This window comes from Cygnus olor, chromosome 18 (genome assembly GCF_009769625.2).
Source record: "Cygnus olor isolate bCygOlo1 chromosome 18, bCygOlo1.pri.v2, whole genome shotgun sequence".
Classification (NCBI taxonomy): Eukaryota; Metazoa; Chordata; class Aves; order Anseriformes; family Anatidae; genus Cygnus; species Cygnus olor.
In genome coordinates, this window is record NC_049186.1 from 3912739 (window position 1) to 4048858 (window position 136120).

The 136120-nt window shown below is 42.8% G+C and overlaps 4 protein-coding genes and 2 long non-coding RNA genes across 8 annotated transcripts; 4 read left to right on the forward strand and 2 right to left on the reverse strand.

Moving 5' to 3' along the window:
• Nucleotides 1–4120: 4120 nt before the first annotated feature.
• LOC121057151 (cytochrome b-245 chaperone 1) lies at nucleotides 4121–18393 on the forward strand. 3 transcript variants are annotated; one of them, XM_040530922.1, is made up of 7 exons: nucleotides 4121–5168; nucleotides 7985–8115; nucleotides 9302–9343; nucleotides 10535–10608; nucleotides 11227–11323; nucleotides 13291–13435; nucleotides 14008–18393. In XM_040530922.1, the coding sequence occupies exons 2-7, from the start codon at nucleotides 8031–8033 to the stop codon at nucleotides 14135–14137; spliced, it is 573 nt and encodes a 190-aa protein (XP_040386856.1). In that variant the 5' UTR covers nucleotides 4121–5168; nucleotides 7985–8030; the 3' UTR covers nucleotides 14138–18393. The 3 variants fall into 3 exon arrangements, with proteins under 3 accessions (XP_040386856.1, XP_040386855.1, XP_040386857.1); XM_040530921.1 differs by having other exon boundaries at nucleotides 4121–5082; XM_040530923.1 differs by lacking the exon at nucleotides 4121–5168 and adding an exon at nucleotides 7029–7132.
• A 915-nt stretch (nucleotides 18394–19308) lies between these two features.
• On the reverse strand, nucleotides 19309–27035 carry HEXD (hexosaminidase D). The gene is made up of 12 exons (XM_040530918.1): nucleotides 26847–27035; nucleotides 26307–26416; nucleotides 26139–26226; nucleotides 25859–26023; nucleotides 24945–25128; nucleotides 23502–23573; nucleotides 22785–22980; nucleotides 21759–21841; nucleotides 20886–20964; nucleotides 20709–20810; nucleotides 20115–20204; nucleotides 19309–19643 (listed from the first exon to the last, which is right to left on the reverse strand). The coding sequence occupies exons 1-12, from the start codon at nucleotides 26925–26927 to the stop codon at nucleotides 19475–19477; spliced, it is 1419 nt and encodes a 472-aa protein (XP_040386852.1). The 5' UTR covers nucleotides 26928–27035; the 3' UTR covers nucleotides 19309–19474.
• A 51-nt stretch (nucleotides 27036–27086) lies between these two features.
• OGFOD3 (2-oxoglutarate and iron dependent oxygenase domain containing 3) lies at nucleotides 27087–71302 on the forward strand. Its single transcript, XM_040530920.1, has 8 exons — nucleotides 27087–27414; nucleotides 34265–34340; nucleotides 35322–35364; nucleotides 41437–41501; nucleotides 42137–42193; nucleotides 48551–48704; nucleotides 53939–54062; nucleotides 68718–71302. Exons 1-8 carry the CDS (start codon nucleotides 27120–27122, stop codon nucleotides 68852–68854), a joined length of 951 nt encoding a protein of 316 aa, XP_040386854.1. The 5' UTR covers nucleotides 27087–27119; the 3' UTR covers nucleotides 68855–71302.
• On the reverse strand, nucleotides 68771–93033 carry LOC121057149 (urotensin-2 receptor-like). Its single transcript, XM_040530919.1, is given in 3 exon segments — nucleotides 68771–68899; nucleotides 91874–92962; nucleotides 92965–93033. Coding segments are annotated over 2 exon segments (1107 nt in total). The 3' UTR covers nucleotides 68771–68899; nucleotides 91874–91924.
• Nucleotides 81183–86166, forward strand: LOC121057153. The gene is made up of 4 exons (XR_005813659.1): nucleotides 81183–81752; nucleotides 82872–83659; nucleotides 83885–83987; nucleotides 85076–86166. It is a non-coding gene; the product is annotated as an uncharacterized LOC121057153 (long non-coding RNA).
• A 13637-nt stretch (nucleotides 93034–106670) lies between the features above and the next one.
• Nucleotides 106671–112392, forward strand: LOC121057018. The gene is made up of 2 exons (XR_005813606.1): nucleotides 106671–109651; nucleotides 110593–112392. It is a non-coding gene; the product is annotated as an uncharacterized LOC121057018 (long non-coding RNA).
• The last annotated feature ends 23728 nt before the right edge of the window (nucleotides 112393–136120 follow it).

The window sequence follows — 136120 nt, forward strand, 5'->3', positions numbered from 1 at the left end:
GAGGCCGATCCCCAGCTCCCCACAGCTTCCTTTCAGGCAGTTGTAGAGAGCAATGAGGTCTCCCCTGAGCCTCCTCTGCTCCAGATCAAACAACCCCAGTTCCCTCTGATGCTCCTGGGGTTGCTTCGAAGTTACTAAACACAACAAGATTAAGCACAGTAAACCAACAGGGCTTAATCTCCTATTTCTCGAACAAAATACACATATCAGTGCCCTGTTCACATACACACATCATGAAACCCTCAGCGTAACGTTACTGAGTGCACAGCCCTGCCTCCCACACCTCGCCGCCCTGACAGCACCGGTTAAGGCACTTCACATTCATGTCAGTGGTTGTCTTCCTAAATCTCACGTTGTACCATTTAAGCATGAAGATTCAACCCATATCTTGCTCACTCTGCTTTTTACACACCCCCTCCATTTAAGCAGCCATACAAGCATATGCCTATGGCAGAGAATTTTTTCAAGTATAAAAAATGACCTTTCAGAAATTAAACCACAGAACTTCCACCAAGCATGTAACTTCCTCCCTGAACTGCAACTTTCCTTTGCAGTGCGCTGCGTAAGTTTCTTCCTGGTACAGGTAAGGTCTACAGCTTTAAACCACATGTTTTTACTTATTTATTTATTGTTAAGCACAAATGGCAATGTTGTATAAGAACTAGAGACAGTCATCACTGCTTAAGTTTGTAACCCCACGATGTAACTTCCTTTTTTTTTTTTTACTGCAACTGCCTATAAAAGACATCACAATCCAGATAAGTCAATGTTTTAAAATCTTTTACAGCCAAATCCCCAGTCTAATTAGTGTTCTTAAAGATAATCCTACAGTAAATGTAAAAATAATGCTTTTTTTTTTTTTTTTTTTTTAATTTAGAGACTGTAGGTGACATATCACTGAGGTTGAGGAATCAGGAATTCCTTACTATTACTAATAATGAAAGCAAATAGAAGTACCATTTCTTATTGCCTATTTAAAGTAAAATGCACTGATATTGCTTTATATATACACCCTGGAAAAACTATCACTACTCCTAGCTTGAGGTAAAAATTATAATAGCTAAGATAATGACAATTCCCTGTGCTTCTGCTATGTTCATTCAATATGCTTTCATGTTTTGTATTAGCATATTAACACAAGATTTTTTAAAGCACTGCAATCATTCTAGAGCAATCCCAATACAGCTTAAGACTTTGGGTTTCCTACAAAGTTACTAGAATGCAGAATTTAGGGAACATCTTGTTAAAATCTTTTCTGTCCCTCTGGATGAGCATCTTCTTACTAAAAAACCGTGCCAATCTTATCCTTATTCCACAAGGATACAGTAGGCATAGATTCATAGATTTGCACTTAAAGTCATAGTTAAAATCCTTCTGTTTCACACTTATGACTATGCTTACTTTTGTTATCCAAACTTAATACAGCAACTCTTCAGAAGACATGACAGCTTTGGATATTTTGATAATTCTGCACAGATCATATTTAAAATATATGTATTTTTAGTTTTCCCTCATATTTCTTTACATTCATAATGCAAATCAACATTGAAACATTTGCAGAAATACTGAAACATCTGAAAACATCTCAAGTGTACCTCTAGCTTGGGAATACCTGGACTGAATTAATTTCAATTTAAGAATTCAATCAATAAAAAAGAGCAAAAACTTGTACAAACTGGGGAGCATGCAAGGAATCCATGTTTCAATGCACAGTATAAGATTATACTTGTGTAGTTATTAGATTAGCTGTCCCATTTATATTACTGCCAAGGGCAACTTCTGCTTTCCATTAGCTATTTATACCATTTTCCCATAGAACATCGTATCAGTTACCATCAGCACTGTGCCTGACAACCCATTTTCACCTGCCCCTGGGGCAGTAGCAGTTAGCACCCTTGCTAGGCTGCAAGGCTACTACCAAAGAAACTCAATGTAAAAGCTTTTCTATGTCAACAGTAGGTAGCACTTAAAAGTATTAAAAAAGGACACTTAAAAGTGTCCTCTCCTGCGGTATTTGGCCTCTGTTGCTACATTTAACATTTATACCTTCACCTAAAGCATTTATACCAAGAATGAAATAGAAAACTAAGTATTTCTCTATGAAAACAGTACATTGCAACCCTTTTCAGAAAGCTTTAAAGGCTACGCATCAGTGCTGTGAGGCATTGTATGCTGCAAATGCCTCCTCAAGTTAGTGGCAGCATATGCCACTCAACAGCTGTCAGATTAGGCAATAAATCTTAGTTACAGCTGGTAAACATGTATTCCATGAAACCAGCAATTTCCAGGCTTTATACACAATGTTCCCATAGAGTTCAGTGGGGCAATGGGATGATATCATTTCTATCTGGGACCGACAGTCAATTCAGTCCGGCTGCAAAACACAACACTGGATTAGTGACTGTTTTCAACCATTTAAAATCAAAAGACACTAGGAATTTTATCCTGGCACGTTAATAAAATCACACACATACTGCACTACTGAATTTCTAAGTTTAAGAGAAGACTTTGGAGGGAAAAAAAAGTACAGGGAACTAAAAGAGAATATTTAGGAAAATGGTCTGGAATTAGGAAAAAGGAACAGAGGCACAGAGTCAAACTAACGCAAAATAAAGGCCAGTTCTGTTATATCTGCATGTTCTTGTGATTAGATCAATGACTTAGAAGTTACATGTCTATTTATTGTACAGTGGCTTAAAAATGTTTTGATTGAGCAAGATCTCTACAAGTAGTCAATTACATATCTCTGAATTTTTCTTCTGGCAAATACTTTTTGTTTCTGCAGCAACGTGTTTTGCAATTCATGATGTTTTAGGTACAAGATTAGGCTCTTAAAATGTGTTTCTTCCTCATTTTATTTTTTTAAATCAGTAGGCATATCACCACTTACCTACTTCAAAGTACTCCAATAAAATCCCCAGATTATTGCACAAGAAATGTCGTAAGAATTATTAATCAATACCAGATCCTTGCCCTATTGCAATTTGGACGTATGCTCGATCATGTGTGGGGTATTTCCCATATTTTAAATAATTTCCCTCTAACTTCATAATTAAGTCTTACCAGGTTATCCTATTGTGGCTTTAGCAGAACTGGAGAAGTATACAATTGCTAATATTTTAGCAGATAGCAATAGAAAAATAAAACAGATCCTTATTGGTATGCTGTGTGATGTATATTGACTGGAGGGGACAAATGAATTTCTTACTTCACTCTACTCTAGAGACAAGAAGTCTTTGTATTTTATCACATGAAGTGGCTTAACATTTGGTTTCCAGAGAAACTAGCTGCATTTAAAAGCTGACCACTGCTTATAGATTATTTTTATCATAAGCCACAGAAACTCAGCTGCTTGTTTGGGTTGAAAACACAAGATACTTATTACTTTGTATTATTCATCCAAAGCCAGCAGCTGGTACCTCATGACTCCCAAGCATACCAATTCAAGCTTTCAGTTCCTTGTAGCCCTTCCCCATTCACATAGTTGTTCTGTTACACAACACGGAAACTGCAAATCAGTTTGTACTTTCTACTACTTGCAATAAGTTAACTCCATAGCATGGAGTCTGAGTCCTCCCTCCCCCCAGTCTTCAAACAGTTAACTCTGGACTGTCTAATCTAAAACTAATGGACTTTGGATTTTCTAACATAAATCTAAAACTAATCGCTGTGGAACCAAAAACTCAGTTACTGTTCACCAGCAACGATGTTCTGGAACAGCTGAACAAACTTCAAGCATATGGCCTTAAGCAACCCCTCTGGAGTATCTGGATTTGTACTAGGAAAAGGTCAAAAATTAAGTGTCATTAAGGAAGGATCACGTTCCTGTGCAACTGAGAGAGGACCAAGCACCTTCAGTAGATGAAATGATACATTGATTTACATAAAGGAAATTTAAGCAGTTGTACTAAGCTACAGCTGTCTACATTTTAACCATTTTATCCCAAAGCTGACATGAGCTGATGCTCTAATGGATTAAACATGAACAACTTTCATACCTGAATGATGTTTAACTAAACTTGAAACACAAAGGAATTTTCAAATATAACTTACAGTCCACAACAGGAAAGTCACTCAGGATTTCAACTGAATTGGAAACTCTTCTCCCCAAGCAATAGATTTTCCAAACCCAAGCCTACAGGTGACATAATTAATGAAAAGTCATGACATTAATATTAAACCTGTAAGCATATCATTTATTTTTGCTTTGCAATTCTTGCTGCACTGGACATTTCAAGCCCCAGCAACCGGGTCTTCTACAGGCAGCTGTCTTGAGACAACTTTGTGATACTGAGTAATCCCTTACTAACTAACCTCACCATGCAGCAGCCTCCTGTCTGTACAACACACATGAAGTGCAAGTAGCGGCTACTACCCAGTGCAAGTGCTCTGTGACAGCCTATGCCACAAGTACACATGGCTGCCATTGAGAGCCCTGACATCAGCCTAAGGGAGGTTGTATGCATTGGTGCTGCCAAGCCCAAGGGCACTCTGATGGGGCTCCCTTAATGCAATATGCCCCTCATTGTCACCCCTGTTCCCTCCTAGCCACAGCACCTTGACCCAACCTCACAGCAGCAGGTAGCCCTGTCAGGCTACGCACAAGAGGCCATGCCCGCATCACCCAGAACAGGCCTAGCAAACTGTCATAAAATGTATCCATTAAAGCCCTTCCACACACTTTACCTCACTCTATAGCACGTAGAGCCCCTCCTCTACCAACACTCAACCTTTCCTACTCTTTTTTACACGGTTTAAGCCATAAAATGCAAATAACGCCAGCTCTTCACCAACACAACGCCTCCTCTTGCCAGCCATCTTGAGGACGGGCACGCGCCGCCATCTTGGGCGATGCCCTTCCTCCTCCAGCGAAAACCAAGCCACCCTGAGCGGGGCGGGCGGGTTTCTTTAGCTACCGCTTTGCCCTCACTAAAAATGGCCGCCGGCATATCCGACCCTTCATAGGGCGAACGAGAGGCCACTGTGTCCCGGTGGCGGCCCTTTGTGGTCGGGGGCTGCAGGAAGCGAAGGCGCCGGGCATCCTCCCCGAGGCGCGGCTGTGCTGCGGCGCGCCGGGGGCAGGTACGACGGTGGGGAGCGGCGCCTCTCGTGGGGCAACCGGGCTGAAGGGGCACTGGGACGGTCCGGTACGGGCTGGAGAGGCGCCGGTATGGTCTGGTACGGGCTCAAGGGGCGCTGGTCCGGTCCGGGGCGGGCTGAGAAACAGCCCCCGTCAGGCGGAGGGTGGCATGGCGAGGCATCTCTGTGGGGTGGGGCGGGATGCTGAGGAGTCGCTCTAGCTTCGTGATGGAGCTCATCAGTCCTTTATTTATCTTTTAAGTGTGTCGTATGTCCCGGGACTTGCAGCGGCTTTTGGGGCCGGGGTCCCGCCGCCTGGTGTGGGGCGGGGGTGCCTGGGACGCCCCCCTCGGGCGGGTCCCTCACGGGCCGCTCCCCGCTGGCTGGGCCCGCGGGTGAGTCCCGGCCGCAGGGCTCGGGTTGGCCGCGGCCGGCAGGTAGGAGTCCGAGGGGAAAAGAAGGCTCCGTCGGTGTTAGTAGCACCTTGCGGCCCCTTCCCTGGCATGGGCCTCGGTGAGGATGGTGAGGGAGGGGAGGAAAACAGCCCGGTGCGTGGTCCTGGCACGATACCCGTTTGTTGCAAAGCTTTTAAGGTGCTGCTGTGGGTAGGTTTTGTAAGCTCACCCTCGTTCTAGAGCCTGGAGGAAACGTGTCTGTGTTTTGTATGGTGCTGGAGATCAGTTTAATATCAAACCCAATAAATAGTTTTAGAGCTGCTTGTGTCCTGTTGCGATCTTAAAATTGTTGTGGCAAACTTGCCGTGGTTCTTAAAGGCATGCCCATGACTTAGTTCATTATGCATGACTTCTAGAAAGTGCTTTTGTGCTTTGTATTCCCTGAGGCACTTGTCTTTGAACGCACCTGTGTCTGTGAGATTATGCCCCTGGTTTGAATGTCATCATTAAGCTGACACTGGCATTTGCATGATTAGACTTCCCCGAATGAATATGGGAGGGGAAGAAAGGCATAATAGAAGCTTGCATTTATGGATTAAACTTCTATGTGAATAAGTCATGTTTTCACCTGTGTGTTTTGTTAAATATAGGCATATTTTTTGGCACGTATCTTTGTGTATTTGATACCTTATTGGATACTTTTTGGGTTGTAGGCAGGAAACTGCTTTGTACATGCAGAAATATATTCAGATACATAGAGGGCACCCCACAGGAGCCATTTGGAAATCAAAATTTCATGCTTAACATCCGGAGGAGAGGGAGCATGCCTTGTACATAAGTAGTTTTCTCTTCTTCAGTTTCAGATTCTCTCAGATGTGCTGCTAAGAGATTGAAATCAGTCATATATGCTTTTTATTTAAATGAAAAGACTTGGCTAAGTCAGTTTTATTAAACAGAAAACCAAATCCCTTGCAGCTTTGTATCAACACTAGCTAGTCTGTGCAGAATTGTGGGAGTGTCATGTAGCATTTAAGAATGGAAAGACAACTAAAGGACTAAAAATTGCATACTTTTTTTCCTGTCATACTTTTTTTCTGTTAGCCTGGATGTGCTTGGGCCTGCTCTGTTTCTCATGGTTATTCAAAGACCTGTTGAATATTGGCATTCTTCAGGAAAGCCATATCATATGTATGCAGTTAATACGTTCTTAATGCCAAGCTCCTGCAAAATGATTTGAGTTGGCTGTTTAATGATGAAAATATCAAGTCAATAGAAGGAATTGGTGCTTATTGTCCTCAATAATTAATGAGTTGTTTAATGGTCTTACAGCCCCAGAATGCTTCACAAGTATTAAGGTTCATCACACACAAGTCAGAGAAGTTGATATTCTTTCTAGAAATCCCTTTTGGGGGAAGTGCTTAAAACCCTCTACCTTCATTAGTATTAAGGTTGTAACAAAAAAAAGAAAAGAATAGAATAAATTCTTGATTAAAGCCAACATATACCCTGATAATGTTATGATGCAATGCTTACCGCATGTTTCTGTTTCACTTTTACTGGATTGTGGTCTTTGTAATGCCAAGTGTGTCTACTTGCTTACTGCGATAGAAGCAGTAAGCAGCCTGTCCTTTCTCTGTCAACAATTCTGATCAGATCAGGTGAGTCCTTATGCCCCTTGCATCTGGTACAAATTTGTTCTTATGCCTGTGCTGATAGTATTAAGGTAGGGTTGGGTTTTGCTCTGGAGCTCACAGTCATGTCAGAAGTCAAATTCTCTATGCTGTAGATAGTAAATAGATGCTGAAAATGCTGCATGGGGTTGTCCAGCTTTTACTGGTTTTGATTAGTACCTGTTGTCTTAATCTCTGCTGTTACTTTCTGTTTAGGCTGAAGACATGATGTTGCTTGGGAGAGTCGAGCATTGCTGGAAATTTGTTTCTATTCTGGATTTGGCTTGAAGGGTGGAGGGCCGTATATGGCATTATATGACACTGGCACTTCGTTAGGCTGAGGCTGTAACCCCTGCTGTTCTGTCATTTGGAATGAGACCTAGCATGTGCAGTGCAGAAGGCTGTGTTGTTCTGCTTCAGCTGCTAGCCTAGTCCATTGTGGCTGCCTTTGCAGTTAGTACAAATGCTGTCAAAGAACACTTATTGATTTATTAATGAGGAATTGTTAATTCATGAAGTACTAACATCATTTCAAGTTCTTGTTTTTCCACATTGCCTTCTGCAAGTGGGTTGTGGTAGAAAGGAGTAGGAACTTTATCCCTGAAATAAGAAATTTCTTGGAGAGTAGTTCAGTTTTCTGTTACACAAGTCTCTTCCACCTGAGTGTTTGCACTTTTTAAAGCATGCATATTGTTATTCCTGTGAGAGAAAGGCCCTGTCCCAAACTGGGACACTTTTATAGTCTAGGTTAAGACTTGATAAGAAGTCCTGACAAATGCTAAGAAGGGAGAGTGTTGGAGTCAGCAACAACTTTACTTTTTATTTCTCTGTTTTGTCCAGCAAGGTTTCATGAGTCAGACTGGGCTGTTTGGAGTTTCTTCTGAAGATGTACATGCTGGTTGAAAATCGCACAAGTTCCTCTCTTCATCTGAAGAGGTCACCTGGCATCAGATCCTGGTCTGTCTTTGTTGGTAAGACTGCAGTGTTCCTCAGTTTATTTCAGAGCTTGCTTTAAGGGAAGGGGTCAAGAAATAAATTCCCAGAAGAGCCTGTAGCGAGAGATGTGTATCTTTCAGGTGTCTTCTTTGTGGAACAAGAATTTTTACTTGAACTTTTCCTTTAGTGCAGTCTCTTAGTGAGTCTGAAACCTCTTCCTCAGTGTGGTAGTTTACTGTGTGACCGATTATTTTTCAGTCTGTCACCTGCAGAACCTCAGAGGCTCATGGACTGAATTCTAAGGGAGTCTTGAAAGGTCAGGAAAATAAAGTTGTGTCATAGAACAATATAAATGTTTGGAACTTCTGAAGAGAATCCATACTTGCATTGAAAACTTGAGGTTCTCAGAAATGGAAAAATCTGCAGTGGATGCACTGGAGCAATGCTAGAGATAGATCTTGTATGTGGCTAACAGTGAACTCTTGATGGCACTGTGTATGTGAAATAGGAAGCTGTGCATGATGTTCTGAAAGCCATCTGTTTTTAAACAGTATTGTATATGCAGAAAAAAATAGGGGTGGTATCTATTAGGACCACCCTGAAAGCTTGTGGGGGAAATGTGGCAGATCCTACTTTCCACTTGGGTAGATCCCACTGCGTTAACACTACAACATTGTCACTGTTTTCAGTGATCTAGTTTGTCAGAGCTGCATTGAGACAAGATCTCTGCAGTTGCGGAGTCACTCTGCCACAGCTTCCTCCTGAATGGAAGAAAGCAGTTGGTAGCCTCTGACACAACTTTATTGCACAACTCTTCTTTTGGCTCCACAGCACTTAAGAGGGGAAAAATAACCTTTGTAGTGTAAACATGATGAACATAAATGCTAGCGTACTCAAAGCTGTACTGTGCTCGAGAGGAAGTATGGTGCAATGATTAGACTGAGAGTCCCTCTGAAATCCTGTTCTTGATTCTGTTACTACCTTTTATTTCTGATCTCAGTTGCCTGTGCTTCTTAATTTCTTTATATAGAGAATGGGGGATTTTTATATTGAGTTCAGAGAAAAATAACTGACTCTTGTATAGTAATCGGAGTTGCAATTGCAAGTCCGTTTTTTGAAAAGTATTCTGAAAAGTAATTGCTCTAATTTGAGTATTCATATGTTTTCAGGGGATCTTAGGTGCTATGAGCTGCTTGTTCTAATTCTCTCCTCTTATTTTAGGAATAGCCTCCATAGGCTTGGCTGCTGCTTATTACAGTGCAGGTAACGGCCTATCATTTTTTAAGAACTGTTTTTCCTGTTGATCTGTCTTTGACTCCTCCGTGCGGCTCTGTGTGGCCTCATAAAGGCAGTTTAGGTACCTGTCATACTTTGTGGTGTGAATATTAAAATCCAGTAATAATTGTTACCTGTGTCTGATGTTTAGTACTCTGGCATGTTTGCTTTCAGTGTGTTTTAAAAATGCGATTAGCTGGTCCTCACCTCACAGCTCTCCTGGAAGTCACATCATGATTGTTTGCCACCATAATGAAATGATTGCGTTGCCTTTGGAAGTGCTCTGTTTCTCTGGAAACTGTTAGGTCATCACTAGCAGAGATTATTAAAAAAAAAAACAAACAAACAAACTTTAAAGGTGTTTTCTTTAAAGAACAGAGAGCTACTGCTGCTTCCCCCACTGCCAATAGAGAATACATCAAATGACAAATCCTTCCATATGTGGAACTTATTCTGTAGGCTGTCCTGTGATTCTCTTGCTGCATCCTGTTGAATCTCAAATTTTAAAGCTTAATAGCGTATAGCAATATTCTACTGATATAGTCCATGTTTTTTATTGGAAGAGCTTAAGTCCAGTGAAAGCTGCTTAAGACACCAAGTATATCAGACATTTTAGACACTGCTACAAAGTTTTCTGAAACAATTCTGAGCATGGTTCTGCTCTCCTGCCAGTAAAAGTCTGAATAAGCATGTTGTTTATATGTAAACATTTAATAATATAAAATAAATGTTTGTCAAGAGGGCTAACTTTCCTGTTATGAAGAAACACGTTTGCTTCAGTGAATTGCTTTCCGTTGTCCCTCACCCTTGTCCTCTGCAGCACTAATGTTTGGGAGTCGATGGCAGGTTGAGAAAGTTTTGTGGATGCCTTTTAAGATGCCTTTGCTTTCAGGGAAGAAAGATGTGTAATGATGCTACAGCCTTGGCAATAATACATATACTTAAAATTCTGCATGGTTTGGAGCCCAGTGTAGATGGAGTCTTTGGAAAAAATTAATTCCACTTTTATTATTTTGGGAAAGCACTGTAAAATAGCTTACATTACACTTAAAGGCAAAAATGTTGCATCATAGAAACCACTTTTTTCCTTGTTGCCTTTAAAAGAAGCATGTAGATCTTAAAATGTTGCATACCAAAGAAAGAAAAATCCTAAACTTGTACATTTTCTGTGTTGTTCAGACAGCTTGGCATGGAAGCTCTTCTACATGGCTGGGTGTTTCTTTGTGGCAGCACAGAATCTGGAGCAGTGGGAGGTAAGATGCTAAATTGAGGAAATGAGGCTGTTGGGCTAGTTCAGAAACAGTCAGGTGTTGACTTTGGTAGCCTGATGCACTTTAGTATCATGAAGTTAAAACAATTTATGCTTTTAGTTTGGAGGAAGCACTTTGAAATTGCCATACTAGGACTAGAATTAATTAGGGCACTTTAATTCTTGAACTACATAAGCATGACAGTGATGCTAAACGTAAGTGTTTTTTAAAGGGGAGACCTGCCCTAAGGTGCTTTGTGGCTTTCTCCATGTAAATGAGCAAAATAAGCCAAATACATATGTGAAAAGTGAGAGTTACAGGAGCACCAAGTGTTCAGATTTGATTCCAGGCATAGTTTTTATTACATGAAGAATGTGGCAGGAGGGGCAGTGAAACCAGCTCAAACTTGGTTCTAGAAGTTGTGTAGGAGATATGGTGAAGCCTGTTAAAGCAAAGAGCAAGATTTTGGTTTTCATGGCCCAATAGTAGAAGACCGTCTCTATTAAAAATAGCTATATACTTTTCTGATTATTTTCACATGTAACTGCTATTTGTATTGTACTTTGAAGCCTAGCTATTGATGGTATTCTTAATACTGTTTTTTATTTTTCAATTTTACAGGAAGCTATATTTGATAAGAACAAGGGAACTGTCTGCCTAAAAACATTCAACCTCTACAGAAAAATACTGACTTTATCAAAAGGAGGCAATGAACAAGGTGAGAAAGCGATATCTGTGGTAGCAACTGTGATTGACTGATAAGAAATGCAGGCCTACCCATTTGATAACATTCTCTGCAGTTTTGTACTCCAGCTAGCCACACTTGTTTCCACATCTGTTTCCAAGCAGCAGAAGTCATAAACTGCCTCTCAGGACCCAAGTGTTTTTCAGGTTGGGGTACTGGAAAACATCATGTTAGTCATTTTAATTCAGGGTAACTAAGCTTACATGTGGCTTTCTGTAATAGTCTGAGCCATTCCTTTGGGATGCTCATGTGCATGTTTATATTTTCCTATCCTGCTTTGCTAATGGGGACTGGTGGAAAAGCAGAAATTTTAGATCCCAGGATTGAGATTTCTGTTCTAATTTGGGTTTAGTAGCAGGCAAATCTTTAAATATGTGCAAGAAGGCATGTTGCATCTTGCAGAACTGATAACTGAGGATGGGAGAGCAATTAGACATCTAGGGAAAGTGTGACGGCACACTAAAAAAAGAAAAGAATCTAGTGGCCATTCCATTTTATGCTTCTGTATATATTTTGTTCATACATCTATGGGTTGATATAGCAAGTACACTTGGGTTCCTAACCTATGGTATGCAACCCATTTCAAAGGGGTAAGCAGCCAAATCCGGAGCACGTAATTTCTCAAAGCAGTGCCAACAAGAACAGGTTGCTCAGGACTGTATCCAGCTGGGGTTTGAATGTGTCTGAGAATGGAGATTCCACCTCTCTGGGGAACATAAAATCATTAAGGCTGGAAAAGACCTCCAGGATCATCTGGTCCAACCACCTCTCTACCACCATCACCCACTAAACCATGTCCCCAGGCACCACGTCCAACCTTTCCTTGAACACCCCCAGGGACGGTGATGCCACCACCTCCCTGGGCAACCCATCCTGATGCCTGACTGCTCTTTCTGAGAAGAAGTGTCTCCATTTCCAACCTGAACCTCCCCTGGCACAACTTGAGGCTGTTCCCTCTAGTTCTATCACCAGTTACCTGTGAGAAGATGCTGACGCCCAGCTCCCCACACCTTCCTTTCAGGTAGTTGTAGAGAGCAGTAAGGTCTCCCCTGAGCCTCCTTTGCTCCAGACTAAACAAACCTGGTTCTCTCAGCTGCTCCTCGTAAGACTTGTGTTCCAGGCCCTTCACCAGCTTCATAGCCCTTCTCTGGGCATGGAAATGTCCGGAGTTCTAGCGTCTGACTACTTTTACAGTATCATTTATATTTAAGTGGCATTTCCTGTATTTCAGTGCCAATGCTTCTTTGTCATTTGGCAACAACAACAAGAATGTGGCTCCATCTATGTACTCCTACCAGATCCTTATGAAGATCCCGTTCTGCCTCCCCAGGCTCTATTTTCTAGAACTGAACAATCCCAGCTCTTGGTCCGTCCTTGTATGCCAGGTGCTCCAAGCCCTTTGTATTAGTGGCCCATAACTGGACTCATTCCTGTCTGTCCCTGTCCTTCTTGTACTGGGGAGTCTGGAACTGGACACCACATTCAAGACGTAGTCTCACCAGGCCTGAATAAAGGGGAGTAATCACCTCCCTTAACCTGCTAGCAGTGCTCTTGCAAAGGCAGCCTGGGGCACTGTTGGGTGGCTTTGCTGCAAGGCCATGTTGCTGTCTCTTTCAGCTTGTCCACCAGGACCCTGGGTCCTTTTCTTCAGCGGTGCTTTGCAGCTGGTTGGTCTCCAGCTTGTACTGGTGCTTGGGATTGTTCTTGCCCAGGTACAAGATTCACATTTCCCTTTGAACTTCATGCAGTTCCAGTCTGCTGTTCGCATTTGTCTTGCCTGAATTGCTCAGCAATTGCTTGGTATTGTAAGAGTGCTAGTTGTATGGGATCAGAGCAATAGTGCTCACGAACTGAGTTCCAGCCCCACAAGTCAGTAGTAGCAGTGCTGAGAGTTTACAGGAATGGTAATAATAGACTTTATTTTTCACATCTGTTTACAGTGGTGGCTCTACTGCATGAGATCAGAGATGTGGATGTGGAAGAAGAGACTGTGCGGTATTTTGGGAAGGGTTACATGGTTGTACTACGGTTTATCACTGGATTTTCACACCCACTGACTCAGAGCGCTGTGCTGGGCTGTAGAAGGTGAAGTGTGGACTTTTTTAATTTGGAAGTATAAGATAGGAAATACCAATCACATGGACCAGTAACTGCCAACTATTGAGACAGTCATCTTGGCTCCATTATTATGCGTGCTGATGTTACCTTGTGTTGTTCAGTTCAACTTCTTTAAACCCCTTGATGCTTTGAGTTGCAGACATTTGTAATACCATCCTGATCAGGAGACTGATCATATTTAGGTATTTAAGATGCCTTAGTACTGCATGCCTGCTTCACGGCTCAGCTGTGCATTGGCAGATTAATTAATTTGATTATTTTGAAAACAGCGTAATCATCTGTTGCCAAAGGACCGATAATAAAAGCAGCACCTCACAAGGAATCTTGCAGCAGGGCCTGTGGAGAAAGAATTGATGTATTCTGACGCGGTAGTAATTGCTTGGCTTTGCATGCCTTCACACGTGGGATGCTGTCAGTCATGCTCTATGCCATATATCGACTGGTCTTTCAACCATGATTCTCAAGAATTAGTGTGCCTGTTTTTGTTTCATCAGCACTACAATTCCATTAACTCTTACACTGTTTCTTCCTTTCCACAGTGATGTGGAAGCAGTTGCCAAGCTCATTACTAGTTTTCTGGAATTGGACAGAGTAGCGAGCCAACAAGATCTCTATGAGAGCAGCGAAACAGAGGCTAGTGACGCTGATGAACCACAGGATGAATATTAATACTGTCACGAGCTGAAGAAAGCAGAGACTTCCAAACATCTGGAAAATATGCTGGTTCTTCAGAAAGAAATTCCTCAGTCTTAACCAGGGCATTTATCTACATGTGCATTTTCAATGGGAGGAATCTGTCTTAGGGCACCTCTTACAGTGCTAAACTGCTTCAAGATCCACACTCCCAATAATGCCATTGTAGAGTCCAAAGCAAATTCTGTTTTATTTCTTCCTTTGACTTAGCAACGTCCACATTCAGGAACTGTCTTCTGAGTTTTGTCAGCTCATTTAACGCGTTTAGGAATGGTTATTTATTAAATGTATTGGTTTGAAATTGTTTATTACTTTTCCATTAATGAAGTGGAGATACAGATGAAAACTTCCACTTACTGCAAACATCTGCTGCAGGTACAGTATATGAAATACAGAATAGTTGAACTTGTAATTCATAACACAATGCTTTGAGGTTTTCCTTGAAGTATTGCATATGATGGAATATGTTGCTAAATTGTTTTTAAGCAGCTTAACATATACAATAAGGTGATGCAGAGTAGTGGCACTTTTATATTCTCTACTACTGACTTGCCATTAGATACTAGTGGGAATCAAAATTTGAGTGACTGTCTGGAATTCTAAACAGCAGGTTGATCAACTGATTGCCCTGTCTTCTCTTGGACTTGCCAAGGAGCCATAAATAATAACCACAGAATGATCAGGTTGATCATCCAGTCTTTGACATGCTCTGATTTAATCCTGTTCTGTTTAACTTCTGGGCATATACTACTCGAAGATAGAGTAGCCTTATTCTAGACTTAAACTTTTACTATTTTAACTGTGTATTTAGAAAGGAGAAAAGCACATGTTACTTTTAGGTAGAGAAAGGACTGTCATACATTGCAGCCTAGATTTGTTTAATATTTCCTCACTTGAAATGGTAAATAACTTAGTTTTTTTTAAGATAGCTGGGATATATCTAATGTTTGGCTTGTGCCCATGTGTTACTCTGTACTGTCCTCTGTTCTGACCTATGGTTTTACAAATAGATAAATACAGACTTTCCAAGGTACTTTTTCCAAGTTAAAGCTACCTCTATTAGTCAACATGTTTTGCTAGAACTAAAACTTTATTGTGCCTATATCAACATGTCAGTACGGTAAGACAAAAGTTGTAATGATTTGCAGGTTCCTTCAGCATGCTAAAATTGCTTGTATTGAAGTTGATCAGCTTGTGCTAGGAGTTGTATGGTTTTAAGACCTGCCTTAGAAAATACTTGTAGTAGTTTCCTCAAGGAGATCTGAATGGGCTACCAGGTAACTGAGTGGTCTGCCTTCACCTTTAGCTAGCAGTTAAATGTCTTTTATCAACAGTTTCTTCAGGGCTTAACCTGCATTCCTGTTTCAAAGCACTCTACCTCTTAAAGTAAAAGCTACGAAATGATTTCAGTAGAAGCTAGATCACATAGCATGTTCCAGCTGTAAGAAACTGTGCACATGCTTATCTGACCAAAGACAGGCTGTAGCATGATTCTGCTTTTGCTTCCAGCCATTTATGTGAGCTGTGAGACAGACGTGCTCTTACTGTTGTTGCTTTGAAAGGTTAATCAAAAGTGTAACAGGGAGAGAGCTGCTTTTGATGCAGCTTGACTGTGGCACAGAACCAGGTCTATCAGTATTAAATATGAGAAACTTGTAGTCATGTTGGTATCAAAGACCTTTGCTAATGGATGTGCTTGTGAAGTCCTCCAAATTGGTTGGCTAATTCTTTGGCTTTTAATTTCCACCCCCACATTGCTAGGTTTAGGAAGCTGCCATGTACTAATGTGGGAAAATAGATTGCAGCTAATTAACCATATTTGACCTTTATTCTAAAGCACAGTTGTAAACTACAAGTCCTCAAACCTGTTATAAAATAAAAAGCAGAATATAACACTTTAGAGAGATCTTCATTTAAATCCACTCTAATATGTACCCTCAGTAATACTTAATCTGGAGAGGAGAATGAGATTTGGCATTTGGAAAACTTTTCACTACTATGTAAAATGAGCGTCAAGTGTTCTAAGGACTTCCAAGAGTAAATACTGTAAGAACTACGTATTTAATGGTATAATGTAAGTAAGAGGGCTCTACCTACAGATACCTGTTTTGTAGCAAGGATATTCAGCAGGAGTACATGGTGTGCCTGTGCATTGCACTTAATATTCTGAACCTACAGATTTGACCATTAAGCGGATGAAATGGCCAAAACTACCTGCATTTGATCTTGATTTCACTGTTTTTTTATATTTCCATGAGAGGTAATGTCACGGGGAAAGTACACAACATGTTTTGGCTTTCCAGATAAACTGTTTTTATGAAGGTATTTCTGTTGATCTAATCCTCTACTGTATCATGTGCCCTACTTCTGCTGAGTTCTTCTCTTCATCTAGCTTGCTGTACATTCTGGATGTTAGCATTATGTACTTAGGTATCATGTAATATTATATAAAGACTAAACTAAAATATAAGAAACTCAGTTTCCAGAAAGGGGCAAGACCTACTGTAAGGTATTAGGTAGCTTGTAATACATTCTGTGGAATAAGTCACATTTTTAGTTGATGTCCAATGATCAGCTCCTTTAAGGTGTTCTGCAGTGTTCCTCTCACCCTCCAATTTCCTACTGATAGTAGGCAGGCAAGAGAAGAGAGGACTGGAATGCTGTATGTAGGAGGAATATTTTGAAACACCTGTCTTTCATTTAGAACAGTTGGTGTGATCCTCTCTGTACTGTTTGTTTTGTACATGGCAGCTCTGTTCCCACAAAATCTAGAATCACAGAATGGAATCATTGAATGGCTTGGGTTGGAAGGGACCTTAAAGATCATTTAGTTTCAACCCCCCTGCCGTAAGCAGGGATGATCTAAAACAGTTTCAAATGAGAACCTGAATTCTGTAGACTGCTAACAACAAAGGCTGACAGAATTCCCTAAATGCTGTGGGTTCTGCCTGCAGGCCATATGTTGGACACTACTGATGTGATATGTACAACTAGGAGCTTAATATATCATTGAACCAACCTACAGTGCAGGTGAAACCAGCCTACTGTGCAAGTAAATGCGACTTGGTCCTTGGATTCCATAGGTGAATGTGTATCAATGTGTGTGTTTCTTGACTGTGTGTTTCTCGATTCAGGTTTTGAACTGTCTTGGTAAAACTGTTTGTCTTTTATAGTTGGGAGACATAGCCAGATAACCAGATTTCCATGTTTTGCATTAACTGTGCATGGAAAAATAACTTGCAAGTTGCAGTTCACATGGATTTGGTAATGGCAGTGTTTGTGGACTCGTGACATAGCTTGAACTGCTCAGAACAGCAGGGGCTAACTCAGGACAGGTTCTCTTCTGGCCTTCCTCTCCTCCAGAGTGCCTCAGCTGCCTCACTCTTTCCAATTGTCCTCATCTTTTCTTGTCACTGTCAGTGTTTTGTTGAAATTTTTTGGTTTTCTCAACTTCTCTTGGGTCTAGCATATTAAAAGGCTCAGTAAATGTAGCTTTATGTGTGCCTGATGTAAAGTTGCGGTACTAAAAGGAGTGAGTAAAAGACTAGTTGTGGCTAGTGTACTCCTAGAACAGTATTACAAGAGATGTATTCAAGCTTTTTGTACCTCAGGATGTCTAGTAACCTGAGATCAGGCAGCTGTAGTTCACATACGACTTAAGTACACTTTGGAGTCTGCATAACATGTTAAATTACATCTACCCAACTGCCCCATAAACCAAACGCTTCCTATAAATAACACTTTTCAATGTAACTATCAGAAGAACCATTTGGCAGATGCTTCAGCTTAAACTTGAGTAGCACATTTGAAGTTAATTGCGTGTATACGGTTGGGAGAGATTGTGGCCTTAATAGTCACACTGAACAGAAGCTAGACTTCATGTTATACAAAGGGAGAAAGTTGCATTATGTAAGCTATGCTCTAATATTCTTGTATTTCCCAAAACGAGATGTAGGACCACTTCTTTGTTTTCAAAGAAAATCAAACTATTTATGCCATATACTAGAAATGTGACTCTTGTGCTATATTCATGAAGTTACAGAAATAACAAAACCCAAGCTGGCTTACATACTAAATAAGTGATAGTTCTGACACTGTAGTAGGCTGCTGAGGCAGAAATACTTCTGGAAAATACTTAGAAATAGCTTTTTTACTTTAATATGCAAGTAGAATTTCAGCAAGGCCTTGTATGTTTGTCTTTTTCTATTAAAAATAAAAGTCCATTGATAAAATCAGCTTTAACTTGTTTTATGTCATTAGTCTTTTTCATTGACTGTAATTAAAATGTATTAATATTGATGGATGTCTAAATTACCACTTGGCACAGACCTGCTGGGTGGGGAAGAGAGTGGATGAAGCACCACTACCTAACTTGTTCCTGACCCTGCTTTCATTTACACATTTTCACATAAGCTAATGCAACCAACTCTCCACTGGTGCATAAATGTGCATTTTTCCTCTTTAAACCAAACCAACGTACCATATGCAAAACAAAGGCAAGTTTCAACACATTTTGCATACCAAAGGATTTATTAGAGTAAAGTAAGTTTAACTCCTTAAGATCTTAAGGTATGCAACTTCTGTAATTAAGGTTTACAGGGCAGTTGTGTATCTCTATCTAAAAATCATAGGGACCTAATTCCTAGAGACTCACAAGTTAAAGATGTCTTATGCTATAGTTCTTGATGCATATAGAGCTATGCTCATTTTATAATAGTTCCAAGAAAATGTCCATACTTGTGCTCCCAAAGTAAGACTCACAAGGAAGCAAACAGACTATTTTGAGTATGCATGGCAGTGCACTTAACTACCTGACTCGAATTACTTTCCCTTGTGATTATCTTAATGTTCCAGTTAAGTCTGCATATATCTTGCTATATGTATAGTCCATACGTATCTTACTATAGCTTATTGAAAGTTCAAAATTAAAACAATGTTAACTTAGCCTTTTTCCCCTCATTCAGCAGACTGCTCATGGTTCAAAGTTGGACAATGCTGCAGTGCAGCAGATGTACTGAATTTGGGAAAGTTTTTTTCCCTTCTGCCTTGTAAATATAGATGAATTCTGCCCCACTCCTTTCTGGTATGCAAGGAGAGCAAATCTGACAGGACAGGTTTAAGGCTCAGCAATGTCAGGCTTGAAGTCCATATTAATTTTCATTTATTACCCTGAAAAATTCCTTTTTGCCCTCAGTGCACTTTTGTTTAATCAGTTGTTGCTTCAACTCTTCAGATGACAAACTAGCTATCTGATTAGTTGCAGATATCCACTAGTCATTTCACAAGGAATAAAACAGACTAATTGGAACGCACCTAGGTTTGTGCTTTTATTGCTTTGTCTAAATCATCCACCACTTGTTGCAGCTTTTGGAGGCTGGGGTGGACGTTCTCCTCCATCCACTCCTCTACAGTACTGTTGTGGAAAACTTGTTCCATGGCTGCTTGGAGGTCTTGCACCACGGCATTCCACTTTGACAGAAGACTAACCAAAAATCAGAAAGAAAGAAAACAATCACGTGCAAGAAAGTTCTGCCTCAAGGGAGGCCTAGCTTACTGGGACTTTTAAAGGGGATACAGTTCTTAGGATGACTGCAGAAGCAGCATTTGCTAGAGGAGCTCAAGGGATTTGATTCTGTGCAGATGGCAAAAAGCTGATACTGCTTGCATTTAAGCACCATTAATCTTGGTAATTTCCTTAGGTAATGACACATACAAGGGAGGGTGTTCTGAAGACTAATTTTGTACTTGTATTCAATAAACTTGTTCAACAGAAAGCAGATTAAGATAAATGTGCTCTTCTGTTTAAAACTGTATTATGAGCACATCATATTGATTGATTTCCATCGATGCTTCTGAAGTAAACATAGAAAAAGGCAAGAACTCAAAGCGGAATGAACTTGCTCGCCTGAAATATTAGACTTTTTCCCCTTGAATGTAAAATAGGTAGTGTTACCTTATTGCATCTGGCTGAAAATGATGCATTATTATAGGATGAATAATCTTCCTTTTTCTGTGGTAGGGACTGAACCAGCCTGTGACATATCTGAAAATGGATGTTAGAATGAAGTTTTTGAAACAAGCAGCAATGCCTCTGTAGGCTGAGAAGGTGGTGATAGAGCTTTAGCTTTATGTCACAGCTGGGGATAATGCCTCAGGAGTAAGTAAATTTAACTCTGTCTTTGGAGCTAGCTTGTAAAAGCCTGTTAGTGGCAGATGACAATAACTGATCACCTGTTCAAATGTAAGTTTCAAGTTCCTTTTTTCTGTAACCATACAATTAAAAGTGTTCATTTTAGTTTAAAGAGCAGTAAGTTCTAATTCAACAAAATTTGATGATTGAAATAAGCACAGAGTGTTCAGGAATGCAGCTGAAATACTTTAAATATGCTCTGCTGAGGTGTCAATATATAGGGATGCAATGCCTGAAAGGTAGAACTTGATGTTTCAGTGATCAGTCACCTTGCTGGAGTTCCTTGAATATATGGCTAATTTCTAGATGAAATAGCCCCCACACTCCTGCAGACAGAATCAAAGTGAACATTTTTACCTGTTCCTTTCAAGAAGTTCGTCCACAGATGACTTGAGGTAGAAACTAACTTGTGTCACCAGGGTAAGAATAGTGCTCCCAGGAAAGGTCCCCAGACTTGTGCTGTCCAAAGAGAACATTAGTTTCTGAACTTACCCTGCAATGAGAAGTATCTGAATCCAGCAGCTGGAATTTTACCTCATGAAAGTATCAATTTCCAGATTGGGCATTCCCAGGAGCTTTTCCACATTCTCTTTAACCATTTCAGAATAGCCACCTGGGCAGAAGACAGTAGAAGTAAACAAAAGGAGCCTAAGCAACCAAAATGTTTTCAAAGAGTTTTTTTTTTTTTTTTTTTTCCTGGAGTATTCAGCATTGGCCTACTAGTTCCCCCTCGGATGAAGAATTTTTAAAAGGTAAAATGGAAAGAGAACAAGGAAAAAACTTGGGGGCTATGGTGAGTAGGTTGTCTTTCATGGGGCTTCTTGTGCTACATGAAGCACTTCCAAGCTATTATCTTTCCATTCAGGGTACTTAACATTTTTAGTGCCTTAGTTAAATGTAGGTAGGTTGTGGTTTTCTGTTTTGAAAAGAAACATGGAAGCACAAATATTCTATTGGCAACTGCCTGTGAAGAAGCCAGAAACTACAGGATTTTTTTTTACCACGCTTCTTAGATTAGTTTTAAGAAAATGGATTAGTTAACTTCTACATGTAAACAACATCTAAATGTAATTAGTCTCACTTACGTACCAGCAGTGTTTCAAATTAGTTTTCAAATAAACAATTCAGTTTCTTAATTTTTGCAGTATGAATGAAGAATTCTGTGATGACTTACAGGTTAAAATGCAACAAATAATTAACATACTATGGTTATTTTCACATACATGCTGAGACTTCCTTACTCCATACTGCAGACCTGTGAGATGCATAACCTATTGTTTGTAATTTCTAAACTGATCATGTTGTCAAACCGCCTCAAAATGTGATAAGCCTGTGCCAACCTGAGGGCAAGGTTATTTCACTCTTGCGTTAGGCTTTAGCTCAGAGAGAATAAAGTTGTCATTGTACCATTCTCTAGTGCTTGCAGACATACAGCCAATGATGGAATTGCCACAGGGAAAAGCTCACACAAAACAGAGAAGTGATCATACCTAAAAAAGAAAACATTTACTAATTAGACATTCTAGTATTAGAATATACTAAAGCAGTAGGAATTGTTAATATTTCAATCACCAAAAATCAAAGAGCTTTAGAAAATCAGTTTGTCTCGGAGAAAGTATCTTCCATCTCTGAAATTCTACGTATTCCTGTTCTAATTAGAACAGATACCAAACGTGTGATGCTCAAACCGAATTTAGAACCACCCATTGGAATTCAGTTCTCCGGTATTTCCTTAGACCTCTTGACTATAGCATCAAAACCTTTTACTCCCTTACTCCAAACTCCTCTCGTAACTTCCTTCTATTTTTGAATCCACATTAGACATTTAGCTTCACACTGGATTGTTAACTATGACTCTTTTTTGGTAGTAATTAGGTATTGGAAAGAGTTATTAAGGAATACTGCTGGATATTCAAGAGTTCAACAGGGCTGTGAGAGTTTGTATAGGTTGAACTGCATTTAAATTCTTTTGTCCTGTGCAGTTAGAACACAATCACTTGAGAGACATCTTCCATGTCTGAGGTAAAACCATTTCTTTGTTTTAAAATATAATGCATCCTTTTTACTCGTTACTCCAAATGTTAAGAATTGGGGTGTTATGTGAAGAATGTAATTTGTGGGTGGAAGAGTCACAATGCTGTTTATAAGCAGTCCAAGGTGGCACAAAGTACATTCAAGCCTTCAGAACCAATCTGCTACTGTTGGTGTACACTTACAGGTGGTTTCTGCTGATAAAGCCTGTAGCAGTTGGCTGGAATTCTGAAATTCACACTTTACTGCTCAGTTTTACCCAACTGAGCATAACCAGCAAGAAGGACTGCAGTGTTGAAAAGCTCCTCTGTAAATGCCCAACTTCCTTCTACCTCTTAGAGTTTTTGGGTGGAAGTTTGCTTCCATGTGATCCCTGAAACCATTAAAAAAGATACTACTTACCTTTGCCAGCCGGTCAGCGCGATACCTTGAAGCACATCGGTGGGGGTACTGCTTGCCACTTTCAGCCACTGAAGATGGTTTTGTAAGTGGTGTCCAATGAGCGTTAGAGACTGATTCACCCCTGTAGCTCCTTTAAAAGCACTGGCAAACCACACCTTGGAGAAACCACATCTACGATACTTCTCTACAAGAAGCACTGAAATAAGACACAAAAGAACACTTCTCAGATATGGTTTTTCTCCAGTTTCAGCCCTGACTGTAATGCTCCAGTTAACAGGAATTCTGGGCTCTGAACTGTTCTGGTGGAGAAGGAGCCATGAGGTCTACTGAGTCATTTTTGCTGGTAATACACAATTATTAAATGCATCATAGGATGGAGAAGAGGTGGGCAAGTATCCTCTACTTGTCCAAGAATCAGCTCCTATTCTTTCAGTGGGAATGTCTGCTGCCTTAAAGTAGTTCGCAAGAATTCGTGCATAATAAGGGCTGCAAAGCTGTTTTTTTTTCTTTTGAAAACATCTCTGGACTGTATCTACACAAGATGACCACCTTCTCCACTAGCATAACACATTTTTTTCCATTCAAGGATTAGCACCGATCAGACTTTTTGTTGTTTTTCCAAAAAGGCACAATGGAGACTTTTAAAGAAAGCTTAGAATGATAGTTAATAATCGAGTAACAGAACTCTTCTTCTAAGCAGCTCAGCAGAGTACAAACCTTTGCTCTCCACATCCAGGTCTGCTGCGTAGTCCCAGATCATAGGCTGCACAAGCTGTGGGACTCCAGACTCTGAAAGGAACAGAATTCTTCTAAATAATAAACAATGGCCCATTAAAGATGAGAACTAAATACATATTATTGGTGCAGTAATGCATGACTAAAACAAACTATGGCTTGTCACTGAAATTCTTCATGTACAGTTCAAGTGCCCATATATATTTTCAGCCTGGCCAAGACTTTAAACATGAAAATTCACATGTCAGGGTCCTCAAAACCTACAATGTCTTGAAACCACTGATGTGGATCATCAGTGACAATTAATTGGCGATGCCATTTGTCCCAAGCCCATCTTGTTCTCAGGCTCTTGAATCTATTAGTATACCTGCTGGGTTGAACTGGTGGAGATACAAACTGTACATGCAAGATTTTGGCTAAATTCAAAGGGAGTATTCACCCTTTAAGTTAGGGATTATTTAAGCTGTGTTTGCAGAGAACTTAGCTTTTCAAGGTGCCTTGAAAGTCCAAATTACGATACACGTTTAGCTTCCTTTTATAATCAACTGTCTGACTAGTTTTAAATATGAGAAACACTGACTCCTGGAGAAGCTGCAGTAAAATTGTGCAAAAATTCAGTATTTTAACTGTATATCATTTTAGTTTTAGACTGCTATTGCCTGTGGCAGTTGAGCACACGTAGCTAGATGCTGTGCTTCTCTTGTGGAAACCGCAGGGGTCCATCTGGATTTTTTTTTTTGGATGATTTCCCACCATGAAAGCCATGAGTAGGTCAATCAATGCTGAAGGAGCTGTATGGCTCTTCATGGTACGGTCTAAATCTGTTCTGAGCACACATGTAAGGTGGAAAATACTGAAACTCCATCTACATCAGAACCACTCAACTTTCAGTAGTATTTGCACATTTTTCAACAAATGAGGCCCATGACATTGAGGCTATGGAGCTATTCTACAATTTAGTATTGGAGTTCCTCATTAAGTTTGCTTTGATCAACTGTACTGTCAAAGACACCCACAGGGTCATGGCTTCTCCTTCTGAACCTGTGCTATGGGAACCAGCCACTACACAGAGCAGCAATGAACATTAGAAAGTGGCATACAGCATAGAAGTTTAAGATAAGACCAGCTTTTCTTGAGTGGATAAAGAAAATAGAATTTATGGCAACCACTGCATGATGACTACTTTTGTTAATTACCTGTGTATTACCATATAGAAAACTAACGTGCATACATAATGAGGTTTGATCATGTCTGTGGGATTGCCAAGGACTAAATGTCTCTTCTCCTGAGTTTATTGGACCATATCTCAGTTATTCTCAGATTTTTTTAAAAATTATTTTTCAGCTAACAGCAAATCTGTCTCAACCGACTGTGTGGACTTTTTTGAATGCTACAAAACGACTCACCCCATCACTGGTCACACACCTGCCAACGTTTCCTCACTTATCCCTCTGAGCATGTCATCCCACACGATGGGAGTCACAGTGGGGTAAGATGATGCCATACAACTTGCAACTGCTTTTATATGGGATAAGCACAGCTTTTCTGGTGTGTTCTCTTGTTGTTGCAGCCACTGTTTTGACTCTTCTCCTTCACCAAGGTAGTAGACCTGAAACATCAAACAAATAATCCTGGCTTCCTGCACAGGAAGGGGGACGAGATTGACACAGTATCATTGAATCATACAATACTCAAAAACTCTTGCACTGATGTAACACACTGAGTAGACATATTTCAAAGCACATCTCAGTGTTGGAGACACTGTAAGCATTCAGTCTGCAGGAGACCCTGGTCTGGACTAAATACATCACGTAAGGGAAGCTTTCTGTATGAATTAAAATACCTACATGATTCCTATACAAATTAAGGCATGCTGCATTTGGTTCTGGATGGTTTGTCTTGCAAGAATCGCTCACCAGTCTTAGTTCAAGAAACCTAGAAACCCATAAGGTTCTGAATTAAAGTGAGGTTCCTGTCCTGGAGATTATTTGTACATGAATCTAGAAGTGATTTGGGAGCATTTCCAAGAGCGGTCAAAGCATATTTACTCCTATGTATGTAGCAGATTTGGGCCCATTAGAATGGATATGTATTTAAGTTTCTGTTATTTTATTTACCCGGTTAATTTTCCTTTGGGAATTACAGCTGGTCAATAGGAATGACATCCCAAGCTCCCGGAATGGCTTAGCACTGAAGCCTTTTCTATGCTGGCTCGCGCTGGTGCTTCCTGTCCCCAGAACTCCACCCGCACATGGCCTGGGCACCACTGAAACACAGAAGCCTCAACCCTCGCTTCCGCTGCCCACCATAAAAACTTCCTGGCTCCAGAAAAGTCCCACCTCATCGCATCCTATGTGGAACCACTTCAAGTCTTCATGCAGCGCCATGACGTGATCGATCATGGCTTTGACCAGCGCCCGCGACTCCTCCTTGTGGGGGTTGAGAGCGTTGGGAAACATCCTCACCTCGCGGAGATGGGCGAACTCCTTGTGCTTCAACACGAACTGTGGCAGAAAACCAAGGTGAAGGCGGCTTCAGCTGGCTCTGGGGTCCCCACAGCCCACAGCTGTGCCCCATCTTGGACCCTTGAAGCCCCCCTCAGGGCCTGTCTCCACTCACCTCCATGTGCCCGAAGCTCTGCACCAGCGGCACCACCTCCAGCTCCTGCTCCTTGGCAAGGCCCAGCAGCTCCTGGAGCTCCTGGCGGCTGCAGGACGGAGGACACGGGGCACGGTGAGGACCAAGCCGGGCTGGTCCCACAGTGCCCCCCAGTCCTCCCTGTGCTACCTGTAGGCGTGTGGTGCCCGCAGCGGCTCCAGCGGCCCTGTGTAGGGAAAGGTGTCCTCATACTCCAGCAGCAGCCCTGTGGCGCCCAGGGCACGGAGCAGCGGCAGCACCTGTGGCAGGGGGGAATTTGGGCTTAGGGTTGGATTTAGGGCTTTTTAGCTTAGGGCCGGGTTTCGGGCTTTTGGGCTTAGCGCCAGGGTTTAGGGCTTTAGGGCTGCCTTTAGGATTTGGGGCCGGGTTTAGGGCTATAAGGCTGTGTTTAGGATTGGGTTTAGGGCTTTAGGGCTGGCTTTGGGGCCGGGTTTAGTGCTTAGGGCCGGGGTTTAGGGTTTTAGGGCCTGCTTTAGGGCTTAGGGCTTTAGGGCCGGCTTTGGGGCTGGGTTTAGGGCTTTAGAGCTGTGTTTAAGGCCGGGTTTAGGGCTTTGGGGTCGGGTTAAGGGCTCTAGAGCTGGCTTTGGGGCCGGATTGAGTGCTTTAGGGCCGGGTTTAGAGCTTTACGGCTGAGGGCCGGGTTTGGGGTTTAGGGCCGGCCCCCCTCACCTGCCCCAGGTAAGCGGCTCGCGGCGGGGCGCCCTTCAGGTCCAGGTGCACCAGGCGCTGCCGCAGCCCGCCGGCCGCCATGGCCGCTCCGCTCTCGATTGCTCCTGCCTGCGGCGCGGCTCCGCTTCCATCGCTTCGGCCTGGGCGGCCGCGTCCCCCTGCGGCAGCGGCTCCGGTGCGGGTGTGTGGGGGGGGAGCTGCTCGGCAGCCGCTTGCTCTCCCCTGGCAGGCGGGGGGGGGCGGCGCCGAGCGCATCGATCAGGGCAGGCCGCAATGGCGACGCAGCGCCGAGCGGGGCCGGGGGGGGAGCGGCGGAGGACGGGGGGCGGCAAGGCCCGGGCCCCCGGCACGGCGACGGCAACGGGACGGGGCTGGGCGCTGAGGGGAGCGGCCCCCGGGGCTGCCCTGCTCGGCTCCGCCGTCCTCGTCGGTGGGTTTCTGGGCTGGAGCCTCCCCGGCGGCTGGCAGGGCGGCGCGGAGGTGCTGGCCCGCGGCAGCGAGGCGGTGCGGGACAGGTTCGTGGAGGTGGCCTGCTCCGGGGACTACGGTGCCGGCAGGAGGTTCGAAGGTACCGGGGGGGGGGGCGGGGCGGGTACCGGGGCGTCGGTGTGAGGGAGCCCGGGGTGTAGGTGTCAGGTATTGGGATGTAGGTGTGAGATATTGGGGTGTAGGTGTCAGGTATTGGGGTGTAGACATCGGATAGTGGTGTATCAGTGTGAGATATAGGGTGTAAGTGTTAGGTATTGGGGTGTAGGTGTCAGGTATAGGGTGTAGGTGTTGGGTCTTGGGGTGTAGGTACAAGGTACGAAGTGTACCTGTCAGGTATTGGGGTGTCGGTGGAAGGGACCAGGGTGTCAGTGTGAGGGACCCCCGGGGTGTAGGTGGGAGGGACGAGGTGTAGGTGCTGGGTATTGGGGTGTTGCTGTGAGGTACTGGGGTGTAGGTGTGAAGTACGGGGTGCCAGTGTTGGATATTGGGGTGTCACTGTGAGGTATTGGGGTGTAGGTGTGAGATATAGGGTATAAGTGTCAGGTATTGGGGTGTAGGTGTGAGATATTGAAGTGTAGGTGTGAGGTATGGACTGTAGGTGTCAGGTATTGGGGCGCCAGTGTGAGGTATGGGGTGTAGGTGTCGGGTATTGGGATGTTGGTGCAAGGGACGGCGGTGTAGGTGTGAGGGATGAGGTGTTTATGTCACATATTGGGGTCTACCTGAGCGTATTGGGGTCTCCCTGAGGGTATTTGGGTGTTTAAACCTCTTAAACCAAGTTCACTCTGCTTCTGTTGAGCACCCGGTCATTGCACACATTATTTAAATACCCAAATATTCACGTCTTTTGGGGCAGCTCAAGAGATTCCTTGAGAATCCCGCGTAATTCTCTCCTGAAGCTGCTTTGCTTGGGCTGCGTGAAATCAACTTCTTGCTCATCTGCTTCCAGCGCCTTTCTGTGCTCTGCTGATCCCTGTAATAGACTCGTGGATGAGTTTGTAAATGTTGTACAGGGCATGAAGTGGAACTAATTTAGGATATTGTTTGTGCTGCTAGCATGTGGTGATAGCACAAATGCCAGCTTATGGTGTTCTTGTTTTGAGATGTGTGATGCTGCCTGCAAAGCACATCTCTTCCGTCTTTGGGTCTCCCAGCTGAGCCTGTTTTCTCTTGAAATGGTATTTGTCTTCCTTGACAGGTGGTTCTTTTGAATGTTGATGTTGGATCTTCTAGAGAAACACAAGGTTTTCATGTGCTCTGATGAAAAGCAGTGATTCTAACTCGCTGCCTGCAGCCGAAGAGCTATGCTGATACCCTTCAGATTTGTAAGTGTATCTGGATGAACGCTTTGAAGTGGCACTGCTGGCAGAAGGCAGATCAGCTCTTGCTTTTTGTCAGCCTACTTGTAAGTCTAGCTGCGTGTTGAACTTGAATGGTGAACTATTCCGTGTAGAAAAAAAATCATCTTTTCTGAGATAGCTGGTAGCCAAACCTGTTTCCTTGTCTGGTTTGTCATGTGGCTGACAAATTATGTGCTGGCACAAAGCTGGAGGCAGCGTGGAGGCCACAGCAAGCTGCTTGGAGCAGACAAAGAACAACTTCCAGTTCTTCTGTTCTTCTATGGGTGCCAGTGCTGGTAGGAGGTGTTCAAACTGCAGCCTGGATGCGCTGCCCCAAGGTAACTGCCCCGGCACTTTGCAGGGGCTGGTCCTGGAGCTGCTGGTCACAAGGTTGATAACAAAACAGAAGATGGTGCATAGCCTGCGCTCAGAAAGACTTTTCCAGTGTACTTTTGATACCATTTTGGAGACTTCATCTCCAGTGTTCTTGAGGCCAAGCAAACGGCTGTCAGGAAGTTGCTAGTAAGAGAGCTTCCTCAGTAGGAGGACTTCTTGGCTCTAAACAGAGGAATACATATGTTCTGTTCTAACTTTCTGCAGTTACCATAAGGAGAAATGCCTGCTGGCTTTATTTCCGTAGTCCCAAGGCCAGGGAAATCTGCAGTGTTGCTGCAGATGTGGTACTTATAACTGAACTGAGACTGAAACTGTCCTTGTTCTGCTACCAGGGCTTCGGCTTATCAAAAGAAATGTCCCAAACCAACAAAACCTGATTTCTTCTCTGATTTGGTAGAGCAATTTTCTGAGCTGGGGACTTGTGGTCTTGGCAGCCCCTGAGTTCTTTTCAGCAGAAGGAAGGAACTTGAAGGATACCTCTGCCAAGGAGGAGGAATGGATGCGTTCTCTGTTCTTGCAGCATGATGGGGAGCGGACTGCAAATGCCAACTTCGGAGTGCACTGTGACCTCTCCTGGCTTTGTCTCAGAACGACTGATACAATTGGCATCAAATCCAGGAAAGTGATGGAGGCTCAAGGGGCAGGGGGTCATTTTTGAATGCATTTGGGCTTTCGAAGTAGATGTTTGCTTGTTTCTCTTTAGCTTATTATGTGTTTGATTTTATTTTCTAGCAGATGCTTTTACATGTGTTCCCATGCGTTATACTCTCAGAAAGAGATCTGTGTTAGTGGTAACAGAAATGTACGAACATCTGTTGTGTTAGCAGGTAATTGAAGCTGTGCTGAACTTTTCTTGTTTTTTTTCGTCCTGCCTTTTGCTCAGCATCCGCCAGGCGGTGGTGAAGAGCTGGCTGAGCCTCGCTGCTCCCTGCTCCACACGGGGGCTGCTGATAACTGAGGAATAAAATGCGGCTTGTGCTTCTCTGCCAAACTGGATTCGGCTGCGGAGCTTCAATCACTTCATGGGAAATAGCTTTCTATCTGTCACTGAATAGATTTTAATTCTGTCTTCACTCTGGCTTGACATCCGCAGCTGCTGGCTCTGTGTCAGAAGGAGGCACGTTGCCATCATCATTCAGCATCTGATGCTTGCGGTAAAGTTTCCACAGCTCAGATGAGCTTTTTGTTTGTGCACCTGTCCCTGCCCCACACTGAACCAGTCTGAGCTGTGAGTTTGCTTCAACAGATGCCAGAACTGGTGGCACAGAGCAGTGTTCTTATTTCCGTGGTACGGCTCAGCAGTAAACATGCTTCACAGAAATATAAAATCTGTTATTTGTCAGCAGCCGAGCACTTCACTGATTGTGTTTGCAGAAGATAGGGTGTTCTGTGAACAGTCTCATCTGCGTTCTGAACCCTGCAGCCAAACCTTGGCAGTTTCAGCTGCCTGAGATATGGTTGAGCACTTAAGTCTGCTGTGGCTTCTAGTGGGTCTGATGAACACTGCACAGTCTCCTGTTTGTGTTGACATGTTGTGTCAAGGTACAAAGCAGCTGTGGTTGCTGCCCAGAGAAAGCTTTGAGATGCTTTTCCAAAGACTAGATCAACTGATGTGGAAAGCAGAATGTGTACAGTGGAGGCGCCTGGACTGCTGGTATTATTATGGGAATGTCATCCAAGCAGCCTTTGCCTCTCCTTGTCCCGCTTGGAGCTGGATTGCATTAGTTGAGCATTGTGATGGGGCTCTTTCCTCTTGAGAATCACCCCGGTCTTGAAAGCGAATGGTGCTTGGGCAAGTACCTCTGCCAAGCAGAGGGCAAAAGCGCTTGGAGCGCTGTATCCCCTTGTTACACTCTGTGTGCTGAATGGGAACGGGGGCTGCAGGGAGAACTTGGGCTTCTGCGTGGTTTACGGTATGCCTCTTCCACCCTGACTGAAAAAAAACCGCTCTGGGATCCAAAGCTGAGAAGCTGATTTAGATAAACGAGTGATTTTGTGTCTATGAGGCACAGATTTGCAGAAGCTACTGGATGCTTTGTAATTCTACATTGAATTTCTCCGGAGTGCAGCTTTTCAGAGTATGCTCTTAACACTTCAGTGCTCTCATGCGTGGTGGTTTTGTAGATGACAAAGATGACACATTCCTTAGTGCTAACGTTGTTTTCCAACAGGCAGACTCTTCTGGTCTTTCCTTAGCTTACGTCCAGTGTTTGTGCCTTGCTGTCAGCACCTGACTGACTTTATGCTGGACTATCTTTTCGTTTTTCTCCTCAGGTTGGGAAGGCTTCAGTTGTGTCTTTCAGAGCACCTCCTGCTTCCACCAGTGTCTTTGTCACTTTTCTCAGAGCGTGTAGACGTGTGACAGTTGCCTTCTGTAAAGCTGTGGTTTTGCTAAATATTGGCTCTGTAGTACCAGCCTTTCTAAATGGTTAAGTCCCATGTTGTTGCTTGCAGCTGGAAACAGAGCACACATCTCTTCTGAAACCACAAGTCTTTGCTAGTGCCCTTTCTGGAGGGTGTCAGTCAAAGAAAACTCTATTTAGATGGGCTTGCCTTGGATTATTGAAAACTTCCTTTGAGTGTACTTTTTCCGTTTCTGTCCTTGAACATGTGCTTTCCCTTATCTCTAAGACATTTTTCTTTGCCTTTCAAGCACTAAAAAGTCCTTTTTGATGACAGAAGGAGGGTCGTTCCCATCCTTTGTCTCTGTACACTGAAGCAACTTCATTGTTTTTCTGTATTCAGCTTTCTTCTGAACTTCTCCTTTCTCATTTTTGTATCAGTCAGTTACCTCAATCCTGTTTTTTAACAGGACAATTGGGGAAAAAAAAAGTGAACGTGTGTTTCTAAACTTGTGCTTCACAAATTTGTTGACATCTTTATAGCCAGAATGTTAGGTAAATTGTGGAATATGTCTGTTAAGTGGTTTGTGATTAACCGTAATTATTCTGCAAATCTTTAGTGAGTGGATCGTAGGGTTGCTACCTAAATGTGTTGTAAATGTTTTTACTTCTGGGAACCCAAACTGGTTCCTTTTGGGCTGTTTATGAAGGCGTATCGGTAAGTTTAAAATTGGGTGATGGAAGCTGTTACTGCCCCAGCCGTTTGTCCCACTCTGTCTGAATATTTGCTAGCACGGAGGCAGAGATGTCTCATCCTTCTCAATAAGCTCCTGAGCTGCTTTTCAGCCTGGCATTCAGAAGTGAATTACTGATTTTAATCTGCCACTGCTGTTATGGCACAGCAATATAAGATGCGTACGTTTTTGGTTTTGGGCAGCCAAGAAATAGCTTGCAGTGTTTGCTGCCTACTACTTGTTACCATTCAGAACGGCTATGTCCTGTGCTCCAAAGGAATATTGCATTTCCACTGTTGGCATTTTTACTGCAAGGTCTGCAGTGTTTAATTGGAAAACGTTCAGTTTTTGGAATTACGAGATTGGAAAACAATAGAATTTCCCCCAAAAACTTTGTCTAGCCTTTCTGGTCGCAGAGGGGATGCGATGTGCCTGAAACAGGCATAGAGGCTTCCCCTTCCAAACGTAAAACTTAGAGCAACTTCTCCCCCTGTAAAGCCCCGGTGGGTTTTTGTCTGTTTGAACTTTGTGCCTTTGGGGCTGGTAATGCATTGCGAAGTGCTGTCAGCTAACGTGTAATGCACCACCCGGTTGCTGACAGAATTTTTGCATTTTTCCTGGTGAAGCTTTTTTCTGTCTCTCTTCTTAAAATTTCAAAACTACTGTTTCTGAAGAACAGCATGCTTTGATTCTGCTTTTTTGTCCTTTTGCTCACAGGGTCAAGAGAAGAGAAGTGACGTGGGGAGCAGTGGTTCTGGTTCAGCCTCTTTACAGTGCTGGGTTCTGTGCTGCCATTGCGGTATGGATGGTTGGCAGCATAATCTCTAGCGTTATTTTATATTGTACATTTGCTAGGTTGTCTTCAAATAATTTAGTACGTGCTCCCTGGAATTTGATTCTTGCTTGAGCTGACCTCAGGGAATTGTTGCCGGTAGTCAGAAAACGCAATGACTTGTCTGGGTTGTAATCCCCCTGGTTTCCTGACCTTCACCTGCTGCTGCATTTTTACTCCAGTGGCTTAGGAGGAAAAATCTCTTTTTGGAGCATTCAGGGACCCAGTGTTGGCTGCCTGCCCTCACGGTGACAGACCCAGGAGGGCGATCTGGGTTCGGGACTAACTGGGATCTGGAAATGACGGATGGGGAGCCGGAGCAGAGCGGGCTGTATGTGTGCACCCAGGTGCACTTGGTGAAGGGAGGGACGTGTTTCGGGTGCCTCAGGGTTCAAACACTGCCTGCTGTGGGTGCTTCCAATTTAAACACAAGTCAACCAAGTGATTTTTCTTTTCCCGAGCAAGGAAAAATGTGCACAGTTCAGTATGTTGTTGTCAGCACTCAGCCTTTTCTCCCACACGTCATCATCTCATTGCTTCTCTCTCCTCCTGAAGCTCTGGTGTGACTGGAGGGATTTGCGGTGTGCTTGAGGCAGCCAGAACATGTCCGATAAGGCCGGGTGTGCATTCGTGTAAAGCTCTTGTGCTGTGGCAAGATTTCGTTCCATCACTCCGTGGTCATTGTTATCATTAGCTGCTTTCGATCAGAGCAGACTGATGCTTTTGACTTGTACAGGTGATTTTTTCCCTCTCCCAGTAGTGCTTTGCCTCTCTCCTTTGTTTTGATGATCAAATAATCTTTGAAGAGGAGTTCAGTTCAGCAGCAGTAAAGTGTGTTGGCAGATGTCAGCAAATGCATTCCTTCAAACTTTTCTGCAACTGTACATCTATAAATGGATCTTCCCCAGAAAAGTGCCAAATGCAGCATCCCAAGGTCTGTAGTGGCTCAGAACTGATCTTACCAATCGTTCTTGCCTGAAGGCTGGTGGACCAGACTTCCAGTTTTATAAGAAGGTACATAGAATCATAGAATATCCTGAGTTGGAGGGACCCACAAGGATCATCGAGTCCAACTCCTGGCTCCACACAGGTCTACCCAAAAATTCAGATCATATGACTGGGAGCATAGTTATGTAGTGTATTCATCGTGTATTCTTCATCCATAATTCTTGCTGTTAGCCTTTTTCCATGAGCTTTTAATATCAAAGGTTAGATTTCTCAGCAAGGGATTTTAAGTGATTTTATTGGAAAGATGATGATTTTCTTTCTTCCCTTTGTGTTGCAGGGTGCACTCCCAGGAAATGTGGAAGAGGTGTAACCGATGCAGTAATAACAAGGGAGGAAGCTGGAAGAATCCGCAGGTAATTTTTCTTTTAGTTTTTGAATCGTAATGTGCAGAAGAAGCAGGGCTGTGCTGACAGTGTGCCAGTATTTCAGGTGTAGCACAAAGCTCGTTAGCTCAAGGAGATGGTTTTAACTGGTTAAAGCATTAAACTTGTATTTTAAAGCCATTTTCCTCTTCTGCTGTAGCAAAGGCTGTTTGCTCTCACATGGAGTCTGCCTAGCTCTGTTGGGCATATGGGTTGTAGAGAATAAAAAGAAATCGTGTTCTCTGAATCTAACATTATTTGAACAATTTTTACTTAGCCTTCTGTTCCAATTGGCCTTTAAAAATGGAATGAAACAACATGAACCTCTGTTCAGCTGCGTCACTTTATGAGTAATGAGCTGGTGCTGACCCTCTATGAGCACAAAGTGGTGAATTTTAATCAAAGAGTAGGGGACACTGTCAAATTCTTCATGTAGAAGAGTTATCAGCCTCCTTGAGTGTGATTTGCACTTGGTGATTATGTAAGTGGAATATCACCGTAACACTCTCAGTGCTTCATCTGATGTGCAGCTGGCATAGAGCTGTTCTCTAGGCTGGCCCTTTGACTTCAAATTCTGGCTGGAGTCTTGTTTTTGATAAAGTATTTTTACATTATGTAGGTTTATTTGTACTGCCCTGAAGGATCAAGTTCTGTGGTGTTTTTGTTTGTTTTGTTTATGTTCAGTGTTGCCCAGAATGTACTTGAAAGTCAGTGGTTTTGGGTGTGTTGTGGGTGTTTATGGAAGGGGCTACAAGTTCAGATATGTTCCACAATGCAGATGCTCTATTTTCATGTCAGGCTGCGTGATTCAGAATTTCAGATAAATGGTGGCTTTTATTTTCAACTCAGTTGGGTTATATATCTGAAGCATTAAATAACCCTTACTGGGAAGTTGTATGCTGTAAATAATGATATTAAAGGACAAAGTAATCAGATTCCAGTTCTCATCTGAGGTTATTGTTTTGCCTGCAGAATAGCAGAGAGAGGACTGTCCTTGGGAGGATCTGATGGAGGGGTGAGCAGTGTCCTGTTACTTTTTACATTCTCTTACTTCCAAGGTGGGCTTTGAGATTATAAATGCATTTTGGGGGCTAGAGGAGAGAGGAGATAATACAGAATTTTTCCTTCCGCTTAGATATGGGAAAAATGTCTGGAAAATAGTTTTTTTGTCCTATTAATGCTTTTGCTAATACGATAATTCATGACTTCTGCAGTACTGTTGACACATTTCCTATTATTCATTAATATTTCTATCTCTTCTCTTGAACTGATTTTGTTGGGTGCATCTGGAACCAGTTGCTATAGCTGAACTGCACAAGTTTGATTTCTGTTGAGAAACCGAATCACAGCGATTCACAGCTATCATGTAAAGATTGGTTTCATGTAGTGACAAAAAGCCTCATGTAACATCTTAAGCAGAATTTTGAATTACATTCTTTAAAACTGAAAACAACAATTTCTCTATCTCATGTGTTTCTCTTAATTTCTTCTCCCCTTTTGTTCTCAGGTTGTTTTTGTGTATGAACAGAAACTGTTTTGTATTTGTAAACATAAACACTTATTAAGGCCTCTGCTGAATTAGGGCATTTAGTACAAGAAAAGGATAAAGATTTTTATGGGGTGGAAAAAAAAGAGACTTTAATGTCCTTGTGACTGCTTAAAAAGATCTGGAAAAAAAAACCACAACTAAGCAACTTAGGTGGTGTTGCCCATCTGAAACAGTATCTTTACAATATTTAACGTTCCCTGTTCAATTCAGACAGTGTCTCTTGGATATTTTTTCAGTTCTGTGGTTGCATAATTTGCCATTCTGCCTAGGTTACTCAGCCCGTTGGGATCTCCTGCTTAGTTCCTGTCATTAGTGCTGTCAAGGCTGTTTCCTGTCTTGTTCTTTTGGGACCTGCATGTGATTGTCATTAGACTTCCACAAAGAGGGATTAAGAAGGGCAGTGTGAGACACAGAGACAGGTTTGTGGATTTGGATTACAGAGAGCTGGGGCCAGCAAACTGGGGAAATGTCCAGAGACCTTCTGGAAGAGACTTGAAGGGAAGTGAGCGGCTGCCCAATGCTCAGAGCTGGGCATAGGGTCCTGAGCTGGGTTACTTGGACAATAAGCTGGAATCTCAGACAAATATACAGCTGTCATCTACATCACTCTGGAAGCATCATTTTGTAGTTTTTTTAAAGGAGAGGGAAACCAGGGGAAAAAGATTCTTGTAGTAAACTGCTGTTGGTCGCAGAGAGATCTGGGCTGTGATCCAAATCTTCTCACGTTTCTTGTAATGTGGGAATGTGAGAAAGTTACTGCATGCTGTTACTCCTTAGGGAAAGGTGCAAGAAGAGTTGTGTAGTATTGCATTGAAGCCTTATCCAAAATTGTGGATAAACATCTCAAAGACGCTGAAAATGGGAGCTGAACAGTATTTCTAGGGGATCACGTTTAGGACAACCTTTTAAATATAGACTCTTTATCTAATTTCTCATATTTACTTATTTTTCTTTCATCCCCAGTTCTGTATTTTTCTTCTTATTATTCAGTTTGTGTTCTTGTATTCCCCATGTCATGGAATAAATCTGCTTCTGGTAGTGCAGTCCTGGTTCCCAGATCTCATTAAATAATGATTGATGTGTGCTGGTGATGTGTAGATTAAACTTTTTTCTTTGTTTAAGCCTTTTATTCTATTTTCAAATCTCTCATCTACATAGCATACAAAATGTTTCAAGTCTTAACTTCATCCAGCGACTTTACCCCTTTGCCTCCTAAGCTTCAGTTCTGTTGGATTAGATTTAGCTTGTTGCTTTAAGGTTCTTAGACTTCGGAGTGTTTGAATAATTCTGTCCAATTATGTCTGTTGTTCTAAGACTAACTTTTTTTCTTAGAACTTCCTTAAATAATTTCTCACATCTGCTCCTTATTTCTTCTTAATTCTTTCTTTAGCCAACTTGATCTCTCCACTATTCCAAGTGGAACGTCTTCAGATTTCTACTGGGGTACAGACTGTGTTTTTATTCTCCCAGATTCCTCCTAACACCTTTTTCTCCCTTTGTTTGCTACTCTTTCGGCTTCCTCGGAGGACTGAAGTGTAGTGCAAAACCTGGTTTCCCTCGTCGTCCTTTTGTGTTGAGGAAGTCCTGGCCAACGTCTGAATTACTGAAGTCTCCCAGGAGTCACGTGTCTCCCAGGAGTCACGTCCCAGTTGTCATGCCGAGCTTTCTTTCCTATCTTGTCTTCCTTTATAATTGCTCCTAGACTAGTGTGTGACAGACACACACACATGCACACTCGTGTGCTCATGCACATGCTGAGGCTAGAAGACACGCTTGTAATCTTCTAGTTTAACTTCCAACAAAATATAACAGGGGCACCTTCCAGTGCTGTACCTCTCCCCCATGTAGGTCTCTGTCTCTGTAGCTATAAAATAGCTTTTCCACCGTGTTCTCTCTTTCACAGAAAGTCATTTGCACTCGTTCTCTTGCTGTTTCTCAACTTACTTTTTTCCCCTCTTTATAAAGATAATGACCTTTCCTTTTTTTCCCGACCTAGTATTTTCTTGCATGCACTCCCTGCTTGCGTTACCAGCTTAGTCATGACTCATTCATTCACATCTTTGTGAGTGCTGCCATCATAACGCCTCTCCAGTGTAAATAAACTTGACTCATTTACTATCAAAGCTATTGGCATTTAGACCAAGCCTGATGGAGGGGAAAAGAAAAAAACAAAGCACCTTGGTGCAGCCAGTCAGCTGCAGCCCTCTGCTTCCTGTGTTGCTGCAAAATTGGCAGGGGTAGCTACTTGAAATTCCTTTTTGCAGGGAAAATCACATTTCTTAATGACTGAAGGAAGCGAACAACATATGTAACTGTGATGTCAGACAAGGGTGTCTGATGTGGGCCCATGCACAGAACGGTGTTTCTGCAGGTAATATCACTCCTTGTTCTGCTTTCAACCCTCCCAGCCAAACTAAAGTCCTCAAAATGCTGTCCTTTCTGAATTTTCCAGGGAGAAGGTAAAGCCTCTGCATGGTATTTATCCTTCCACACACCTCTGCTGAGACCCCAGAGTCTCCTTCCTTTTTGCCTCGCCTCCTGCTAGGGGTAGCTGCCAGTTCGTGCGTGGCAGTGCATCTTTCACTTCCCTTTGTTTCTCTTATTGTCATGGTGGGATTGTCTGGACCTCGCTCTAGGAAGCTGGGGAGGGACCGGTTGTGTCTACTCTTTACGTGGTGTAAGACATCACAGCCAAATATTGCTTTAGTTTCCCGGTAATAAGCTGTGCCTCCAGCACTTTGTATGATGATTGATTGCATTTGTCTCATAATTAATCAGCCTCTCTCTTAAAAGGCATTACCTGAAGGATGGAACTCTTGTCCCTCTACTCCGATTCCAATAGAGCAGGATATTTAAAGGTGTTACTGTTTTTGAGAGCCTGTGCATGGCTGCACACAGGAACCACAGGTTTGCTGCTACCCAGAAAGGGTGGCCACGGAGAGCCTTTGTTGCTTTTCCTTCTTCTCAGCTCGTATGCGTGAGTGTTCCCACAGGAGGAGTGGGGAAGGGTTTGAGCTCTACAGGCGTCTTTGCAGGCAAGTGGAAGCAAGTTCTGAAAAATTCTCTTTTGGGCACTTTTTTTGCTGTTTTCTTCCAGAGTCTCACCTAAAGCTTTTAAGGGGTGAAGGTAGAAGTGGAATCACTGTAGCAGTGCACGTGTAGTTGGCAATCTGTTTCAGTGAGGATCAAAGAAAGGGCCTGTCATGCTCCGCAAGACAGGGAAATTGATCCTTTTTGCTATATGCTGAGAAATGGTGGCTATTTCCATGTCACTGTTGGATCTCTTTTGCAGTGAGAGGGTGGAGAATATGAGACTAACGATACTTAAGGTCCAAAGGAACATATGTTGTAGTGTTTTTTTTAAAAGGAAGTTCATTTTCCTTTCTGTAGGAGTTCTGTAACCATCTCTCAGAAATAGGTGTGTGAATATGTGTGTTTGCATTGTTCCTGCCATCTTTAGATAAACTTTATAGAGCTTTCAACTGGGGAGCATTGACCTGAACTACTGATGGCTGATGAACCCTGATCAGGCAGCTGAACTTGAAGTAACAGTGTTGACAGAAGCTTCCACCAAGGTATTCTTCTGAGTGTAGAAAATGGTGCTGAAAATATTTAATGTTCTGAAATGGCAGAGGCTAAAATAAATGCATTTCAGTTTCTTTCTAAGGTAGCTGTTAAACAAATAGCTCTGTGCTCACATGTAATCAACTCCCCGTCTACATTTAGCATTTGGATGTTTTCCCCTGTCTGAAACGACCCTGAGGAATATTCGATCTTCTCGAGACTTCATTTTCAGTCTTCCTCATCTGGCTTTGTACTGTAGCTATTACCTTTTCAGCTGTGAATATCTCCACTTCTTGGGGGAGTCTTGTATTGATCCACTTGGCCATTTTGGATTCTACCACATCACTGTGATCATCTGCAGCTTGAGGAACTGAGAACGAACAAGTTTTACTTCTGAAGCTCTAGTAAAGCTTATTACAAGAGCTGCTCTTGGATGAGTGTAAGATGACTTGTTTTTGTAACAGTCTTCTGCAGCCTTTGGAGAACTTCAGTGAGAATGGGAGGTCCAAAAAGCTCATGCTGTGTCCATTTAAATAGCTTGTTACTTTACATATTTTTAAAGGTTCAGGGATATGTGAAGTGATTTGGGTACATACATTAAAAGAAGGCTGTCAATATCTCTTTTAAATGGAGACTTTTGTGGAGTTCCGCTATTTCAGTTTTGAAGCTCAAAGCAATTGAGCATACAGCAGTTTTCTTTTGCTCAGATTGTCATGGTTGTCTTCCCCAAACACGATCCAGACGAGGAGAGAGAAAAGTGCTTTGAGGGCAGGGGTGAATGCACTGCAAGTCTGACATGTAAGTGCACTGATGATTTGGGCTGCTTGTTCACCAGCCTGTCTGCTTTTGGGTCAAAATACAAAGTGGCTTCAAATCAAACTGAGTACTGTCCCAGCCATGCCCAGAAATCCTTCTTACTGGTGAGATGGAGGTTACCATTCTTTCCAGGCAGCTCACCTAGTCATACTATTATTGTTTTGATTTTGTTCGAATAATGTGAATGGTATGTGGTGCATCAAGAGCTGCCAGATCCGAAGATGAGAGTGCTTTTTCCAGGATATTGTACATCAAAGAGGTCATTCTAATTTTGGTGCCAGTCAGGTTAATTAACTGTTGCTATTTGATATTTTCAGTGCAGAAAATGAGGCTGCTATTAAGAAGGTATATTTTTAAATACCGTTTAACTGATGGGAAATAAGGAAATAAATATGTCCCTTGCTGTCCATAAAATACATATAAACGTGTACTTCATTCAATTCAGGGAAATATTTTAGGGTCTTGAGAGGTAGCTCTCTACCATAGCAAATCTGAATACTCATCTTTTAGCTTGGTCTGGAGCGTTTGGCTTGAATCAAATGGAGAAATTGATTGATTTTTTTCATATATAAAAACCTTTCACTCCCTGGTTTTATTTTACAGCAGTTTAGACACTGGAAAAAAAAATTGGCTCTGCAAGCTTTAGAACTGTAGTTGTTCTTTTAAGCAGACATTTGTGTCTGTATTAAATATGAGAAGTATACAGGAACTCATGGTGAAGAAGTTTTAATAACAAACGTTGGGCAAGTTAAATATTAGTGCTGTTATTTGAGCACTTCACAAATATTGGAAAATTAGTCATCTTTGTGTGGAAGGGAAATGTCTTCAAGAAGGGATCCAGGAACAAGGTGTCTTACCCTTAGTCCATGGAAGACTGGCAATTCTGTATGTTGGATTTGAATGTCGGCAATAGTAGTCCTGTGTGTTAGCCATATGGTACCTTAATCTTTTGTTAATTTGTAGAACAAACCGAGGGAGGCTTGCAGTTGTAAAGCAAGCATTAATATTTTGGACCTGAAAGCTAGAAACCAATAGTTTTGCTTGGGAGTGTATGGAAAATGAGAGCCAACTTGGGATATTTCTTGAAGGTCAATGATAAATAATGATAAAACCTTCTCACGCTTCTTTGTCTTTTTAAATTTTTGTTTCCTTTCCCAGGCATCAATTTTGGACTTGCATTCTGGAGCTCTTTCACTGGGGAAGCATTTTGTTAATCTGTACAGGTAAAGTCGGGCTGTGACTTGCTGCCATTGTTACCCTACAACTTCAGTACTCTGTGCCTTTTCAGATTTCTCAAGCCTTGTGGACTGGGGTTAGGAATGACCAGCTGTAGAATTGGTTAGGTTCATCACAGTTTCCATGGCTAGTTGAAAAGCTTGTGTGGCAGGAAAACTGGAAATACCTTTTGTTGAGCTGAGCTCTTTGAAAGCTACTATTACCTTTATTTTTAGAGTTCTTCTTGCACCAGCAAATAATATGTTTGGTGATTCTTCTGGGTGGATATTCCTTCCCTACCTTTACAATTACAGTCTATAGATTGTCAGCAGTGGAAGAAATCAAGTAATCTATACTTGTTTTTAAAAATCTGAATCCATGTGCTTATTTCATGAAGTGTGAGGGGACATTTTTCATGTTTGGGGAATTCTGTTATCAGTTGCTGTATATTGATCCCTTAATCTTTTAATATTTGATCTTTGAGCAATGCTTTGGGAATTTCACAAACATTTGTAGGATTTTTGAGTTGTGTTTTAATACGTGGGTTGTGGGTAAAGCACAGATGGGGAGAGAATACAGCTTGGTATGACTCGGGCAGTGTGATTCAGCAATGCCCATTTTAGTATGTTGATTCATTTTTCAGGTACTTTGGGGACAAAATTCAAGACATCTTCACAGAAGAGGATTTTGCATTATATCGGTAAAAAATTTGAATAACTGTAGGATGAACTACAAAATACAACTTGTTGTTTTTTGTAGAGTGTAAGCTGAGAGGGGCTTGTCCTATGTGATGGATTCAGAGTTGCAATTGAACTTGTAGCTCTAAGTAGTAATCTCTGAGAATGACGATGTCTTAAGTTTAAAGCAGCTGGTGTTATTTAGCTCCATCACCAATGTCAGACTAATATTGATGGTGTAAATGGAATCCGATGATGGCCTCACCCCATGTTTCACTTGCAGCCTAAGGGGTTGATGGTTGATGCCCAGTTTTAGCAGTTGCCAGCCCTGCAGACCTGCAAGCGAAGAGAGCTGCTTATCTGAGTTCTTCGGTTATTTGCTGGAACACGTCAGCTGAGATGCAAAATACTTTAACTGGTATTTCACATCTGTTATCCAAGAGATGTTGCATTAGATGATAAAGACAGTCCTATGCTATTATCACATCAGGAACTTGTTTTTTTGGGGGCAAAGTGTAGCAAAACATTAAAAATGCTAAAGCAGGAAGTGGAAGGACTTCAAATTACTAATGTTCTGGCTTGAAAAGAGGAGCATACTTTCCCCCTAAGAAGCCAGAATATGAAGTAGCGCTATAATGTAATAGCTTTGGCATCTGATACTTTTAGCTTTCCTGTAGACCTGCTCATATACTTAACGAAGACAACAAACAGAACGAGATCCATGTGTCTGAAGGTGTGTCGCCAAAGTTTAGGAACAAGCATTCTTTGTTGACTAGACACAATAAATCTTTAGTTAAGCATTTCAGTTGCTTTCTCATAATTTAAAACGTACCTGGCTTGAACATCTTAAAGTCTAAAGTTAAAGGTTTTTTTGCCCTTTTTGTCCTTTTTTCTTGCCTTTGTGAAGGAATCTGACCTCCCTCTAGTGGTGGAAGTAGTATGAAGTATCCAAATATGTTAATGGATAGGTATATTCCATACACCCAGCATATCTTATTCATTTTATTAGTTATAGTAATTTTGTCTTAAGTAGTAACCAATTAGAGTTTATTTTTATTACTTAGCCTAAACATTTTTAAATACCGTTATGTTTATAGATGACCATTGTTCAAATGTGTTTACTTCTGTCCCACAACTCATCACGAAAATGTGACACTGACTATTACTGAACTACAAATGCGTAAAGAAAAATAGTCTCTGCCTCACCAAGATAGTGGGGAGTAATGTGAAAATAATAGTCTTTGTGCTGCCTGCTATTCTACAGAAGATCGAAGAATCTGCAGAAATAATACAAGTGTATGGGGAGGTGGTGTCTTACTGCAGAATATTTATGTATTTTACATGAACAGAAATTCATACGAGTTATGGAAACATCGAACATTTCTGACCCTTATATTGTGAGGTGAGAGTACTGCTAGGGAACATCAGTATTCCATTGGTTTTGCATGCCAATGTAGGGGATGTTTCAGACTGCTGGATATGAATCCCATACAACGTATATTAAATGCTTTTGTTCATATTAATGGCAGTGCTTAACACAGACTGTAGTGCCTTATGTCTTTCATGAATGATTTTATGCTATTCTTGGGAGCATTTATCTTCATTACTTTTATTTACCTACCAAGGTCTGTTTAAAAATACACTCTTGAGAGATATAACTAGATGTAATTCATATCTGAGTATTACGGATTGCAACAATAACAAATCCGAGTAGGCATTCTTAGCCAGGAGGCTGGTTTCTAAACTGTCTGTGTCAGAATTATGTTGCTTCAGAATCAATTATGCTTTCTGGGCTGATGCTTTATCCTCCACCTGACAAGCATATTACAGCAATTCCTCTTGTTTCACATAATAGATGCGTCTTTATCCAGAAGAGAGACCTTTAAATCTGCGTGCTTGTTTTAAAGGTTGTGACTTCAGCAGAAAATGCCATCATCAAAGATTTATTCCAAAAGCTTTATAACTTATTAAGGCACAGACATGGAATGAGCAGAAGGGGAACTAATAGTTCGCTTTCTCCCTTTATTCATTTTGCACGTCTGACTTCTGCTGGAACTTTCTGGATATAGAAGAGCATCACGTTGCCTGCTTCTGCTGCCTTTGGTGCTTTTCACTGGGAACAGGGCAGAGACATGGACAGTGGGCTAGGGAAGTTGGGTGGTTTCACAGAGCTTTGTGAGTGTTCCTGTCTCCGTGCTTGAAATCTTCCTTTCCACAATGACTCTTAACAGTGCATTCTTTTTGCTGGTCTGACAGAGCTTGTATCTTGCAGAAATTTTCATGTGACACTTCTAGTTCTTTTTCTCAGTCCTTGCTTATGTAGCTGCTGGTATGTTAATCTGGAAACTCCGCAGTATAGTGAACATCCTTTCTCCTAGGTTCTGTGTGTCCTATACTTCTAAGTGCTTTATTGGCTATTCTTCTTTTTTGTTCTTCCAGATTGCTCTGATTACAAAATAGATTTTGTACACCGCTTTTATACAAGGTGATCGTATGCTGTTCTTAGTGAGTGTTGTTCTGCTTTTCCCCAAGCCTGGCTGTGCATTTTGATATTCTCCAGTGACTCTGTGAAAATGTACGATTGTTGCTGACAAGTTTTGGGAGGAGTTAATTTTTCTTTACTTAACTGTTGACTGGATTTGGTAATCATATACTTATCACCATAGCAGAGCTCTGTTTAGTACATCCGATCAGAACCAGGTTAGACCCTCAGCAGTTTGAATGGATACAGTGTTTATGAAAATGAATGTTTACATTCTTATCGCACTGGGCTCATTCATTGCTTCCTTGATAGTGCTTTCTGAACCGAAATTTGCCTTAGCCTGTTTTGCCAAGGCTGAAGAGAAGAGTTATAGGCTAAGAAGAGTGACTTTATTAGCACTTTTGAAAACAACTATATGCAGTATTTGGCATAAACTGGGCACAGAATGAGTTGAAATACATAGATGCATATGTTTGGATACATTCTCTGTAGTAGTTTAGGGAAAATTTTGATCTCTAAACAAAGACGTGTCTTTGCTTATACAGCAAAGTAAACATTTGATTCCCATTTCATTCCATGAAGAAAGACACGAGGTGCCTTATGGAGTATGATGCAGAGTTCGTGTTTGCACTGATAAGTCTGTCAACCTGCTAATGACTCCTGTGGTGGGGTAAATGTGACTGTGTGAAATGAAAGGCAGGCAAAGCTGTCACAAAGCACCCTGCAAAGCTTATGTTCCATGGCACAGTTAGCTTTGCCTTTGGCATTTAACTTGTAAAAGGATGGTTTTTTTTTTACTTTTTTTACTTTAACTAGAAGCTCAGATCTCCGTGTCATTAATTGCAATAGTGTGATGCAATGTTTCCCAGTCAGATCACTGTTCTGCACCTTAATCCCCCACCCCCATTAAGTATTAAGTTCGTTATGTTACTTTTTAAAATTTGTTTTGAATTGCAGCTGCTTACATTTGACAAAGTGAGAACTCCTGCTGGCAATTCACAGGCAATGAGGAACAGTCTTCCTTTGCATCTTTTAATTTTTCTTTTTTAGCTTATAGGATCTACATCCTTTTTTTTTTTTGTCTCATGCCACACTATTAGAAAGTGAGTATTAAACACCCTACATGCAGAAATAACATCCGTGAGCTGGCTCAACTAGGAATTTCCTGGAGTTTCACTGTATTTTGAGCAGTATGGTACGTACTCAGCAGGAAAAAGCATTTAGACACTCAAAGGTATTGCTGTTTGGAACTCATTTCCAGTAAATTTTTGCAATATGGGTTATTTGTTCAAGTATCAGTGGAAATCTGCAGTTTATTCGATACTTGAAGCCAGTAGCACACAGGGCAATAAGAGGCCAGCAGTGTGCATCCACACTCAGAGGCTAGCTACGTGGTTATTGCTAGGTCAGCAGAAGGCAGGTGCTTCCACGAGACCAGGATAAAGCTAAATCTATGCTGTTAAACCTGTCACCTCAACTACTTCATTACTTTTCTCCCCATTTCCCTTGCCTGCTTAATTTATCAACAGGAAACAAGTTTCTTTAGAAGGATGTGCTAACTTTCTCTTTGCGGCATGCTTCAACTTTGAGCTTGTTTTCCTCTTCTTCTGATAACCCACTGGCTGGTCCAAACCAGCTAGGCTTTTGGTGGTTGTTTTTGTGTGTCAGGAGACAAAAATGTTGTGTTGAGGAGAGCTTTGTTTCCTGCTTGGTTTGCAAAACATCCAGTCTTGCCTGAAGCTGTTGCACGTCTCAAAGAGGAGTGCGGCTTTAGCGCGGAGCCTTATAAACACCAGGCAGCAAATCTTAATAGAAAGTGTTTGAAAGTGGGAAAGGAATCAGCCTAAAAGAGGAAGCGGTATTGCTTAATGAGCAGTACAACGGCTGGAGATTTAAAGTTGTGTCAGGACTGTGGCACAGCTACTTGCAGATATATTCCAGCTGGCTGATGCTCCTGGCCACCCGGTGTCAGAGCCGGGGAACAGACTTCTTCAGTATTTGCGGGTTAGGCTATTAATTCTTCCGTTGGGCTGTTCAAAGTGCCTGATTCCTCCAAAATCATGGTGAAGTGAAATGAGTAGCTATGTCTGATGCTTTTTGGGAAGCATAAGGCAGCCTCTGTTGAAGTCCGACCTTCTTGGAAAGAAGACAGAAAGATCAGATACCCACAGGCATGAGAGGAAGGACCAGGGACCACAGATCCTTTCCTGATGTCAGTTTTACAAAACTCTGCCATTTTGTAGCTCTCAACTTGAAACCTCAGTTTTTGCATCTGTGTAAATACCTGAAAATCTCATCTCTAAATTTAATGGTTTTGATATTTCACAGCTAAAACAGTTTGAATTGACCCCTGAAAACTTAACGTTTTGTAACCTGTCTTATTTTAAGACAAGTTAAAAATCCAAACTGTATGTCTGTTATTGATTATTTTTTGATGGGGACAAGCTGTGAACAGGATGAGTAATTAAGCATTTTTCTTGGTCCTTGTCTTTAAAAGGTGCCTTTCACAGTCCAACACTTAGGTGTGGTTTTTAGTTCTGTCACTTCTTGTTAGTCACTGTTTGAATTCCCCAGGGGAATACTTGGGAAATGGTTTCTTGTAAATTGTGCTGAAGTTCAGTATAATCCAGCAGAGAAATGTCTGACACAGAAAGATGCAAAACTAGTAACATAATTCCATCAAAACTTCAGAAGAGTGTTTACTCCAAGTATCTCGTTCTTGTGTGCTTTTGAAGCACTTGGGAAGGAAGAAAAGGAAGACTAATACAACAGCTAAGAATGTGGTAAATTGGGAGAAAACAGTCCATTAAGACTTTATGGAACACAGAGGATTAGATTTTAAAATAAAACATTTTCATTTTATCTCACTGTGTTATTGCATTTTTTGTTGTTGTTGTTTTAATTTCCTCCAAGTTAAATACTACGCTATGTGTGTTTACTGTTGGGATTTGCCAGTGATCTTCCTGATGAGTCGCAAATCCTTTCCCTTTAAAAGCATTGACTGAACTAAAGCTGACGCAGTGATGGCCCTAGTCTATAGTCTAGATCTGTATGCAGTTTTCTGTCCTGAAAGACAACATAGGATGCTGCTATATAAGCAGTTCTATGCAGTGAAGCATGTGTGATTATTAATCTTCTATTTTTATGATCTTAAAAACAACAACAACAAAAAATCCAGCCGAACAAAACCCCATTCTTTTCCCTGTGCTTCCTGAGAGAAACACAGGAATAGCCATGGTAGAGATACCTTGGTTGAAACTTTAAGAATAATTGGGAAAAACATCTTGGTATTCCTTTTTAATAAAAATCTGGTTATGATATCAATGAATATGTTGGCCTAGAATCCCAAATTCATGGGCCTGAGACTTCATCTGTTAGTTTAAAGCTATCTTAAAAGTAGTTGAAGGTGCTTCCCAAGAGGCAGCCCTTTATGAACATACACATTTCCAGTCATCTGCTTTGGATTAAAAATATGTATGTAAACTAACTTAATCTGTTTATTAACTAGTGAAAAATTAAAGACTGTGATAGAATTCCATTGGAAAACACACTGGTTACACAAAGAAATTTTAAAATCTAGGCCACAGGAGACAAATAGTTCCCTTTTCTTAAGATTTTGAAAATAATGATGATAATAAAAAGAGGACAAAACAACAAAAAACACTGCAGATTCTTTTTTTCTTCGCTATACTTGATATTAGTCATTTAAGGCAACATAAGGGGGAGAGTATGGGTATACATTTCTCTTGATTTACTCTCTGAGGAGGAAGCTTAGCTCTGAGGAAGCAATAACAGTGAATGAAGGAGAATGCAGAAGAATCAGGAGAGGCGCATCACTGTTTAAATGGGGCCTCTACACTGTTTCAACATTAAGCGTGCTGTGTTGTGTTCTTTGCAGTGATGTGAGACGGAGAATTCAAGAAAAGATTGCTCAGGTGTTCGGAATCAGCTCTTCCGCCATGTACCTGACTAAGCCAACATTCTTCTCTAGAATAAACAGCACTGAAGCCAAGACAACGCACGATGAATACTGGCACCCCCACATCGACAAGGTAAGTGGGAGGCTGGGATGGGTTGCAAATGTTTCCAGTTATTAACAGATCACTTTAAAGTTATTTTGCATTAAACAATTAGTCAGGCACGTTTGAAAACTGGAGCTTGTAAAAATCCTCAGGAGAGGAACCTAATGGAAAGATAAGTGAATTTTAGAAGGATAGGCTAGGACCATTCCTTTTTCTCTTATATTCTGTACCTTAGTTTTGTTCTTTAGGGCTGTTAGAATTAATAAATTTTGTGAATGACTACTCAGAAATTGCTGTTTTGTCAAAAGCTGATTAAGCTGACCTGCACCTATGGAGTCTTCCAGTTCCATCAAAGCTGTGTTTCCAACTGGAGTGTTGCTCTTTCAGCCAGGTCTAGCAGGAACTGTTTCAAAGGTGCTAAATCGGTCATTGTGACTTGATCTGTGTCTTCTGATAGATGCTTGAAATCTGAATTTACATTTCAGTTATGTATAAATGGAGGGTTTTGTTTGTTTTCAGTGCATGTTCTGTGAGTATAGGTTCTTCATAGTTTTTCACACTTTCAAAGAATCAAATTTCACTGCATAAAGCAGGAAACTTCAATAGCTCATGGGTATCTTCTTTGTTTTTTTTTTTTAGTCTCAAAAAGCGTATTTTAGAATTTAAGACTGATTTATTACTGTAATGTGTTTTTTGTCTGCACAAGTAGGTTTGCCAGTGTTCTCATACTTTCTTTACTCTTCTCTACATGTGTTTTGCATTGGTAAATGAATAAGCTAGTTGGATAACCTTGCAATTAAGTGTTTCTACCTAAGTCTCTCCTGTACACATTATTTTGTCGTTTAGAAGTAAATCTGTTTTCATGACGAGAATTTGTTTCCTTTGTGCAAGCTGCTTCTCTGTTACGGCATCCTGACAGTGCCTGTACGTGATGAACAGTGGGCTAGATGTTTTGCTGGTTTTATCCATCTGTTTGTCCACATTTTGTTTATCTGCTCCCTAAACAGCCTGCCATGTAATTTACCAACTGATTAGCTTTGGCTTTTTCTAACACCCTCCACCCTCCTCCAGTTTCAAAACAACAAGAACAAAAAAACACCCACTAAATGTGGTCTCTCAAATCTGCTGTGCGTTATCTAAACCGTATTAGTTTCTACAGTGAACAGTTGTGTAGTCTGATTTGACAGTAGTGAAGGATTATTGTCACAGTTGTGACAGTTACGAAACATCTTGTTCATGATCATGTAGAATTTGATGCCCCCAAAATCACATACCTGTTCTAAAATATGAAAATTTGGCATGCTAGATTTCAAGGTATTTTCTGAGGGAAGTATAGTTTAGATTATACTGCAGGAGTTAAAACTGTAGCCTGTCCTATTTATTATGTATAGGTAGTTTGAACACTTTTTCATTTCTGTAGTAGCTGACTTCCACAGGAAGCTCACTACTGGGAAAGGTAAAGCATTCAGACTGTTGAAGTGTTTTTGTCTGCACCTTAAACTTATGTTCCATGTTTGAAATATGTTTTAATGTTATTTTCATTTGTGCTCTTGAAAAGCATCCTTACAGTGAGGATTGCATATGAACATGCCAATGCTGGGCCACTGTCTGCGCTGTCCAGACAGCATTATATGTTAGGCTGGAAGCCTTATGTGGGTCCCACTTGTGTGGATCAGTTCCTTGTATTTTGGAGGGAGGGACGGGGGCACAAGGGAACAGAACTTTCCAGACCACAACTATGGTGAACAGTATTCATGGGTACAGTGGTACAGTCTCTGTACAGTCTTATGTACAGAGACCTAGAGCAGATTTCTTCTAAGTGCTTCTTGAGCTCATGACGTGGTGGTCCAATTCTCACTCTTTGATCTTCACACGGAGCAAGTGCTGGCAGCAGTGTCAAGTGTTGAAGCGAGATGGACCGTTCACCATGGGCTGGGATCATTCTTGTAGAAACTGCCTCAGCTCAGTGGTTCGTCCCTTCTCTGGGATAAGGGACTTCAGCTATTGCCAGATAATGTACGTACAGCTGTGGTTTAAATGATAGCAGTTTGCATTGGGTAGTAGAAAACAGTTTGAACCAGGCTAATGGAGCCCTAAATAGGGTCTGACAGGGAGGCATCCTCGGTCCTGTTCACTTCATGTCCATCGTGAAAGTCCTAATTACATCATCTTTGTATCATTGCTACTGGATATTGGTCTTCACTTCTGGTACATCGTTCACTTGAAGTAGTATCAGAGGATTAATTTGAATCCTTTCCTTGCTGCACAAACAAGCCTCTAATCTCTCTGTCTGCTCTTAATCCCCTTAAGTACAATTGGAATGGAGCTATCTGCGGATGCAGCGTTCCTTTATGTGTTTACTGATCATGGCTTCCAGAAAAAGTTACAGTATGTGTTGAATATATAGGTCTGCATATAATTTTAACCTACTGTAGACATACATATATATTATATAATGTACATCTACATTGTACATAAGTATATGTAACATACATATATAAAATGTCTATCTATATTGTGTATTTAGAAAGAGGTAAAAAATAATTATATAGATATTATATATTATGGTCAGGTTATACAGCATTTAGAATTCAAAGCTCTGCAGGAGACTGAATGCAAACAGGAAGGTCAGTAGGTCAGAAAATATTTCAGGGAAGGCTAAATAGGATAGGCCGGTTATTGCTTCCCAGCGTATCTTCAGTGCAGCCAGTCTGCCTGGTGTTTTAGTTTTTGCAGTTGAGAACACAAACCAAGTTTCGTTCATTTTCACTGCAGTTGAAAACAAGGAAAAAGTGTCCCTATTGATCTGCAGTAAGAATTACTGTACAAAGAAGTGCCGTAGTATTTCTGTGTGGCCCCCAGAACAATCATGAATACTCGATGTTGAAGAAAGATCGGTAGAACTCAGGATGTTGAAACTTTTGCCAGTTAGTTGGATGCTTTTGTGTATTCCTGCATAATAATTAAACAGTGAGGACTGCTTCTAGAAGACTTCAGCTTTTTTTCTCCTCTTTACAAAAGAAAGGTAAAATCAAGTCTTTGAAAAATGAATCTGACACATTTTTGTTTCAAAGCCTGATGCTGGTGGTTCAAAGATACAGGCTCCTTGGAGCACTTGAGAACATTCTACATTTTCCCCTGAATTGCTGAGTATATTGCAATTACATTTCTCTATCTGAATATCTTTGGTTTGGAATATTTTAACTGCATAACGGAACAGCACAGTTCTATTATGTGTGTATGAGATTGGATTTTTTTTTTTTCCCCCTAAAATTTATTTGGTTTTTAGTTACATGGAAATGGAAACCCTTAAATCACCCAAATGAATCATTTAATCTTGTTGAATTTATAAGCAAGGTGGATTGAACAGAGTGTTGTCTTAAGATGTGGAATTTCGTCTTGGATGGAATTTGTTTGGAGCTGGATCTTTCAAACATCAAATGCCTGATTTATAATGGAATCGCTGTTGCACACTCAACCCTGACAGCAGAATAGTCTTATAATGTTCTCTAAGAGAGGTAATGCGGAACTGGAAGAGTTCTGCAGTCCCAAGGGAAGGATCCTGTCATTCTTCACAGACTTGTCAGGCTCCGCCACAGAATCGGCTTTGTTTTGTTTACCTTGAATTTCTCCTACTGAAAAATCTATTCCAGGACTTTGGTACAATTTTTCTTTAGTTTTTTTAGCTTTCACTTATGCATGCTCAGTTTATACCTATTTCGGTTTGCATGAACCCTGGCTTTTACATTAAGAAGACTTCCCCCCCCCCCCCCCCCCCCCCCGTTCCACTTCCTCCTATCCCCATATAGGCAGCATTCATATCCCTTTTCAGCTTTTCTTGCCTGAAGTAGAACAAGCTGAGCCTTAAGCTAACTGTAGGTTTTAATCACCAAAGTGGTGAAATTCACATTTACTGCCTTATATTGCTGATAAGGTTTGGGTAAATATAGGGACAAGGGTATCACCAAAACATTTTTCATTCTTTTGATTTGGACTGTGCAGTTCTGCGTATTGTTGGATTTGGATTTTTTTTTAAGCTTGTATGGTCATAATAACAAAATGAGTAAGAATGAAAATGTCTTCCTATCCCATCTGTTGCTGTGCTCTCTTACAGAATAATGCGTACGACTGTGTTGAGCCAAAATTTAACTGGCACTAATGAATGTAACTTATAATAATAAGGAAAATATTTAGAGAACTTCAATGTTTGGAAGTAACACTTACCTCTAACAGTCACCAGGTCAGACAAAACACTCTGCTAACGCTGTATATTTATGCAGTTCTTCTGTGCTGCACATTTTGCTGTTTGACAGTGTAAAGCAGAACTTCATTGAGTTGTGATATGCTGTAAAGAAATTGGAGAATACAGCTATTGATTCCTAAGTATGTTTTTGATTGTAGGTGACCTAGATATGAAAAGGAAATATTTTCAGCTCAGTGTTAAATATGTAAAACTCAGAGTGAAGCTATGCGATGTATACCATTTCTTTTCCCCATCTTCAACATTCATATTGAGGCAAATAAATAATACTCTAACAGGAATGAAAATCAGTCTGTTATACTTAAAAACGTGGTGTTTGTTCTGTAGGCTGACAGGCAGCAAAGACTTTGAAAGCCATGCGTGAAGGTTTTAAAAACAAAAAAAACAAAACCTGTATGGAAAGGAGTAGGTGTTCCTCCAGCGAAGGTGTATTTATTGGGAAGGTCTGATACACTGTTACCATGAAGTTTCTGCTTGCTAGCTGATGAAAGAGAGGGTAAAAGGTGAGGTTTCCAGAAACCTCAAATAGTGATTAGCTAAGAGATATGGTTAATTTCTCACAGACTGTTTTTGGTTCTTATCAGCATTATGGTGAAATCTGATTTTGAAATAATATAAATAAATCTGAGCATTTCCATATATTTGATTTGATGCAAAGGCGTAACTTCTGACACCGTGTTTTTTGCCAGCTGTTCAGTAGAGATAGGATGACAAAGATCAATAAAAACATTTCTTTAGTTTTGCAAACCGTAATAATAGAAATAATACAGGTAAAATACTAGTCGTGTAAAATATGTATGTAGTCTGTGTATAAACAGTATAGACTAATAAACATGTATAATTTCTATAGCAATGTTTTCATTTTTTTAGCGACCCTTTTATTAAATATGTGACAACTGGAAAATTAGAAAGCCAATCAGTTCTATCTGCTTAATTGCTTATATTCTGCAAAGATGAGAGCAGAATGTTGTAAAGTTTTAGTAACTGTTGACTTCACTCCTAGGTGACTTACGGCTCTTTTGATTATACTTCACTGCTGTATCTCTCTGACTATGCTGAAGATTTTGGTGGTGGACGGTTTGTGTTTATGGATGAAGGTTCCAACAAGACGATAGAGCCTCGAGCAGGTAAGAGTCTTGGTTTGCTTGCATGAAGCAGGCCAAATTGTGCCCATTATTATCTGGGTGGGCTGGCTGATACAGTGGGAGTTGGTATTTTGTGTCAGTAGTAATTGTGGAATAATATAGTTCTCTGTCTCTTGTTACTTGGATTGATTAGGTAGAAAGTAAAGATTACAACTACTAAGATGAAATAGTTCAAATATGTGGAGTTAAGCTGCATAAAGTGGCTTCTTTGAAAGCTGTAGCATTTAGAACTGCAATCCAGTTATAGAATCAAAGAATCCTTCAGGTTGGAAAATACCTCCAAGATCATCTAGTCCAACCTTTAACTTAGCACTAAAATCCACCACTAAACCATGCTACAAAGTTCTACATCTGCACGTTTCTTAAGACCTCCAGGGATGGTGACTCAACCATTGCCCTGGCAGCCTGTTCCCATGCAGCACAACCCTCCTAGTAAAGAAATTTCTTCTAATATCCAACCTAAACCTCCCCTGGCACGACTTGAGGCCATTTCCTTATCCCTTGGTGCTTGGGAGGAGAGCCTGATCCCCACCTCTCTACAACCTCTTTTAAGGTCGTTGTAAAGCACAATAAGCTCTCTCCTGTGCCTTCTTTTCTCCAAGCTAAGCAACCCCAGCTCTCTCAGCTGCTCCTCATAAGACTTGTTCTCTAGACCCTTCACCAGCTTCATTGCCCTTCTTTGGACACAAAGACAAGTTTAGCAGGCTAGAATGCATCTAGAGTCAAGATAACCATGTGAACACTGAGTACAGCAAATCTGCACTAAAAAATCCACACTAAAGCAACTTATTTTACACCTCCTGGCCAGAAGTTTCTTTGCTGTTTGTGGTGTGGCTCAATACCCTGCAACTGCTGTGGGCCAGGTGTGAAGGTGGTGGATAACCACTGTGCTGCTGATGTGCAGAACCATGATGAACCGTGGTAACTGGGTTATGAGTCTGTACATGCTTTTAGTAAGTTTGATAAAGATAAGAATTCTGATGGCTGTCAGAAAGGCTGACCTTTTTAAAAAGAAAAAAAAAACCTTAAGGATGGCTTAAGATTTTTCTGATAAGTGGATTATTTGAAACTGGAATTACTTTGGGCAATATGCTTAGGAAGAAAGTGCTCAGGCTCAACTCATCTGTCTGTCAGGTTAGGGAGCTTACAGCAGTGTACCTCAACCTTTTATAATGCAAGACCAATCACATTTTTTGCAGGGAATATCAAGGACAGCTTCATATTCCTATGGACTTTTTTTTTAAGAGAAAAAAGATGGAAATGTTCTTATTTACAGGCAGCGTCAGTAATTGTCTGCTGACAGGCATTACCCCAGCCTGAACTGGTTTCTTACTATGGTGGCCTGCAAGTGGGTTGTGTGGTGTTGTTTTGTTTTTTCCTTGTATGTCTTATAAATCATAGCGATCTACTTGCCAGCTGTAACAATGGCTTAGATAAACTCTGAGATTATCTGTGTTCTGGGTTTGATATCAAGAATTGTATGTTTGATTATTTTAGCTTTTGTGGTTGAAAATAAATGCTGAACTGAAAGTATTGTCGTTTGCAAAATGCTGCCACCAGTATTTTGAAAGGAAGTAAGTTAAACTAGGTCATTTCCAGATGCAATTCTAAAATGAACATGTTGGTATTAGAGCTGTAAAATAAGAATTAAATTCTGGATAGCTGAGAGGGCAGCTGTCTCCTCGCACAGCACTGGGGCAATCAGTCTGATGGCTGTATGCAGCATTCCCCTGACTTGATTTCAAAGTCTGCAGCTGTGAAATTGCTTCAATTCAGCCCCATCCATTTAATTTTCAGGCTGTGCTGCAAGGTGTTTGCTCTTTGTCATTCCTGGGGAAGAATGGGGAGCAGATGAGGCCGAGGTACAGAGAGGAAAGATTTTTAACAGCACCTGATTCCGGCCATTCCCTTTCACAGTTCTTTTTATTAACAGTATCTGTGAAATGCAACTGGTTAAACACAACTTTTAAAATAAAACAATGCAAAGCTTGTGAAGAACAGCCTTTTTGGGAGATGAAATGTGCTATGTGTGCAAAACAGAAAATGAAGTTTAGTGCCAGTTACACCTTTCTTCCACACTCCTCTGTCCAAACGCAGTTTCCAGGGGTCCCACAATAGTGTCACTACCTATTGTGCTATCTAAATAATTACTGAAATCTTGTGAGAAGTGGAGAATATGTTTAGAAGTAAAGCACCATGTGAAGGCAATTCTGCTTCATTTTCCTCATGCTGATAAAAATGCCACTTGTGAGAGAATGAGAGCAAGGGAATGACCCCAGGGTGTTTTCTGTTGCTGGTACAAGTTGATCTATTTTTCATGTTCAGTGTGTTCCTTTGCAGTACTTTGTTTTCCTTTTTCCCCCTTCTTTTTTGTGTTTTCATTTTACGTTTCTTTTGATCCTTTGTTTTTCTTATCAGTCCAACTTTTTAAACCATGTGTCAATAAGCTTTTATGCTTCTCATTTAGGATGATTCAGGCTTCTTTAGAGTTGACTGTCGTGATCGCTAGTTTAGTTCCAGTGCCTGGCAGCCAATTTACCTTCTCCATAACAGTACTGAAATTAAATTCTAAGATCTGGCATTTCTTATTGTCTCAGAATTACTTTGTATTTTGGGAATCTGGTGCTATGTGCTAAAATGAGCACATTCTTTTTTGTGCAAGCAGTAATTTATTAAAGAGTCAGATTCTACAACAGGAAACAAAAGGACATTGTTACTGATGCAGCAGAGCAGGAAGGCAGTCATCTGAAATACAAAAAAAATATAATCTTAAAAAACAAAAACAAACAAACAAAAACATTGTGAATTTCCCTGTTTTTTGGGACGGCTACCTGGGCAAATTTTTTCTGCTGTTTCAAACGCTTTCAGTCTTAACCCAGTCAGATTGGGACAGGGAAAACTTTTATATAAATAGGAGTGGAGCCTAATTTTGAAACATTTATCACTTTTCTAAGTATGCCACTTGTAAATTGTTTAAGAAGTCCCTAAGTCCTGTTTGCATGTATTCAGATGAGTGAGGGTGTTCTTAAGGCTATCATTCATACCATGGTCTATAATATTGGTTTGTTTAATAATTAACACATCTAGCTCTAAGAGGGAATTAAATTCATTAGTCTGGATGCTCTTGAGACTTTTTTTTTCCTTTTAATGGACATGAACAAGTCACCACTGTTATGCCAATTCATGTGTACAGAGCCTTGGCTAATCCTTAAACAAATTTGGAGTTGAGGGACACGTCTCTGAAGCCTATCTGGGCACAAGGGAAGTGTGTGTGTCTTGCCTGAAGTTGGGGCCTCTGTCTGCTGCAACAAACTCACTGTACCAAGAATAAGAATCCTCTGGTCCAAGTAAAATACTGTTTTGAAAGGAAAAGCTTTTTTTTGAATAAAGAAACAGTTCTGAAGTCATATCTGTTGCTTGTAAATGCCTCTGTTAATCCTATTTCCAAAAATGAATTGGCAAAATGGCAATGCATTGTCATTTTGTTTTCATCCTTTGCACCAGGGGTAGCTCTCCTCAAAAGAAGAAAATAAATTTGCACATGGAGAACAAGGAGGTGATTGGTGACAGCCGGCATGGCTTCACTAAGGACAGATCGTGCCTGACAAATCTGGTGGCCTTCTACGGTGGGGTTACAGCATTGGTGGACAGGGGAAGAGCAACTGACATCCTCTACCTGGACTTGTGCAAGGCGTTTGACACTGTCCCCCATGATATCCTTGTCTCTAAATTGGACAGATATGGATTTGAGGGGTGGATCACTCAGTGGGTAAGGAATTGGCTGGATGGTTGCACTCAGATTTGTTGTCAACAGCTCAATGTCCAGGGGGAGATCAGTGATGACTGGTGTTCCTCAGGGGTCAGGATTGGGACCGGTGCTGTTTGACATCTTTGTTGATGTCAGGGACAGTGGGATCGAGTGTGCCCTCAGCAAGTTTGCTGATGACACCGAGCTGTGTGGTGTGGTCAACATGCAGAAGGAATGCCATCCAGACGGACCTTGACTGGCCTGAGAGGTGGGCCTGTGCGACCCTTGTGAGGTTCAACAAGGCCGGGTGCAAGGCCCTGCACCTGGATTGGGGCAGTGCCAAGCACAAACACAGGCTGGGTAGTGAATGGATCAAAAGCAGCCCTGAGGAGAAGGACCTGGGGGTGTTGGTTGATGAGAAGATTGACACGAGCTGGCAATGTGTGCCTGCAGCCCAGAAAGCCAGCTGTACCCTGGGCTGCAGCAAAAGAAGCGTGGGCAGCAGGGAGAGGAGGGGATTGTCCCCCTCTGCTCTGCTCTCGTGAGACCCCACCTGGAGTCTGCGTTCAGCTCTGGGGCCCCCAGCACAAGAAGGACACAGAAGTATTAAAATGAGTCCAGAGGAGGCCACAAAGATGTTCAAGGGGCTGGAGCCCCATTCCTATGAAGACAGGCTGAGAGAGTTAGGGTTGTTCAGCCTGGAGAAGAGAAGGCTCTGGGGAGACTTTAGAGCAGCCTTCCAGTGCCTAAGGGGAGCTGTAGGAAAGCTGGGGAGGGACTCTTTATCAGGGGGTGTGGTGACAGGACAAGGGATAACAGCTTCCAACTAAAAGAGGGTAGGTTTAGATTAGATATAAGGAAGAAATTTACTCAGAGGGCGGTGAGACACTGGCACAGGCTGCCCAGAGAAGCTGTGGCTGCCCCATCCCTGGAGGTGTTTAAGACCAGGCTGGATGGGGTGTTGGGCAACCTGTGCTGGTGGGAGGTGTCCCTGCCCATGGCAGTGGGTTGGAATTAAATGAGCTTTAAGGTCCCTTCCAACCCAACCCATTCCATGATTCTATGAAATAGAGCAACTGTTAGAATGAGGTTCTTCAAAACGAAGGCCATGGCCCTTTCATCATTAACTTTCTTTGTCTGGCCTGCGATTTGTTGCACTAAGCTTCAATAGATACAGTTAGATTAAGTATAAATGACAGACAATAAGGCATTCCTTTTTTTAATGTTAAAATCGGTATACTTTATACTGCTATGAAGTTTGCCAGTGTAAAACATATTTAAAATTTCATTATTTTGGAGAGTCTTGTGTGAATGTGGGTACTGGCAATATTACAGAGAGGTCACAGGCTTCATTTTATAAGTGTAGATGAAACCCTGCAGCTGGAATAAAATATCTGTACTAGTTGTGTGTTCTGTATTTGCATGTACACTTCTTGGTTTTAAGGTCAGCTTTGTTGCGCTTTCAACTCACAAAGGAGTTTGTTCCTTATACAAGTTGTTTTTTATATAAGGGCAGATGGAAAGGTCACAATCTCTGGAAGAAAATAATCAATGATGCAAAATTAATTATGTGCGTTGGTTCGTGTGAAATGTTTCTTTTCTGTTTCATTTGTGAATACCAAACTTAGCATATTTTTATAGTTGGCAGAGCAAAGTGTCTTTCTGCAAGTGTAAAAATATTTGAGATGAAGGTATGAGCCATTTGGGAACCTGTGAGGTTGGATTATTCTTCATTTAGAATGGAAAAAAGTGTGCACTCAAAGCCTGATTGTTCAGATTTTCTGTTTAATCTTTATTTTTCTGTGCTCTTTGGAAAAAAAAACAACCCACATCATCAGTTTGGAGGAATTCACTACTAAAGGCTGTGGGAATGCTGCATATTAACGGAGTTCAATGACATAGTAAAAAAAAAAAAAAAAAAATCCAGATTTGGAGGTCTCACAACAACGTAACACGGTTTTTACACCTTGTATTAAAAGCATTTCTTTAGTAATTATTTAGTAATCCATTTTGTGTTATGGAACAGCTGGTTTTTCACTGAGCGTAGGTTCTCTTTCTCCACACTTAACCTGGATAATGCTGATTTAATCTAGATGAAGATGGTCTTCTGGCATTCCTAGCTTTAGTTTTGCTCCAATCAGCAGAACTGGATCACATCTTGATGACAAATCAGTAACAGCTGAAAGCTAAGTGATCTAAAAACAAAGCAAAAATACCCCACAAGTAGCTGTCAGTCCTAGAGGAAGATAAATGGAGCAGGCATTAGCAGCTGCAGTAATATCCAGCTGCGCAAAGCTCATGGGTTAAAGGAGGGGGCACTTTAGTGATTTACAATACCAATCATGAATTGCACTTGGGATGGGTAAGACAATTACAGAGAAATGGTAGAAAAAGGAGGACCTGTTGCAGCTGTGACAAAAATATGTTGAAACAGGTGCATATGGGAGCTAAAGAGTTCCTCGTTTCTATGTGGAGCTCAGAAGACTTTCTTTTGCTTTCTGTTCTGTTCCCCATGGAAGGTTAGCTTTCTTCCAGACTCTGGTTTTGTGTTCCAGACATGCATGGTGACAGGTTTCTGATGTCATTAAAATAAATAGTCTTTTAATTGAGCACTTAAAGCAGCAGTACCTGGGAGGCTCAGATCAGACCTGCGCTTCCCATGCTGCTTATGACTTACCTTCAACTAGATGTTGTACTTTGTACGAAGTATCTGTATTATTGAGGATAGTGATGGTCATTTTAATTGGGCCATTGAAAGGATTGAGGTGTGCAAGGGGGTTGGGGAGTGCTAACCTGATGTGTTAGTGCTTTACAGGGCATTGCAGAGTATTGTCACTGTGGTGAATTGGCCTCTGAGGCTTTTTCCTGGTATAAAACAGTTATTAATGAGCACGTGTAGTATGCATCTTGTTTGCTTGTCATTCCTTAATGCATTTCTACAGGACTTCGGTTTTCATAGTGCACACGCAGGCTGATATTTTAGAAACTTGATTGGATGCTGCTGAACAAATATGCAGCAAAGTTGAAGGTATAAAGAAGGAACAGAGGAAAATCAACTTCAACCAGTTACTTGGTGAAATTCAGGTAATGTAACAGGTGAAGTAAAATAAAATTCAAAATGAACTCTTTCAGATGTGTTACGCTGTATAGATCAGTAATGATGTTTCCATTCTTGGTTCCTGCGCTTTGTGAGTTTTAATGTCACAAATAATAGGTGTATGGGAACAGGTTGCTCAGGGAAATAGTGGAATCACCGTCCTTGGAGGTGTTTAAGGAAAGGATAAGTGTGGTACTTAGGGACATGGTTTAGTGGGCAATATTGATGGTAGGTGGACGATTGGACTAGATGATCTTAGAGGTCATAACCTTGGATCTTAGAGGTGATAACCCTGTCCTTCTCCTTTAGCTGTAGGGAGAAGAAAAGGAGCCAAAAGGCCTGGGTGACAGTAAGGGTGAAGAGGGGAGAGCAGGGTTATGCAGTTTTTATTTCTAAAAACTGCACTGGATTGTCACACTTTCAAATGTAATGTACAGAGCAGAAACTCCTGTTGTTTTGAGCAACCAACTATGCTGGTGGAATAGAAGCAGGCAGGGATTCTGTTGAAATCTAAAAATGCTTATGTCTCTTCATTTTAATAGGATGTTATTTTTAGTAGGGAATAACTTGTTCATTTATTTTCTTTGAAAAGTGTAATTTGGAAGTTTTCAGCCCAGGTGATTATGGATTTAAAGTAGAAGCAAGTACTTATAAAAGTATTAATAATACTTCAGCAAATTACAAGCCAGCTATAAAAAGTTCTCCCTGATAATCATTGATTTTATTTATAACAGCAAGTAATTACTAAAAAAAATCTGGGGCGACTTTGCATCTAGGCTTCGTTAGATGCCCGTTGTGTTTTAATTTCTTTTTAGGACCTACTCACCTTTACACTTCTGTGCTTGGCATACTTTTCACCTGTGAATGCGGGGAACTGTTTAGAGAAGCTTGTGCACTTTCTTCTGCTGTAAAGGTTGGCACAACATCCAGACTCAAGTCTTCAAAACAGTAGATATAAACTTGGTTTATATCTGGGATGAAATCCAGATCAGCAGTGTAGTGGTGTGCAGGTAGGTAGGATGCACACACCAGCTGCTCTTTTACCCAGCTGGCAGCTTTCAGCACTGCCTTCAAAAAGGTTTCCCCCATTTAACATGCAAGAGACAGCATTACCAGATGGTGCTGCTGTCACCTGAGGAAGGTACCTGGCACACTTTGGACTGGGAAAACCCTGGAACCAGAGTTATGACAGAAGTGTGACCTGTCCCTTTCATCTCAAGTCAGATCATGCTCAGGTGCTGTCATTCCACTTTACTTTCATAAGGCTTAGGTAAAGACTTGCTTAAAGCTTTCCCCTTTCAACAATATATTTATAATAATTGAGTAAGTATATCCATTAAGTAAATTTTATTGTGTGATTACAAAAAATATAAGTTTTTTTTTTTTGCCTAGTGATACAGTGTTTGAGGGGTGGGAGGAGAGGCTTTATGTAAGGATGAATTAGCAGTGAATCCTAAACAGCTGACAAGGATGAGAAGACAATTATGTGTGCTGTTTCCCAGACAGTGCTTCTGTCTTGGTGTCATTCAGCAGACGAAACACAATTTTCTTACTTTCTAGAGTAACACTCAGAGCTGGTAAAGCAGCCAGTCAAAGCTGTCAGCGCATAAGATGAAAGATGCTGAGTAGACCTGTAGTGCCAAATAAACTGTTCCTGCTTCCCTTTCGTCTGGCAGAAGAGTTGCTTTTCTGCTTTAATTTCCTGCTGCCCAGTCTCTCCATGTGTCCAGCTGCTCTGCACGGTGGTTGGAGGTGAGACGACCTACATTGCCCAGCCCCGCTCTGTCCCGGGCAGCAGGCAGTGGCAGCCCCTGTCCTTCCCTGGTGTCCAGCCCCTGTTCGGGCAGACCAGAGGAGAAGGGTGAGGGGACACTTAGTGCGCCCTTAACTTGCTTGCATGATTAAGTGTGGGTCAAGACAGCCCAACACCTGGTTTGCAGTTTCTCCTTGATGTTTACATGAGCCAAGGAGTTTACAAGGATATTTGGCAGTGAGTTAAACTAGAAGGGCTAAAACGATGCTGCCAAGAAAGCAAAAGTGGCAGTCTCACGTGAAGGATGGGAGCACAAAGGGGGTGGGAATCTGGTGGCAACAACAGGTAGGCTGCAGAAAGCGATTGCCAAAGTTGGTATTAATGTGAATGGCCTATGCCATGTAAAATCAGAATGATCTAGTGTTGGAGTGGAGATCATTTGGTCACGGCTTCCTGCTCAGCAGTTAATCACAGGAGATGCAAGGGTAGCAAAATGTATGTCTGAGACGTGGTCGGGAAGTGCCATATCTAATGTGTGCTGACTAACTTGTGCTATTAATGCTACACTTAAATGTGCTGATAAGATGACCCTGAGCAACCTGACACAACTCGGATATCATTTAGAAGTTGGCCCTGATTTGAGAAAGGGATTTGACCAGAAGTCCTCCCAAGATCTCTTCCCATCTAAATTACGCAGTGAATCTATAATTCTATATGCAGTGAATGTAATTCTATTTGCAGTGAATCTACAGTAAGAGGCATAATAACGTAGTGTGTGGTTGTTTTTTCTTTTTTCCTTATGAGCATTGTGGTATGTTAACATGTGTATGGTTCTCGGTCTTTTTATGTATTCTCTACTTTTTTTATAATTTAGTCTTACACACCTTACCATTTTTTCTCTTGCCAGTATAGGAACAACAGAGGATACTCTATACTACTTGTAAAGCAAAAGAACGAGTGTTAATTGCAAAATATTGTACTGGTGTTTACTAATTAATTTTTGCAGTAACACTGTTCGAATACGTCACTGTTTTCTTCATTTTAGAGACAAATGAGAGATTAAGTGGTTTGATCAAAGCCACAGTATAAGTCAAGGACATAGTTGTCAATGAAAATTGTTTTCTTTTTATATTCTCCCAGTCTATATTGCCTTCCAGTACTGAGGTTAGGTAGAATATTGCAGGCAGTTTGCTTGTGGAAGTGCAACTGAATGTTAAAATTCAACAGGGATAAAATCTCCTGAGAGCAAGCCTTATGGGAATACTGTGATGTTATAGCTGGAAGAGTAATTAAATGGGACATCATTGCTTTATGGTGAAATAGGTGTTGCTTTTGTTGCTTCTTAAGTATTTTTCATGAAAATAATAGTGTTACTTTATTAGAATTAGGGTCACATACAGCTCAGTACTGAATCTTGTGACTGGCACTTGTACGTCTTCAGAAATAACAGTTCCTGTGGATCAGTGCAAAAATCGCTTGTCAAAAAATCAGGAGAACAAGGGGTCACCTCTAATATGATTAAGGTCTTGCTCCTGTATTTTCTTTCCTGTTTTTCACATCACAAGCTTTTCTGAGCCTGATGGCATTTAAGAGCTTGACTTGTGTCAGTGACACCGAAGACCAGGCTCAGTTTTGATGGATGCAGTGGTGCTGAGCTTGTTAGCAATTCCTCGTCCTAGATCAAAGTGGCACGTATAAGTGAGTTGGCACGTGAGCTTTCCATGATAGCTTTTCTTTGACCCCCAATACAATTTATCCTTTGCTTACTTTTGTAAATATTAAAAACTTCCGTGAATGTTTAAGGCTCACAGAAGAAGGACTGAGAAGCAGCTGCACCTGGGGAGCTAGCACAGAAACAGAGCTGGAGCAGTGACTGTGAACTGGAAGGGGGAGCGACTGTGTCACAGTAACACTTTGTCCCATCTGCAAGGAGCACAGCTCATCAGCTAAGCCTTTACTGTACCAAACTCCATCTTGAAGCATGCTTTCATAGAATCATAGAGAAAACATGGAAGGGAAGAGAAAACAGGCTGTAGATTCAGGTATTCTTAGATCTAGCTTGTTGTCAAATAGAGATCAAAAGTAAGGATTGATTGATTACTTCTGTTCCTATAGAGATCAGAGGGCTATGGGCAAACTAATTATTTAGAAACAGGCTCCTGTTGGTATTCCGGTTACCACAAATCATTCCAATTCTTTGTCCTCTTTGTTTTTCTCTTATAGTAAGAAAGGTGAGAACAAGTGCATTTGTGTGGGAGAACTTTCTTACTGCAACAAGGGAGTAGAGGAAATTTGGCTCCTCTGTAGGAACTAGGCTAGGGCTGTTCATCCTGCTGCTGTATAGGCTGATGGGAGTCTTAAAGGCATTTGGAAACAGCTGTAAAGGAGTTTTAAGTGTTTGGCGGTGGCCAGAAAAGAGGAAAGATCATTTAAAGAAGTGCCTTCAGAAACGTCAGTGTTCTTTTAATCTGATATGGGAGTTGTATGCCCAAGTGTTAAAAGCACTAAATGCTCCAGTGTGCTGCACTAATTGCCGTGGCATGCTGTGTCTGATTTATATCTCATTAAATGGAAAGTGGAGGCGTGAAGGAGATGGACCGTATATGTGGGAGAGCAGCCCACAGTTCTTGTAACTCCTGGGTCTAAAACTCATCCCTGAGGCTGAGGTTAAAGCATCGTGAAGCTAAACAGGCGATGGAGTTCTTGGCATCTTGCAGCGATTGGGGAAAATGTGAGTTAAATGCTTACGTTCAGGATGAAATACTCTTGAATAATCTTGGTGGGAAAAAGAATTCCTTTGTTATCACCATGGGCATCACTCCTAACCCAAGGACACCTCCATTCCAATCTTCATCCTTCAGGACCCGGCTCAGAGACCAGTGTCTTTCTTAAAGCTTAGAAACAAGGACCTCAAAATGGGAGATGATCCCTCTCCTGTTTCTTCCATTTCTCAGGAGTTCATCCCTTAAGAACCAGCAATAACATACTTTCTCTGTTTTGGTTAGGTAATATCATACTATAAAGTGGTGTTGAATAGTAGCCTGTGATCTCAAAAAAGCTTACATTTTAAAACCAAGTGTTCATAAATCAACCCCAAATTTATGTGGCAGGAAGCAGTTGTCAAGATTTCATTACTGGAAGAGAAAAGCATGTTGGAAAGAATCTGCAAGACAGTCAGAGGAGAGGAGACAAAAATGAAAAGACATATTTGAGGCCATTGTCAATTCAAATAACGAAAGAAAAGAACAAAGGATGCAGGATTAGAATTTTTGCACGGTTTACCCAGAGCTTTTGTCACTCAAAAATGTTTCACCGGGAAATTGCACGTGCCTACGCATTTTTGGTTTGCAATGAGTAGTTGCATAGCCATTCTTTGGCATCTGTAATACAATGCTGATCTTTTGTGAAGCTCAGCATTCACTCTATTGCTTACTCAAGAGTGTGGAGAGCTCAGTGGACCTGCCCTGTGCGTGCCTTTCTCTCTTTTCAAAATGAGAGAAATCCTAGCATGGCTACCACAATTGTGTCAGCATGTAATGCTTTTTTTATATAAAATTTGCGCTTTAAGTGCTTTGATTGCAGTCTCACAGCTAAAAACAGACCCACATCACATATGGCCCTATTAACTTGCTAACATGGTTCATGGTTTAGAATTTTCGGGCTTAAAATCTCAAGCTCAAAATTGATTAAAAAACAATTGCTAGAACCGAGGACAGATTATAGCCTAGGATTAGGTACGTACTTTTCTAAGCACCTTGCTTAGTTCTGACCTGCTTTTTTTTTTTGTAGTGATTTAACTTTTGAAGTGGTTTCTGTATACTGTGTATTGAAGGAAGATTCTGAAATGTCTAGTCTCAGCATGCTTGAAAGGCCAATAAATCATCCTGTTCTCTAATGGTGCACCTTTATCTTATCTCATGTCTTTCTCCAGATATCTCTGAATAATGATGCTACTGTATATTCCTTGAAGGTTTTATCAGGTGGGATGGGAATTAATGTTCTTTGCCTTTTCTGTGAACAGTTCTACTATTGAGAATAGCGTACTGTGGAGAGACTGTACTTTCATTTCAAAATTTTGCAATGGAAATGATTTTAAAAGAAATTCTTCCTAAGTGAGGAAAAAGTATCTTCAGAAATGGACTGTAGACTTGTTTGGTGGCACGGAGACCCCCCTCTGGCAGTTGTGGGACCAGATACATAAGGAGTTATAAAATACAATATATCTGAAGACATATTTATTAAAGAAGAAAATGAAAGCATTCTGTATAGCCAAAGAATCCATTTTAGCTGGCTTAAACAGTACGCTGAAACTTGTCTAATTCTGAATTGCTAATATTTCTTATAAGAGATCAAACAAAAATGCTTGGAAATAAGTTTAAGGCAAAACTTTGGGTGAGTAGGTGAGGGACTAATAATGAAGTAGTTGAATGACATTCAAATATTATATAAGAAAGTAAAAACAAAACAAAAAACCACATTTTCAGGATAAAGGGAGTTTGTATGAAATCTTCAAGAGTTCTGTTAATTGTAGCACTCAGAGGATATGAGAACCTTGCCTTCATTTAGAGTCTCTCATCCAGAAGACCAGGACACCAAGGTGTGCATGAGCTTTGCATACAAATAAATTTATTTTTTACATATATTTATAGCTTTATCCATTATTGATGTGCAGCCAGTGGCACAGAAGAGTATGATATATGACTTCATATTTCTGCTTGGCAGCTAGGAGCGATTCCTAGGAAAGATTAAATGTGAACTGCAAGTGAATATGGAAGGGACTCAGAGGCTACCCAAGCTTCATGAGGCCAGTCTAGGTTTGTTCAGATTTCTCGTGTGCTGCTGAAGAATATGCAAGCAAAATAACTTCTGGATCTTTAGTTAGAAGAGGATGCTAGCTGTGTAGCTTGTGCCTGTTCCTGCAGTGTATCATACAAAGGTTGGAATAGTTTGTCTTGTTTTTGTGTGGATTTTAACTGGGCATTGAAGTGTTTCGTTTGGCCTGGTGGTCCCAGGCAGAGTCAGATTGTCTGTATGAGTTCCTTGAGATAAGCTTTTAACAAACTTTAATCTGTATTGGGATAAAACAGCTGTGCATATGAGTATTACTGGCTTTTCAGGAAATTTGAGTGGTCCTACGGAGTTGCTTCAGTTCCAAGTTACTTGCTAAACATTAAACTGCTATGTTCTCAAAACGGTTAAATAATGTGGAAGTGTAGAGCGCCCCAGTCTGCTATTTGGTTAAGTGGGATGTTAGTATACCTCTGCTGGCATCCCCAAAGTAACTGGCTTTCACCTTGAAGCAACCCAAGGCCTGGAGAGCCCCGAGGCAGGTTGGTGGTGCTGGTACCCAAAACTTAAACGGGATGAAACACAGGGGTAAGCGTTTGCATCTGTAAAACAATTTCCAAGCCTATGTATTGATGGAGTGTTTCTTCCTAAGGAAAAATAATTGGTATACAAGAGTGATACATAACGTTCTGTCCTGGCTGAACAGTGAGTGATCTGACTGTGCACAAAAAGCTATAGCAAATACTTGGTATGATGCTGATAAGCTGCCACAGCTGCTTGTAAACCTGCTGAGCGTTTTTTTCACTGAAGACCTTTTGCCACCTCTGTAGCACTTCCTCCTTCTTTGGTCTAAAATTAGAGCTCAGACTAGAAGGGGAGAAGGGAGGAAATCAGTACACTTTGCTGACAGTCACTAGGGTTGCTTTTTTCATTTTTTTTTTTCTTCTTTTTAATTGAGGCAACTAAGAACTGGATTCAGATGTTCTTGGCTTCCTCCTGCCTTTTATAAACTATGAGATATGGTAGAATTATGTCTCCAGCTTTGTAGCATGAAGGATTAACATACACTTAAACAGTCCATAAAGCTGTCAGAGTGCAGCATAAGCTCATAACAGTTTTGCTCTGGGCTGACCTGTGGGCTCTCAGGTAGCTAGGGAACAGTTGGACTGAGACAACAACAGCAAAACTGCGTAGAGGGCTGGTAGCTGAATGGCAAACTGTGTTGCTGATTAAATGCTTTTGTCTTTACAGGCCGGGTTTCCTTTTTCACCTCTGGGTCAGAGAACCTTCATCGGGTAGAAAAGGTTCGCTGGGGCACTCGCTATGCCATCACCATCTCCTTCACTTGCAACCCAGACCACGGCATTGGGGATCCAGTCCTGACGTAATTCCTCCCAGGATGGAACGTGAGGTCGAATGGAATGAGAGAAGCCCTGCAAGAAGAGGGGAAAAATGGAGATAATTTTATAGACTTGCATTCAATTAGAATTTCCCAGCTGTGTTAATATATTGGAATACATTTTGTTTTCACATGTCCTTTTCTGTAAGTGTTGCAAACAGTGCCTTAAGGACCATCTTAAATTTGGTACATTCTGTAAATTTTTTTTTTTTTATTCTTCAGTTTAAAAGATACAAACCACCTTTTGGACCATATCTTGATACGACACCACATGCTGCTGTTACCTGTTGTTAAATTCTATAGTCTCTTCCAATACTATTGGGATTTGGAAAGTTTGACCTAATTAATACAGCAGGATGAGTGCTATTCTTTTGGACATGTCTCCTGTTGAGAGGAATGTTTTCTCCTTTAGCATGGGCATTAGTGGGCAATACACCTGTGGTTTGACTACTGGGCTTTACTTGAACTTTTTTTTTTAATTAAATTACTACAGATATTTTCTGCTACAAGCAAGGACTAGTTAATACAATGTCAGAAATACAACCGTTTAGTTAGCCACAAAGCACATCACTTTAGGATTACAAATGTTGTGGTGCATTAGGGAATGGCACCACAGTAGGTTCCTCTTACCAGAACACAGCATTCCCAACTTGCCTCACTTTTAAGTGGTGTCTTAAGAAAAGTGATTAATCTCCTGGTTGGAAGCCCCATACTAAAGTTATTAAGAGCTCCTTATGGGAATGGCTTGACCATATAACCATGTAAATTGTATATATATTAAAAGGAGAGCTGGGCAGAAGTAGTCAGACAGTTTTCTGGATTCAGCTGAGCATTCATCATTAGCTAATTCCCAGTTAGGACAGTAGGATTTGGGAGGGACACAGGTGAGAAGAAAGTTAGTTTTGTGGTAGTTTTCCATGTGTTGGTGCTGGGACCCTTAGACTTGATCCTGTAAACCCTGACTTGCTGCTTGGACAGCCGGATAACAAAACCACCTGGACCAGTGTCTGTTGTATGTGGGCTCTAAAGGAAATTGATAACCACTTACATTTTAAATTGAAATGCTCTTGAGCTGGAGCTCAATTGTAAAAACACTTTGAAAACATCTATTTATTGGGCCAAAATTTACTTTTAAGACCAAGTTTAAGAAAACTCTTGATTTTTGTTACAGTTGACCCAACTTACAAATCCTGTATAGTGAAGTACTGTTTAGCTTGTACAAAACAATGTTTTATCTGTTTCGGAAAGTCTATCAATAGCTTTTTATAGACTTCTTTTTTTTGGTTTAACATGAAGACTTCTTTTCTGTTAGCTAGAATCATTAGTCTGTGGTGTTACTTGAATAATAAATTACAAGAACTTCAGAGCGGAAGAGATGATTGCATTGTACAAATGAAATAACAAAACAAGTAATCTTGCCAACTGCCTTGCTTTCTTACCACAATCAAAGGTTTTTGTGGGTCAACACTTTAAGTAAATCATAGGAAAAATTATTTTTTCTTCAAATTTTGAAGTGAGCATTGATTTGGTTTATTAATAGTCTATCTTTTCTATGAAAATGAAAATGTGGGGATGTGCTTTTTTAATGCATACAGTTTCATGTAATTTTCATTTTTGTTTTAATCTCTCCTTTTATGGAAATTGTAAGTATGGGGGGATTACACTGAAGATGTAACAAAGAGAATGACTGGACACTTGCACTTGTGCTATTGTGAGTATTCTAAGTTGGCGCACCAGCAAAATTGGTCTTCTATAATTTCATGTCTTCTGAAAACTGAGAAGGGCATCCTTGCTAATAAGGAATTGTTAAAAGGGCTGGATGCTAGGAAAATAGTAGTTGGGTTCTGTATCTAAATACGTGTCTCAAAGCCTGTTAATTCAAAGAAAGTTGCCTCACACCAAAGTTGTATGTCTTTGTAAAGATCAGACACCAGCAGCAGCTTTAGTGGGTTAAAACTTGATTTCTGACATCACTTTGTGGTTTAAATGCAGGGCCTTTTCCACAAAAATAATCTAGTATCAGTAGAATCTAAATATCAGTGGACCTCTGTGTGGATTTTGGTTTGATTCTCAAGGCTAAGGTCCTGTGTCCTGAAATTCTTACTTCACTATAAGTTTTTCACTACTCTGTAACACTGTCATATAAATCAAGGACTTTGCAAATTTTTATAAATGTTTATTAGTTACTTCTCTGTCATGCAGGCTTTGAGTTGCGCTAAGTGAAAATGGCACTTTGAGAGCTGCCCTCTCTAAAATACTTCTTAACAAGACCATGTTGGACCATGGGGGAAATCACAACTAATCTGCTCTCAGGTTTTAATCTTTTGAAGCTTCTGTGTGTCGTAATATCTTCCAAACCCGGTGTTTTCTCCCGCGCTGTGAATTGACTGACATTCAGAAATAAAATCAAGTTGGTATTTGTGGTTTCTGGATTTTTTAAGCTTTAGTAATGTGTTCAATGTGATGACCAAACCTGTCAGATGCAATTTGTGAAAAATGCTTGCGCTGTGTCTGGTAAGAGAATTCACGTTTTGAAAGGAGCATAATAATTCAATATGTTGTGTTCCAGTACTAATCAACATTTTATATCTGAAGCTTCAATATCCGGACTACTAAAAGCAATATCTAGATCTATGAAGAAATTAAATAGCAAATGAGGAAGTAGAATACAATCTAAAAGATTCTAAACGTAGCCTCCAGCAGGGAAATAATAACAGCAGAAAGGCTAATGTTCCTGGGGCAGCTTGGAATTTGCAGAATTCAGTGATTGTTAGAAATAAGCTTGACTTAATTTATTTTAGTCCCCATAAATGCCCCCAATAACTTTTTATTAAGCGTCTCTCTCCCCGTTTCTTGACAGGTAATTCTGAATTTGAAATACTTTAATTTCTGCTGATGTTTCTGCCTGTCTTCTTTCGGGTTCAGCCTCCCTGTTGCTACTGGGAAAGGCAGTGCTCTTTTTCTCAGAACTCCGATTAGGTCGAGGGCAGGATTTGTTCTATTAAACTCCTATAAATCTGGTGCCAAGCTGCTGCAGACAAGTGCTCTTAATCGAACGCATGGTAAAAACAAAATCTGGCTTGATGTTTCCTGGGGGTGTGAAAACCTTTGTTTAGAGCCCTTGTGGTTCAAATAAAGTAAAGAAAGGTCAATACATGTTCGGTGGGAACTGGGGTGAAGTCTGGACGTAAATTTGCAGCCTTGTACCTTAGAGCATATTCATTTCAAGTATTTGGGAATGTTAATTTGTACTTTGAAATAAAAACATTTCTTAAAGAAAGGTGAAGCCTGCTTGTGTGAAATAGAAGCCATGGTGAAATAGAAAATATGTCAGGAGACCAAGTCAGGCTTTGAATCCTTGCTTAGACATTGGGTGAGGCTTCTGGAGGACTTCAATGTAACTGTACTACCCTAAAATTATTCTTCTATTCAAAGGTGTCGGAGAATATCTTTCTTCTAAAGCTAACAGATGTTAGATCAGATCTGGTCTCTAGCACAAACCTAGCTTTAAATGCTATAGTATGCATTTTATTTAATTTTATGATTATTTTTATTAATACCATATAAGTTGATTCTAGGAGCTCTGACTGGATTTCTTGGGATTTTTCATGTTTAAAAATTTTGTTTCTGTAAGCAGTTGTATAATCTTTGTTTTTTTCCAAATTACTTTAATTCCCCATAAATCAACAGAAGTTTTGGAAAGATATGTTTACACTGAGATTTTTCCAAATATGTGTTGTCCATATATTGTATATGTAGCTCCATCTAAATGAATTTCAAGTCCGGAAATGCTTTCCAAGATGCTCTACGTACAAAAGGATTTTAATTTAGATATGCATCAGAAATTTAGCTTCAGGTCTTAATTATTTGCTTTGATTTATAAGGTAACTTCAACAGGGTACATTTTGAGGCTGTAGCACATGATGTGTAGAACAAAATAAAAGCAAAACTTAAATGGCATTGGTAATGACTGTGCTATCAAGAAAACATGGTTTTCTTTCTTCACTTGCAATTCTTAATACTTTTGAATTTCTCCTTGACAGCTTTCCTTTCCTTGTGTTCCATCTACACTCAGATGTCTGTGCACTGCCTTTACACGTGAATTGGATCTCTGAAGCACTCGTGTCTGGCTTTGTACAGTATTTCTGCCTTGTCTGAATCTTAGGAGCAAAGCAGGTATGTTGCTGGAGGTCAGGGCATTTCTGTGCTACTGCTGAGAGCAGGGGGAAATACAGCCACCCTACTCCTCTTCCCCCAAGCAAAGAAAGAAAATCCCGGCTCCTGTCTCTCCCTTTTGAGTCTATTGTGAGGAAATCCAACCAAAGATTCCAAGAATAGCAGAAGAGTTATTTCCTTTATGAACCACAGATGGCTGCAGCAGGCATCGATCATTTTAGCCTCTTTCAAGAAGGCAGACTTCTCAGGAAATCCGGCGGTGAGAGCTGTTATAAAGTGGTGGGTAATTCCCCGGTAAGTGTCTATTGCTCCTTGTAAAACACTGTGGAGAACTATAGCAGAGTTTGCTTTATCTCTCCTTTTGTAAACCTTCTTAGGAAACTCAAAGCTAATTTTACAGCATGTTTGCTGAAACCTACCGTTCAGCTTTCCCTTAAAGATAGCCCATTTATCCCTGAAGCATCCATATAGGCACTTTTTATCTTCCATAAAAGCGTTGTTGGCTTGTACTAGAGCCTTTCAGGAAGGAAAATAACCGATCCATTTCTGAACTGCACGCTTGTCTTTGATTCTGTCCATCATCTCCCCTCAAATCCCTTATGGCATCTCTCAGTTCTGTCCTAGCATACTTAAGCTTTTACCTACAGCATAAGTGCAGTCTGTTACTTATTCATAGCCTGGCTCGCTAGAATTGTTTGGGACACTTGCAGGATGGTATTGGCACTGCTGTTGTAGTAGTATGAGGAGTGCTTGGCCTTGTGCTGTCTGATGAAGGCTGCAGCCACATGGACACACCAGGAAACACACAACAGAGCCCATGTCTCAGGCAGGGACGGGTCATGCTGATACCAGCACCAATTCGTAGGCAGGCAGCATGCTGTGTGCTGTCTGGGGTCTGTAATGCAGGTTCATGGCTGTTCCCTTAGTTTCTAAAGGACTAGGATTGTCCTAAAGCAAGAGATTTCCCTGAACAGCCTGGGATACAGAGTGAGCAAGCCCCATGTTGTTAATTGTAGCTTTACCGTACTTGTAGCTTTAAAATAGCAATGCCTCAGGCTGCTTTAGTTCCGTACTGTCTTTGACACCCGGTGTATTTCAGTGGACAGACCCTGCCATACTCACACTTAGCTCATCTTTCTCAACCATACTCAAAAAAGCCAGCTTTTTCCTATAACCTTCTTAGCCCATGAAGTGTATTAATCTTTAAGAAGAATTTTTGACCTTGGTGAAACTGTCAAATCTTGCTCAATTTTTTTTTCCACTCTTTAGCATTTTTTTTTAAAATGTTCTCTTATTGTTCATCTACTACAGGCACTGTCCATGCTTAAAAGGACACCCTATATTTCAAAGAGGTATTTGTTTTTATCTTGCCTGTTTTCTTATATGGCTGAAATAACGATGGGGTAGGGATTTATGCTGTCCGCTGTTGAATATCCTTGTCTTTTCATGGTAACTTGTAGATAGTGAATATTGAATTTTGAAACATACAAGAAAAACTTTTTTTGATGTTCTTTATCCGAGGCAGGTTTGCATTAAAGAAGTGATCTTGTTAAAGGATCCCTGCTGGTAGAGTTCCTCCTTTGTGAAGTCTCATTGATTTTAATGGGACCCTACACATGCAGATCAGACTGCAGGATCATGAGAAATGCCTTGCTTAGAAACTTCTCATTGTGAAATTGATAAAGCAGCCTAGAAGTACCGTCTCCTTTATTTCTGTAACCTTTAAATGCATCCAAACAAAGCTAAACCCTTGAAATATCTAGGTTGACTGCTGGATAATCATGAGGCTTTCCAAGGAATCTGGACTGGTCGAATCTTTGAGCTGTCAGGTCAGATGCACCATTAACTAATGTACCTCCGTGGGACCTTCATCAGAGCCTTCAAGCTGAAGACTCAGTGGTGCAGAAGCACAGGGGTATGTGCCTGAAATCAGCACCTCTCCTAGAAGGAAATGATATTTAATTTATAGAGAGAGGCAGCGATTTACAGAGTTTCTGGAAATTTCTTCTAAGAGGCCTTTAGCGCTCAAAAGGCTTGTTTTACAAATGAATACCCTTCAAATTCTTTTGTTAACCAAAACAAGAAAAGAAACAAAAAGTGCTGAGTAGGTTAATGAGCTATGACTTTTCTGGACAGACACCTTGAAAATTTGGCTTTTTTTTTTGTTCATCAGTTTATACAATTATATTAAGCTGTTTATCTGGGTGCCAGGATACTTTGCTGCTGACTTCACAGAAAAGCTTTATGTTTTCTTTTGAGACTGCTTTTCACTGCCAAGACAAGGTCTCTGGGTGGTTCACGCCTTGTAGGTGACCTTCTTGGCGTATTAATTCGGCAACCATTAAATCTGGGGGGAAATAAACAATGGTGGGTTCTAATGGACTCATTTTACATGAGTTGGCAAACTGTGAATGGTAATTTCTTCTATCCCCTATAGTAGACAAACATTTTTATTTCTGGTATATGCTGTTACTGAAGAGGAGATGTGTTCTGGGAGTCCTCTTTGCATTTAGGGCTTTAAATGTGACTCACCGAACACCCTCTTAAAAAGAGAAGGCCATGTTTCAGCAGATGATTCAAAACTTAAAAAGGTGCTGTGAAACCAGACCAGCTCTAAGCCCATTCATTCCTTGTGCTTCTCAACTGAAAAGGAATGAGAAAAATGATCTTTCACTTGCATTATTTCTGTTTCACTGCTGAAGTTGAGGGCAATAAATGTGTTTTCTTATTTTTCTTTTTCTGTTTCAGAGGGAGATAAATTACTTAGGAAGGAATTCCATTCCACTGGGAGGAATATGATCAAATAAACTTTGCTGTTTACTAGCATGAGCAAGAACTATAACATAAATAAGTCAGAGTGATAAAATGGTGTTAGAGAGCAGCAGATTTCTCCCACGCTGAAATGTCCATATCGATTTTGAATTCACCCCCCCCAACCTGCTTTTTTTTTGTTTTTTAAAAAAATCAGACCAACAACTGGACATTGTGAGCTTTTAGGGAGCAAAGCTCTTGCTGTTAAATCCCTTCATAAACCTTTCAACAGGACCTCTTCCCTAACACCTTGGGCTAATTATCTCATCAATATTGTTTTAATTAATAGTGAATTTTGAATCTGCTATGTTAAGAAAGCTGTGTTTCATCCATCTATTTAAAAATAATGAATTAAGCTTTCCTCTGCATATACCAGCTGTGGTTTTTTTTTTAGGTGGTGGTGTAACATACGTAACATACATAACATCTGTGTATAGTAGTATAGGCAGGATTTAGATTTATGAATAAACAATCTAAGAAGACTGAAACATTCATAAATGAATTGCATAGAAATGAACATTATCTCTCCAGTTAAAAAAAAAAGTTTAATTTTTTTTTTTTGTGGTACTATAAGAAAGGACAACATTTTACTCATTTTGAAATCCTTCAGGTGAGGTGTGAGGACATGCACCTGCTCCCTGCTATGGTCCGTGGAGGTCCTACTCTGCTATTAGGTACTTGCACAGTAACTGCGAACCCAGCCCTCTCCCTACTCATCTTCCCTTTCTTGTTTCATACGTGTGTTGTTGGAGATCTCTGTCTGTCCGGACCGCAGACAGGCAGATAGAATCTCATTTTTCTGCCTCAGCACAGGCTCAGAATAAATGCATGTGGATTTCTCAGGAATGCTGTTCTCATCTTGAAGAGTGCCCTGTTAAAAGCACCCAGTCCAGGTGGTGATGAAGGCTCTCACTCATGTCACATTTATTAATGCTGAGACCCTTGAAGTCTTCCATCTTCACAGCTGACTGCCTGCTGCCTTTGAGCCTTAGTATTTTCATCTCAAGAACTGGAACTTGAGACCTCTTGACTTTGTTTGCTAAATGCTTTTAGCACCTCCAGATGGCTTGTGAGTCAGTGAAAGCCAGCGTGCTGCAAAAATTATCACTTCCAAGAGAAGTTAAACACGTTTCAACTCTGTAGCTAGGATTTGTATCAAGACTTTTGAGCAGGCCATTAAAACTTGTCCTCTTCCTAATCATTCTCCTTAAATGAAATACTTTAGCCATTAAGCATGCACAGAAGGGCAGTAATCAAAACCTTTCCATAGCTGAATCCTATGGGGAGGTAGTTTAGACCTGAGCATCTCAAAAGTAATTTTTCTGTCTTGTGGTCACGGCAGCCCTGTGACTTGCAGGATCCTGAGCAAGGCAGAGGCAAGGTGTTGAGAGCAGCTGTGCTGTTCACCTGATTCCCCTGAGTGGGAAACATAATTGTAACTGTGATTGTAAGTACATTTATAAACAAGGGCTTATATATTAGTGCTACAAACGTGGCAAGGGTTATAAGGAGTGGTAATATCTCTAATTAAACCATTTCACGGAACTGGAAAAACAGAAGAGCTTTGAGCCCTAAAGCTTTGGTATTAACAAATGGAATGGAGTGAATGAATAAGTGGATCAATTAACTTAATAGAAAAAGTAAATGTCATTGTCTGCCTCTCCCCAGCCCAGCAGCTGAGCAGTGTCAATGATCCACAGTTTTCTTTCCTTCCAGCCATGGATGGACACGCAGGGGCTGGGAGTGTGGTGGTGGGAAGACTGAGCTTGGCTCTTAGCCTGTCTCCTAGGGCTGCACTCACTGCTTCCTCGGGGCATCCACCCCCACTTTCTAGGCACTCGCAAGGGCTCCTTTGTGGCATGGAGAAGACAAAGGTGGAAATAGAAAGTGATATGCTTGCTCTACCGTCATTTCATTTTAATCTAAAATTGATCACTAGGATGTACAGCTGCCCCCTTCCCTGCAAGATATTTCAAGAAAGTGGAGAATGAAGGTATTGCAAAATCCTTTGAAAGGAATTTAGATTTTCTCTGGCTTGCTTACTGAATGCAGTCCGAGAACTGCGGCTGCACAAGACCATCACTTAGGAGACAAGTGTTTTCCAGTTGTGTTCAAGGCCCTGAGAGGTGAGGACTGCGTGTGTACATCCAAGCCAGCTTTAGTCCTGGAGCATGCAAGCGGTCGTACCAGAACAAGTGAAATCCAACTCTAAGCTGTCTGTCTTGAAACTGGGAACTACTATTTCATTGGGAAGAATGCAGGTGTGGAAAGAATGCGCGACTTAGCGGTCTTATCTAATCTGAGTCTCTTTCAAAAGTACTGGCCTGGCCATAAATATTAATTTTGAAAATTCTTTTAGCTATAATAGCCAAGAATGGGTCCTAGCCACATGAGGTTCCAACACTGCTAAACAGCTAAAATGCTGAAACTAATCTGAAATACGAATTTTGCAATGCTGGTACCTTGCAAACCAAAGCCAACCTCTGGATTTGGGCACTAACTTAAACTGTCCCTTGGTAGAAATTTTAAGAAGTGGCTCAGGTGAAGCTTGCCAGTCCTCTTTCCGCACAGTAATTTTGAGACGGCTGTTGTGGCACCTGAGTTCACCTCGCAGCCTCTTTCTAGTCTTGCTCGTCCTTGCAGACTGCTCCCGTTTGTGGTGTTGGTGTTGCTGGGGCACCGCCACCTCCCGCACCCAGCAGCAGGGATGGCCACGGAGTTGTGTGGTTCTCCTCCCAGGAGACAGTTACTCTAAACAGCGGAGCCGCTGTTTATCCTGGGGGCCAGGACTCCATCAATTTGTCCAGTTTATGTTGGGAGGAAGCAGTAAAATGCGATGCTTACAAGAACTGACTGCATGCACTCCCGTATAGGAAGCCAAGAAAGCCCTGGTGTCCGTCGGCCCCTCACAAGGTGGGTGGCAGAGACCACCCTGGGAAGAGGTGCAGAGTATGGGGGGGGGCTGGATAGTGTCGAGTCTACAGCTGGGATGTGGGGGGACACATCTCCCAGGTGTGGGGAGGCTCTAGGGAGGTGCTGGCAGCAGAAAAGACTCCCTGGAAGGGAATGGGAGATGATATTTGGGCTCTTTTGTGGGTCTCTGCAAGACATTATGGGTGATGGGAAGTGTATGGGGTGCTGGTTTGGCTTGGGAGCAGTCGGGGTGACAGTAGGATGCTGATTGCTACTGAAAGAAAGGATGAGGATGGACTGGAGGGAGAAGGCTTTGGCATTTGGAGAAGAAGCTGCCAGCGAAGCCTTACTCAGTGTGTCCTTGTCCAGAGCTGTGTGAAGGTGAAACCTCCCATTGCTGAGAAGGTGCTGAAAAGCAAGCGCTAAATCCAGGTGACCTTGAGTGCTGAACAGCGCTGGTCTGAACAAATGGCACTTGGTGGGGATTGATATCACACCTGTACACACAATGGGAAAAGGTAAAACTGGTGAAGCAAATGAAATAGGTTTTTAGAGATGATTCACACAGGATTGAGAGTTCAGAGCAGTTTGCAGCGTTTCTGCAGCTGTCCTTTGCTAACAGGACCCCGTAGATGTTGGCTTCTTGGCTTGCTGGCTACCAGCAAGGGAAGGAGGCTGACAGCAGAGGCAGAAAACTCGTGTTGCCCTAGTGTGCTGCAGAATGACACTTCGGCAGGGAAAATTAACAGGAAGAAAAGATCCTGATGGCACTGCTGTCCTCCTGTTCCCACCACAGCACCTCCCAAATCCAGCAGGTAACATAAGGGAATGAGATCAGTGGCTGATCGTGGCAGATGTCTGCAGAAACCTGAGACGCTCAGCAGGAAGGGCCAGAAAGTGCAAAGGCAAGTCCAAATGATTAAAACAATGGCATGTGGGTTTTGTTCTTTTTTGTGCTAACTTGAAAGTTCCTCTGAAACTTGTTAAGCTAATTTGCAGAAATGTGTTTTACACAAAGCGTTACTTTAAAGCCAAAAGTTTCAGGAAGAACAGTTAGGAAAAAGTTCAGTTAGGGAACTGCTTTGATTATATATGTGTTGGGGGATCTGTCCCTGTCTGGCAGCATGGTCGGGATCACGAGGTGGCCCCAGCTGAGCACGTCCAAGGAGGGCAGCCCCTGTGCCTGGCAGCTCCTGGGGCCAGCAGCCCCTGCCCCAGCCCCACAGGTGGGAACCTGGCTGCTGAAAACGTGTTACTTTTCCCTGGGGGGCAGGCAGAGGACATCCCATAACACTTCTCTGCTTGGAATCATAGCACTCTTGAAGAGCTGCTTTATGGCTGTCCCTTCTCAAGGAAGGAAAATAAAAAGTCAGCCAGATCCCCCCAGGAACTTCCCCGTCCCCTCAGCAGCCCAAGCTCTGAATGGGCAAGGTCCATTAATTTGAAGCAGTTTGGCAAAGCATTGAATTAGGGCCCGAGCAGCGTGCTTGGCTATTATTATTATTCCAAATCACTTGTTCCGCCTGTTTGAGAGCTACGATCCTCGACGGGTTTGGACTCCATTTCATTCAACAATTTTGTAACCACGGGTAACTGGAGAAATGACATGGCTTTGCACTGCTGCAAGGAGGCTGTCAAGGTTGTCAGGTTTTACAGTCAACCTGCTCTGACAGCTCTTCTGCTTTGCAGAATTTACCTTGCAGAGTCTGCTCGGAAAAAGCATTCTCTTTGCAGCATTTAATCTAAAAGGAAAACACAAAGGAGCAGCTCACGAATGCCGCTGTAAAAGATGGGTATGTCTCCAGAGATACAGGATCTGGCTTATTTTTTTCTTTTTTTATGGAGTACACATTAGAATAAGTTTACTTTGTTCTGAGTCATATTGTGAAGGATGAGGTTCAGTACAGACTCATCCACTTTATTTTGTGTGTGTTTTTTTACAGACTGGATTGGAGAAGCCTGTAAATCTTGGAGACTTTGGAAGTGCAAAGGGGAAATAAGTCTGCCTGTGGTCAGCAAGGGTTTCAAGGCTTGGCTTTTTGTTTTTTCTCCTTTCTGAATGTCTGCAATTTCTAGCATGCTGGGAGGAGGGATACCCTCCCAGGTAGCATGTGCCAGCTGACAGCCAAATCCTGTGGGCATTTGTGGTGGTAGTTACACCCGACTGATGCTGTGCGTGAAGAATATCATGTGTTAAATTAATCTCAGACAAAGGATTAAAGCACTTAACTTAGAACAATTAATAGTTTTATATAATTATTTTGCTTTGGGCTTCTTGTTTAAATTGTACTCATCTTGATTCAAATGATGTTTCAGTCCTTTCCTCAAAACTCTCCCCAAAAGTCTTCAAATAAAATCCTTTCAGTTGCAAGCCTGCCTGGATTCTCATACAGATACTTGACATTCTTCATGCACCAGTAAAAACATGACAATAAGCTGTAAAGGATTTTTTTTCCTTGGTCTTGAGCACTGCCTTGCAGACTCCCCAGAGCCCCTGGAAGTTTGTCCAGGCTCCAGAAAGCATCCTCTGAGTGATATACTTGCTTCCTAAGCCTTAAATTATCTAAAGCTTGAAACAGGGGAAACATGTGCCCAGCAACTGTGTTAGATCAGCAGCAACAGAAAAACGACAAGGGCTCTAAAGCTTTTCTCTTGCTCTCACTTACTGGGCTCTGTTAAATTCTCACACTTTGCTGTTCTGTCTCCTGTGCAGTTTTTTCATCGGCTGAGAATTTGGTCCCAGAAGTGCCCGAGTGCTTACACATGAATTGTGTCTTATTCACCATCTCATCAGAGACTGATAACAGCTTCAGAGAGATCTCAATGCCTATGAAGAAAAACATGGAAAGGCCAGACCTAGTGGGGAATAAGGAACAAAAACGTTGCACCAAAGGCCAAAGAGCAAGTGCCATCAACTTCAGTCAAAGAATAGAGAGTGTTCCTGCTTCCCACCGGCAGTGTTGGTAAACAAAGGCTTTCAAATCCAGGTAAGGTGAGCACTGTTTTGGAAGGATAAATTTAGCAGTGATTAAATGAGCTCTTAATTAACCAAATATTCCCCCTGCTTGGCTTTCCAAATTATTCAATAACTGAACAATTATAATGAGTTCAGCGAGTAATTACTATCCATTCCAGATACTGCCCTCGCCAACTGCAGCTTTCTAACCACCAGCTGTTAATGTGCCAGGAAATGAAGTCCACAAAGTGTGAGTCAAATAATTGAAAACCAAACAGGAAAAAAACAAAACAGTTTCAGAGGCAATGGGAGGAAAACTGCCTCCACCCCCACTCCGTGCTGAGTCCTTAAGTGTGTGGTTGCTCCAAGACTTAGGAACCATTATACAAATTGTTAGTGTGGACCAAATCTGCAGTACTACATTTTCAAGGGTATTCTAGCAAATATATAAAGGTTTCTGGTGTCCCTCAGGAAGGTCCTTGCTCTTTTTTCTGCCTCAGAAGGCTTTACAGAGCCACCTGGGGGCTGACATGCATCTCTGGAAGGGAAGCCACAGCATCACTTAGAGAGCAGAAAGGAGAAAACAGAAGGTAAAGCCCAAATCAACCAAGAGCACAAATTTTAAAGATAGTTCTAGTTGCAGTAGGGTAAAAGAAGTTGGATCATGAATTCAGACGTTTACTACTCTGAGTGATATTTAAACAAGCTCAAGTGCATTGAAGCTTCTCACACATGATTTTTCAAAATAGATTTGAAGATGTGGTTTCGTAAGCACTTCTTTTCATGGCCCATTGGTTGTATTGGATTCACAGGCTGGGGGGTGGACAGTAAATCTGATCGGCAGAAGCAACAATTGGTTTGGGCTTGATTGTAGAGGAGAGAAAAAAAAAAAAGCTAGAAATGAGAAAAGCTTAACCCTTTAAAACCCCAGGGCTGCAAAAACAGATGGACCAGCCCAACCGAGGGGCCAGAAGAGGTTTAAGCTGGAGCCACTCTAAAGGAGATGTTTGTCACATCGTGCTCCTAGCTATGCAGATGTAACTTCTCTGCTGGAGTTGAAGGATTTGCTTAGAGCAATCACACTTGCAGTGACATGCCTGCTTTCTGATTATGTTGTAGAAATCACTAGACACTTCTGCCTTCTCTGCAGGCAACCTGAAACAACAGATTTGAAATTCAAGAGGTATAAAATTTCCCCCAAAGCCTCGAAACTCTCCCTGGGTGTTTCAGGGTTTGGCAGGGTTTGTTGCTGTGGAGCAAAGTGAGGATGGGAGCAGAGTCTCTGGGAGAGACTGCAACTTGTTGCCCAGAAGGAAAAATAGCACAAAGAAAGGACAGAGCAGACAGAGACCAAAGAAAAACAGAAGATTAAAATAAGAACACCAAGGACAGGAACATGCTAAAAGCAAACATATATTCACTGAACAGACAAACTAAACGGTCACATTTGATCCATGATCTTTCTGTAAAAGCTTCGTTCAGTGTGGGCAGAAGAGTCAGCCTGTGGAGAATGACGGGAATGCAAAGTCGTTAAGGTAGGTCCTGGGCTGAAGTCTGTAATTACACATGGACCCTCCACAGGCAGAGTTTGAAACACAAGCCTCAGAGCTCTCTAAGCTAAACATTTACTGAAGAATGAGGGAGGACAAAAACATCTATTAAGATGCAGCTTTGATGCCTTTTTTGGATGCTTTTTTTTTTTTTTTTTTTTTGATGTCTGACCTAATGGTCTTCTTTCTGTGCCCTGACGCTACCGGGGACTTCACGCTCCTGTTTCCCTGCCACCTCTGTAACTCCTCATCCTGCACCATGGGGGCAAAGCAGGGTTCAGGGTCTCCCATACCGGCTGTCCTCATGCTCACAGCAAACGGGATGAGAAGAGAGGAGGATTTGCAAGGTTGGATCAAGTACTTTTCTGCACTAAACACCTGCTAGGAGGTAAGATTTCAAGAAACTGTGAGGCACGAGCCCATTCAGGGCAGCCTACCTCTTTCCCCCTCCCTATTTCCACACTGGATGTAAAGCCTTACCGCTGGAGGTAGTGTGAAGCTGACATAGTATTGCCTTCCTAAGCCTCCTGCCAGCCTAAAGCAATTCCTCTCTGATCTCATTAATGAGTAATCTGGTGTGGCACATTAACTATTTCATTTTTGCATTTTGTAGGTAATGAAGCCTTTTCCCCACACCTGGGGGCCTTCTGGGATGATGAGCACAAAGGATGGGAGCAGGGGAACACAAGCGGTTCTCCCAGGCTGTGAAGTTACAGGTTTAAAAGTTTTTCTTACCTTTTATCCAACTAAACCCAAGACTTCTTGCAGGTTTTATTTTTTTTTCTGAATAACAGAGATAGATAGTGAGTACCCAGGGCACACAGTGTGTGGTAGAGAAAATACTCACTTGGATGGATGGAGAAATAAGGGCAAATGCTGCTCCTGCTCTGTCCCCATCCCTCCAGTGTGGGCCCCCAGATCTGCAAAGAGCTTTACCCATAACTTTGGGCACCAGAGGCTGCAGAGCTTCACTTTCTCATCCTCCCTGAGAGAAGCTGCTGCAAAGACAGAGCGGCACTTTGAAATTAGGGAAATGCTTGCCATAATAAACTCGTGTTTGTATTAAAGCAAACAGACAAATGAAAGCAGCGAAGCAAAGTTAGTCGGTTGCTATTTCCTCTGCTTCTGTTGTTGGGAATTACTTGTGCTATGCCTAAGGCAGGCAGAGGTTCCTCGACAGATTTAATCACTCTAAAAGGATGCCAAGAACGAAATGACAGGGAAGCACTGCTGTGTTTAGCAATCAGGATCGTTCTCTCTGTTCAGCCTCCTCTGCATCAGGATCGAGCACTGGAGCAGGCCGTGGCATGGGCTGTGGCTGGGACGGATGCACTGCCCTTACCTTCACCAACCCCAGTGCTCCTAACCCACAATGTGGGGAAGAAGGCTCCCGGGAGGTAAAGAAGAAAGATTTTGCTTCCTTACCGTAGCTCCTGCTATTGTTTCTTACCCGGGGAGAGGCTGTAGAGAGGGTATTGATGCAGTGAAATGATGATGCTTTTATCGGAACCATTTCAGCCGTGCTCCCTGAGATGCCAGCCAAGCGCAGCTGCCATTGCTGGGGGCTAAATTATAATCTTTGTTGACTGGCTGCCATTAATCTAAAAATGGATGAGAAGTTCTTCTGGTACACAAACATTTCCTCCATCTGACCATTAATAGCTAACTGGAATCTTGAGTTACTCCTAAAAGGAGAGCTTTTAACTTTTGTACCTAAGACCACGGATCTCAAAACATGTCACACGCATTAGCGGTGTCTTAAGACACTCGTGCAGACCATGGAAATTGCATCGTTGTTTTCTAGGTGGCAAACTGAGCAGCGGCACAAGGGCAAGTGACTTCTCCGAGGTCATGCAGCAAGTCCATGGCGGTTCTGAAAGAGAAGCCCAGACTTCCCACCTCCTCCCATTCACAGTAATCTCCCTCTTCAGCTTGGATGTCAAACGCTGTCTTGATAGGTGGCTGCAGCATGACAACCCCTGTAAATCTCCTCTGGATTTTATTAGCTATCTTGCTTTCAAGCCTGCCTGCATTACTTATCAGCAGCTTTCAGGATGAATGGCCTGTGAGTCCCCACCGGCAGATGATGGGAAGGAAGATAAAGACACACACTCAAGTAGGATCAGCTAACCGCTGCTGCTGCCTGCATAGTGCTGCTACCGCTCCCGAACCAAGCGGCAAAAGCAGCTTTCAAAATGTGGTGGGAGAGGTAACTCAGGCTCCAGCTGATTTCATAGTAATGTCATTTCTCTAAGACATTCCCTTCTACAGTGCTAAATGAAAGAAAAACCAATCTGTTATGAGGGAAAAAGCAGGAAGTCAATTGAAATCAGTGGGGTTTTGTTAGAAGCATTGCTATGTAGTGCCTCTTCCTGCGGGGCTTCTTGCACGAGCCACCCCTGTGGCTCTCAAATTTGAAGCCGATATGGTAAACTAAAAGCTGTAGAAATGTTCTGAATTTGATGGAAGTCCCTGATGAGGTTTGCAGGAGCACATATATGAAGCTGTGACTGTCTCCAAAACTCGGTGTTTATGGACACACCACATTTAGTTTCAGGAATCTTCCTTGCTTTGTTTGGACGAAATCGTATTTGTTTTCAGTTAAGAATTCAGCAGCTGAACTCAAGATCCTATTGGGCGTGCACAAGGAAAGGCTGACGACGTCTTAGAGAGACGCTGGCCTAAACACGCTGAGACAAAGTTAGCAGATCTTACTTCTTCCCCATTAGCACCGTTTTGGCTTAGGATTGTGTCCTCTGCCAAGCACAGCTGATATGCGGAGTGGTTTGCTGTTGCAGCAAGTTATTTACTGATTTCCCTCCAGAGAGCTTGATGGAGAGCCTGGGTGGGATCTTCCCCAATAGTGAAGTACAGCCTTCCCTAATAAATTCAACAAGTGCTTAACTCTTCACCTTGCTTCTCACTTTTGAAGGGTTCCTAGTGTTTACAAAAATGTTTCATTTACATTAAAAATTAAATTACAAGTGAGTTCCAAAGAAAATCAGAAAAGCAGAGCCCGAATGCCAGAAGAATTCTTCAGGATTCATTTTCCCCTTTCCTCTTTAAATAGTTTCTTTTCTTGTGTTGGGACAGGAGGAAGGAAAACATTGCAGCAGTTTTGCTTTGGTGTGTCCTATTGGGATCCTTTTCTCTGGGGCCAGGAAGGCTCCATCTGGGACCGCAGATCACAGAGCTCAGTTCTGGGCACCCAAAACCCGCCAGGCTGCAGTGAGGCTGCCCCAGGGGTGACACGCCACACCAGAAACTCTGCATTGTCTGGGTTCCTGAGTGGGGCTTTTGATATGCATCCCCTTTAGGGTTTTAATACACCTCAGTAACTTTTGATTTCAGGTGTCCCACAGCTGCCTGTTGCATCCTAGAGGTTTGGCGAAGTGAGCTGGCATCGAGCTCCTTCCCCTGCCTTCACAAAACTCACCCCAATTTTTGGGGGGATTTTTGGGGGATTTTGGGCCACCCAAATCCCCCGGATGCTTTGCTCCCAGCTGATGCATCCTTTTCCTCCGCTGTGCTTTAGGTACGCTCCCCATCAAGGGCAAAAAAAGCTCGTATAGCAGTAATAATAATCACTTTAAACGGTACTTATTTTCTGTGAAGCTGCTGCTACAGTTCTGAAGACAAAGCAATTTATTTCTTCCAAGCCATAGCAATTAACTCCAAGTCTCTCCAATTCCCCTGAAAAACTTGAAACTGACAACAGCAACCAATATTATATGGCAAAAGCAATCTGTAGTTGGGCTAAGCTGTAGTTAGTCACCAGCTCCGGGTGTTTCCGTGGGTGCTGCCAGGGAGGCTGCTGTGCAAAATGACAGGGATAAAGTTCGTCCAGGTTCAGCATAGGAAGAAAGGTGGGAGAGCAAAGTTAGCACTTGGAAGTGGGTTTTCTCTGCCTGACAGACTTGTTCTGTTCAGGAGATGTTGTGGCAATGTTATATTTTAAAGAAATTAAGTGCTGTTACGTAGTCTGGTTGTGTGCAACCGCTATGTTTTAAAACCTGAAATAATAAGCAAATTTCCTTCCCGAGAACCTCAGGAGGCAAGATTGCTCCTGCCACCAGAGGGACTCCAAAACACAACGGTCAAATTTCCGGGGCTGACCGGCGTTTCTGAAATGTGCGTTATCTGCTTCCACTGCTCAAGGGCTGGGCTCAGTTATGAAGTTTGTGCACTTTCTATTCTGATGCTGCCAGGGGAGCAGATTCTGTATTTGCTTCTGAGCAGAGCAACCTTGTCACCCTGCCTGATCTCCTGGGCTAACATAACTGGGCAGCATGCCGTGGGAGGTACAAAGTGCTCATAAAATCACCTCCACTGCTTTTCCTGGTATTCCATCACACAATAGGCACCAGAAATGACTGCTAAATAGGAGTTTAAATGTTAATGATTTGCTTGCATACACAATTAAATTGTAATGTGGAGCTTTTAAGCGTTTACTGCAAATGTGTTGTTAAAAAGTGGGGAGGAAGATGAGCAAAGATGTGTGATACAAGGTGAAGTCTGCAAAAAGTCAGTGAGCTTCAAATGTATTCTCCTGAGCATGGGGAAAACAAGTATTCTCACTTGTCCCACAAAGGACCTGCCTTTTCTTTTTTCAAGTGAAAACAGAAAAATTGCTGTTGCTGCAGTAGATACTACCTTAGATTAAAGGAAGGAAAGAGCACTCAGGATGAAGCTGCTTTTCTTTCACAGCCTGCTCTTTCTGATGAGCTGGGGGAGAACAGAGTGGGGCATACAGATTTAAACGCCAAGGGATGTTGGAGAAGATTTTCTAGTGATTAACCTGTTTTCTTTCCTGTAAAGCCGTATGCAGTTTTGCAGTGACAACCTCTGCCCCAGCAACAAAAATACTGTCATCTTTCCTAAAATTACCATCTCCTGTTTAGAGACTAGCTATGTCACTAAACCTGCAGTAGAATTGCATAGGGCACACACGTCTTGCCTGCTTGGAATGTAGGAGAATAGCCAAAGCAACGTTGTTTTAAAATAATTCACCACATTTTGCTTAGTTACAGCCTGATGGACTTCCCTGCTGTTATTTCAGCCCAAGCTGAGATGCTTCAGGTTTACCTAAATAATAAGATGCTTGCAGTTTCCAGAGCCCAATCATCTGGATTCTGGTTATGTGACTATCCCAATTTCCATATGAAAAGACTTTATAACCTCTCTGGTTGTGGAGAGCTGGTGTGTTTTTCATCTCATGATTTTGGGAGCCCTGACTCATCCTTTTTAGTGTCGAAGACAGGTAATGCTCCTGCCTCATACAGAAAATAGCTTGGGCTGCTTTACAGCAGTTTTGTTGCGCCTGTATTGACTCTGTGCACATGAACTGAGATCCCACCAAGCCCAAAGTTCAGAGTCCCGTGTCCTCCCCAAAATACTCTGGGTGAGCAGCAGGCAGAGCTACCCCATATGGGAGCTTACAGGTTGTGTCGGCCCTGGACTAGGCTCTGTGCTACAGGCAGGCAGCAGCAATCCCAAAGTTAACTACCCTGTTTTGTTGTTAAAGAAAGATATATGAAGACTTTATGCCTGTTTCCAACACGTGAGCACACTGAGAACTGTCAAAGCTTCCACAGTTACAGACAAGAGGAACTCAGTTAACGCATCTGCTCTTGCAGGGTATTTATTAAGTGGGTCAAAGCTACTGACTTTTGGCAGTTTAACTGGTCTGATGAGACAATAAGAGAGATGTTGTTTACACAAATTTATCTTTTAAATTGAGCTCTGATCCCCGGGAGTATGAGAGGCTCCCGAGGAGTTGCATTTGCAAAGGGCCGCGACTCCGCGGCGCTTCCTGCAGGCGGGGGGATGCCGCATGCTGAGCTGCTAAAGGGCTGCCATTCATTACACACAGCGGTGTCTTCTGATCGCTGGCCAGTTTTGCTTGTTAAATAGGCTCTTGTCTGCCCGAACGACATGCTTTGTGGGCGTCATCAAATTTACTGGGTCTCTCCTTAGAGGAACCTCACGAGGGTTCATCAGAGCCTGACAGGAGAGGGGAGCGGCTCCAAGACGGGATGGGCTGAAGCTGGTCAAGAAACCCGACAGTGACAAATACCTCATACTTAGTCTTTCATTTGGGTGCTCCTCCTTCAGCCTTTTGGTGTCGGCAGCTCCAATGCTACAGCATGAAGTGTGCACCCCGCGTGCTGCTCAGAAGGGCAGCAGGAGCCTGCCAGGGGACGGCTCGTGGAGCACAGCCCACCCTAACCAAACTCTTCTGTTGGCTATCCACTCTGGTAGAACTGCGTATGTAACCCACTCTTCTTTTTTCTTTTTTTCTTTTATTTTTTTCAAACACAGCTCCCTTCCAGCTCCCCCTTCTCATTACTAACTACAGTTTTAGGCTGTTTGGCACTAGATGTTTTAGCACGTGTTTGTTGAGGCAGGAAGTGTATTCCCCAATGCTCTTTTTGACACCTATGCTGCTCTTCCATCATCTGCTTCCCCTACATACCTGGTAACAGATATATACTATTTCATATGGGATAACCATCCATCCTACGGCCGCCTTGCAATGCTGGGGTGGGACAGTGGCTTTCAAGGAGTTTCTCCTCAGGCCAAGCACTGGAAATCAAGACCCATCAGGACTGTTTCAGGTCAGGGTGGGTTTTTCTTGCACTCCGTGAGCAGCACAGTGCGGCACACCTTGTGGATGACGCACGCGTTCCAGCCGTCCCACACCGCCCTTTGAGTTAAGTCTTATCTGTGTTATTCTTACAGGGGAGTGACTTCCAGCCTCGGAAATGGAAAGCAAAGGGAAAGGAACAATGGCTTCAGAATTAATAATAAAAAGAAATGAATTAGTTCCTGAAAAGTTCTTTACAACTATTGAAGCCCACTCTGTCCTGCCAGTTCCCAGCAAGAGCTGTGTTTTAGTCCCCCGCGTTTGTAAGGAAGTTGGCACTGTCACATCCATTTCTACCACCCAGCTTGGCAGTCTGCACGATGCTGGAACACCACAAAGTGGGTTGCAAGCATTTTGAAGAAAGTCCTGTGATGAAAAGTAATGTAAGCAATGCTAAGGTGAGTTCCTTATTGCCCCTTCCCAAAAAGCACCCTAAAAACTGCACCTATATGAAGAATGCCAGACTTCGGGCACAGGAACCTATTTCCCTGGTCTTTGTCCAACATGTGCCCCGAGGGGGTTATTTTTCTGCCTTTATGCATAAAACCCAGCATGTGGCTGTGCTGTGTTCTCTGTGCCCCATCCTTGGCTGCTGTGTAGGCACTTTGTGTTTCGGCTTGAGCACAGACGTACTCTAAAGCTTGGCACATGCTACGAGAGGATCACCCAAGGACACAGAAACCCAGTACCACCGTAGTGCTGCTGAGTTCCTCCTCTCAATCAGGAAGTGGAAATGACTGCTCCTGAAGCAGCTGTCTGTTGTTTCAGAAGTCCCTGGACATTGCCAGCTGCTGACAATAGTTTATGCAACTCTTGCTGCGCTTTAGTTATCCCCAGAGTTGGGGCAGATGGCTTAAACACAACTTTATCCCTATTTAAATGAGCTCCTTAGAGCACAGCTGAGAGCAGCAGCCTCTCCCTGGTAAACGCAGCCCTTGGGCTGGGTGAGGAGAATGTGGGAGGGGAAACCTGACAATGGTCCACTTTTTAATCACAATTTCTTTTATGAACTTAAGTTTTATAGTTTACAGGCATCTCTAGCATCTATGGTGGAGGTTTACCACTACGTGTTAAGTGGGAAGAGAATGAGCAAAACACATCAAGGCAAAATACTTTTGGTGAGATTTGCCAGGGTTAAATTTGTCCGTTTTATGATGAGTCTCACAGTACAGGTCTCAGTCATTTTTTTAGAGCCTCAGCTCTTTGAGTGACAGGATTATAAGAATTCTCTTTTTTCCTTTCCGAGATAAATTTTCAGTTTTTCAAACTCTGTTGACTGTGGAGAAAGGGACCAACTTAAAATCAGTGGCAGATTAAAATCATCTTGGGTAGAAAAGTTAAAATATTACATGCCTTTTTAGATAACCCAGTGTTTTCTGACAGCTTACCTCGTGGTTTTTAAATGCTTGGAGTTTGCAGCACTGCTGCGATGAATTTTAAAATAGATACTTTGATCAAACTGAACTAGAGCTTGATCAAACTGTAGTGCACTATAATATAACAGGAAATAGAAAAAGGGGCTTAAAGGTCTCCTTACGCACACTGTGAACCGGTAACAGTAATATATAGGGCAAACCCAGGGCTTGCAGCTAAGTTAAGCAATCCCAGGACAATTGCAGACCTTTGTGGATCTGGTCCAGCCGTAGCTGGAGGATAGCACTGAGAAATCACACAGGAGAACCGGTGCAGAGCTGGAGCTTAGCAAAGCACAGCAAAGCTTGAAAAGAGTTTGCCGAAGAACTGAACAAAGTATCTGCCTCATCTTCTGCACGCAAACCAGAGAAGGATTCATCCACACCCGCTGATGGCGGGACTCCCCATGACAGCCCTAAACCCCAAAAAACTGAAAAGTGTCTCACAGTACCTGGGGTCACCCTGAACCTTGTCCTGAGCTATAGCGACCACCAGAAATGAGTTTTTAGGACCCTGCAGGGCAAAAGGGTCCCAAAGCCCTACCTTGGCCAGACGCTCTTCTGGTCCTGATGTCTCCAGAGAGCCTCCTCTTCCTCACTTGTCCTTCAGCGTGGCCATGCCCAAGGCCTCCGAGCTGTAGTCGTACTGGTTGCTGGAGGACATGGAGCGTCCCCAGGAGCACTGCAGGTTGGAGCCCCTCTTGCGGAAGGAGGAGGTGAACCTGTAGAAGTTGCGGTGCCGGTTACGCAGGTACTCCCGGTAGTTTTTGGTGAGCAGGGTGTAGAGGAAGGGGTTGATGCAGCTGTTGCTGTAGGTCAGGCAAGTCACCAGGTAGTTAATGCACTTTTGGGTTTGGGTGGTGAGCTGCAGGGAGCTGCTGTAGAGTCGCACCAGCTGCCAGATCCAGAAAGGCAGGAAGCAGGCCCAGAAGACCAGCACGATGCTGAAAATCATGATGAGGACCTTCTGCCGGGGGGACCTCTTGCTCTTCTCCTTGTGGGGCGGGTTCCTCTGAGACTCCAGGTAGGTCCTGGCCAGGCGTGTATAGAGGAAGCCGATGATGATTCCCGGGGCCATGATGCTGGTGCTGAACAGCACCGTCAGGTAGGTCCGGTAGGCGTCCACGCTCCAGGTGGGTGCACACATCCTCTTCACCTTGCCCTCCGCCTTGCTCCCCTCGGTCAGGGTGACCATCAGCATCATGGGCAGCGTCAGCAGCAGCGAGACCGACCAGACGGCGCCCGCCGTCACCTTGCGGTAGCCCTGCGACCTCTTCAGGGTGTCCAGGGGCCGGGTGACGGCCAGGTAGCGCTCGGTGCACATGAGGGTGAGGGTGAAGATGCTGGCGTGCATGGTGAGCAGGTCGAGGCTGAGCAGGATGCGGCACCCCAGGTCTCCGAAGTACCAGTCCTGGGCCAGGTAGGTGCAGACGATGAAGGGGATGGTGGAGAGGTACAGCAGGTCCGCCAGGGCCAGGCTGACGATGGAGCTGTACATGGGGGCGGCGCAGCGCGCCGAGTGGCACATCACCACCAGCGTGTACACGTTGCCCGCCACCCCGGCCACGTACATCACCGACAGCACCGTCCCGAACGCCGACGGGATGAGCAGGGGGCCTCCACCCCGGGGGGGCCTCCCCCGCCGCCCCCACCGCCCCCCGCCGTCCCGTTGCCCCCCGCCGCCGCCGTCCCGTTGGGCTCCATGGGCGGCGGCGGCGGCCCCGCAGCCCCTCGCTCCGAGACTCCCGGCCCCCGCCGCTCCGCCCCCCGCGGGAGGGCAGCCCCCGGGGAAGGGCCGCCGCTGCCCCCCGCCCCGCTCCTCCCTCCCCCGGCCCGCTGAGGGCGCGGAGCGGCGCGGGGAGGGGGCGGCGAGAGGGGGCTACCCAGCCGGGGAGGGCGACCCCCGGTCCTGGCCCCGACCCCGGTCCTAATCCCGGGTCCTAATCCCGGGTCCTAATCCCGGTCCCGGCCCCGGCTGCGCCCCCTGCTCCCGGAGCTCCCCGCCGCCCCCAGCCAGCCGCTCGCTGCCCTACCCGAGGCCACCCGGCTGAGGCGGCTCCGGGAAAGGCGGCTGCCCGCGGTGCTCCGCTGGTGAGGTGCGCGCAGAGACCGACCGAGGTGGAGGCAGACTTAAAACTGGGGCTGAAACAGCCTCTTTTTTATTTTTTTTTTTCCCTTTCCCTCCCCCCCCGTACGTTCGTTCTTTTCTTTCTTTCCTTCTCTCTCTCTTTCTCTCTCTCTTTCTCTCTTTCTCTCCTTCTCTCTTTCTTTCTCTCTTTCTCTCTTTCTTCCTTCTTTCTCTCTTTCTCTCTTTCTCTCTTTCTCTCTTTCTCTCTTTCTCTCTTTCTCTCTTCCTTCCTTCCTTCTTTCCTTCTTTCTTTCTTTTTCTTCCCCTTCTTCCTTCCCTCCTCCCTTCCTCCCTTCCTCCCTTCCTCCCTTCCTCCCTTCCTCCCTTCCTCCCTTCCTCCCTTCCTCCCTTCCTCCCTTCCTCCCTTCCTCCCTTCCTCCCTTCCTCCTTTCCTTCCTTTCCTTCCTTTCCTTCCTTTCCTTCCTTCCCTCCCTCCCTTCCGTCCTTCCGTCCTTCTTTCCTTCCTTCCTTCTTCTTGGAAGTAGCTTGTATTTTGAGCACGGGTTCCCCTTACTCTAAATATCATAGCATTATTATGGTGAGATTTAAGTTTGGGCTTCAGTGGCAGCTGATTCACCTGAGGGGTGTGAAGTACAGACGGTGATGAATGAGGTTGACAGAAACAACTTTTCCAAAGTGTTAGATAGGAAATCTGGGGGTAGCTGCAAAATCAATGAGCACCTTCCATTTCAATCTTGTTTTAGAGAAAGCAGAGATCAGGGCAAGCTGCAGTTAAAGGACAGCTTTCCAAGGGTATGGGAGAGATGTATTTCCTCAGCTTGCATTGATTTCCGATAGGAATTAACCGTCTTTGATGCCTTCAAACATTTCTGCTTGCATCCAGCCTGCTAAAACGACTGTTCTGTGTTTATTTGCTTGTTTTAATCCCTGCTTAATGTGTCATCTGAGTCTCTGTAGCATGCTACATAACGGTGAAACTCTTGTTGACTCCTGTAGGAGCAGGATATAGCCCTTTAAAATACTGTATTGACTACTTGGCTGTAATTTGCTGTAAGTTAATAAACACACATAACTCTGCTTTGCTACCCAGCTCCTGAATGTACGTGTCTGTTTCCAAAGCTCTACAGAATGCCTAAAACTCAATTCAATAAAGTAGCTGGTTCCAATACAATCTAAATGCCGGTGAGGGAGAAGAAACTCAAATGATTTTTTGTCAGGCAGAGATTAGCTTTATCAGCTTCAGCTAAAAGACAAAGTTGAGATCCAGGTGCTGAGATGGAGATTTTTTTCACTCAAAATTCGGCCTCGATCCCGTGCCAGCACCCTCGGCAGCTCCACATTCCTCTGCGGCAGCTGGACCGAGCAGCTGGGAATGCAGGCGGATACTTTACCAGGGCCAAATCCTGCCTGCATGGCAGGCAAGGGGATTGACTGCCACAGACTTCAAGTAAGATCCGGAGTTGGCATAAATAGACCATCTCTGAGAATTAGGTTGCATGCAACTTTTGCAGTCCTGTCTCCTTTTTGTTTTGAAGCCCTTTTCTGCTCTGTTTTGTCTTCTGCCCTCATTTAACGGCTGGGATGGAGGGCCAAAAGGAAGAGAATAGGCATTTTGTTGTCTGCCATGTTGCCTGCTTTGTTTTGACTGGTCCCAGAAGATGCCAGAGACAAGCGGTGATACATTCTTCTAAGCAGAGAATTACTTAATCTGTTTACTGAGTACCCAATTTCAATTTCCCGTTTTTCTTTCCAGTAGAAGACTATTTAATTGAGCAACGCTAAGCATTAGTGAGTCCACAAGACACTTGTTTTCTTAAACATGTTGGATACTCACATGTAGCCATGGGAACTTACTCCTATTAAACTCTTAACAAATTCTTTGCTGCCCAGAGTTGTTCTGCAGCAGAGCAAAGCCTGCTCTTTGGGCACGATGCACTTCGCCCCTCTGATGCTCTGCTCTTGCAATGCACCAAGTCTCTTCTGCACACCCACACGAACAGACACAGCACTTAATACCTGGTGGAATTGGGCCTTGGAGCGTATGACAACTGTGATCAATCAGAATTAGAAAAGGACGATGCAGGAGCCTTGGATACTGATGGCTCCTGTTTGGTTTGTACACAAGATGCACATTTTGCAGCAGTGTGGGTGACAAGCTACCGGGAGAAATGGTGAATTTTCCATTTCACCAGATGTCTAAGAAAGCACCACAAGTGTCTTGCTGGAAGATGTGTTTTAATCAAATAGAAATACGGAGCTCAGTGCAGAATTACTGTCAGAATAAGTCTTCAGGGACATATTGCACACAAAGTCAAGTAATCAAGGATCAATTTGTCTTCTATGAACCTCAAAATCTATTAATCCCCATGTGTTTTTTCTTGTAATATCCTAAAAAGTATTGATATGAAAATGATTAATAATGTACTTCATGTACAGAATTTCCCCTTTGGTAGCATTTGTGCAAATGCACAAAAACATACCCAGCCACCTTAAAATACAGCTCCATTTTGCGTGTTATTGTCTGTTTTGAATAGGAAGTTTTTTTCAGGTGCTCAGTGCCTAATTTTAGAATTTCCTAACTAAATAGTCTGCTTATTAGGAAGTAGATAATAGCGGCCTATTTGAGTAGCCATGTCCAACGGCTTTTTCATAAAGCTCTTGGTTTGCTTGGTGAATAAATAGCTGGTGCTCCATTGTTTGGTTGTGAAGGTCAGCATATATATGGTGGAGCTGAAAGCTGCAGTCCTGGAAAATGGCAAGGCGGCTCTAATTACTGCATTCAGCTGTGACAGGCTTCAAAACAAGAAGAGGAAGGGCAAGAGGAAGGCAGCGAGAGAGTGCTTGGAAGCAGAGGCTCCTTGTCAGGGACTGTGCTGTGAGCCATTGTCCTCCTGCAGCGCGATGCTGCTGGAATTCAATTGCTGAGAGTGAATTATGGACTTCTGGATGGGGAAGGTATGAAATGCCTTCTTTTGGAGGAAATGCCTTCTTTATCTCCTCCTCAGCATACATCAACTTCTCACGCTCTGAACATACCGATGCCGTGGTGCTGAGATCCAGCCTTTTGATGGACGGCCTTTAGCTGCACTGCCTGCCTGCCCAGGTGAGCACCGCCACCTCTTGTGACGTCCTTGTTCCCTGTTACCCCATGACCACTGCTCTGGCCATTGGATTCTGGCTCAGCAGGAAGCAAAAAGACTTAACTGATCACTGGGCAAAACATCAGGAAAGTATTTAGCTTTTACCAAATTCAGAGAGGTCTTGATACAGCTTCCATGTGAGAAAGGCAGAGGCTGAGCCAGCTCTGGAGAAGACCAAGGGTGAGGTTTGTTAGATCCCAAACACATGCTGCCAGATGAGATCCATACATTCACTTCTTAATCTCAAACTTAGGGGCTCAAAGTTATCATCTGTTGGTTTAGCGCCTGTAAATGGAATGTAATGTTGTAGTGAAAGCAGATGACAAAGAGGTATCGAAAGCAACTGCAGCATAATATCCCCTGGGATACCAGAGACTGATCTGGTTGCATTGCTCAAATGAATAGTGTACGCCGTGCAGAGCCTTTTCTCAAGTTACAAACACACTAATATATAATCTCTGCAGCTTGGCAATTGAAGCTCAGTGGAACAATGTTTACTCTCTGCAATAATATGCACAGGTATTCATCTGTCTTTGAAATTGTTTCTGAACCAGAATCTTCACTCAGGTGCAAAATCCGTAAACCCATGGACCGTGAGCAGCATAACCCGCTGATCTCAGTGGAATCACTCCTGAACTGCAAAGCTATAAGCACAACCAAATTCGATCCACTTCTTCTGAAAGCTTGTCATTAATACTTACATTTACATCTGTCTTCTGCAGTCAAACATCCCCTTAAACATAACTTTAGAGGTACACTTTAATTTAACATTAGGGCTCTCTCTCCCCACTCACATTTTTAAGAGGGAGGCACAGGAGGAATCGCTGGGGAGAACCTGAGCCCTATCCGAGATCTAAGATGACCGCGTGACATTATTTCAGGAATGTAATTGAATGGGTTTTAAAAGCCCTCCCAGGTTTAAAGAACATAAGAGGGACTTGGGTTTGCACCTCTTAACTGCAATGCTCATGAGCAAGTGCCTTGCACTGGCGTTCCTCTGCTGTGGATGGAGGAGAAGCCTCTGCTGGAGGCTGCCTTGGAGGCACGCTGCGGGCTCTCCATGGGAAGGCACAGTCAGGGCTACCACAGCTCGTGCCATGTAATTGCAAACAACCGTGTAATAGATTTGGGTCCAGAAAATCTGCTCCTCACCTGCTGTACATCCAGGGCCGTCAAGACTTTTGCGGAGTGCTATGGTAAGCCTGAGATCTCTGGTTCTGAGGATTATCTCTGACAAAGACCATGGTGTGCCACAAGAAAAGAGGGGAGATCAAAGGCTTTCTGCAGCAGAGGAAGAGTGCAAATTGTGTGCTATTATAGTGACTTAGAGCAGTCAGGGCTCTGGCAGGGTTTTTAGGATCTTCTTCTGTTATAGCATTTGAGAAGAGATCATTTTACAATGGAAAAAATACGTGTTAATAACCCCAAGTCATTTCCTGGGGAAACTCAAGCCACTGTTATGCTTAGGTTGTGGGAACTCTTTCTCCCCCACCTAACAGACAGTGTTGTTCCCTGAAAGTCCTCCTCTTCCTTCATGCACACGAGAACAAAGGAGACAGTGCTGGCTGGTTTTGGGGTTTTGTTCTTGTACCATGCAGCGACCTGCACAGCCCTGCGCCCCGCAGCAGGTTTGGTCTGGTGATCTTGGTGACCTCTCCTACAGCTGAAGATGCTCTGGAAGTATCATGCTCTATACAATGCTGTTTCTGGTGCTTGACTTGGTTTTGTTCACTTTAAGTAGCCCATTCTACTGATGAAAAAAATCTAGCATTTGTGTCTGCAATTTTTTCCCCCAAAGAAGGATTGGTTCCTTCTGCTGCCTAAGCTCTACTCCGAGGGGTGTGCAGAGCCTGTGGCATGCCTGCAACACCAGAACTCTACCTTTTGTCAATGAAGGGTTTCAGATACTGGAAGCTCTCTTCTTTTAATTCCTGATTTAGGTAGTATTTCTCCATGTCCACACACAGCCGTTATCTTCAGCTCAGTCTGCATTTCGTAAAAGCAACCGCAGGAGGAGCTGGTGGGGAGCAGCCAGCTCCGTGCCCTGCGCGGCGGAGAGGGAAACTCTCGCTCGGCTTTGGAGGAGCGATTAGTAGGAGAACGGATGTTATTTCATCTTGATTTTATAAAAAATATAGAAAAGCAGTTGACAGATGTGAGGAAAGGGTGGAAGCCCAAGGAATCTCCTTTTGCCAAAGAAAGAGCTCACAGTCAAGCCTCACGCTCGGTGTCTGGGTTGGAGCTCGCTTGAGTGAGCAGGAGTTTGTCCCTTCATTTCAATGGGCTTTGTGGCCAGTAATTAAAAAAAGCCCCAAACCAAACAAGAACCCATATCCCCCTCTCTGAACAGAGGTTCAGACCAGAGCTGGACCCAGCTTTGGGGATGGAATGGAGTGTGACGTGGCAGCGCAGGATGCTTTTTAGAGCGGGATGCCTGAACCTCCTCTGGCAGTAGCCACACTCGGAGCTCGGGCAGCGCTCCCACTCCCGGCACAGCTTTCGGGGCGAGGGTGCAGGGGTGCAGGTGACTCAGCGCCTCTCGCCTCCGCTTAGTCATTCCTCTCCCTCCTCCTCTAGATGTCTTCCTCCCAAACCACTCGGGGACGCGGTGCAGGTGTGCATGGTATGAGCAGAGCAGGCTGTGGAGCAGCCTGGCAGCACCAGGCAGGGACTCTGCTCGCTGCCAGGTTTTTTCCATAAGCTGACTTTTGCCTCCAGATTTTAGTGCCTCTGGAGAAGCTGGGAACCATCTGATATGTTTTTATGCTAACTTAATTATTTGAGGGTATGTGTCGGAGTCTATTGCTGTCAGATGCTGCTGCTTAAAGGGGAATTACAGCCAGGGAAAACTCCAGCTGGGTGGGTACTTACATGGGTTTAATGAGAGCAATGAAGTCCTCTTTGTTCCAGGTTTTCCATTGCCTTTGGATCAGGCCCAGACTGTCTCTCCTTAGATCTGCCTTCAACTTGATTTTAAAAAAACTTGATGAAACAGAGCAGAGGCATTGCTCTGTGTGCCTTACATCAAATCCTGGAATTATTCCCCAGATGGCTCTGTTGGTGAGCATGCCACCTGGGACGGCTGCAGTGGTGAGCTCTGGGACAAGGTATCTTGTTCCCATTCTGCCCAGTGAAGCTGCACCAAGGTGTCACAGATGGGTGCTGCTGCTCCTTGATCATGGTGGTGAGCTGGAGATGTTGATTCCCAGGGGACTGGTGGCCGTGCTGGTCAGGGCTGGGCAGGGTAGGATGGGGATGAAAAGAAGCCTGGGCGAGGAACGCTGATAAAGGAACCGCAGGGATCTGTTTGTTTATTGGAGGGGATTGAACCTATTTTTTAATTTCTTTGCAGATTGTAGACAATCAGAAAATCAGTGTTCAGAAACTCAAAGACTTAAGAGCTAACCACTCAGAGCACAGCTTTTCCCCCACAGGCTGCAGATAGCCAGGTACACTTATTATTCTTTACTAATCAGCCTGGGACTAGACCAGCATATTTATGTAGGAACACTAAGACTTCTATTACTGAAGACAACCCAGAGCTCAGGCCCCTACAGTTTGTCTAGCAAATTGAATATTTGATTTTCCCCCAGTAATAGTATGTTTTTCTTGTCTCCTGGCAGTTTGCATAAAAGCTCTGAAGTACGTGACAGACGGCAAAGGGAACATCCAAATCTGCTATGCCATATGAGCAGCTCGCCTTGCAGTGGGCATGTTCCTGGCTTCTCAAGACTTCACAGCCCTAAAACTGTTCCGTGCTTCCTGATGGGAATTCATGCCTTTGCCTTAACTGTCAGCAATAATTCATATGTATTTGCTCTCAAAACATGCAATGTTAATGCTTCCTTTTAATATAAAATGTACCTAGGGCTGGTAAAGGGGGGGGGGGGGGTCAGTAGCCTTGAGTGCTGCTGTTGTCTAGGCACTTCTAGAAGAGATGCTGTGGTGATACACACTTCCCCAAATGATGGTTTTGATGTGAAGAATACATCCCCAATGGTAAGTCGGTATTTGGAGTCAGCTGCCTTTGTGCAGCAGTGTCAAAATAGGGTGAATCCCTTTTTTTTTCTCCCCACTTGGTTGACAGGTACTCATGTGGGACCCCTAGAGATCTTCCCTACTTTCTGTCATCCTTCCCTCAGTAAATTTGCTGCTGCTTATGATGGCCAGGCATTTATCTGGTAGCAACTGCCAGGGCGACTCAGGCAGTGGTGGCCCACAGATGTGTGGCTGCAGTGGACAAGAGCAATCAAATGTTTTTTTTTGGGCAGTAGCTCACAGAAGCCACTTCAGAAACCTCTACAAGATAAAGAGCAAGGCATGACAAAAGGAGAGCCCAGATCATATGCAAGAGCGATTGTTTATTAAAGAACAGGCTTTGTTATTCCCCACATGCAAAAAAAAAGAGGGGATTTATCTTCAGCAGGATTTCCCTGCAATGGGCTCAACAGGAGAAATGAAAGACAAGCATGGCTCTGGCATGCAGAGCATGGGGAGGGAAAGCTGCAGCCACGTAGCTGTGGGTTTGTGTTCCTCCTGGGGGGAGCTGGGGCTGGATAAAGGGCTGGGGAGCTCTGCATGGGATGTCACTGAGCTCTGACAAAATGCCACATCTCAGAGTGGTTTTTGCCAGATTGACAAATGCAGCCTTTTCGAGACTTACCTGGACTTGAAAGCAGGGCATTTACTTCTGTGAAGGCTTGCAGGAGAGTTCTTATACCCCGAGCTACAGGTAGAAATAGAAATACCTTCAAGTTTGCAAAAAGTGGGCCAGAAGCACGTGTATGTGAGGCGTGGGACTTCTGCAAGGAAGGGATAGGAGGTGGTGTTGGAGCAAAGAATTGGCCCTGACAGTTTTGCTTTGCAGCCACCAATTAGGGGGTGGATTTTTGCTGAAGTCCAGAAGCAGGGCTGGGATTTCTCCGCCTCCCTCAGTGCTCAGAGGGAGGATGTGCGGGGACACCAGCAGTTTTACCTGTCAGCTTCAGGGGAGACCTGACTGCTGAAAAAGAGCCTTATCTTGAATCCCAAATAGCTTGGATGAGAGAAGGATAGAAGAGAGGTATTCTCTGCTAGGGGCAATAATCAACTTTTCTTTTTCAGGGTCCAGGCTGTAGGTTGGAATATTTTCATTTAAACAGGAGAAATAGCAGAAGACGTGGTGTTCTTCGCTTTCCAAAGGGCTCCCTGTTCCCTCCTACCTTTCCTAATCTGTTTTTAAAAAGCCTCACTGTTGGTAGCATGGAGTTGAAAGAAGGTAGAAGAGTATCTGACAGACCCACTGGGACTCAGGGTGGATTTTAGAGACCTTTACATCTGGCAGTTGAGAGACTGGAGACCACTGCGTCTGGCAGTGCTATTACTCGATTTGCCTAGCCTTCACGCTGCTGGTGGCCCCAGGAGTTGTTCTCTGTGCTGCCACTTTGAATTAGCACGACACCAAAGGGAAGGAGGCTCTCAGAGCATTTGCCTCCCAGAGAAGTGCTGAGATGTCGGCTCATGTTGGCAGTTCTCCTGGCACGTCCTTTGTTGTTCGAAGGTGCCATCGCTGCTCAGTCCTTGGGGTGTCACAGCTCTGTTACTTGGCTGAGAGTCAAACACAAATCTCCAGAACCTCAAATATTGATTGTGCACTTGAAAGAAATAGTTGCTTTTCAATTGGTGTAGCAACAGCAATTCTCAGCGAAGAGAAGAGCGTCTTCCAACCCCTGTGATGCTCCTCAAATGGACAGTTTAATTACTCCAAGAAAAGGGGCCACTGTAAAGGTTTTTCCTAGACATCTAATGTGCTTTTAAAAACCTACACCTTCTGTTTTTGTAAAGCTCTTAGGGATATAGGGCCATGCATTTGATTGACCATCAGTGGGATTTAAGCACCGAAGCAGCTCTGAGGGGCCAAGCTGCCCCAGCTGCAGCATGTAACCCTGCAGGGTCCTGGCGGAGAGCTCAGCTCCTTGAGAAGGGCTCTGCTCATCAGACAGCGTGGCTGGAGGTTTCTGCATCTACTGCAGAAAGTGGCTGAAAACGGAGCTGCTGGTGACAGGAAGGGAAAGGGGTTGAACATTTGTGTAGTCCTCTTTCCAACAACAAGCCCTGCCTTGTAGCACCCGCCTCTGCACAGGCTAGCTAGCTGTGCAGTCCCTTATTACTTGCTGTCAAAGCCACTTCTGCTGGGGGGACCCCATGTTTTGGCTTCCTGCTGCAATTCTGTAAGACCCAGAGAGTTCTTGTTGTAGACCCATTTCCATTTTGAAATGAGACTTAAAAAATTTTTTCGATTTTACTCTGTATGTGCTCCATGCTATTTTTCTCCAGCAAGGGAAGCTGTCTGCACTGCATTATGCATTAGGCTCTTGAAAGCATAACTAGTTATGTAATTATTAGAATTATATTTGCATTCACAACTAGGATGTATATAACTCATATGTTAATGCATGCTAATTAAATACCAATTAATCATTTTAAAAAATGAGGTTTGAATCTATACAGCTATCACAGATGTAGTAAATACTCATTGCTTATGAGGAATAAATCAGGTGTGTTTTAATATGCAACCCCAGTCCCATATAAACACATACTGCCAATTATTTAGAAAGGATTTAAAGTGTTTCTTATTCATATTACACAGCTACTGCTGACTGACTGGCAGTCATTATAACATATTTTACTACTTTTACATTATTGCACATTAATACTTCCAGCTGTTCACGCTGGGCTGGCTTGTGTTTCAGCCATCAGAAAGTGTGCAAATTCATTACGTTTTACCCTATGAGGTAGAAGATTTACTCATGTTTAATCCTTCAGATAGGCTGCTGAAAACCAGTAACCTTTGTACGGTTTGAAGCTTTATGGCTTCGGTACCTGGCAGGGTATCTTGCATTGCTTTATCTGCAGGCTTCAGAAATTCTGCGGAAGATGCTTCGAGTTCACATAGAGCTGAGAGTGTTTGATGCTTCTGATTTAAGAAACATTCAAAGTTGCTGCTGCCAGAGAGGGAAACAAGCTTTTGTAGACTCTGTCTCTTGTAGAAGTTTCTGCCACAAGGGTAGAGCTGTGTTATTGGCCAGCCACCCCCTGGGGGGGTGAGTCCAAGCTAAATTAGCAGACTGTGCTGGCTGCTGCCCACGGTAAACTGATAATGAGCAAACTGGAAGGCTTGTAGTGTGTCAGCAGGCAGGGCACTGAAGTGAAGATGTCACTGGTGACCCTTACAGCAGACACACTTGTAAAGCCACGGGTGTGTTCACTGAAGGCTGAGGACAACACGCTTGTCCTCCCCTGCCAAGGGATGCCTGGGTTTGCAGAGGGCAGCAGCACAACGATGTTGGGGACGTGAAGCAGTGAAGAGGAAAGGAGCTCCAGGTGGTGGTGACATGGTTGAGATGGCTCCATACTTCCCATGACACCTGGGTTTTGGCTTGCTGGGGTATTTTCCAGGCTTTTCCCATGCAGGGTGCTTGCTTTTGATGGAGTTTTGCCTTGGAAGCCATTTGCTCCACACAGAAACAGGCTAAACGTGGTTTTGGCCCAGCAGGATGTCTAGTGCAGGAGTTGCACCCCTCACTGGTCCTGTGCTCGCTCACTTGCACGGGGCTCTGCCACGTGGGACACCTCGGTCACACCACCCAGGGAAGCTGTGCCTGGGAATTTCCTCGCCTTGGTCCCCAGAAGCATCCACAGTGGCGGGCTCCTGGTGCTCATCGGCCACCCCAGCACAAAGGACGCTGAAGCCAGCTGGAGACTAAGGCAGACAGAAGGACAGGAGGGATGTAATTAAGAGCTGGCACACTGTGCAATTGGGAAAGAGCTAATGACCCCCGGGGTGGCATTAGTGCATACCCCACAGCCCCCTAAAGGGGCTGCAGCTCCTGAGGCACGTTCACCCTCAAGTCTGGCTCCTAATCCAGGCCTCCCGAATCCCTGCCTTCAGCACTTGTCCACTGACAGCTGCAAGGCCTCTGGAGCAGAGCCCCGCTCCTTCCCTGGGCTGGCTGCTGCTGGCGAGGCTGACAGCTGATCGCTGCTGTCAGTTTGTCATTAACCCTGGGCTCACTGGGCTTCACCCAGAGCTTCCTTGGGCTGGGCCCTGCAGAGAGCTGCTGTGGCCTTTCCTGGGCTCAACTGCCTTGTTATTCTCCCCTGCATTCTTCTTTTTTTATTGAGAAATAATGTAGCAAAAATCTGTTTTATACAAATTCTGCGAGTTTCCCAAGTTTAAGCAGTCAAAAGTTAGGTAACGACAAAATTAAGGGCTTAGGGTTTTCATGCAGCCTCTGTTATGTATTTGGATATTTCTTTAATATTTATTTCATGTAGTTTCAGTAGTTATTAACTTCCGATGCATTTACTCTCCCTTAAAATGTCCCTGAATTCCATACACAACCCAGGGCTGGGCTGAAGCTCATGAAGAATATATGCATTTGCATTTTGCTAAACTATCCCCATCTTAAAGTCTATATTTGAGCATCAGAACAGTTAGAGATTTACTTCTCATGCTTATTTTTTTGCTTACTTTGTTTGTCCTCTCTTCTAGGAATTAGGCTCACTGTTTTTCAGGATCTTTACCTTTAATTTCTGGAGATGGCGATACCTTAAATGGATGATCTCAGCTCATTTGGTTTCATTCAGAAACCAATCAACCTAAATCATCTTCAGTGGTAAGTAATGAAACCAAGTTCAAGCGCTTCTCAAAATGTTTTCCAGAGAGCCCTGTCTGAGCTCAGACTGTGCTGTGTTTATAGGATGATTTAGGTCTGAAGCTCACTTGAGAATTCATCAACAAGGTAAGAGAGTACTGGTAATGATTCTAATTTTTCAAGTCAGGACGTGAGTTTGTGAGAAAGACTTTGTGCATCCTTTCAAGTCATTGCAGCTCTCTTCTGTTCTGAGAACCGGGAACATGAAGGACATTTGGGTGTTACTTATTCTTCTGATCATGTTATTTCTCAACAGAGAAATGTAAGTTTCCTGTTTCCAGCGGTAAGATTTATTGCTCTGTATTAGCAAGAAAAAAATGCTATTTTACTAAAAGTTCAATTTTGATAGCTCTGAACAAATTCAAGCCTGGATGGTAGATTCAGGAGCAGCAACAAACGTAATGTGACCACTTTTTGTTCAAGTAACATAAATGTAAAAATAATGGGGATGTTAGGATAGTTTACCACTGCAGAAAACAAACATAATTCTGCATCCTGAATAGTTTTTTGGCTCAGAGGTATTAGGCTGTCTGGCTGTATTCTGACAGGCTCAAAAAATGTAGTGATGATGCACTAAAAGAGGTATATTTTCACATGTTTTAAGCAGGCAGGTCCTCCCTGGTGGGAATGGCCTTCTCTCCCCTATTGAGGCATAGGTCCGCCAGCTCACAGTATGTAGTGATCACCACGAGTTACTTTAAGGCAGTTTCAGTACGGATATATCAGGAGAATCGATGAAGAACCTTTAACCTTTGAGTCACGAACTCATTTGTGAACACAGCTGATGTTAACCCCGAGTTAATTACTGCTCCATGGCTCTTGGGTGCGATCTGTTGGTGGATGTCAAACCAGTTCCCAGAGAACAACCAAGCTGCATGTAAACCCACCAAAGCTGAAGCTAATGGAGATGGCCTGGGATTAATTTAATCACAGAAAACCAACTTGAAGCAAATTTCTGAGTTGGTATGGGGAGTACACGTATGCTGTTTCTTTTCAAAAGATAAATGGATGATTTTAAATGCCATCATAGTCTTCTTTCATTAGGCTAAATTCACTTGAAAGTGTTTCTTTCCTTCAGAAGAACATCATGTGGAATAGAAATTGTTCAGCAACAAAGTAAACTATAAAAAGGTTAATGATTTTAAGGTGAAGTTAGATATAAGCACTGATATCTTTACAAGTTGTACTATTCTATTTTCTGTGATAACGCTCATCTGTTTCTTTCATTTCAGTGCATGTTTTTGTCTACATAAAATTGCTTTGAAGTCGGGGGCAGACTACACGACTGTGCTTCTCTGCATGACATTTTAAAGGCCTGGTACTAGCATTTAGCTATTTAAACTTTTGCCTTCTAGCTTTGTTTTAGGAATAATGAGCATCTTCAGTGATTTGTAAGTGGAATTAATAGTACTGTGTCCCAATGGAGATGGTGAAAACTTGGACAGGGAGAAGAGCAGGTTGCTGCAGCAGTCTACAGGCCTGACGTGATGGGAAGAGGAGGGAGAAAACCCCCCAAAACCTCTACAATAATTCTTCTCAGTGATTCCTGTCATAGATATTTTACTGTGTGCAGTTTGTATGGAGGGAACTGAGGCACAAGAATAACACATGATATTTTTCGTAGTTGCATTAAAAAAACATATTTGGGCTGGAGATTAGCTTCTAAACACATCTCCTGTCACTGCACGTGAAGTGAGTCCTGCTCTGAGCACTTCTCATGCTGTCCATTCGGAGGAATTATTGCAGGATAGGTGGTTTCATCAGCAGGACTCTGACATTTGTTCGAGGCTTCCAACAAAAGGTGGTGAGGTGGAGGCTGGTGATGAATGAGCCAGGACAAGGACCGGGGCTGCTCTGCTGTCGGTGCCTTTTTCCAGAAAGGAGTAGGGAGCGTGGCGAGCAGGAAGGAAGAATTTGCTGAGAATAAATTCGACACAGTGGAACAAAGTGTTCCCCTTAAATGTGTTCTTCAGCCAGAATAGCAGCAGCGTTTCTGCCAAGTATGGGGCCTGCTGCAGGAACAGTTTGGCAAGGGGGAAAAATATAGCCAAATTTGTGCGAAGCAGCCTGATAGTGGGTGGCAGGATTATGCAATTTTACTGATATCCAGACTTCATTATCTCTCGCAAAGCATTTCTGAATAAAACAAAATGGTAGAGCAGCTAACTCTTACTTTGTTTTCTTCGCTGCCCCCTTTCCAAAAGTTGTGCATTTAAACACCTCTGTTCCTATTCTTGAAACCTGAGAAGGAAGGCTGGGAGGACAGAGCTTGTAATGAAATCCTCCTCAGGAACCTGAGGGCAGGGCTGCAATATGAGCTGTTGCGGTGTCGGAAATTCTTGGCTTTGTTGAAGCTTGGTCCTGGAAGGGATAGGCCAGAAAATAATCTTTTTTTTTTTTTTTTAAAGAGGAAAAATATGATATCCTTTCACTTCAGTGTACTCTTCTGTAAGCGTAGTCAGTTCTGGGAGAAGTATCAAGATTTACAGTTATCCTCGACGCTGCCATGAGGGATGAATGAGCTCTCATGAATGGAAGAATCATCATCATCATGTGGAAATCAGCGTGGTTTTGCCTTGGGAAGAGTGATTGTAGCTCAACTGCTTGTGTACAAACAAGAATCCTCTTCTAATTGCCTGGCTTGCAAATTAAGGAAATCCAGCAGGTTTGTTCTCACTGTACCTTTGACCTCATGTGGATATGAGTTTATTTAAGGTGTATTTAGGAACACATCTGACTTGTCCCTTGTGAGGCCTTATTCTAGGAACAAGGGAGGACTCAGCTTGGGTTTCATCTGCCACGAAGATGTCAGAGCTGGAAGAAAAATGCTGCTGCTCTAACATGCTTTTATTGATTTAGCCGGTATGTTCTGGAGCCCATGAGAGGTGACAAACAAAGGCGACCCACGGAGACATTTTGCGCTGTGGTGCTTTTCAAAGCACAGCCCTGCACTGAAGCAGAACCTTCCCCTGAACATAAGATATGCACTCAGGCGTGGAGCCAGTGGTCGACTCTGCAGGAACCAGGCACAGCAATGATAGCCAGCATAAATGAACCCTCAAAGGAATTAATAAGAGAATGCTGCAGCCCAGGTCTGAATACTTGATTTGTGAAACTGAATAGGAGCAGTATTAAATTAGGCTCCAATTAGAAGTACCTTTCATCACAGCCTAAATCTGGTCAGAGCTTTGGTCTCCTGTGGCATCTAAAGACTGTTATCGGTGTGCTTTGTCCCCAGCCTTTCGTCCTGGGGTTTAAAAACATCTATCCCAACTAGCACAATGAGTGTATGCAGGTGGGGGAATGTGTGTGATACCACTACCATAGCAGAACCTGTGACTATGAGTTTTGAGCTGAAACAATCCTGCAGAGAGCAAGAAAAACCACTTCTGGCTCCAGACCTTTGCTGCTCTGAGGCCGGATCCTTTTGGTGGCTGCTGCCAGAGAAGGGGAGCTATAAACGGTCCGAGTGGAGCGTCCCTGGGTTTTGATCCTCTGACTGACTGTGTAAACTTGGACCAGCTCCTTCCACCTTCTGTGCTTCTCGGAGCAGTTCCTAAACAAAAGCACACTTGCCATAAATTTCCAGTGCCACTTTGGCAGCACACTTATTGAGTTTTCCATTTTCCTTTTCTGGATTTTGTTTCCTTCCACCTTTTTAAGTTTCTTCCCTTTTCCCCAATGGAGTGCTTATGTTCCCAGATTAAAAACAGAAGTTTGTTCAGTTTGACTTGTTAAAAATGTAGTTTTATTTTACTTTCAAATGGTATTTTCCATATAAAAATATTTACTTTACTAAAACTGCATCTTTCTGATGGAAGAATGTCTGGGTTTAAAAAAAAAAAGTCTAGTAGCTTGAGTACGTAAATGTTTCAGTGGTTCTGTGATTTCACAGAGCAAAACAATTAGGGATAACAAAATTCTTCATTTTAGTGAAACTTAATTATAAAATTATTTTCTCATTGGCTGAGGTGTGAAAGCTTCATGCACTGAAGACCTTCTGGATCCTAGCAATGTTAATGTTGAAAGTGTAAAACCTGCTTGTTCTCAAATTATCAATGCACCAAAGTAACAGGTGAAATTTTAATCTTTGTGGCATGCTGCCCACGGATAGCAAAACTGTAATTTGTAGTTGCGTGTTATTAGTAAGTGCAGCTCTGTGGTGGTCAGAACTGGAAGATTTTTAGACCTCGTGTCTCGGAAGCCGGTCTCTTGGTCCGTGGCTGCAATCAGGCAGGGCAAGCCTGCAGTAAAAGCTTTGACACCAGACTGTTAGCTTGTGATGTCCATGCTGGAGACTAAATCCAGCCTGGGCTGATAGCGGGTTGTTTTTGTTACGGGGCTAACAGCATCCTGACCTCCTCCTCCTGCAAGGGATTTTGAAAATTGCCCCTCAGGTACTAAATCCCACAGTTCTCCTCAGCAAGGCGCTTTGCTCCAGAGCTCTATTAGCAAACGCAAGTGGTGGCCGGAAAACCTGTTATAAGCTGAAATATTATTGTGAGAGAGGGGTTAGAAACTAAACGATAACCTTAAGTCTTAAGAAAATTCTTGGTGGTCTGGATGTAGCTGGCTTCCTCCAGCCCTCTCTGTGTCTTGCTCTTCCTCCCTGAAATGACCGTCACTCCTTTTGGGACAGAAACTCCTTCTGCACATTGCAGTCTCTTGGTTCTTTCATCACTACTGCGAATGCAAAGGGGCGGCCCACCTCCTGCTGCTGACTCTTTACCTTCCTGTGAAGTGCAGAGAGGTGGTGAGAGCTTGCAGAAGATGGGAAATGGTTCCTGAGCTATCTGGTGGCAGCACATGACATGATACTTAAGTACCATGTCCGTTGCATTTCTAAACAGCAGAACAGATGAACAAGCAAACTCAGTGCTGCCAATTCCCAAATAACTGGATTATTCAATATACATAAACAAGCATCACCCATATTGCTCCTTGGACATGATGGCTGGTCTCTGGCAGCTTTGTAAGCCCAGCAAAACAAGTACAAGCCCAGGGCTAGCAGGCGTTTCAAGGCGGTGTTATTCTAGCTATACACTCTGTGTTAAGTTACTGGGGGAAGAATGTGGTTTAATTAGATGACATGTATATCTCCAGTGAAACAGATCTTAACTCGTGAGGCTACCCATTGATTTTTAATCTGCAGTAAAGATTAAGGCTGTTACTGATTAAATATCACTCTGTCTTTCTCTGAGGACAAAAAGTTTACCTCTTTAATTGCTTGAACTCTTAGAGAGACTTCCAGAGGGAAGAAGAAAAAAGGGTGAAGAAAAATCTTAATTTTCTTGTTATTCGAAAGGGGTAATGCTATCAAACCTCTTCCTGTTCCCAGGTCCCCAGTGTATATTCTGAATAAAAAGCTCAGCCTTCCAGATTTTTCCAGATTTGTACAGATGATAAGGAAGAGCACTAACTGATGCTTTTCAGTGTTTTCTGAGTATCTGGAGTGATGTTTCCAAGCAGCTGCAGGCACAGCGTGGTTGTGTGTTGCGAGGTAGTGTGAGAAGTCCTTCATCTCAATGCACTGGCTTTTCATATATGAGCACAAATATTTCCTCTGCTGCACTGACAGTATCCATTTTGCAGAAAACAATAATGTGAGTGAGAAAACAGGAGGTTTTCTCCCAGGGTCATGTCACCAAAGGCCAGGCTAGAGTCTGACGCTTGGTTATAAAGATATCAGCTTGTCTTTAACTTGTTGTTCCTACCCCTCTGTGCAATTTGGAGACTTTGTCACGAATGAGGACTGCAAAGTGCTGCACGATGTATAAATCTAGAACCAAAGAGCCTCTTCCGTGCAAAGCCTATCTTGCCTCTGCCACCCTGGCAAATTAAAAGTGAGCAAAGCCTCCTAGCACAAAGCCTCCTAGCAGCACCGAGAGTGAAACTCCTGGCTTACTGCAACAGAAAGCTTTTCTGGGAGGGGGGCTGGTTACAAACACCTAGTTGGTGCCAAAAACTTTAAGCCAAACCATTTTTTAATTGCAGCACATGAGGAGTCTCTAGAGACTCCAGGCAGACGTGCCCGAGATGCCATCCTGCGGCCTGGCACTGCACAGGTAATGTTGGAGAAAAGAGAGAAAGGGAAGGCAGGAGGGCTTGCCAGCTGATGCCCTGACAGCCAGCAGCAGCCACCGGTGAGTGAAAGCTGCCCCTAACCCCCCTCTCCCTGCAGGGGCCACCCGAAGCATCACAGGGAATGCAGCAGGTCACATCTGGAAGTGTAAAAGCAACTTGACCATCTTGGTGATGCGGATCCCTGGTCCCTAGTTTCTCTTCAGTGGGAGATCTTGTCCACCCCAACCTTCTCCCTGCTCTCTGTCTGTGCTAATTAGATCGGGCTTTGAGGTATCAAGCCTTTACATTAGTGATGCTGTTATAGAATTTCTGTTAATTTAGCCAATTGTGTTACAAATTAACCTGTGGCATTGGGAGCCCCTCTTGCAAAGAAATTGTGCTGATCCCTGATTAGTGCAGTGAAAAGCTGCTGGCAGCCACTGCTGCAAGTAAATTCTACTGGGCTGATGCAGTTCATCCTGTGGCAATTAAAATACAGGACCTGCAGTATTGTTGCACTAGTGGCAACTGCATGTGAACAAACACACTGACCCGGCAATTTTGTAAGCATCCTGAATGTCCTATGGATTCAGGTTTCTTTTGTCTATCATATATCTTAGCAATAAAATGGAATTTGCAGAATCCAAAATGGTGATTTTTACCTTACCTTTCAATGTGATAAAAGTCAGAACTTGGCTCAGGGATATGGCATTATTCGTGGCTCTGGAAAGCAGAGAATATGGACTAATTATTTAACTGAAATCTAAGTTTACAATACTTCATGTGTTACATTGGTAGACAAGCTGCAGGTTTGGAACAAGGCCACGCGTTTGCACTAGCAGGAAATTAAAACTATCAACCACAAGTGGGTACTAAGTGCTGGTGAGTCAAAATGTGATGACAATAGGAGCTGTGTTTCAGAAACAAAATGTTCTTCACTGTCGGCAAAAGAAGGTGCTGGTTGCTGAGACATGGGATCCTTTTTAGTTTACAACACCTTATGAGATTTTTTTTTAAAGAAAAGTAATGTGCATTTTCATGGATAATGGACCATACTAATTATTTTGAAGGTCTGCAGAGAGCTCTGTATTATCGCTGCACAGTGGTGCATGTATGTCAGTATATAAGCTAGTAGCCTACCTGGTCACCACCATTGAAGCATCTAAAAATGTCACTATCTTTAATTTGCCCTTCCCCCCCCCCCCCCCCCCCCCCCACCTCTGATGTTTCTTTGCAACTGCCTGTGCATGCTCTGCTTGGAATTTAAACAGATATTTTGGCAGTGGATGCTAGCTGCTAGATTTCAGATGGTTTTTAGGCATTGGTGTCAAGAAATGTTACAGGATCATCGGTCGGTTGTTTTTTTTGTTTGTGGGGGAGGTGGAGGTACTGTGATCGAATAAGAGTATTTGTCTTTAATCTTTCCACACTAGCTGCTATCATAGTAGTTTGGAGAAATACCAAAAAAAGAAAAAGCCTTGTTTCTCATTGTCCTTTCTCTCATGTTGGAGCAATGAGAGAAACTGTTGGAGAAAGGTCGCTGAGCTGTCAGTAGTGCTTCTATAGCAACCTACAAGGAGAGGACTTTCTGGCTTTATTTACTGTGGGCAAGAAGGGTTCAAGATGGATTTGCTGATAGTAGGGCTGCTCTGCTAGGAAACCTTGAAGGAGGGTGGGAAAAAAAACTTTGGGCAGCAGGGCACCTTGTGCACAGCTGAAGGTTAGCAAACCCTCCCTGGGCTGGTGACCAGAGTGGCAAAAATTATGTTGTAAGCCTGACAAGTGGTATTTGGCACCGTAGTGGAAGTCATCGCTTCCTGCCATATGCTGTCTCTGCAGGAAGAGAGATTGCTGTGTATTTAAAGCAGCAGTTGGTAAGCTTTCCTCATGCAGATGAGGCCAAGCACTAAATTTCAGGCTTTTGTCTGGACTGGGCAGGTCCTGGGGTCTCCTGATGGCATCAAGTGGGCTTGGGGCAAGGTGGGACCCTGTGGAAGTGGTGGTGGATAGTGCTGTAACCGGGATGTGCTGTAGAGCATGAAATTCAGTGTAGGAATAATCAAAATGACAAATGTAATTCTCACTATTAATTTATTTAAAATGCTGTTTATTGTAGTTGGAGTAAAACCAAGCATAGTACACTAGTAACCTCTTAAATCCAGTTTTCCCTGATGAACCATTTGTGTTGGGCATGTTCTTCTTTAACAATTGGAGAAATCAGAACGACCGGTTGTATTCCCATTCCAGGCAGAGAGCTTCATAGGAAATGTATTAAATTCTCCCTTTACTGATCAGATAAAATGGGTGAATGAAGAGAGAAATTACACTGCAACATCATTGTTTTTAATCTGATTTTAATAACTAGAGGAATAGATTTTTTTTTCTCTCTTCCCCTGTGATAAATCTTACTCAGTTTACCTTTATACCATGCTTCACACTTGCCTGGATTATTCTTTTCACAGCAGAGCAGCTTTTAATATGGTGACAGGATCAACGACAGAAGAAAGTTTGATATATGTCATTGCTCATCTGTGTGCATGAGTCCTCAAATGTAAAAGAAAAAAAGCCGCCTAGAGATTTTTGCATTCTTTCTAAGTGGCAATTATGAAAGATCTTGAGAATCTGTTTGAAAATTCTCTGAAGAAACTGTTTCAGGAAATACTTGCTCAGGAAAAAAAATAAGTATTTTACAGGAACACAGATTTCCATCTGAACTTTCTGTGAGAATTTTTCAGGGTAACTCATTTAGATTCCATCATTTTGATCTAATGTGCTAGCAGGAAATCATGATATTTAGACCAAAATTACCAAGTAAGACACTTTTGAGGAGGAAAGTTAGAATATTGGGGGGAAAAATAGTTTTTATTTTCTTCCTCCAGTTTAGGAGAACCAATAGAAGTTGACTAAACCTAAAAGCCTGTGTTTTGGCTAGTCTAGCTTAAAGGGATCATCAGAAAATGTGCAGCATTGACGTGTAAGAATTCCTCACTTCAATAGGCGTTTCAGGATAGTCATCAGAAACTTCAGACGCATAATGAGGATTGTCAGCAATAATTGATAGTGAAAGCAGTCTGCTTTCCTTAACTCCTTCATGAGGTTGCCACTCAACTACCAGTGGGTGTCTGTGCTGCATTTTGAGATGCTCTGATAGAGTACTGTTAAGAAGAGGTTATCTGCCCAGCCAGAGGAAGGATATATAAATGGCAAAGCCAATAAATACATATTTCACTGAGACTTTCTGCTTTTCTGAATACTTTGGACTTGTGCAAAGAGCCAAAGGAATTTGCACTGGGCCAGGTTTGCTTTTCTGATGCAGTGTGCTGGGCTGCCCCTGCCCTCATCCTCTCCCTCCTGCAAGTATGGGATTTGTGTCTCAGGTTCTTTTTCTATCTATTTCTGCTTTTCTCTTCCACTAGTTCTGGATTCCTGTATGGGGAACAAAATGTCTTTAAAAATAACTCCATTCTGGGGGGATCTTGCTGGGAAGCCAGCGGGAGGTGCCCTTCACGCCTGCACTAAAGTTCACTCTGTAGCTGGAGGAGAAGTAACTGCTTCCCCTTAGCTGTTGAAAAAAGCCCCAAACCCCAGTGTGCTGCTGCTTTTCCCCTGGGAAACGTCAGTACAGGCTCTGAGTCAAGACTAACTCAGTCAGGTTTAGGGTAGGCCAAAAGCAAGCAGGAGCACTGGGGTGCAGTGTTAACCCCTGCATGTGGAGTGCCCCACAACCCTTTTGCATTTTCCTCATCTAATAAGACATTAGTTCTTGCAGAAATTGCTGACTTCCCCTTCCCTCTCCCTGTTGCTACTGACATGGATGTGTATCGTGGGTGCTCTGTAAGCGTTCCTCTATTCATGATAAATGAGGCAACAAAATCCCACGTTTCCCTGTCACCTGAGTTGCTTTTAGTATAATTTTTGTTCTCATGAGGCTTTAGTAGCAAAATATCTTATTAGAGGGCCTGAAGAAGTGTCAGTCATTTTTTTCTAAGCTTGAAGATGAGGTAACACAGGCTCTGTTTTGCTGTTTTTTTATTCAGTGACAAGTGGTGCAAAATAGTAATTTGTGTTTAATATTTTAGAAAAGCGTTGGAGATCCAGTTTACTTAAAAAAAAGATTAGGGATTCAGTTTGTTTAAATAAATAGATTAATTCCCCTGGGCAGAAGATGCTTGCAGGCTGCAGCAGCAGGCATGGGACAGGTCTCTGCTCATCACAGAGACTTCACTGCCCTTGGCAGCCACCCCATAGGTATCTCCCTGCATCCCATGTTGCTGGCCAAGCTTTAACTGGTTGTAGCAGGTGTGCTGGTGGGGTTGTTATCACAGTGCTGCAGGGCAGAAAAAAACAATTTTTGATATGTTCTGGAGAGTTTTGAGCATGGTCCCAGGGCACCCTGTATTGTATCTTGGATGAGCATCTGCGAAGTGCTCACGTACCAGCCTCTGCATCCCAGCTCACCGCTTCATCAGATGATGTATGGTTACATGGGCTATGTAGATAGAGAAAATGTAGCTTTCACCTAGCAAATTCATCAAATCTGTGCTTTGCACCAATTATGATTATTGCTTTTATTTGTGTTTTACATTTATGACTAACAACGATCTGTTGATAAGTATATAACATTATATGGAAACTAGCTCCCAGAAGCATAACGCAAAGCTTGCAGAGGATTTGAGAAACCCTGGGTGGGGATAGGAAATCCTCCTGGAGGGGGTGGGCTTGTAAAAGCTCTCTGATCGACGTGTTCAAATGCAGCACTTGTCGCGTCCTGCCAGCCAGGGCTGCTGCAGTGCACGTGATGGCTCGAGGGCCCGGAGTTCTCAGTAAAACAAGATTATTATTTTTTTTTCACCTTCTCTTTCTGAAGCTATCCAGATTCACAGCCCCAAAAGAAAAGAGACAGAGCATGGAATATTGAAGAGTTCTGATAATAATTCTACATCTCCTCTTTGAAATGAGGCAGTTTCACACCTGCCAAAAAAATGGCACATTTTAGCCATGTTTTGCAAGAAAATGAACCCTTACAATCACACGCTTTGCCCACGTCAGCCTTTCTGACAGTTCCCCATGTAAATTCTGAGTGCCTTGGCCAATTTCAGCTAGAACAAATAAAAGTTTCAGAAATACAAGGTTTGTAGTTAAATAAATAGACAGCACTTGAGGAAAACCCCATCAGAAGACCCACTGGGGGAAGGGAGAACGACTCCAGGATTTATTAGGCTTACAGGCATCTACAAAGAAGTTATGGATTGCCCAGCAGACTCCAGGATTTATTAGGCTTACAGGCATCTACAAAGGAGAAGTCATGGATCGCCCAGCAGTGGCAAAGCCATGAGTAGGAATTTTTCACAGCTCAGGGCACAAAACCTGACCTGGCACCAGGCAGGGGCTCGCTCCTCTTTGTGTTCTCTGGTGCATAGCAAGGAGCAGCTGCAGCATAATTGTGTACAAACCCTGTCAGATAGGCCTCACAGGTTCACTGCAAACAGGATTTATAACTTTTGGCAACCTTGGAAATAGTTGTTTACTCTAACAGGATAGCTCATTTAGACTCCAAAACCAAGATGCTTTTTTTTTTCTCCTTAATCTTTTCTCCTTTAGGACTGTGTTGCTTCCTCAGCGCTTCCCTTGTGCTGCTCCCAGTGCTTTTTCAGCTCACTAATTGCATTTCTTCCCATGCTATTGCTCAAATCTTCTGTGTCAGCCTGAATCTAAGCTCTAGCAGCTTGAAATCAGAGACGGGCAAGCACGTCCGTGTGATTAAAGGCTTGCTCTAGCACCGGATGATGTTTGAACAGGTTTGCCCACATGAATTCATACTACTTGTAGGATGTGATTGTGGACAACTTGACAGCATTGTCTGTCTGTGAAGATTTGAGCTGACTTGAGCTGTGTTTTCTCTAGGTGTAGTCCTCAGTTGTTGCCCTGGCTCTTGCGTGAGAGGAAAGAAAAATCACTGACGTGAAACAAATCCTGAAAAAAGAAAATTGGGATATCTCAGGTTAATGAAGTTCGCGTTCTTCCTGGACTGACTGCTGCAGGATCTTAAGGAAACCACTTCTAGCTGATGATGATCTTGTATGCATCTTCAGGAGTAACAGAGAAAAAAACAAACACTGGGTACATTGATCCCCAGAAAGCCGGGGATGTGATTCCAGGCAGTGTTGGCTTCTCACTGGCTTTTGGCTAAAACATCCCAGCACAGCCCATTCCCCGCTTTAATTACTTATTGCTGGTATAAAGTACTTCCGTGTTTTTGTTTAAAACCTCTTGCCCTGTAGTTCCAAGTGATGTTCTCTGGTTCTCGAATTGCAGGAGATGCTGAATAGCTGGGCATGTTGTGATTTGCGGAAAACTACTTATCCCGTTGACTTGAAGTTTTCCTATCTACATCTTCTACCTGCCATCTTTCAGCTGTGAAAGTTCACAGTCCTTAATGGAAGAAGAGCTGCTTGTTGGTGTTTTTTTTTTTCCTCTTTATTATTATTATTATTATTATTATTATTATTATTATTATTATTATTATTGTTATTATTATTTTGCTCAGAAAAGGATGCAAGGTTCAGCCAATACTGGATATCCAACCACCACCCTGTTCTCTGACAGTAATTTTCAGATCTGGGTGGTTTTAGCCTGCTGTCAGGCTACCAAAAAAACTTTTCTCTCACCACCTACACAGCCTCTTCCCTACAGGTGCTGGGGTGGGCATGAGGGCAGCAGCAGTGTGGTGGCTTCCTGACATTTCTTCCCAGTGCTATAGAATGGGATTTCCACACCCCATTTCCTTTTCATGTTGTATTTAGGGAATATCCTGCCTTACTGCAGGCATGCCGGTTTCTGAGATGTGCTGACAGATTATCTCTTCTCAGATGCTGCATTTGCATTCTGCAGGAACCATACTGTTATTCTCTTCCTGCATTTGCAAACCATCTACAAGTTATAAGAAATGTGGATTTTATTCTAAATAGGGTGGAGGTGACTAGAGAAGTTCATACTGGTTCACAAACAAGGAGCCCAATTTGCTCAGCTTTTGCAGCCCAATGAAATTTCTGTGGTATTTAGTGGAAAGATTGGGACATCAAAATGTTGTCTTGACCTTGTTAAGCCATTGATTTTTTTTTTTCTAATTTAAGCCTTAATCAAAGAAAAACAAGGAAGCTTCAATTCACTTCTCACCCTCACAACAAATAAGAATGCTAACTTCCAGAAAAATGTTCTAATGACTGTGTCGTGTTGGTCCTCTGAAAAGAGGCAAGTGCTTTAAATGGAATTATGATAATGATGTGATCATCATCTGGGTTGGCTTAATGAGTTTAGCAGCTGTTACAATATTAAATACTTTGCACTTAAGAAAAATAATTCCTCTTCCATTCTAAAAAAGATCAGAAAAAGCTGTTGTGCTAGATGCAGCCCATGTAGCTCTATCCACTGCCAAAATAACTGCTGGTTTGGATGCTGTGGTCCTTGCTGGGTGTGACAGCTTGGATGCTTCAACCCAAACACAAGAATGGGCTCTCATGTGCTGCGTCCTGAACTAACTAATGACTTATATGAAAACCTGACATATCATAAAAGGGTGGAAAGGTGTTTGGGACATGTTATGTGTGTGTATATGCATAAAAATCTGGACTGAGAGTGTCAGAAAAAAAGAAGGTTCTCTGTCAGTCATAATTAATACGGGTATTGGTATGGTCGCAAAGAGGAAAAATAAGGTGAAATGTGTAGGGAACATGTGAGGAAGGCCCATAGGAAACCCCCGTCCCTAGTCTGGGTCTGTTAAGCCATCTTATTACTCTGACAGATGGCAGAGAGGACCCCACGGCCACTTCCACCACTGGCACTACTTTGCTTCCCGTTGGCAGTGCTGCTCCGGGGGATCAACAGCTCCTGGAATAACTTTCTACATCTTGGCAGGTAGCCTGCAGAGCTCAGGGAGAGGCAAACAGCAGGTGCTGATGGAGGCAGCTTGCATGGCTTGGCTGAAGAGCTCTTCTTGACCTGTCCCAGTCCAACTGACACCACAGGGGCTGCTGAAAATGCCAGGCAAGAGTCAGAAAACGTGCATGCAAGAAAGCCCAATTTCAGTGGAGTTTCTTGTTTGAGAACAAAATAGTTCATAACTCAAACTGTGGAAGAACTTTCTTTTTGCCTTGAATAATTTTAAACTGAAATGGAGAGGGCTGCAAGTTTATACGTATCGTTGTTAACTCTGAGGCTCAAATGTGTGATATCCTGCAGAATGAGATATCTCCTGTTGTTGTGCTCCGTTTTGAATGAGGGTATTTGGTTAGTGTGCCTGATTGCTTGGGACAGCTCTTCAGCACTGATTTCACTTTAACGCACATAATGTAAATGTTGTCACTGTCAAGGAGCCATGTCAGGCCTGGGAATGGCATCTGAGGGAATTAAAACTTTTGTACTGGAAATCTGAAATGATTTTCCAGGCTGTTGAAATTTAATTAGTTTTACTGCTTAATAATGATTCTTTGTATCTTTCGTTAATCCTTAACAAAAATGAATTCAAACGTCTGTGACTTCTGATGGAGATGTGAGTAAATAAGAACTGCATACAATTTCTGGGTACTATGTAAAAAGCAATCTCTTTGCCCTCACCATTGGAAACTCATTCACCACCTCTGAAAGTCTGGAATTAAAGAAAAAAATTGAGTCACGCCCAGAGCATTAGAAGATATTGGGAGTATTAAAATACAGCAATATGCTTCATGGTGTCGTTTGCATGGGAAAGGTACTGAAGTGTTTAGGTGTACTCAAGAGGTTGAAGATACAAAATACATCACAGTTCAGAGCCCCACAAGTATGGTGACAGTGGTCTGGGTCATGGCATGCCTCTGTCTAGACACTCACACCTTCCTTCATGCCAGGAAAAAATCAGGTTTCTTTGGTACTTGAGTAGAGACCCAGGCATAAATACTATAACTACATTGCAGAGTTTTTGGTACAAAGGATTTATTGATGTATTCAGGTATTTATTCTTTTCCTAATGCCTATTCTTGAAAATATGGTAGGAGACATCAAAAATACATACTTATTTGTTAGACGGAGCAAATGTTCTGCTTTTTTCATTTAGTCAATTAAGATGCTGTTTGTAAGTACAAAATGTTTGTTCTAGACAAACTGATATATGAAGTCGAGCTGGGTCTGCATTTTCCAGGAACAAACAGTCCCGTGGAATGCGTACTCGCTGCTTGGAGCTGGGAGAAATGTCAAATGCAAGTAGGTTTTGAAAAATCTCTCCAGTTGCTCAGTGTGAATATCAATGATGGTGGTTTGGTTTTGCATGATAAACTCATTCATCTATTAAATTACTGGAAAGAAATCCATCACTTCAATAAAGAAGCCTGAATGAATCACGTGCATTTATAAATACAAAGGATGTCATTATCATTAGTTTCTGACCCTAAAAAAAAAAATCCACTTCACAATTTTCCTGTGGTTTTCATTTTTTTAAAAAAAAAAAAAGACATTTTTTTTTCCTTTTCTTTTAACATTAATTACACTGCTATCAAAGTCCTGATTGTGGACCTCTGAACCTCTGTTGTTTGTTTCGATATAAAATTCTATATTAACTTTTTGTGGATCCTCTAGCTTATAGAGGCACTTATTGATATGTATGGCTGAACATAACAGGTCTATACAAGGTGAGTGTGCTTATACATGTGTGTGACAGTATCACACATAGGAACTTTGTTTCCACCTGTATACAGAAGTGTAGTAGCTACAGCTTGTGTAGCTTCTGGGGTTATTTAAAGGCTTAATGGAAATAGACATATGAAACCATATTGTTGGGAGGACATGAGGAAAAAAAATCAGATGGCTTCTGCAGTTCCAATATGATAAATCTGCGGGCCTACAAGATAAATCCTGTTTTCTTGATGGGTTTGTTCCCAGTGGCTGGCAACAGAGTGTTCCTTCCCTTGATGGGCGAAAGGCAGCGCACCCTGACTCATTCCTGGACCTCTCCTGCTTACCTGGGCAAACCACAAATTTCCTTCTTGAGAAGCATGACTTGGATTAAAATTCTCTCACTTCCAACCACAGAAGCATATCCTCAAGCTCAAAACCTCTGATTTTTAGGGTTCTCTAGCCAGGACAAGATTAGAAAATTCCTGATACCCTCCCTCCCAGCTTTTTGAAGTTATTTTTAAATACTGCTTTTGGGAACTCTCCAGAGGGATGCAGAAAAGAATACTTAATCAGGGTGTATAAAACATCCAGTATTTGTTTCTCAAATGGTCCCACAATTCATCAAGATACCTACTACTCAAAAGCCCCTTTCCTCCTCCCAAGAACCCTCATGTCTATTTGTTTTGAAAACAGAAAATGATAAAGAGGAAACTCTTCAAAGCTGTGAGAGTAACCAGCAAGAGACCAGAGTCTAAAACTGTTTTGGGTCTTTGGGAGAGGTGATGGCTCTGTGCAGTGTTTGTGCAGTGTCCAGCTTTGGCACAGCCCCTGGCTGGTACCCAAACCACAGTTCCTTGAGCGTTTCTGCAATGCCAGTCCAGTGCTTGTACCCGGCTTTCCTTCCCAGGGCAGCCCTTCTGTGCTCTCAGGTGTAGATGTAGCTTAAAAGCCCTTTTCTGGAGGAAAATGGCTTCTAAAAATGTGCTTTCAGGCTAGCAGACACAGAGCTAATTCCTGACAGCTTCAACCTGGAGTGGCTCCTGACGAGCTCCCTGGCTCGGGTTGCACAGGAAGCCAAAGCAGATGAGCGCAAGAGCCTCTTGTCTTTTATAAATAATGAAGGCAGAAGCAGTTTTGGCCTTGTTATTTGACGTTTATAGAGCATGACACTATGTCATCTGCTGCTGATCTTGCCTGGAGGGAATTCAAGGGTGAGATGTCCTGGCTGACTGAGACTGATTTGGTTTGGTTTTGGATAAACATCAACTAATTTTCCATCACGATGTTGAGCCCTTGGAGATCCTTCCTCACATGACTGATGTAGGTTTGTAAACACAGAGCTCATCTGGGCTTGGAGATAAGCCTGGCCCTTGGATGAGCGACGCAGGGGAGATAGTGAGGCAAAGCAGGACCCCTGTGTGCATTCCTCACCAGCTGATGTGTGTGATGTTTTGGTTATGCATCTCCAGCTCTGCTCAGCTGGAGTATGGCAAATATCCAGGGAGCTGTGGGACATGGAGAGGAAAATGGCTGGAGTGATGTCAAAGGCTGAACACTTGCAGAGGTGAATACCCTACGGAGTGACCCTATCAATGTTAAATCTGAGGTGCTCCACCAGTTATGCAGTTACAAATACCCTGATCATGGAGGTCAGTTTTACTAGTGTGTGTTTCATAAGTTGTGAGCTCATTTGAAAGCAAGTCATTGCTGAGTTCAGTCCATCACTAATAAGAAAGAGACCTTGTGGGATGTTTTTTTTTGGGTGCTCTGGTAGCAAGCCCAGGAGATGCTGTGGGTTTCATCAGTCTGAGGTGCTGCACCAGCTCTGCCCAGTGCTTTCTGCTTGTCTGAGTAAATGAGATGACAAAACCTCAGGGGGTGGAAAACCTCACAGGGTGGTGAGCCGAGCAGGGGACGCCACGTGGCTGCGATGTTGGCCCTGCATCAGGTGCTGGCTTGCTGTTGTTTCCAGCTCTTTGTTTAATTTAACAAAATAGACCTGATTTATATTGAAAAGGTGTTGAACAGGAATGTGAAGTTTTATTTCTTTTTAATTTTGACAAAGTATTCAAGTCGCATGCCAAGTTGGTATGAAATTACACTTTGATTTTAAATAAAATGCAATGGTACTATGTGAAAATCCCAGGAAACCTTGAAGGTAACGAAGGGGTGTGTGTAAATGTGCAGTGCCCCGTAGCTGGGAAGTTTATGAGGCATTAAAGCAGTGCCTGGAGCCCTCCAGTGCCATATAAACTGTTCTGTTACATAAGCATGTTGCCTTATGGCCGAGCTCGTGGATATAAATTCCCTCCAGGCTGCTAAAGGGACCGTGCTGCAGCTTAGAAGTGCCTGCTATTTATTATTTTATGGGTCTGGGGACAGTGAGACAGCTTAGCTATGCTTAACCCTCCCAGCACTTCACAGCCACTCCAGAGCAGAAATCACCACTAAACCTTTACTCGAATCATATTTCTAGCCTCAGATTGCTTCAATCCCACTAAGGATTTTTCTTAATCGTAAAATCTGCCCCAAAGTTTGTACAATAAGGTGAGGGCATCCAGGAGCAATCAGTCTGGGTTTGGACCTGACAAACGCCCTGGGATGCTGCCAGTGCCTTGGGAGGGAGCCGAACTGGGGACGGGTGGCACAGCTGTGCTGGTGGGGCTGGCCTGGACCGAGGCTTCCGTGGGGTGGCAGCGTCCCCTCAGCCTAGCTGCCCACCTGAAAGTAGTACCTGGGAAGTTCCCACAGCTGGAGCCATTTGAGCAGCTTTTTGCCTTGAGTGGGCTTCAAGCAGTTTAATCCAAGTGATCCTAAGGAAAAGTGATACTTGATGAAGCTTCCTCTGCACTTCTAGTACAGGCGCGAAAACAGTCTTGGACAGCTCAGAAATGTCTCAAAGTGATCTTCGTATCAAGCCAATTCACCTATTCTGGCAAACCCTGTGGTGGTGATGATGTTGGAGCAGCCGAAGCTCAGTGATGCCCAGGAGATGGCTCGCTTGTTTGCCAGAGCCTCAGCGTTCCTGCCGCCACAGTGACACTGGCTGGCAGGTGGCACTGCCGTGCCCGAGGGTGCTTTGGGGGATGATTATTTTTGGGTTGGCGTAAGTTTGTGACCCTCTATGCAGCATTGTGCTTACATTGCAAAATGAAGAGCTTTTAGCATGTGGAGAGTGGTATATTTGTTTTTAACATCCATATTGCTGTGTTTGTGCACTGACTGTGCACTGAAAAAGGACTGAGGAATAGAAGGTGACCTTTGGAGAAGTCGGTGGAGTTTCTTTGTACCCAAGGGCGATCTCAGGCCATCGGACAGCTGCGTGTCCTGCTGAGATGAGGTGGAACCCACTGCGTGGGCCATTCTCCAGCTGTCTGTCCCACCTGCACCTTCCTTCCTGGTGTGTCACTGTGGGGTCAGCACATGGTTTCCCCACCTGAATTCTGCTGCTGGTGCTTTCTGGTGGAATGCTGGAATTTGGATTCCAAACATAATCTGTATCCACAAACCCTTCCAGCTTCTTTTCAGACAACTGAAAGCAAACTGTTCTTGGCCAAACCTGAACCTTTGTAGGGTTTGGCTGAAGCGTGTCTATTTCCAATGGTTTATTTCCAAAAATAACTCAGTTTTTGGCTGATAGGAAGCAGAAAGATAAGATTTTTTCCTCCATAACAATGCCTCTTTTTACAGCTGAAATTATTTATGTGATAAAGATACCTTCTGCATCTAATCTCAACGTTTCGGAGTTGCAGTGTGGATAAGTACTACGACACTTGCCCAGCTTTCTGTCTCAATAGGGATGTCTCTGAGAGTTGTATCATTGTCTTGGTATTATTATTGCACAGGGAAATACAGAGAGGTCTGGCACAAAACTCACTCAGTAATGTTTAAACACGTTCAGTATCAGTGTGACTGAGCAGATAACTTGCACTGAAAATAGGGGGGGAACATTTCTTGGACTGGATTCATCTCATTCTAATACATCTGATGAAGATGTATGTATTGCAGTTACTTAAAGCTAGCAGAAGTGAATGCCATGCTCAGTAACAGCAGTGCACATTTTTATTGCTCTTCATCCCTAGTGTTTTGATGTTCCTGGTCACCTGTCAGTTATTTCCCTGCCCCAGATGGCACAGGGTTGGGTGCAGAACACTGAAGTGGGCGCAAGGAGGTTGGTGCAATTCCTGTCTCTCTTACTGCTTTGCTGGATTTTGGGTGAATTCTTTGCTGTGCCTCAGCCTTTCTGTTCTAAACAGGTGATAATGTTTACCACCACTGTGCAGTGCTTTGATTTCTACAGGTAAGATGCTAGGAATAAATTATTCTTATTCTGCTGTAACATAGTATGCCTTTCTTACATCTCTTCACCCTGTAGCACCTCTTTTGATGATCCCATTGTTTACTGCTTGTCCTTTCATTTATTTATTTATTTATTTATTTATTTATTCCCCACTTAGTTGCAATGTCAGATCCCAAGGTACGATTTTCAGGAAGCAATCTGGGCCTCTGAAAGATGGGGTAGAAAGGGAGAGGGTTTTCACCCACGTCCTGTTTTCACAGCTCCACGGGGTGCCTGGGCTCAGCCTGGTTGCTGGTCCAGGTCTGGATAAAAGCTCTGTAGTGCATCAGGGTGGCTCGGGGGAGAGACTGGGAGATTTGGGGGGAGCTTTTCTGCTTCTCTTGTTCAGAAAGCAGCTCTTTTTGGGCTGTTTTTGCCTGGCCAAGGATCAGAACCCTGGTCTACCAACCAGCCAGGTGCTGTTACTGCAAGCTGGATGGAAGCACCTCCCAGGTGTTTGTTTGTTTATTTTTTTTTCCCCTAAAGAAACCTCATAGGACACCTGTAGCCTTCCCCGCTCAAACCAGCCATTCATGCTGGGTTAAGCAAGTCTTGGACCTGAGCAACGTGTTTAACCTCCTCCCGACCTTTCTTTGCTTTCCAGCAGCCTTGCAGGTGTTAGCAAGTAAATACCGTATGCAGTAATTTTCCCAGTAATATCCCCATGTAGTTGCCATTAATATTAATAGTAGCTATTATTTGCTAAATGGACTTCTTGGTTAACTGTGTATTTATTGTAGGTTGTTTGAATAAAGTCAGAGTGTGATCATTGCTATGTAGCAGGCTTGAAGGTGGGGGAAAGAGAAGAAATAATTAGTTGGCAGGTAGCCTATAATTACCTGGATAGCATGGTCCTGCTATGCAATTAGATGCTCAGCACTTGCTATGTAAATAAAGTGACCTGCCTGGCTAATATGTCTGAGACAGTAGGTTAACATGCAGCACATTTCCACCTGCGAATCTTTGTAAAAAAGCTGGTTTCCTTCCTAAGCTTAATTCCCCACTGGTGTAAGTCCTGCGTGAGTCTTCCTATGGAAGCTGAGTACAATGGGCAAAAGTCAGACTTCAGGTCACTTTGCTGGCTTTCCTAGTTGATTAATCTGGCAGGGATTTATGTTAATGTGGTGGAGCTTTGCAAAATTGAGTTCCCGTATTTTGGCAGCTGGAGTCATTCTGAGTTATAATTTAAATGTCTGTTTAATAATCAGAAATGTTTTTTTTGGTCAGTGAATCTGATTAATATTTCATAGGAGGTAGAATCCCGTTTCTCTCATGCTTCCTTACACTGGCACACTTTAATTTATTCTTCAGTCATTAGAATGGTAAATGGGAAGGAAGGAGGGGGATTAAGGGTGTGATTTTCTAGGTTGTTATTCATCTTAAAGAGATGGAGCTAATTATAAAGCACCTTTAGCACTAAGAAAGGCCCAGTGGCTGCGAGGGGATGTTATTTTCTCTTCAGAGCTGAACTGTGTTGTTTATACTGAGTGTGCACAAACGAGATGCGGCTTCTTCAGCCACAGCCATTGATGGCTCTAAAATTCTGTTCTTAAGTGTATTTGAGCATTTTGTAGCTCTTATCCAGGGCTAGATGTTACATGGGGCATCCTTGTAGAAGACTCAAGGGTCCTCCACTGCAGGGAGTCCCTGCTCTAGCTCAGTTCCCTCCAAATTATCATCAACTTTTGATGTGGTACTGGAGGATTTGCTTAAATGATGGGTTTCATGAATGGTGATCAGCCACATGCTCCTTATTTTGAGTACTCTCAAAATAAGACACCAGACTTTTGACAGTCTGGTGTTTTATTTGCTGATGTCCCAGGTCCTTCAGCTGTAGTCTGTGGTGGACATTCCCAAAAACTCCCTTGATGCAGTGAGGTCAGGCAATGGAGGGATACAGGCATTGCCGAAAGGCACACAGGGGGCTGACGTTATGCGCAGTGGGTGCAGTTCTGAGCGTAAGAAATTCAGAGCACTCAAAAACAGATCCTGTTTTAAAGTTAGTATCATAAGGTGTACCTGCTGGGAGACAAACTTGATTTCTTGCATTTCCTGTCTTTTGAGTGCTTGACTTGGCAGCTGTAATAATGTTTAATAATAAGTTATATCTTATTGATGTTCTCAGTGGAATGATGGAAAATACAGTTATCCTACAATGAAAAGAATAAAACCAACAACCCTGTGTAACATTTAAATGATTTCCTTTTGCAAATAAATAGGATGGAAACCCTTTTCCTTTGTGTTGTATTAGTATTCTAGTTCAGAAAAGAAGCAAGCAATCTTAAACGGGCAGAATTGCTACTGTTAGAAGGAGTAAAATATATATATTAAGATTCTGTCAGTGTATGCATGCACTTAAAATTACACGTTATACATTGTAAATTAAATTGAAAGAATAATTCCTGTTTTTTTGCTTCTGCCTAAGGTGCAATCCAGAATTGTTATACTGAGAGAAAGAAAGAAGAAAAAAGTAAAACTGTTTCCTGAAAGATAATAAGCACAACGCTTTAGGGAAGAGGAGAATTACTATGAGAAACTGATTCTAGGCAATACCTAATGTTGCAATGGCCAAAGCATGATATCTAATTACTTCTTGTTTTCTTGAAGTGGAGGAATGCTGCAAATCAAATGTTTTATTCATTGGAAGAATAGTAGAGTGTCTAAATCAAAGCCGAAAGGCATCATACCAGTGTGATTTGTATTGCTGGAGAGACGTATAGGAATCCTTCAAACCTCCTGATTAAATGCTGTTTGACAATAGACTCAAATTATTCATCAACTATTTGTCCATGCACAGTAGCGTTTTCTTTTGATCCTCTTTGGGTTATCCATCAGGCTCCAGCTTACCAGAACTGAAGTGGAGATAAAAATTCTGTTGTGCTAAGGAAAGAGGAGGACAAAGCTCTCGAGGGAGGCTTGCAGGCTGTACCGCGTGTGGTTGTTTTGCATCCATCCTTGGCGGCGGGGGAGGATAACAGAACAGAAGTTTTATGTTATAAATATGCAACTGTACAGCTCGTGGTTAGGATTGGTATGGTATCAGTGTGATTTGCTTTTACTACAAGTGTCTGAATGAGCCTGTTTAATAATTTGGTCTAGAGATGCCTTTGCCTCCTCTGGTCTACTTTTTTTATAGCCTGGATGTGGATTGATGGAAAATATTTCCCAGGTCACTGCACAAATTGGAAAAAAAGGTTGTGGTTTTCTTTCGCCTTTCTCTTAAGCCTGGCCTTCCGTGGTCTTTCTGTATAATTTGAGCCCTGCCTTAGAATCCTGAAACTCATGGAAGACATTTGCTGTGTGTATGTATAAAGAGTATTAACTGTTGGATGCTGTACCATGAGTATAGACTGCAGGGAATCCTCCTGGCCACTGAGTGTCATTGTTAACTCAGGAGAAGTGGGGTGATGAGAAAAATCTCTGTAATTGGGGAGATGAATCTGTGTGGGCAGCTTGGGAAGGCGTTGAGTTCGCTGAAATGGTTTGCTGAATGGCAAGGTCGGTCTTTAAAGAAAAACTGCTGCATGTTCCTAAGCACGCTGGGAGCTAGATTTCATACAAACTTGTAAAATGTGTTACCATGGTTCCATCACAGGATCCTTGGCTGAGTTTAACACTACGAATTTTGGAGATTCCCACGTTTGGACACCTAAGGCTGTGCCCTGTTGCCTCTGGTTTCCTCCTGCTCAGCCGAGGTCTCAGACTGAGTTTCCCCCACAAACTCCCTGGGCCCTCTTCCTTGGGGCTTGTGCCTACTGAAGTCATCTCTGTCGTGCAGGATGAGAATGATGCTTTTCTGTTCTGTGCTGTTGTGTGCCCGTGTAGCACCCCAGTGCAATGCCCAGTGCTGTGCAGCAGCGAGGGCATGGGACTGGTGCCCTCGTGCAAGCTCAGGATCCTTTTCCAGCTTGCAAAGCCTTGAAATGCAATAGTCTAGAAGAGAGCCATCACCACCAGAAGCAAGATTATTTCCATAGAAGGAAAAATACTTGAAGAAAAGTAGTTCAAACAGTGGTTTGTGCAGCTGTTTTCAAATAGTCAGTGAGTTTTATTACCTGAGTATTGCCACTTCTCTTTATGGCCATGTGTTATGTGAGCAGAGTGCAATTTCCTGATATCTAAACTTGTGAATTAATGTTTTTACTGAATGTATTATTCATAAGGTTGGTTGGGAGCCTTGAAATTTGCTTGCCTTACTATGGACTATTTGCTATGCAAGGTAAACCGATCTTCATCAGCAACAGCATCAACACTGGGACTAAGATAAGGACTCTGTTTTCCGGAATCTGGACTTGAAATGTGCCCTGCATTCATGTTAATAACACTGACTTCAGTGATGGCAAGAGGAAAGGATGTGGCTGGAAGGCATCAGCCTGGGGTTCAGAGAAGGAAACTATTGCAGGTAGGAAGGAATGTGATGGCTGGGGTTGCCAAGCTAGCGCACTTTAACGCCTCTTCTGAAAACCATCTCTCTCTTACCTCTGCATGCTGCCTCTCATTGAGCAGTTGCTCTGCAGGTTTCTCTTCAGCTGGGAAAAGAAGGGTCCTTTCTCTGCAGGATGGCAAATCTATCTTAAAACTCCTATATTATTGGAAATAAGATACTGGTGTTTTACTGACTGAGCAGGAGAGGAAGCCCTCTTCAGCTGCATTAACTTCAGTAGGGTTAACAGCAACATTGCTATTGCCTAGTAGTTATGTTGCCACGAAAACACCACCTTTCTGGCCTCAAAACCTCCTTAAACCAGGCAAGAGCTTTGCAAATCCATTCTGGGCAGTGTGGCTGGAGCAGGACAGCCAGGAGGAATTCCACAGTCTGCCTGTGTCTGGCCGGCTTGGTGAGGGGGGAGAGGAGCGGGGTGGAGGGAGAGGATGGTGCTATGCCAGAAACCACCTCCTTCCCCTGCCGTAGCCCCATAGCTGTGGTTTAGCTCCTCACAATCCCAAAGTCGAGGTGGCTCTCTCATGGTCATGCTAAATCACTTTTCTTCTGGCAGGGATTGGGTCAGACAGTGGAAGAGCTTTCTGCGTGGCGTTTAAGGCCATTGGTTTCACTCGCATGCTGTGCGGTTTCTGAGATTTCTGGGGGCCTCTTTGTGCAGAGCCCTTAGTGCCCTCAAGTGCTAGAGGAGCAGCTGAGAAGCTGTTCTGTCCAAACGTATTTGCTATAAATTACATATAAAAAAAAAGTTTTTGAACCAATTTCTACATTGTTATTTTTTTCCTCACTTTTTTTTTTCCCCCCCTTAAAGTCACTTTTCCTTAGTGGATGAAGCTGTAGTTCAACTCTGCTTTAATCTGCGACCAGCTCAGAGGCCTCTGGGAATACAGGCATATTTTTGCTCCTCTCTCTGAATGTTTCCTGCCCGCTTGATTCAGAACCACTTATCTCAAATGTCTCTTGCACAGCTTTAGTCAATGCAGGCTGCAGAGAAGAGACCTTATCTATTCTGGGCAAGACGTAGCACAAGCCTAACATTACACCAGCATGTCCCTGCAGCTGCTGGGGGAAGCACCAAATGGAGACTAAGTGGAATGGGCATTAGGACAGGAAAGAAAGATGATGTTGAAAAAATATAGAAGCACTGTGTTTCCTCTCTCCTGGCAATACTTTTTTTTTTTTTTAAATTCTTTCCTGTTTAGCCAATTAAAGTCCTTAATTGCCACCCTGTCCCTATTGACTCTAGCAATTGGCACCATGCTGCTCTTGTCTGCTGCCCTGTGAGCTGACCGCTTGCATTCAGGGAAAAAAAAAATAAATAGAGCTGTTTGGAAAGAGTAAATGTAAATGACATAAAATTACAACATCTGAATCCAAATCAGCATCACTTCCATATTTGGACGTCTTGTTTCCTATGAGAATAATTCTAAAATGTGTTTGAATGTCCATCTTCCCTAGAAACTTCTGTTCTTCAACAAAAGCCACTTACCCTGCAGCAGCTGCACGGTGCTGGGCTTTCAAGGAACAGTGTCCTTTGGTGCTTGGTGTTTGCCCTTATTCTTGGGGGTGGTGGTGGAGGATGGTGTTTTATGAGGGATTTACTTTTAAAAGTCTTCCCTGTTGCTTTGGTCTAACATATCTGCCAGATGCAGTGACGGCTCTTTAATAAGAACGATCCGTTCTGTGAAATGTTGCCTTTGGACAGGCACTTTATTAAGAAGGACATGAGCAGGGATGTGATTTCACGCTCACAGACCTCAGCTAGGTGATGCGTGATTGAACCCTTCCTCAGGCTGTCGGCTCCCAAACCGCAGTGCTATAACGCGGGTGTTTCTGGCAGACTGGCCGCAGCAGGAGCTCTCTTGCTTTTAACTTTGCAGCGGCATCAACATCCCCCCAGTTCCTGCATGCTGCTTTGCTTCTCATTTAATTTGTTTCCTGACTGATGGTTAGCACAGAGCTTTTTAAATAGGTTGTTTCAATATGCAAAGTTGCAAAGTGTCACCGTTCACCCGGTGCCAGTTCATGACTTTGAAATGGATTGCTGGTTCCTTAGTGAAATTCTTCTTGAATTAGAGAAGCTTGGAAAGAAGGGAGCATAACGTGCGTTAGGGCGAGGAGACCTTATCTGCTGGTATCCATCATTAATCTTCAGCTTTTTTCATTCTCTTCCCAACTGTTCCAATATTATTGTGCCTTCTCCTGGGGACAACACGTGCTCTGCTCTGTTACTCAGTGCCCCAGGAGGGATCAGGGAGGGCTTCCATGGGACCTGCCATCCTTCACCAGATGTGACTATGGGCAGAATCAGCCTCAAAACAGAGACAGCAAGCATCAGGGGTTATTTTTGCAGCCGCTGAAATCAGCTGTGCTTGGGTTGAGGAAAGGTGTCTGCTCACCTGGTGTAAAAGGTGACTAATTGTCATTTCCCCGTGCCTCCCAGAGCTGCTGCGGTTTGTAAGGCCAGCTCACTGCATTGTCACAGACGGACAGAATTGTAAAGGTTAGACAAAAGCTGCTGCTCAGCTGCTGCTTCTCCTAAATCAAAGTGCCTCAGCTGTTGACATCTTGGAGAATTTGTTAGGGGTTTAAAAAAAATAAAAGGGCATTAAAAATATTGAAGTTGCCATATTTAATTTAAATGAGTCATTCTATAGCGGCCTCCACTTTAGGCTGATGTATATATAATACTTTGAGGTGATTGCATTAGTCAATTAACTTCAAGGCAGGGCTTGATGCATCTTCTCTATTTTTATTTGGACTCAATTTTGTCCTCATTATAAGAACAAAAAACCAAACCCAAACAAACAAAAAACCCTCCAAAACCAACCAAATAAACAAAAACCTAAACAAACCAAGAAGGTAAATACATTCCCCCTAATGCAATGAAATATGGCACGGCTTTGGGCTTGGCGCTTTGCTCCTTCTTTATGAAATAGTGTTTGGGTGACCTTTGTGTTCATGAGGCTGAAGGGGGCAGTGACTAAGACCTGGCAAAGCAAGGATCTGCTCTGCCAGCTTTTTCCACAGCACTGCTGCCAGAGACCTGAGGAGAAGCTGCTTTTTGCAGACTGCTCTCCTTGGATGGTGCTGAGGGTTATTTGTGGTCTGCGAGCGACCACCTGAGCCGTGGGGCGTTCCCTTGGACCGAAACTCCTGATTTTCCTCTGCTTGTTTCTGAAAGACTCGGGGTTAACTCTTCCAGCATGAAGGTTTACGTGGCAGTGGGTTATATTTGCATATATTTTCGTCTTTTGCTAGGCTTTTTACGATCAAAAAATACAATTTGTATGCATGGCTACAAAGGCTACAGGATGCTGTGTGACCAAAGGGAGTGCTTGCAGAGCATGTCATGGCACGGGCTGTGCCCTGGGTGATGCTTTTGGGAGGTTTGTTGGCATTGCCTCTTGCTGGGAAGCAGACAAGGATAGTGGCATACAGCAGCTTTTTTTCTTTTCCACACCAATATTTCTGAAAACCCATTTCAGCCTCAAAACATATGCCTTTAAAAGTAATTATATGTTTCCCAACTCTGTAGTATTCTGCATCAAAAGCAGTATTGCTTTTTTTTTTTTCCAACAGTCTCCTTATGTGAGAAAGCAGTGGCTTTTTCTTTTTTTTTCCATTTTATATTTGGGGTGCAAAGCGGTGAAGTGCCTTAGCCACAGCCCAAACTGAAGTCACCGCTGCAGGTGCCAAAACCATATTTGCATCCCTGGATGCACCCGTCCCCTCGCAGCACCTGACATCTGCAGCGGCCACGTGTGCTTGCTCTCTCTTCATGTGTTTATTTGTGTGCACACATCTGGCCGTGGCTCTGTTGTTATTTCACAGCCTGGTGCTCTTTGGGGTTCTCAGCAAGTCTTGGGGACAGCCCCAGGCAGCAGGGGCTACAGCAGCAGGTACCAATTTGGAGTCAGGGATTGGTCCCTCATCCTCTTGTATTTAGCAGTGCCTGTCCGAAGATTTTTAACCTGCTGGAGCCTTTGTGATGTTGTCCATCAGCCCCATACCAATGCACTAAGCCCTGGATGGGGACTGCGATGCACCCAAAATAAATACATGATGCAAGTGGAGAGAGTGAATGGTAGTTTGCGTGGGGACGGCTGCCTGCCATGAAAGGCACAGGCATGTCAGGTCTGTTGGCTGCTTTCCTGTCTCATTTTGAAAGCAGGTGAAGCAGTGGGGAAAATGAAACATCTGGAGTTTTCATAGCAAAAACTAAATATAAATAATTCCTCTTGCTAGCACTTCCCGACCCCAGCATCTCCCCACGTGTTTATATTCTGTCTGCATGCCGAAGGGTTTATATTTTGCAAGATAAAAGCAACTTTAATTCTAACATAGTGCTTAAGTACTTTTTATTTTGACTCAGCGAGATCCTCTATTGTTGGCAAAACTTGGTTTCTGTGCCGTGCTCCCAGGCAGTTGTTGGAATGGCGTGGGCTGGGGTCGCCAGCAGCTTCCCCCAGCACGCCAGGGATGGTCACCCTGCTCCTGGCCCCTGCCCCAGCCTGGTGGAGGAGCTGCAGCTTCCTTCTATTATTCCTGGGGAGAGGAGTTCTTCGCCCTCCTTCCCATCTACATTTGCATGCTGCAGAGCTCTCCGTCCCCAATTATTATTATATTATCTTGCTATGGAGCAGCAGCATTTCTTTGATGAATAAAAATGAAAAAAAGTTGAAAAGTGTGATTTTTTTATTTTTATTTTTTAATTGGCTGACTCTTTCTCCTTTCCGCTGAAAGGGCTTTCACCGGCAGGCTTTTCAGCTGCATTGCTATCCTCTAATCTCTCCACTGCCCCTGATCACCTGGGAGGCTTTTGGTTAAATCAGACTCGTTCTCTGGGCAAGGTTCTGTTCCTGAGCTCCAGAGGAGCACAAAATCTTGCCAGGGTTGAACTTAGCAGGAGAGCTTCACATTCCAGCATGTTGCAGTAGTGCTGGCACCTCTATGCCCAAGTAATTCAATAATCTGCTGAAAGCACGAATTCTTCTATCCAGTCCCCTTCCTTCGGTCTTCCCAGATGCAGAACAGCGAAGCCCATGGTGAGCATTGTGGCAGTTGCTGCATGGTCAAAAACTGTCAAGGTTTAATTGAAAACAGGCTTGCAGGGTTGTGGGAGGGCATTCATCCTGTTGCCTTGATCCGTCCTCGAGGAATCGAGTCACTGACCGATGTAGTGACGCATGCACATACATGATAGCACACGTGGGCACGTGAAGGCGCTGGGTCCAAAGGAGGGATGGCATGAGTGGGTGTAGGGTGTGCATGGGGCCAGGACCAGGAGTTGTGGTGGGGCAGGGACCTCCCCCGGCTTCTCCTTCCTGTCAGAGAGGAGTTAAATCCATGTCAGCTAGGATTGCTTTGCAACACAATTTGAGGACAAAGCTATTAGCATCCCACGCTTTGCTGCTAGGTCTTATCTCTGAATTACAGGTCAATGAACATGTTTATTTGCTAAGTTTTCTACTTACACTGACAAACTACTGATGGTTTCCCCTTATAATAGCTCCAAGGTCAGAGCTGACCATTAGACGCTGGGAGCAGCGCCACTTTTTGCTTTGGAGGGTGCGTGGAGTACATTCCTCGTGTTCATTGCCATGGTGCTGTTTGCTGAAAAGTTCATTATGGTTCTTGGAAAAACGCGTCCTGTCCCCACGCAGGACTCGCAGGCTGTCAGGGCACAAATAGCTCAGGGCCTCCAATTTGCTTAGAAGATAGTTATCGAAGCATACAACAATAATTGCAACAGGAAACAGGAAGGTTTTTAACAACCTGTTGAAGAGAATAATTAGTCTGAGTTGGGGGACAATAAAAGATGAAAATGTGAATTGGTGAAAACAATGAGCCAGTCTTTCGTTTCTCGTAAATTGGCTTTGAAGATAGAGGAGCCATTCTCCCCTGAGAATTTGCCTTACTATACTTCACTTCTGATTTTTTTTTTTAAAGTACAGTCCTCTCCCAAGGTCTACATGTCTGTGAGAGTTGGTTTAATTTATTAGTTTGAATTCCAAGTCTGAAGTCTGTCTGTGCAGGACTTCAGATGCTGAGGTCTCCAAGCCTTCTTTGAATAATGAACCAAAAGAAAAAGCAGCTCTGATAGTTCAAATTGGCTTCCTCTTTTTTTTTCTTTTTTTTTTTTTTTTTTCTTTTTCTTCTTGTTACTACCTCCGGTTTTAAGGATCCAAACTCCTTTAAGGGGATAGTGTGATTTTATTACTCAAAATAGCTTACAGGTATAAAAAGCTTATGAGTCTCAAAAGGTACACCTTCTTACGAAGTGCCTTCATGTGTTAAAACAAAACAAAACAAAACAAAAACAAACAAACAAACCTTGCTAAATTCTGCTAACGATCTACTAGTGGCAAGTAGTCA

Bases quoted from the DNA above. Each gene is read 5' to 3' on its own strand.
- OGFOD3 (XM_040530920.1), top strand. From the start codon at position 27,120: ATGGCGACGCAGCGCCGAGCGGGGCCGGGGGGGGAGCGGCGGAGGACG. The intron at 41,502-42,136 runs GTAAAGTCGGGC...TTCATTTTTCAG, and splicing joins CATTTTGTTAATCTGTACAG to GTACTTTGGGGACAAAATTC. The intron at 42,194-48,550 runs GTAAAAAATTTG...TGTTCTTTGCAG, and splicing joins GAGGATTTTGCATTATATCG to TGATGTGAGACGGAGAATTC.
- LOC121057151 (XM_040530922.1), top strand. From the start codon at position 8,031: ATGTACATGCTGGTTGAAAATCGCACAAGTTCCTCTCTTCATCTGAAG. The intron at 8,116-9,301 runs GTAAGACTGCAG...CTCTTATTTTAG, and splicing joins ATCCTGGTCTGTCTTTGTTG to GAATAGCCTCCATAGGCTTG. The intron at 10,609-11,226 runs GTAAGATGCTAA...TCAATTTTACAG, and splicing joins AGAATCTGGAGCAGTGGGAG to GAAGCTATATTTGATAAGAA.
- HEXD (XM_040530918.1), bottom strand. From the start codon at position 26,927: ATGGCGGCCGGCGGGCTGCGGCAGCGCCTGGTGCACCTGGACCTGAAG. The intron at 26,227-26,306 runs GTAGCACAGGGA...TCCGTCCTGCAG, and splicing joins CGGGCACCACACGCCTACAG to CCGCCAGGAGCTCCAGGAGC. The intron at 20,205-20,708 runs GTAAAAATGTTC...ATCCATTTTCAG, and splicing joins GAACTTCTTGAAAGGAACAG to ATATGTCACAGGCTGGTTCA.